The sequence below is a fragment of the Stegodyphus dumicola genome, chromosome 5, assembly GCF_044657685.1.
Source record: "Stegodyphus dumicola isolate Sdum_Otavi_A_Nest chromosome 5, ASM4465768v1".
NCBI classification, from domain to species: domain Eukaryota; kingdom Metazoa; phylum Arthropoda; class Arachnida; order Araneae; family Eresidae; genus Stegodyphus; species Stegodyphus dumicola.
In genome coordinates this window covers 182900214-183037189 of record NC_140772.1, presented here as the reverse complement: position 1 = coordinate 183037189, position 136976 = coordinate 182900214, and the positions used below count along the sequence as shown (strand labels likewise).

Below are 136976 nucleotides of genomic sequence, written 5' to 3'. Positions count from 1 at the left end.
TCCCTTGCACAGAGTAACAGCTAGAGGCTATATTGTTAGAACGTCAACCAGACAGATTTTTTTTAAAGGGTAGTACCAGGCTCAACAAGCATGGAGCAAAATAATGATTGAGAGCGCACACACTTTTCGAATAAGCAATTCTTAATGCATCACGCACAGCATACATTTCTTTCAAAGAATATGAATAATGACGATGGAAGCAATTATTATTTGTTTGGTGATTTCCACTTTGCACAAAGTATTTTACCGTTATGAGAAACACTTGAATCCTTGAGACAGATACAATGATGAATTATAAAAATATGACAATTGTCTCCCTATATTTATTCCCAAAAGATATCATTGGAAATCTGACATCCCATAGCATTGGAAATCCGTTATGCATACTTATTTTTAATACTAGCACTTTTCAAGGATTTGTCATGGAATGCCTGTAATAGGATAATAATCATTTTCTCTTTTTCGAAATGGAAAGACAAAAGTGCTTTTGATTTCAAATGGCTAAATTAAACGAATAAAATTATCTTCTTATATTTAATACATGGAAAATAATATGCAAAAAGAAAAATAAACGCTTATTTAAAAATTCTATCTTTAAAGGCAAAATTAAATTTCGAATTATTATTATCTTTAAAAGGAAAAAAAATCGAAGTTTCAATATGAAATATATTTGGGAATCACTTTAATAAATTAAAACCAAGTTACGTCCTTTAAAAATAAAATTCTATCTTTAAAGGGAAAATTAAATTTCGAATTATTATTATCTTTAAAAGGAAAAAAAAATCGAAGTTTCAATATGAAATATATTTGGGAATCACTTTAATAAATTAAAACCAAGTTACGTCCTTTAAAAATAAAATTCTATCTTTAAAGGGAAAATTAAATTTCGAATTATTATTATCTTTAAAAGGAAAAAAAAATCGAAGTTTCAATATGAAATATATTTGGGAATCACTTTAATAAATTAAAACCAAGTTACGTCCTTTAAAAATAAAATTCTATCTTTAAAGGGAAAATTAAATTTCGAATTATTATTATCTTTAAAAGGAAAAAAAAATCGAAGTTTCAATATGAAATATATTTGGGAATCACTTTAATAAATTAAAACCAAGTTACGTCCTTTAAAAATAAAATTCTATCTTTAAAGGGAAAATTAAATTTCGAATTATTATTATCTTTAAAAGGAAAAAAAAATCGAAGTTTCAATATGAAATATATTTGGGAATCACTTTAATAAATTAAAACCAAGTTACGTCCTTTAAAAATAAAATTCTATCTTTAAAGGGAAAATTAAATTTCGAATTATTATTATCTTTAAAAGGAAAAAAAAAATCGAAGTTTCAATATGAAATATATTTGGGAATCACTTTAATAAATTAAAACCAAGTTACGTCCTTTAAAAATAAAATTCTATCTTTAAAGGGAAAATTAAATTTCGAATTATTATTATCTTTAAAAGGAAAAAAAAATCGAAGTTTCAATATGAAATATATTTGGGAATCACTTTAATAAATTAAAACCAAGTTACGTCCTTTAAAAATAAAATTCTATCTTTAAAGGGAAAATTAAATTTCGAATTATTATTATCTTTAAAAGGAAAAAAAAATCGAAGTTTCAATATGAAATATATTTGGGAATCACTTTAATAAATTAAAACCAAGTTACGTCCTTTAAAAATAAAATTCTATCTTTAAAGGGAAAATTAAATTTCGAATTATTATTATCTTTAAAAGGAAAAAAAAATCGAAGTTTCAATATGAAATATATTTGGGAATCACTTTAATAAATTAAAACCAAGTTACGTCCTTTAAAAATAAAATTCTATCTTTAAAGGGAAAATTAAATTTCGAATTATTATTATCTTTAAAAGGAAAAAAAAATCGAAGTTTCAATATGAAATATATTTGGGAATCACTTTAATAAATTAAAACCAAGTTACGTCCTTTAAAAATAAAATTCTATCTTTAAAGGGAAAATTAAATTTCGAATTATTATTATCTTTAAAAGGAAAAAAAAATCGAAGTTTCAATATGAAATATATTTGGGAATCACTTTAATAAATTAAAACCAAGTTACGTCCTTTAAAAATAAAATTCTATCTTTAAAGGGAAAATTAAATTTCGAATTATTATTATCTTTAAAAGGAAAAAAAAATCGAAGTTTCAATATGAAATATATTTGGGAATCACTTTAATAAATTAAAACCAAGTTACGTCCTTTAAAAATAAAATTCTATCTTTAAAGGGAAAATTAAATTTCGAATTATTATTATCTTTAAAAGGAAAAAAAAATCGAAGTTTCAATATGAAATATATTTGGGAATCACTTTAATAAATTAAAACCAAGTTACGTCCTTTAAAAATAAAATTCTATCTTTAAAGGGAAAATTAAATTTCGAATTATTATTATCTTTAAAAGGAAAAAAAAATCGAAGTTTCAATATGAAATATATTTGGGAATCACTTTAATAAATTAAAACCAAGTTACGTCCTTTAAAAATAAAATTCTATCTTTAAAGGGAAAATTAAATTTCGAATTATTATTATCTTTAAAAGGAAAAAAAAAATCGAAGTTTCAATATGAAATATATTTGGGAATCACTTTAATAAATTAAAACCAAGTTACGTCCTTTAAAAATAAAATTCTATCTTTAAAGGGAAAATTAAATTTCGAATTATTATTATCTTTAAAAGGAAAAAAAAATCGAAGTTTCAATATGAAATATATTTGGGAATCACTTTAATAAATTAAAACCAAGTTACGTCCTTTAAAAATAAAATTCTATCTTTAAAGGGAAAATTAAATTTCGAATTATTATTATCTTTAAAAGGAAAAAAAAATCGAAGTTTCAATATGAAATATATTTGGGAATCACTTTAATAAATTAAAACCAAGTTACGTCCTTTAAAAATAAAATTCTATCTTTAAAGGGAAAATTAAATTTCGAATTATTATTATCTTTAAAAGGAAAAAAAAAATCGAAGTTTCAATATGAAATATATTTGGGAATCACTTTAATAAATTAAAACCAAGTTACGTCCTTTAAAAATAAAATTCTATCTTTAAAGGGAAAATTAAATTTCGAATTATTATTATCTTTAAAAGGAAAAAAAAATCGAAGTTTCAATATGAAATATATTTGGGAATCACTTTAATAAATTAAAACCAAGTTACGTCCTTTAAAAATAAAATTCTATCTTTAAAGGGAAAATTAAATTTCGAATTATTATTATCTTTAAAAGGAAAAAAAAATCGAAGTTTCAATATGAAATATATTTGGGAATCACTTTAATAAATTAAAACCAAGTTACGTCCTTTAAAAATAAAATTCTATCTTTAAAGGGAAAATTAAATTTCGAATTATTATTATCTTTAAAAGGAAAAAAAAATCGAAGTTTCAATATGAAATATATTTGGGAATCACTTTAATAAATTAAAACCAAGTTACGTCCTTTAAAAATAAAATTCTATCTTTAAAGGGAAAATTAAATTTCGAATTATTATTATCTTTAAAAGGAAAAAAAAATCGAAGTTTCAATATGAAATATATTTGGGAATCACTTTAATAAATTAAAACCAAGTTACGTCCTTTAAAAATAAAATTCTATCTTTAAAGGGAAAATTAAATTTCGAATTATTATTATCTTTAAAAGGAAAAAAAAATCGAAGTTTCAATATGAAATATATTTGGGAATCACTTTAATAAATTAAAACCAAGTTACGTCCTTTAAAAATAAAATTCTATCTTTAAAGGGAAAATTAAATTTCGAATTATTATTATCTTTAAAAGGAAAAAAAAATCGAAGTTTCAATATGAAATATATTTGGGAATCACTTTAATAAATTAAAACCAAGTTACGTCCTTTAAAAATAAAATTCTATCTTTAAAGAGAAAATTAAATTTCGAATTATTATTATCTTTAAAAGGAAAAAAAAATCGAAGTTTCAATATGAAATATATTTGGGAATCACTTTAATAAATTAAAACCAAGTTACGTCCTTTAAAAATAAAATTCTATCTTTAAAGGGAAAATTAAATTTCGAATTATTATTATCTTTAAAAGGAAAAAAAAATCGAAGTTTCAATATGAAATATATTTGGGAATCACTTTAATAAATTAAAACCAAGTTACGTCCTTTAAAAATAAAATTCTATCTTTAAAGGGAAAATTAAATTTCGAATTATTATTATCTTTAAAAGGAAAAAAAAAAAATCGAAGTTTCAATATGAAATATATTTGGGAATCACTTTAATAAATTAAAACCAAGTTACGTCCTTTAAAAATAAAATTCTATCTTTAAAGGGAAAATTAAATTTCGAATTATTATTATCTTTAAAAGGAAAAAAAAATCGAAGTTTCAATATGAAATATATTTGGGAATCACTTTAATAAATTAAAACCAAGTTACGTCCTTTAAAAATAAAATTCTATCTTTAAAGGGAAAATTAAATTTCGAATTATTATTATCTTTAAAAGGAAAAAAAAATCGAAGTTTCAATATGAAATATATTTGGGAATCACTTTAATAAATTAAAACCAAGTTACGTCCTTTAAAAATAAAATTCTATCTTTAAAGGGAAAATTAAATTTCGAATTATTATTATCTTTAAAAGGAAAAAAAAATCGAAGTTTCAATATGAAATATATTTGGGAATCACTTTAATAAATTAAAACCAAGTTACGTCCTTTAAAAATAAAATTTCGGAGCTTTGCTTTTGTTTACGTCTTTTATAAATAGTGTGTCAAAAACAGAAATTTCAAGCTAATTATTTTTAATAAATATATGGTGGTCATAAAAAAACTTCATCGATATATGAACTTCTAGCGGCCTATCCGTTCAGCCAATCGAAAATAAATTTCAGATGTTGTTATATAACGGTATGCGTTCGAGGCTGTGATGATTTAAAACAACAGAGCCCTTACGGTCACGGTCACAGTGAAAAAATTTCGAAAATTTCAAATGGCAACAGCCACATTTTTCCTACACGAACTGGTCAGCGCATTGAAAAACGATACACGTATGACGAAAATCGTCGGCATAAAACATTTATAAAGGAGAGCATTAAAGGACCAGTGGCAAAACAAGAGAGGAGAGAGAAAAAAAACTGTTCTTGGAATTACAAGCTTTCAACGTGCCCACTTTCGCAGACGATAACACATCGCATGCTTGAAATTGCTGAAAACAATGACGAACGTAACATTGGTGGAGAAATCTGTGTAACTGCATATTTTACGGCCTCTTTTAATTCTGACAAATCTCCTGGATTTGATGTGTATACCTTAGATTTCAAAAAACTCCAGAATCATGAATCCATCGCAGTGAGATCGGACGACCACGGTGGCGACGATGCTGCAATGTTACAGGAGATGACGCTACCTTAAAACGTTGAACATGTTGGAAACTTGTGATCCTAATAAAAATTACCTGGCAAAATAAAAGTTACCTGGCAATAAAAAAGACTGGCGCAGTTCGGCTTCGATTAGTCCATATTCACTGTAGTACATATTAAAAATTTCTAAAGCAAACTAAATTTTAATCGAACAAAATTATGCGAGTCTAAATCTAACTTTTGAGCTAAACTAAACTTTTAACGGAGCCAGACTATGCGAGGTATTTTTGTATTTTAATTTCAAGTGAATCTGTTTTGAAAGATTCTCGTTTTCAATTTAAGTTTAAATTACAGTTTTCTTAAACTGTCCTAAATCATATGAAAAGTGTTTCAACACTTTGAGTAATTTTTTGTACCATATATATAGCAAAACTAAAGATTTTTTTTCGTATTAAGTTTAAATTATAATTTATTTTAAAGCATGACCAATTTCACATGAATTGTATTTCACTATAGTTGAGTAATTTTGTTTTAAGGCAAATGAAGAAAAGGTAGATCGAATGCTCTATTGAAGACAGAAATATGCCAAATTTAGCAAGTTATCGCCGAGCAAGCAAATTGAAGAAATCGGACATTCGGGAATGGTTACCATACGGATAACTTGAAGGTTTGATTCAGTTCAGTTGATTATGGAGAATCACACTAGGGCTATCTGTCTAAGAGGAAGAGATGCCTTCGTAGAGGACTTTCTAAGGAAAAATAGCTCGTATACACGTTACACATAAAAAAAAAAAACCCACGAAAATGCCCATGCAGCCAGTCTGTTCACCTGAAATTGGATAACCTTGAGGAAAATTGGAAAGTCCAAGTCGAAGTTTCAGATGTTTGGATACTTGCATCTGTTTCCTCAAGTTTTTTTTTTTTTTTTGGGGGGGGCTGATTTTTCGGCTTAAAGGGCACTGATTTCCTTTTCGGATGAATTTCCGCCGATTAAAAACGGACATCACAGTCTGATTACTGAGCGTTTATCTACTATGGGTGCACATTAATGTCTCCTTTCTTAAAAGAATCGGTAGTAACAAAATTCCCGTAGAATATTTATAAAATTCCTGAATGTTTACAGAATCCGTAACATAGTTGGAAACTAACGGAAAAGAAATGAAGAATTCTAATTACTTTTAAATCCTAATTAGCAAAGCAAAATATAAGGAATGTCACATTGTACTTTGAGTTCATTTTCAGCAAAGAGCTATTATTTTCAATATTCCCTATTTCTCTATAAAAAAACATAGGCAATATTCTGATTAAAATGTACCTTTTTTGTTAATAAATAACATATCTATGATGCACTCTTGCTGACTGCAGATTCTATTTGTTATAAATGTTTAATAAATTTTTATAGTTTGATGAATATTACTAAAATGATGAATTTACTAAAAATTATGATTATGATGAATTTACTAAAAATGAAACTTTCCCCGCTGAAAACAACACTCGTGAGATAAGAGAGCTCATTTACATATTATTAAAAATGACGTCAGTTATGGAATTTATGTGATACTTCTATCTTTCTTTCGATACTAAAAGTGGGCAGAGCCAAACAATCCTTGTTACATTTATATTTATCGAAATACGTTCACAGTCTTCAAAGAAATCTCTAAGCCCGTTGCCAACTGCAGGTCGAATATCATATATTTCGGATCTTATTTCACAAAAGAAAGGCAAAAATATCGATATAATCAATATAACTTCTCTTTTGCTTTCATTCCTTTGCAGCACATCATGAAAGAAATGCCCCAAAACACCTCGATACAAAGTAAGAAATATTACACTGAAACTGATGAATGCCTGTCCATTGTGGAACAAATAAATCAATGAAAAATTGCGATGAAAAGTTCTGTCAGAAAAAGGAGTGAGTACAAAACCATAAATCTTGGATACAGAAGTTATATCCTTTCAGCATAACTGCTTTTACTATTCAGCAAGTGTTATAGATTTGAGCAGAAAAATGGTGAAATCGAAATCGAAAAATTGTCCTCTTCAGTAAATTTCAGAAATAGCGTTTATGAATTAATACCGAAATTATTATCAGCAAGATAGGCATAACTCAAGTGCTATACGAAATATATACGTAGAAGATGCTCAGAAAATATCTGGCAAAAATGTACAGACAGACAGAAGGAAACAAATTTTGTAATGAAATGTGTGTGCTATAATGGCGCGTTGAGGTGATATAAGGTAATGTTGAGTGGAAGGTAACAGCGTTCAGCTAACTAAATAGTGATACCCCGCGCGGATTTCCAGCGGTATGCATCACTACACGAACGTGAAGCTTGCTATCATGCCTTTTATATACGGAGCAGTGGCTAAAACGGAGCAGTTACTAAAAAGAACTACAACGAACGCTTCCCATGTATATCCTTTGAGTAGCTGTTTTGTTTCTGTCTACATCCCTACAAGTAAAATAAAAGCTCTGCTTTCCGACAATGACTATTCGCGCCAGCAAAACGCTTTTATTTCCAACTCTGTCGCAACCGGTTCTACCTCAACGCGCCATTTAGGCCCACGCATTCCATTACAGAACCTGTTCATGTCGGTCTTTTCTACTTGCCTGTCAATTTTTGCCGTATACTTCCAGAGCTCCCTGTAGAATCTATAAGCATTACCTTTTTTATAATATAGCTGCAACAAAAGTCAAGAACTATTAAATAGAGAAGAAAGCCGCTAATTTATAAAGCATACCTTTACGCTGTTTCTGGTTTCAAGAACAGTGTAAGTGAGAAATGTAGTAGACATACAGACACAATGATAACCTAACTAATAAAATGCTGAATCTTGGGGGTGCCTTCAGATGAGGCTTATTTAATACAATGGGTACTATAAGATTTTTAAGTGTCTTTTAGTATCTGATATCATCCTTTCGGCACAGATTGCTGGTATGTTTTAATGCAACAAGATGTTTGAAAAGTTTCAACGATTATTTGACATATATTTGCCTTAAGAAATATCACATCAAAATAAGAGGAATAACAAATAAGAGAAATCTATCATAATGTCACAAATAAGAGATATTGTCAGAAGATCACCCCACAACTTACAAGGGGTGTTCTGTGCAAAGCTTCATAGCAGTAACGGAAAGAAGGCCTCAATTCGTGTCATAAGAATGTTCAGTACAAAAGTGATCGATATGCGTAAGATTTAAATCTCTGTATCAGAAGAAATAAATCTACTAATGCTCAACAAATCGATTGATTGCCTTTGTGTAAGGGGGATGAAAATACTAGCCAGAGTTATATATAATTGATAGTAACTCTACAGTTCCGGTGCAAATTAAATATTGATACAAGAAAACGAAACCTCGAACCTGCGTTTCAATTAATAGCAAACGTTGCACAAAACATGAAGCAAACGACGGATTTTACACTATACATGCCGTTTTCAAACATACTTATTTTATCTCCCGATGTTATACCAATGGTTTTATGCGTTAGGTCTACTGCACAAACTATAGACAGACAGGAAAAGTGATCGAGACACCAGAATTTCACTATTGGTGGTACAAGTATATCCTTGCCGCACTAACTGTACGCGGTTCCGCACCAGTTTTGAAGGAGAACATCTCTGGAGTTGGTCTGAGTGATCTCAGCCCTCTTTCCCAATAACCAACCTCTCGAGAGGACTTTTGGCTTGCCGTATATTTTGAGTGTTCCCTTACCATACATAAATTGCATACTTATAAACGTTAGGCCTTCTCCGGGATTCGAACCTGCACCCATCGGTACGGCAGTCAACTTCGCTACATGTGATAAATATACCGGCTGGGCTGCACAAACTGTAAACACTTGCAATGTCGTCCATATTCAATTAGTGGACTTTGGAAATAAGATCAATAAAAGCTACAGTTTCAAGGGCGACAGTAAGGAATTATTAAGAAAAGTTTAGTCTATGTAGCAGAAGTGTAAATTAAAATCAGCATGATCGTTCTAAAATAAAATTTAGTGCTATGAAAATATAATTTCAGCACTGTTGAGAATAAATTAATGTTCTTAATTCTTCTCTGAATCTAGCTGGATTGTTAATACATAAAATGCGTTTGATACTATTTGAAGCGTTCCAAAGTTTAAAGTAAATTATCATATTTTTAAAATTATTTTCTAAATTTTATTAGCTAATTTGGCGCCCCTTCTAGTCGCTGACTTGAGGCAGTGGCACATTTGCCTCGGCTCTGCCTGCGATTAAAGTCTATTTGTGGTGCATGATGATTTCTCAGTCACAATCGATTCATTTTTCCGTGTCATGTTCTATACCTTTTCCCTGCTCTTACTCTATTGGTTCTGTCTTGAATTCCGCCTAATAACTGATTCACTGATGTGAAGTTCCTTATCTATCTCAAACTGATGTCAGTTAAGGGTTCAGATATCCTTTCCGAAGGCTTTGGTTACCTTTTTTTTTCCTTCCTCACACTTTTCGTTTAAAAACGAATTTTCACATCTCGAATTTTTAATATCAGATTCTTCCAGGAAATTTCTTCATATTTTTCTGAAATGCTTTTTGAGCAAAATTGAGAAATAATTTGAGGAACCAAGTAATCAAGACAGCATTACGTTGTTAGCAAATCTTCAAGTCATTTTAAATTGCATGGTTAAACAGTGAAGTTAGAACCTACTATTGTAACACATTCTACCTAATATTAAGTAAAATAATGTAATTAAATAATGTTCTCATTGTCAAATATACTGAAGAAAATCTAAGGACTAATGTATAACCTGTAAAGCTTACCTGTGCTTTGTGAATCATTTTTTAAGAATACCGGGAGTATGCTGTGCAGCAGCATTTTAATACTGAACAAAGGTTTATTTGAAGATATCACGATGAAAGAAGTAGTTGTGATGTTTAAACAGCGGTAGGCTACTAAATATTGTATTCATAATTGAATGAATTCATCACAGCCCTTTTGTACCTTTCTTTCTGCACATTTTGAATTCTGTTGCCAACACTTCCTTTGATAAGCAATGCGAAGAATACGACTTCTATAAAAAAGCAACGTTCACCTAAAGAGGCGAACTTTTCTGATCATTCATAATCTCCTTTTGATTCTAATCATATCATTGTCGATGATAAACCAAGATTAGTACAAAGGCACGGAAATATGTTGTTATGCAAACTCATTTTCAGCAAAATTTCAAGCATTATGTGTAAAGATACTTTACTTTACCATATTACATATACTATTTACAGTTGTACGGATTATTTTAATTTTCTAACAGTTATTTTTAATTTTGAAACTCTATCTTTAACCATTTGAAGGCCAAAGCGCCCGATATGCCGTTTCATTCAAACGACCACAACCGTCCGAAACGGCCTAGATCACGATGTCGTTTATTTCCCCTGCCTAAGGTATACAGTAGCAGGTGCAATTTCTCCAAATACATTTCATCAGCCTATTGCAGACATCTTGTTCGAAAAGGCTAATGGAAGCTTCTTTGTTAAGAAGTAGAAATGTTGTCATTTGAAGTCTTCACACCTCTTTGTGTGTTAATGAATGGGGAGGAGAAGAAACAGACGGGATGGCTAGTGGACGGGCACTGGCGTTTCGGTATTTTAATTACGGTATACAGGTTAACGAAAGTTTCGGTTTTCTAAGGTTAAAAGCTTGTTTCCCATTTACAACTCCCTGCCAGAATGAGTTTTCAGTATCGCGTTTTGTGTAAATGAGGTCGAACAAATATTTAATGGGAAGTTCAGTCACTTCCGTATAAGAGCTCATATGTTCTCAGTAGAGCGTGTTCTGACATCGGGTCACGTCGTAGCTTTAATCCTGTCTTACTATATTCGGCCGTATTCTTACGTGCCTGTTAGTATTCGCCGGTGAGGTTTAATTAAGGACCAACTTCATTAGGTATTTTTGTACAGCTTCGGCTAAATTTTAGTTAGTTAGAATTAGTTTAGTTCTTTATTTCTATCTTAAGTTAAAACCCAAGTGGAGGCTTTCCTGTAAGCCTGAAAGGGGCCATCTGTCAAATATTTCTTTAATTGAATACAAGGATATTTTAACCTTTCCTTGGACTTGTCTTTATAGTTGTAAGAAGACCAGCGAATAGTCGCCGCTCTTCCGTAAGGTTCTAGTAGCCGAGGATTCGTAAATTAACTAGAATGGCATTATACTCGTATTTAGGGATACTTTACTTCCTTAAAAGTAGCATTGCAAAATTTTTGCTTTGAAAAACTGTTTTCTTTGTTGTATCGTACGACCTTGAGTCATTTTCGCCTGGTCTTTGATAGTCCGCATAAACTTTGTCGATGGTTAATGTTGTTTTCTCATCTTCTTCCCAAAGATACTGGTCCGAAGTCACAGAGAATTGTAAGCAGTCAGTTAAGTCTTGTCAACACGGAAAAGCGCTAATAAAGATATCTCTCCTCGAATTTTTCTTCTTTTTATTAGGAAATGCTCATCTAGATAGTGCTCATGTTAGCCCATTTTTTAATGCATATATAGACAAACAAAATACATTATCATGTTTTCATCAAACGTTTAGAAGCAATATTTAATCTCAATACCTACGAATCAGATATGCAATCATAGATACCCCTGTAATGACTTGGGAAATGTACTCTAAGACTTATTGTACTACTTAAAAGTCACCGCTTCGAAATCTTCTTTAAAAATACACTGTTATTATTTAAAAAATCTTTTGAGAAAACTATGACTAAGACCATCTGTCAAACATTACTGGCTTTCCTCCAAGAACAGCCTTTCCGAGTGGACGCTGATCTGTGTTCTTTTAAAGAAGAATAATCGTGAGACTTGTATGTTTCGTGTAAAACATGGTAACTCTGTTGCTATTTGGGAGGAAAAAAATGGAATTTAAGGATGTAAAAGAAGGGCAATATTATTTTAAGACTATACGTCTGAATGCAGAATGTTGAAGGTATATTTGAATATTTTTCTACATTCACTGGGATGTGTCAAAGAAGTCACATTGAAGTTAACCATAACCTAGAGTAAATTAATGAGAGAACGACTAAACTTCTGCAAATACATTTCCCTGTAGCAGTTATACGTACAATAACATCATAACATACAATAGAATCAGAAATTTGCATAATGCCAGCTCTGGAATGAAAATTTATTAGATACTGAGCTTCAAATAATATTTAAAATAGATGCATGATTGCAATTGTTTAGAAGACTGCTGGTGATATTACTGATAAAATGTTATTCACTCAAAATGCAAAGGCAAGTTAAAATACTTCATAACAGCTGTTTTAAGAGAAGGCCTGAAAGATACTTTGTCGTCAGCAGCGGAAAAGTGTTTCTGTTATTAGTGGAGAAATTCTTTTTCTCAGTCTGAAAAATCTGAAAGCTTTCAGATTTTATATTATGTTTCAGTTTTTTTTAACGTTTTGTGTGTTACCTTTGTTTATTAAATATCATGCTCTTCCCGCTTAAACCATAAAATTCAATTCAACAACAATATCGCAAAATATTTACATCAATATTTATATACAATTTATTCTAAAGGGCATATCGTTAGAATTTCCGATACACAATCTCGTGCGCTGGATATAAAAATGTTTTTTCCCGTACAGTGTTGCCATTGCTCGCTTTGAAATCGTTGAGTTTCTTAATCAAAAACTCATAAATTCTTTACAAAAAATAGATAGTATAATAGATAGATAATAAAGCAAATTCCAAATAGATAATAAAACAAAATAGATAATAAAATACAAAATAGATAATAAAACAAATTCCAAATCTGGGCTTCCAGATGCCCATATTCTATTGGAGGACATCTTACAGAAAATTTGGTCTCTAGGTGCCGTTGTTTTTATGCAGCGCGAGAAACATACATAGATTCAGGCAGATTCTTCATTATTTAATTTCTTTAAATATAATACAGGGCGCTAATATTTGGTGGCAACAATTTAAAAAGTGATACGCCCTTTTAGTGTGACCTAGTAACTTAGTGAACCGAAGCAAAATGCCATTTCGAGACTAATAGTCCTTCTGGGCTAACGATTTTTTGGGCTAAAAAGATGTTCCATCCACTTAAATTTTCTGAACCGCTAAGGTCTTATTTTTTAATATCTCCTGTAATAACAAGAATAATGAGGATTTATGAACAGAGATCTAATAACGGCAAAATATCATATTATAAATAAAAATCTTTATTTAGACAAAATTATCAGGTCCGTAAATATTCTAAAACGCAAGACTTAAAAAATGTACTGAAGTGGGAAGCTGCCGAAAGGCAAAAAAAGAAAAAGGTTCCACAAGAGGCAACAAGAAATTTCTCATTTTGAATAAAATGGCGGAAAAAAAAGTGTTATTTCGTGATATCTGTTCCAGAAAAAAGGGCAGTAAAGTATAAAATTCCATGCACTTTCACCTCTTTTTTTTTTTTTTTTTTTAAGTATTTCTACGTATGATATGTATTTTTCTCGATGTTCACGAAACCAAACAAAAGTGAGAGGGGAGACGAGTTTCTGTTCTTTATTCTGCACGGTATTTTTAGATCTCCACGTACTGTTTTTCTACACTTTTTCTTTCCATCGAGTTCAGGCAAAAAAAAACTAGCTTTCGAATTTCTTTCGCATGATGTTGGAAATTTCAGTGCAGCTCTTCCATTGAACAAAGATTATTACTGCAGTACTTTTGAAAATCATAAAAGGTAAAAATAAAGCAGTTTCAGTAGTAAATAAATGAGAAAGGTAGTTATGTAATACAGAATTTAGAAATACGAAAATCTTGAAATAAATGTAATTGCTTTTGTGTGAGTTCCCAAGGAACACTTATTCTCTTTTTAACTAATATGATGAAATTTGGTGAGATCGCATATTTGGTGATTTTGCGCATATTTGGTGAGATCGAAGCTTACAGACGTACAAATACGATAATTTGCAGATACTTATAAATTATAGGAAAACTACTTTAAAAGGCTTCCCTGCAGTTCCAAATGATTTTGGCCTTTTGTGGAGCTGGTCGCCTTAGAGAACACGACATTCAGCGATGTTCGGTGCGTTATTTAATTATGCTGTCGGAAATTCTGTTAACGATCAGAGATAGTTAACAACTTCCAGAATCGGCAGTCTGCCAAGCCGCAAGGCTGCTTGATGCAGTAAAATAAAGATAATGCTTAGCAAACTGTTAATGGAAAAAAGGAAACGGAGGAAGGGGGGAGTGTCAAAAAGCGCGGAGGGGGGCTTCGCAGACGGAAACTGATCTCGATATGCAGTTAAAATGTTAGATCGTTTTATTTACGTTACTAATGATGGGTCTCCAGAGCCTTATGCAATGAACTTATGAATTATGTTATTTTTATTTTCTCATATACAAGTTTTAATCTGATACCTCTCATTATTGTAAACGTTGATTAAAATAAATCAAAGAAAAGAACACGCACCTGCAATGTTATTTTAATTAAGGTATTACGTGAAGAAATAACAAAATGTTTAAGTAATTTTTTGGAAATATTTCAGATATTTAGCTATTCAGCATCTTACAGCATGTTTCAAGCTCTATGCATTTCTTTAAACAATCGGCTTATTGTTTGAAAATCGTCCTTCAGGAGTGACAGTTCAAGAACAGCCATCCTGGATTCCCGTCCTGGATATCAAGACGTCATCTAGGTAACCGAAATGTTTTTCACGTGTTGGATTTTAATTTCGAGAAAGTTAGAAATCAGCTTAGATGAAGAGTATCACAGCTTGAATAAAATCCTCAAGAAAGGATAGAATTATTTTGCTGTTGGTAACAAGGAAGATGAACACCCACCCTTTAAAGAAATGCATGGCAACTACTTTGAAACACATTTAATAACTGAGTTTTAATAGAAAACATTAGGTCTCTAAAGAATGATTAATGCATGTGTTCACAACACCGGTATAGGGTCTTACGATACGGAGGGCAAAAAATATCCGTTATATTTATATCCGTTATCTTATATCCGATAAATATCCGGTCTTGTATAAAAATGAAGAAAATTGTATTGAAGGCCCCTAAAAGAGCATTGTGGTCAGTCCTTCCTTCACATTGAACTAATTGGGCCCTGATTTGTAATTAATGTTAGGCATGCAATTACATATCTGTTTTGCTTAAGACTAAGCGATAACTTGTTAGAAGTCCAGTGGGGTCTGTAGAACTTAAATACAAGTTTCTAGACTCACTAGATCACAAACCAAGTCGCAAGACAACGCCACCTTTAGGCTACTAGCTGAGCCCCATCCCAATTTCCAAGTTCCTACCGGACTTCGATAGAAGGATTTGTCTTTGTCATGGAAGCTATGCGTGCTTCGATGAAGCCATCGAGTAGGTCCAACGGCAGAAGTGCGGTATTGAACTTTTAGAAAATTTAGCATTTTCTACTGTACCCTGGAGAGTTGCAAAGAGTGGCCATAACAACTGCTTGGGTCCGAGATCAAGTCCTGAGCTAATACAAAGGGACTGGAAGATATTTCTAAGTGAACCAGGGAGTGATAACTATATGTTTAAAACTGCCCTTTAAAAAGCATTCCCTGAAGGGATTTCCTGTAGGGATGTAAGCTAGATCGAGAACATTATGTTGAATATCAGACTAAGGCAAATGAGTTAAAGGATTTTATTTTAAGAAACGTGCAGGTGGTGAATTTGTTATATGGGAAAAAAGCCGATTCAAAAGTTATTCTGATAATATTACTGAGGTGGTTGCCACATCTTCACTTTTTTTTTTTTTTTTTTGAAGCTAAGAAACCCTGGTATGGCTATAACAGCTTTTTGAATTATCCCGTGAAATTTGAAAGTCGGCGTGTATCAATGAATATGGACAGGTAGGAATACTATGAAACAGGTAGTGAAAATTTTCGGAAGTCAGTTGCCGAAAGAGATGCTAAATTTGACTGCAGAAGACAGTTTGGAAAAAAGCAAAATTTATCGTTTCCTAATGGCGATCACTAAGATGAGTCTCAAAAAAGGAAAGTAGTGGGTGATAAGCAGAAACTTTTAAACTAGGTAGGGGTGTTGTAGATCAGAGAGATCAATCAGATCAGAGGAAAGAAAAAGCCTCTCACGTCCAAATACGGTACTGATTAAAAAATCTATCACTCTGAGTTGTTTAAATTGTCTTACACGGCACATCTTCGAACGCTTTACTGCACTGTAAAAAAAAAATCTGTAAGGTTACTAAGAAAACTCATGGAAACTGGGATGCCATAGGTTATTTGAGTAACAGAAACAGGTGTTTTCTTTGTAACATTACAAGAGTTTTGCCTGTAATGGTTACAGATCTTTTTCTTGTAATATCACAGCATATAGTTATGTAAGTAGAACATATTTTTCTCATGTAAATTCCCAAACGATATATCTGTAATGGTTACAGATTATTTGCGTGTAATATTACAGCAAATAATTATGTAAAAAGAACATGTTTTTCTCATGTAAAATCTCAACAGATATATCTGTAACCGTTACAGGTTATTTGCTTGTATTATTATAGCAAGTTATTATGTGAGTAGAAAATACTTTTCTTAAGTAAAATTCCAATGGTTGTATCTGTAAAGGTTTCAGATTATTTCCTTCTAATATCCCATTAAGTAATTATGTGTGTAGAATATATTTTTCATAGATAATAAATACTAAAGTATATGTCTATAAAAGTAATAGATTTTTTTGTCTAAAATGATGCTTATTATAATAAAATATATTGAAATCAAGATGTTTTGAGTAAAACAAAATCTGCATGTGTATATCATTATACAGATATATGCAAGTGAAGCATAATAGTTTGGCTTTTTAAATTAGTCAATTTGACCTCAGAATAGCATTAATTTAAAAGATGCGCTTTCAACAGCAATGTTCTTTTTTCAAAAAGTAACATTAGTCTGTTGCAGAGTATTTTTGTTTTATGAAGAGAAACTTATGTCTGATATTATTGAAAGGCCTTTCATATTATCATTTTGATTAATTTAAAAGTTCGAATTGATATGCTACTCCTTATATTTGCCCTGTAAAACAGCTGAAAAAAAACAGTATGTTTTATTTGCATGTTTTAGTGTCAGTTAATAAGATATGTTCTAGAACTTTCTTTTTAGTAATTTTAGCTAAAATAGACACATGTTGCTTTAGATTTAACTTATATGAGTAAACGTGTTGCATGTTGATATGATCATATTATTACAGTAAAAGACATTTTGTGAAATATTTCTATGAAGAACTCAGAACAGCTGTTCTTCATATTTCAAAAATATATTCTCTCCTTCTAAAAAATGACATTTTCAGTAAATTAAAGAATTCAACATAGCAATGAACTTCATTTTGTTACTACAAGGAATTCAAATTTTGTTCATACGCTTGAATTACAACGTCTAACTAATTTTTTTATTCTTATCTGCACTCAGTGTTTGTCAACAGTCTGCTATTGTTTGAAATAATGCATAACTTTTTTACTTACCTTCAAATAATTTCCTTTGAATTAACTTTACAAGCATGACATTAGGTCTTTCATTAAAAACCTAATGTCATGCTTTTTGAATAAGCATAAAACTTTGCCGACTGACCTTAATTTTTAAAGCCTTGTTTCCCTTAAAATTCTTAATACAATTATGCCTTTAAGAAATTTATTTCTAAAATTAATACTTCAATTTAGCTTAAAATTTAATGCATTTTAATTTTACCTATAATTTTTTACAAACATAATATGTAATAAATCTAAGCTTAATATTTACCATTTCAAAAGTGATACTAAAAAAGTATTCCTAGTTATTATAAATTTCGAGATTCGCATACAAAATTGTGAAATAAACATGTGACAACAGAAAACAAACTTTATGCTCTCTCTATATTACAGCATGTTAATTAAGAAGTTTATTGAATTTATAATTTTATTGTGAAACACTATGAAGCAAATAATATGCTAATTAAAATACAGAAGTAAAAATAATTTATTACTTAATTCATAAACTTTACATAAAACCTGAAAAAAAGAATAATTAAAAAATAACATAATATAATTTAATAAACATTTCATAAAAATTCGTTTCGACTGCTTGGAAAAAATGAATGGTTTTTCTCCTCTTTGTAAACCATGTCTCCTAAATAAAGAAAAAAACATTTCTTTTAAAATCATAATCATGCTCTTAAAAAGCTTATAAAAATTATTTTAATAGATGTTTTAAACATGTGCTTATAATCACTTTTAATCATATTTCTTTATAATATCTTAATTAATTAAGAACAGCTTAAATTCTTTAAAAAATTGGATTACAGTGAACCGTCTCATTACGACAAGCTACCTCAGTCAATCACTTTTTAAATTTAACCAGCATTCCTCATAAAATAACTAATTAGTAAACATAACTTCTCTAGGATGCCCACTATCATTTAAAGATCAAAATTTTCAGGAATCACGTATAGCTAGCTTAGAGAAGGTTCATTGTAGAAAAACAGCCAATATTCAAATATTTTCATAAATGAAGCCACCATAGTTATTAAATATAATATACAGTATACTTATATTCAGAATTCAGAACTTGAATAAATTTCTCGAACTGTTTTAGCATTCGAAAAATATTATATTTATTACCTTAAATTTCTAAAACAATATTACATATTCGTCCAAAGGAATCACTGGGACTCGGACAACATTTTCCCCCTAGCTTTCTTTTAGCACAAGATTCTGAATATGTTTTAAAGATTTAGGTAATGTTTGTCTTCCTTAAGGCGCTCACAAAACAAGTTACCCTAAATGTTTTGTCCGCATAGTGGTCATTTTAATCTTACTAACTGATTTGCTAGTGGATTTTGGGTGCATGGCCTATCATTGATGAAACAATAATAGTGAACAGCTTCAAGAAAATTGGGATATCCAATGCTCTACAGTCACAGTAGGAATATAACAAAGGAAAAGTAATCATGGATAAACTACTACTATCACAATATTATTTATTTAAAAGAAACCTCTATTTCAATAAGAATACACATAATTGCAATATCTAATAAGTTATCTCATTTCTTCTTTATAATTTGAACTTCTGTCATTCTCATTGTTGTTCTTACAAATCCTTAGGCCTCAGATCATACATAAATAATTAGAGAAGGTTGTGGTCCGATGCTTGCTAGGGTGAACATTCAGCTGATATGGCAAAATTGCACAGTGAATGGCAGTTGGTATTTGCTTTCACTATCATAGATCATTGTTTGTATTAGGCTGACATAATATTCAACAATTAGAAGAGAAAGATTCAACGGGGCCTTAAGTGTGCAAAAGTTTGCCTTTGTTAGTATGACGAAAACAATCATTATGTTGATAAATCCATTTTAAAATCTTGGGATATTCATTTTCTGAATGCATTAAAAGGGGGAAAATTATGTAAATATTTTTTTAATTTTCAGAATCTGGTTCTAAAGCTGGGTGGGGTGGAATATGCAACGCAATACGGTAATCCTGAATATCATTGCTCGTGGCAGTACAAACTAAACGGTGATAACTTGCATGCTGTAGAAGAAGACACAAATTGCAGCTCCAGATGCATTAAATGCTTTGAGGTCTAGGGAGTAGCAGTGGGCAATACTAAGAGTGAAATTCAAGGTATAGGGAAGTAGGAATGAAAATTACTTTTATCAGATAACTTAAATGGTTATGTTACTAAGTGTTCTTATTGGAATGTAGGTTTCTTTTAAATAATAATACTATGATAGTTACCAGTAGTTCATTCATGAATATTTTTGATTGTTTATGATCTTATTGTAATCACATCCTTCAAAATTAAATTGATTGCTTAATTTCCCCCTTGATTTTCATACTATAATATTAGTAAAAAGGAATAAAAAAGTCTGCAAGTAAACATAACTCCTCTTTCTCCCTCTCTCTCTCTATATATATAGGTATGTATCTTCGTGTGCAACTAAGCAAACCAAATGTGACTTTTTCTTCTTTAAAAAAATTGTGTAAATAAATAGAATTAAGTTCATTTCAAAGACTTATGACACATGAAATATACATGATCAAAATAAATTAGAAAATTAAGTTCAAATAAATTTTAAGCTAAATTATGTGTTGCAATGTAAGTTGCAATAATTCAGTTGTAATAATTAATACTAACAAAACCAAACATCATATTCCCATTCTGCAAAGTATAAAAATTCTTCTGCAAAACTGAAAAAATGACCAACACTTTGGCTTATTTGATAACTTTCAAATTCACTCCTTTGTTTGCATTTAGAATTTATAACTTTAATTTTCCACAGAAATTTGTTTTTGATTTTAAAAAATTTCACTGGCATAATTTCATTCACTTCAGCATATATTAATAGATGCAGAAGGTTTTTGTACCTTACATAATTTTAAATCTTATGTAAACTAACGTAATTAATAACAAAATCAAAACATAGATCGGAAACAGCATAAAATTTAATTAATAATTACTACTAGTGTCACACAAAATGCTATGAAATTAATTAATAAAATAAGAATGAGATAAAATATATAGAATTACTATTCCACATGTGTGAAGTTCGGAAGTTTTACGTTAAATATTTTTTTTAATTAAGTATTTTTAAAAATGACCCCTTAAAGCATGGGACCTTGCGTAATTAGAACTTGCAAATCCACTTCGCTAGTCTTTCATAACATTGCTTTAAGATATCAAAAATAATGCTACTGAAAGGCATGAATACTTACTTAAATTTGAAATTAATTTGGTTGACTTAAAATAATATTTTAAAAAAGAAATCTTCATATATACGTCTAAAAATCAGACCTTATTAATTTTCTTTTATTTGAACGATATCTGAATTCTGCCTTAGTTTGGACTAGTAAATCATTGGGTAATTAAATGCCAAGCTATAAGAGAACTAACGTAGTTTACAAATGCACTGAATTTTATTTCCGGTATTAACTTTCAAAGAAAGTAAAGTTTTCTGCATATTTGCATCATTTGGATTGATAGAATATGGCAAAGCATGCAAAGGCTATCAGCCTAAAGGGAAGTATATATTCATGGGCGGTTTTGTAAGGAAGAGTAGCTTGCATTTCCATTTATTCATGTGTGTAGATATATATATATTTACATTGTTAATGCTAAAATCAATGCTTCATTAAAAATTCATTATTATTTTATTTTTAATACAACATACAGATACAGAATTGTTTTAAATTCCAATAAACAATAATAATTTATTTTTAAGATAACTTATTTTATGATTTATATATTATATTACATGAATAAGAGAAACATTTGTCAAGAAATGTATTAAACTTGTATTAGCAGATTCATGCTTTCCTAGTAACAAGACTATCATACTTCAAAACTGTATTAAAACTGGGCAAAATAAAATCAACATAAATTCTACATTAAATGTTTAAAAACTTATAAGTATGCAATGGTAGTTATATATACAATATAATATATGTTGTCATTTATAAAATATTAATGAAATGATATTTTTGGAAATAATGCACAAAATTTTAGTTTTGTTTTATAATTAGTTTAACGAATTGTTAGAAAAATATTTTAGGTCATTTCCATTTTTCCCCTGTTGATATTAGTATATTAAAATATATGGAATAATTAAGTTGCATCTAGTTAGTAAAACAAAACATTACGAAAAGTATGATACGGCATATTTTTAATCAATATAATTACTTCATTTTGGAATTATAATATTTTCGTAAGAAATTAATACCACTGAAAAGAATATTATTACACTAAAGGAATAAACGAGATTCTCGACCGCGTTGTTCAAGTTTTTGTAATTTTACTTCATAACACACTCGTACATAAACATATTAGACTGAATTATAAACCAGGTATAACTAATTAGATAATCCTAGAAAAAGAATAAACTAAACCTAGTAAGCAAAAAAATATATACATTACATTCAGAATTCTAAATGTTTATGTAAACGTTTCTCGCAAGGCCTGCCGGGAAAAAGATGTCAAACGTTCTTTGGTCAGACGATTGGAAAAGAACGCTAAAATGATTAGTTTTGTTTTCAACAGCCACATTACCATTTCAATTATATACCACAAACAGTGATTAAATTTTGGAATAATTAGTTTTAAATAATAATACGGGCAATTTAAGGCGTAATTTATCGGATGCACAATGACAAAATACTACTATTAGATCTGCATTTGGAATAAATATTTTGCATTCTTTCAACTCATTAGACATTACGAACACTGATATTAATTAATCGCAAAGCTTAAACGTTTAAATACTTACTCACTACATATAACAGTGCAAAGTGCATGAGAATAATTTGCATAAAATGAACAAAAAATATTTCAAGCAGTAATTGTAAACATTTTCTTACTTACCTGCGCTATACAACCAACATGCATTCAGCCATGTTTTTTTCTGCAACTAGCTTTCAAACACTTTTCTCCTGATTGGCTAATTTCCAGTCAGTCACGTGATTCTTCTGCGCGGCTACTGAAACATTATCTGTAATGTTACAAGCAAATCAGCTGTTACCCCTACAGTTTGCTTTCAACCTGTTACCATTACAGGAAATTCTTCTGTAACTTTTTGATTTCTGTAACTTTACAAAACTTTTGCCTGTAAAGAGCGAACTTTTTTTTTTTTACAGTGTGATCACAAGGAAGAAAAGTAGTTTTTTGACAGAAAATTTTTAAGAAGCATAAATTGTTTGGCCTGGCATGAACTAAAGTTATAACAACACAGGGAAAACATTGTGAATGAGTAGGGATAATAATCTTAAACATGCAAGTTAAAAATTAATGTCAAAAAGTGATTTATTCTGTGGTAAGAAACTTACAGGCAAGCGAAATATTGAGGTTGAATTTTTTAAAATTTGCTAACAAAAATATTACGTTTATGGGAGACTGACAGCCGGTAGCATATTTGAGCAAAACACTTAGCTCAAAGAAATTATGCCTCTACTGAGAAAGAAACATTAGCAATCCTGTTGACCGCTCAAAAGTTTGGAGTTTTTTTGGCAAGGAATATATATGGACCATACGGTCCATACTTATATACGGATGATACGGTCATTGTGCATCTGCTCGTATATTCGGGAAAGAATATGTCACCCAGACTCATTATATGAGCTCTTAAGTTACAAGAATACTATTAAATACATAAAAACGTTTCCGGGAAAAAAAAACGTTGTAGCGGATACCCTCTCAAGAATACACTAAGATGATGAGGGGGGTAAGAATTAAAATGCTCCATGCTAACTTCTAAAATTTTAGACTCTCGAGAAAAAAATATTTCAGATCTGCAAGTAGACTCAAAATGTAAAAGCATCTCCGCTCACTAGAAAATCCCTATCGCTTTGAGCATCATAACATAACGGGACTGGGGATCAGGGCTGCAAATTACGAAATCAGTGATAACCTTCTATAACTAAAATAACAAATAATAATAATGAATTAAGACCGGTTATAACAGATAATTTAAGTATTTTACACGATTTACATGTTTAGCCTTTATTAGGTTATCTCGAAACGAGAAAACAATTCAGAGAGTAAAAGAATGTGTTTATTTTCCACAGCTGCAAAGATTTGTAACTGAGCATGTCAAGTTCTGTAACACTTGGCAGTTAATGATGTTAATAAGCCGAGCAGGGTCTTAATTAGCATAAAAGTCATATTCCCTAACAAAATTATTGAAATTGTGATCTATTAACGTTTTACCCACGTAGTGGAAAAAAAATAGATATTTAGACGTGACCGTTGATTATTTTTCGAAGTGGATAGAAATAATTCCTCTCAGAAGAGTGTCCGCGAAAATTAGTGCAGATTCATGTTTAAATAAATTCATGTTAAGATATGGAGCTCCAACAAAATTAATTTCAAATAAAGTTAGGCAGTTCGTAAGTTTTGAGGGAACGTTCACGGGGTCTTGACGTAAACATTTTAAAATGGTCCCTTATCGACCACAATAGAATATCGCTGAGCAAATGAATATAAATAAAGTTAAAATTATCCTCAGTTATGTAAGAAATTATCACCAACTCTGGGATAACTCTGTTAATGAATTAGCCAAAGTATTAAAAACTACTAAACGGGATAGCATGGATAAAGCAACTGCTGAATCATTCCTCGGCAGGAAGTTGATTACTCTCTTCGACAACCTTTATTTAGTTATTATTTTTATGATGGAAAGAGTTCTGAAGAATTTAAGTTGCAAAACATTCTGAAATTAGCCGATGAGGCAAACAGTAGTTCGGATTTGCCCTGTACAAAACAAAACTTAATTATGATAAGAAAATGTGTGAGGTCGACTTTAAAATAGGATATAAGGTTTTAAACTGAAAGCATTCTCTTTCTTTTGCACCAGAAGGAAAGGTGGTGAAATTAAGTAATAAGTTTGAAGACCCCTTTTGGATGAAAGTAAAAAGGAAGACAGTTGTGTATATATATATATATATATATATATAACAGAATGGCATCTGTAAAAGTGAATATAAATTAGGTTAAAGATATAATGAGTGGACTTATATACAAGAATCGCTTGGCTTGAGCACGGAAGTGCAATAGAGAATTCAGAATTCGGCATCGGCGTGCCTAACCCAAAACCCGCAAGGAACAAAAAAGAATTCCAGGAATGAAAAACGAAAGAAAAGGCGAAGTTTGGATGACGTTTAAAGCTACGGAGGCTGAGTGGCCGATCTAAGGAATATATACCTAAGGAGAAGGATTAAAGAAAATTTTGAGGATCCCTGAGATAGTGCGACCACCCGAGTGAGAAACAATGGTAAATTGAAGGACGTTGAAGAGAACAAAATTTCCGTAAAGAAAAAAAAGTAGAAAACCCGCAACGACGGAAAAATGAATGGTCAGCCATGGCAAAATCTATGCTACAGAAGGCTGCCGGAAGCAGTTTAACGGAAATAGAGAAAAACCAGCAAGCAAAAAACGCAGATGGACGAGAGACCAAAGTTTTCCGACTAAACACTGAGAGGCGAGTTGACAGTTGTAACCAACAAGTTAGGATATGAGCTCAGAATTTGAAAGTTTTCTTGTATACTCAGAATACACATAGTATTACGCAGTGAACATGTCCAGTCTCCGTAATATAGTTAGTTATATTGGCTCTAAACAACCATACACATGCGTGGCAAAACAGTACTGAACTGGTCTGAACTTATACATTTTTATTGCGTTAAGGTTGTCATTTCCATGCACAGGTTATAAATTTACGGCGATTTTCTTCTATCTGCCGATCTGAATCATGGATAAGTGAAACTGCGAGTATTGAAACGGCGGATTTACTACGATTGTAAATGATGCTGAAATTCGTCAATTTATTATCGTTTCCATGTGAAAAGCAATGAAACTTCGAAAAGCAAGAATGTAAGATGCATCGTATTTCTCTCCTTTCATTATTAAAGATCAAAATACGTAGATTATGTTATACATTTACATATTTTGTTTTTCTTTAATTGAGGAAAAAGGAGAAAATCTTCTCCCCCACCCACCGTTCTATGCAAAATGCAGTTACTAATGATGTAACTAAATACTCCGATGTACGTTCGTGTAGGATGCAGTCTACGATACGACGCGAGCTCTTATTACGGATTTTAGCTTCATTAAGGGAAGCGGTAAAATATCATTAGAGTAGCTATAATGGCTCAATATAAATAGCTCATTGTGACGACTAGCTGACCCATTATTGCTGGCTTATAGATACTCTCGAAATTTGAGCGCTTATTATTATGTAGGCGAAGGGCTCTCATACTGAAATAAACCATATAGAGGAAAAGGTAAATATTAAAGTATAACGACTGAAGGATTTAAAGTGCATACGCAAATCTAAAATTACTCTAAACTTACTCGAAAACAAAACTTTTTTTTTTTTTTTTTTTCTTCTGTATTTTTGTTCTAAAATTTGGTAGGTTCTTATAACGGGGAATTTTAATAGCTAAAATTTCAGAATGAGAGAAAGTAGTTTAATTATGATACTACGTAGAATAGTACACTGCTTTAAAATATTAAATAAACCATACAGATAATTACATTATATATATAATATAACCAAAGGAATGAAATGGGAATACTCCTATCAAAAATTCCAATTAAGTAAAAAACAAGAATTTGAAGTTTGCATAATTCTAATCTGAGTCATAATGAGAAAATAAAGAAAGTTAAAATTAAAAAAATGAAGAAAGTAAAAATTATAAATTAAAAATTTTATAAAAACCAAAAGGGAAAATAAAAATAAAAAAATATTTCTGAAAAGCAATCTTAAATATTTCAAAAAAAAAATATTGTAAAAGATAAGATGGAATAAGGAATTTGTCCTAGAAGCACTAGCTAATAGTTGTGGAAAAGCAAATTCAATTAAGATGCAAAAATATAAATGCAAATTAAATGAAATTTTAGCAATATTACACAAAAATCCAGAAGAATGAGGAATTGAAATAATAGCCAAATAATGTTGACTAATTAAGGGGAATGAGCTTAAATCACCCTTTTTCCAACTGCTCAGATTTCGCGTTTCGATGCATATGGGTTAATTAAATTTGGGAAATTGAAAATTTATGTATAGAAATTTTTAAATTAAATATGCATGACAAGGGCGAAACACGATGTCTGAGCAGTTGGGAAGAGGCTGAGAGGCTGAAGTAAGCTAATTCCCCCTGATTAGTCAGCATTATTTCGCTATCATTTCAATTCTCATTTTTCTGTAATATTGCTAAAATTTCGTTTAATTTCCATTTATATTTTTGCATCTCAATTGAATTTGCTTTTCCACATCTATTAGCTAGTGCTTATAGGATAAATTCTTTATTCCATCTATCATTTTTTCTTTTACAATATTTTTCTTTTGAAATATTTCAAAATGCTTTTCAAAAGTAATTTTTATTTTACCTTTTGGTTTTTGTAAAATTTTAATTTTTAATTTTTACTTTCTTCATTTTCTAATTATGACTCAGTAGACTGGAATTAATATAGACTTCAAATACTTAGTTTTACTTAACTGCAATTTTCGATAGGAGTATTCCCATTTCAATCATTTGATTATGTTTAATTAAATCTTTGCCGCCTAGGCTTAGGATTCTTAAATAGTACTTCTTTCCTTTTGTTTATATATAAATATATGTATATATATTATACAATGTATACCTACCGCTAATTATAATTCTAGTAGTTGAGGAATTTCAGTTTAGATCTACATCCGCTATATTGGGATCCCACTATATCATTGATACGCCTAAAAACAAACAGGATATAATGTATTATTAATTTTTTCTAATTTTCATTCTATACCACTGTAAAATAATTATATTTAATTACGTAGCTTACTTTTCATTCTAAGCATAAACAAATGAATTTTCATCTAAATCACGTTTTCATTATATATACATGTAAATTATTCTAAAATGTTAGAGGGAATTTTATTTTTGAGTAAATATGATAAATGAAAGTTTGATATTAATCCATAGAGAACAACCTAAATTTAATTTATAAGCTCTATGCTAAAGCTTGTAATCCAGAATAAAAGTGAATACTGCATTTTAATTTATAATAATACAAAATAAAAAAAAAATATACTACGCAACATAAATTACTTCATCGTTATTTCCATGTGAAATGATTATTTTGTAGTTTTAAACTGAAATCTTGGTGATTCAGCATCTCGATTCAGCTTAAGCTACTCCAGTATTAAGATGAGTTACCATTAAGAAAGAACAAAGATTTAACAAAAGTAAATGAATAAAAAACGCTAAAATTTTATTTGTGATCTCAGTCTAGCTTTAAATTACAACACAAACTGACGAATCGTTAATCTACGCACAATTACAAAACCTGGTCTAAAGGTGTTAACAGTTGTAGTTAAATAATTTGCCTACTATAGTAATAGCTCTCAAAGTAAAAGCAAGACACATTTTTAATTAATAATTAATTATTAATAATTACGCATATTTATTTGCTAAAAGTCTGGCATATTATTTTCTTCTAGAACTTTTCTTCTAAACTGCTAAAAGGTTTGAAAATCATTGTATTAGACAACTGGGAGTTATAATCACAGACAGTGATAAAATGTCTGGAAAACATTGCATTAGACAACTAGACGTATTCTCATTATAATTGCCCACCAGCGGCCGAGCGGTAAAGTCGCTGAACACTGGTAGTTCGGTCCGAGGTTCGAATCCCGCGAACGGGCTGGCTGCATGGGTGTTTTCGTGGTTTTCCCCATGTGTAACGTGTATACGAGCCAGTTTCCCTTAGAAAGTCCTCCACGAAGGCATCCCTCCCCTTAGGCAGATAGCCCTAGTGTGCTTTGCCATAATAAAATACACCACACCACACCACACCATCTCATTATAATTACAGACATTCAGTTTTAAAACTTCACTTACTAAACAGTTAGCAACTGATCGTTAGAGATCGCCTCGAGGAAAACTTCAAAGAAATGAGTCCTTCATTGAAGCAGAAAATTATCTTAACTAAGCGTTTACCTGAAGCGAAAAATCAGTGTTACTGAATGTTTATGTTAACGTAACTAAAATTTGCATAGAACTTCTGCATTGTTAACTAACGTGACGGAAGATGAAAAGAACAGAGAAGCGTAAGAACTAAAAATAAATTGTTAAGGAATTAACATAATTATTACATTTTTAAACAAGTATTTCTGAAACTGAAAACTGGCTCCCTAGATGTCTGGCCTAAGTGTTTTATTCTGCTGTCAAAGTATTAAAGTGAAATCACATTATTTTTGCATGCAGAGGTTTTTTTTTTTTTTTTTTTTTTTTTTTGATGCAGTTCATCTGCTGTCGCGAACCCATTAGCTTCATTCATCTGTATCTAATCGTCCTGAAAAATTATTGCGAAATGTGATCTGTCTGAGGAAGTTAATATTAAATTGATTTTACCGGCTGCATTTTTTATACATTACACACTATATTTAGTCTTTGAAATTAAGTCTAATTTTCGAAAATTCCTTTGTTTTATGCCTTGACAAAAAAATTTGTTTTGAAATATTTAATATGAAAGTGATTTCAGAGGTTAACTTTTAATGAATCACGCATTATACTCGTATTTATAAGTTTAATAAACTCTAATTTGCAAAGCATTTGTTACTTTATGGACAGAAGTAATATATTTTAAAGGAAAGAGGCTACAAGCATGGTCTGTTTAAAAACTTATTATGAAATTGATTTTATAAGTTAGCAACACGTTTATGCCCACCAGCTGCCAAGCGGTAAAAGCTGCTGAACACTGGTAGTTCCGTCCGGGGTTCCAGTCCCGGCGAACGGCTGGCTGCATGGACGCTTTCGTGGTTTTCCCTGTGTGTAACGTGGATACGAGCCAATTTCTCTTAAAGAGACCGCCACGGGGCATCTATCTCTTTCCGTGTAGTGCCTAACGATGGAGCACGTAATAAATAAAAAAATAAAATAAATAAATAAATAAATAATAAATAAAAATAAAAATAAATATTAAGAAAAAAGAATTTATAAATCCTACACAATATTTTGTACTTAAAAAAATCAGTTATAATTTCCTTAAAGCTCATTGTTTCATGTTCAGAGCATATACACTTTGATTGCGTTCATGTAAGCTGCTGAACTCAGTCAAGACTTTTAAATTTTAATAAAAAAATTCTTTTTATGGAATTTTGTAAGTGGCCTTTAAAAAAATTGTGAGCGTTAAAAAAATGTTTGAAATTACGAACGAAAATTCTTCAAATTCTGCAAATATATTCAAAATTAAGATAAAGCATTTTATAGTTGGAGCAAAATTTTCATATATTATCTGCATAATAGCATTTTATAGCTGGTGCAAAATTTTCATATATTATCTGCATAATAGCATTTTATAGCTGGTGCAAAATTTTCATATATTATCTGCATAATATTTCTCTGATATTTTATCTGTGCATTAATGTTTAGTTTGCAGATATTTATTAAAAATAATGAAGCATTACAATGGTAATTTAGCGAAAAATCGACAAAAGTAATAGCAAATATTTAAGGAGTATATAGACTATTAGAATCTGAATACTTTCCTGTACATGCAACAAGTGAATTATCTAAAATTCTTTAAAATTACTGAATTTTAGCGCTGTAACGATTTACATTACTGCATTTGCATAATGCAGATATTATACCTTACATAAAAAAAGAAAGTTGTCATGCATAGAACTAGTTCAAATAACTTTTATTCTGGATATCTATAGATTATCTATATAGACATACACGCGTATATTTTGAAAAAAATAAAACTGCTACTTATAGAAAACACATTCAAGAAGATCTTTCAGTGTTTTTATTTTATTTTGCATTCACAAACAATGAATCAAATTACGCTAGATAACCCTGGATTGGATATATTTCGTTTTTGCTTTCATTTTCCTCCCCTCCAGTCAAATTCTGTTCGCCATTGTACATTATATGAGACTGCCTATATAATTAATAATTTTGCACAGCGATAGATGACTTTTGTGCAATTATATGCGAAATTGTTGTATTTTCCAGTGTAATGTAACGTGAAAAATCTAAAGAGAGAAGCTGTGCCCGAAAAGTAAGAATACAGGGATAGGTGCATTGATTAACATTGATTAAATGGGTATCCTGGTAATTTGGGGAAAAATCGCCACGAAACATCACCGTTAGCTTTATCTTTAGGCGCGCTTTTCATTGCGTTGTGTTTAACGTTCTTAGTAGTTTGAAGCGAAACTACTGGCTGTACTCTGTGACACTGTGAGCATCTGTATGAGTATTTCTGTGGAAAATTCCAGAACTTTTAAGTGTTTCATTTGATAAAAAGTAAATTTTATTAATCTATCGTCAGACCTGTGTACATTCAATCTGTTACGAACTCGTTCGCGCACAACAATATGATAAAGCTTAATTTGCCTGATGTTCTTCAGAAAGAATCTGATTTATTTCAAGACTTTTATTTGCATTGTTTAATCACTTTATCACTTTGATTACAACGTTTACCTGTATGCTTATCAGTATTATCGACTATCACTTTCGATGTAATATTTACCTATGTAACACAATTACGTTTATCATCTCGACACTTGGATCAATATATTTCAGCTATTTTGGAGTTATCTAAAATCAAACACTGATTGATAACCTAAAAACAAGAATAGCAATAATAGACAAAATCAATATGAATTGCTGAAAGATTTTATATAAGATACACAAGAATTTAAGTTTTTAAAGATTTCTCACCAAGAAGGAGTTTAAAACATCAGATCAATGAGTATCTATTGACAAACTCCTTTAAAGAATTCAGTTTTGCTACACGCTTATGAATAATTTTTTTTCTTTTTAAATTTCATTTTTCTAAAACTGAAACCAATGCTAAACAAATGCTGAATTTTAATAATTATTAATATTCAAGTCGGTGGTCACCTTTTGTATCTGTTAGTTTAAAGAAAAAGAATATAATGATATGTATACAGAATAAAGAATGTATAAACGGAATTCATAGAATCCCGGAGATGCATTTTCTAGAACAGTTATAAAAGAAGAATTTAACCCAATGCATCAATTCGTTCCACTGGCTATATTATCCTAATCCGGGTACTGAAAATTCATTCAGTGCTCTCTAGATAAAATTTTAACAACTTGATATTTAAAAAAATTATATAATCATTAAATTTTAGAGGATTTTACTCTCTCATTTTAAATACAAAAAGAAAAACCATTTTGGAAAAAAAATATACTAATTTAAAAAGCTCTCTACATAAAACTATCAAATCTGATTAAAAAAATAAGTTTTACACACAAATTAAAATTTCCTTTTAAATCGGATTATATTGCCTGAAATCATACTTTTTGACTAATCCTTTTTGCACTAGATTTTGATACATTCTAGTTTCATTTTTTTCTGCATATATATTAAATTAAGAACCATTATTTTTTGGATTACTATAATGGAATCTTTTCAAAGCCGTATAAAAACATTTTACATTTTTTTAAAACACAGATGAATAAAATATGCATTTGTTCTAATTCCTTCTATAACAATGTTTTTCTTTTTTTTTCGCCCAAATTCTTTTTGGATTTATCCTAGCAGATCAACAATAAAAATATTTTTCAGACGAATTCATTGCAATACTGGTAATCCCTACCAAGTTCTTGCAAATTCTTAGAAAGGAATATTCAGACAGATCAATGATACTACTTTTTTTTTGTTATTGTTAATTCATTGTGACTTTTTATATGCAAATATTAATACAGTTTTGTAGTCGTATTTTTCACTTGTATTATAATCTCTCCGTCGTTTTTTAAGCTTCATGTTTTCCAAAAGCTGATTTTCATTTTGATTAGTTCAGTTTTTTCTTTGAAATATTAGTATTTTCTAATATTCTTGCCTTATGTTGCATGCATTTCTAAGCAATTCTTTCTTAAACATACTTTTTTCCTACGCTTATTGACGATATTTTAATCTTAAGCAACGTTATTTGCGATTTAAATTTTTATAAAATATGAAGATGCAAATGCTGAAAAAAATAAAGCATTACAAAAGAAATTGCAGAACAGGAATCTATTCAAATCACATTACTTCCGAACAATGCGCCATTTTTTCCCCTGTTCCTAGCATATAAAATTTTTCTGTATTTTTCATTCTTTCAACTAAGGTCTTTCCTTTTTTGTTCCCTTTTCTAAAGTTTTTATATTTATTTTACATTGATTTAGTTAGAAAATGTTTCTTTAGCTTATGATAGAACATCCTTGTTACATATTGCTTAAATAAATTATATTTTTCAGCCAAATACACGCTCACACACCAAAATAAATAAATAAGCAAACAAATCATTGTTAAAACAATTTAAAATAAAAATAAATAAAAAACTGAAAGGTTTCAGATTATAACTGTCGCCCAAAAGGGTTTGTTAAGGTTTTACACTCTCGCTGAGCTCGGACCCAGTCGGCAAAACCTGGGTGAGGAGAATCATCATCCAAAACCCTTTTAGTTTCGGCGCCACTGTAGAGCTAGGTTATTTAGAAGCAGAAGACTTGAAATATTAGCAACGCCTTCGCCTGGAATCGAACCGTGCACCTCTAGAATACTCGCCCAGCGCGCAGATCACTATACCACGAAGGCGGGAGAAGAGTACATACTCCCCCTTTAAAAGGGCGACTGGGGTTTTTAGGGGACCGGACGCTACTGTAGAGACATTAGGTATTTTTTTAGGAAGCAGGAGTGATGAAAAATAAGCAACGTCTTCGCCGGGAATCGAACCGCGGACCTCTGGAATACCCATCCAGCGTGCAGACCACCACTTCACGAAGGCATGCCAAGAAGGTGGGAGAAATACCTTATATACTTCTCCTTTTAAAGGGCGACTGGGGTTTTCAGTGTACCCAGTCGCCAAATCCTGGATCAGGAGAATCATCATCCAACACCCTTATAGTTCGGGTGCCACTGTAGAGCTATTAGGTTATTTGGAAGCAGAAGACTTCAAAAATTAGCAACGCCTTCACCGGGAATCGAACCGCGGACCTCTGGAATACGCGCCCAGCGTGCAGACCACCACACCACAAAAGCATGCCAAGAAGGCGGGAAAAATACCTTATAGGCTAATAAGATATGAAGTCCTTTAATAATAGCACCTTCTCTTGTTCGGCAGGTAAGAGATCAGACCACTTTTGAGAATAGGTTAGATTATTTAAATATATGACATATTACACGAAAGCTATATACACTGTTAGGAGGAAAAAAAAAATAATGACATACCACAAATTGATATGCATACAGGTTTCGACGGAAAATGCAAAATTTTACATTTTGGCTCCAGTGAATGAACGGTTGTCGCTACAGCGCATCTGATCTGCGCAACTGGAAGGATATTTAAGAGGAGAAATTACGACTCCAGGTCGTAAATTCTTCACAAATTTCATTCCATGTACTCTGGTAAACAGTAACTATACCTCGCATATATGTACGCGAACGATATGCACAGATGTCAGAATTTGAGAGAAATCAAGAAGCCGGCTGGCCTCAAAAAAGCCGGTTGGACTTATCGGCGAATAGCTCGACATTTGAGCAGGAGTGATGTCATTATTAGACGATGTTGGCAGGAATGGATAAACCATGACCGCACACAGCGTCAAGAAGGAAGTGGTAGGCCAGAGAAACGACAGAACGTGAAGACCGAGCAATCGTCAGAGCGGCACTCACAGCCCCAGATGCATCATTGTACGTGCAACTAGTGCTTCATTGACCGCAAGGACCATTCATAGACGGCTCACAGAAAAGGGGCTGAGGTCACGACGCCCCATGCGCCGACTACCATTGACCTCTGTACAACGTCAAGCCCGTTTGCAGTGGTGTCAGGCTCATTCGCACTGGAATGTCACTGACTGGAGTAGAATAGTCTTCAGTGATGAGTCTCGCTTTGAATTGAGCCCCGATGACCAGCAAAGGCGAGTCTGGAGAAGCCCCGGACAGCGGTGTGATACCAACTTGACTGTCTTCCTGCAGAAAGGCCAACAACCAGGAGTGATGGTCTAAGGTGCCATTTCATTTCATAGTAGGACCCCTTTGGTTGTCATCTGTCGCAACCTTACAGCACAGAGGTACGTCGACGAAGTTCTAAGGCCCATTGTGTTGCCCTTCATGTACGCCACCCTGGGTTTACATTTCAACAAGATAATGCCCACCCCCACACTACACATGCTTCTACTGCTTGCCTTAGTGCTTGCCGAACATTACCTTGGGCAGCAAAGTCGCCGGATCTCTCTCCTATTGAGCACGTTTGGAGCATTATGGGCAGGGCCCTCCAACCAGCTCGGGATGTTGACGATTCAACGCGCCGCCAGTTGGACTAGAATTTGGCACGATATCCCTCAGGAGGACATCGGCAACCTCTATCAATCGATGCTAAGCCGAATAACTACTTGCATAAGGGCCAGGTGGACAAAGGCGTTACTGACTTTTTCACTTTGTGAAGCTTTATCACTTCAATAAATCATCCAATTTTTCTCAAACTGTAATCATTTGTTTTTTCTGTACATGTACTACATCACTTCTACCGATTTTCTCCCATTCGGGATAACTCCTTCTTGGTGCGCCGTTTTTTTCTTTTTTGTTTTTTTGTTTTTTGTTTAAGAGTGTTATGTCCCTCAAGAACAAGTGAGAGAAAAAAAAAAATATTGTGGAAATGCGAACTCTGTCTTTTTTTGTTCGCAAATATATTTTTAGTAACTATAAATGTATAAATAAAAATAATGTGTTATGCAGAACAATTGAAAAGAGTAGACTTTATTTCCTTTAGTCCTGATCGTAAGCATATAATTCTGATCATAAAGTTTTTCAAAAGTAAGTTAAGAATTTTTTGAAAACCAGCACTTGGCATAAAAAATAATTTTTTAATAACACATTGTGCATTTCATGTTGACTTACACGATCATCTTAAAAATGGACATGCTACTGCTATCCATGCAATCGCTGTATACACCTCCCCATTTATCTTGAAATTAAATGAAAATGTTTTGTTGAACTCGCGAAAATAAAACGAAAGTTAGATGATCGTTAATAAATTATATACGATATTAATAAACAACAATTCATAAAATGCTCAATATATTTTAGTAAGTGAAACACAAAAGATTCAATAACGTCAGGTGAAAATTAGCACACAGCGATTGTACCTTAGATTACTTTCCAATGGTTACATTAAGATTTCGCCGAGGTTTTGGATCAAACTTAATGAAGAATTTTAAAACAAAAATTGCTGCTTTTTACGATTCTGCATTCGGTAAAACATCAGTAGTTGGTATTAACTTTCTAGTCGACTAAAAAAATACAAGAAATAACCATTATTGTTTGTATTTGACTTACTGAAGGACAACGAACATGTTAATAATTGATCGTCTTTCTCTAAAACACAGTTAGTATCTTGTTTGTATGTAAGTTTTGCATTTAGAAAATATTCTATCTAAAACCTAAACTGTTTTCACAAAGTATTTTACCTAATTTTGAGAAACTTTGTAATTGAAATCTGTAATTGAAAACAACTGGTAATACTGGTGAGGATGATTCTTTTAAGGAATAATAATGTATTTATATACTTGCTTTTGTATCTAAGTATGCAACTATACGGTACATTAAAAAAGTAAAACCTATAAGCATTTTTTTTAATGCTCTGTAAAAAACTGCATCTTTTGTATCTTGCTTTTTAAAGTTCTTTTGTATTGTGAAGCGTCACTTTTATGATTTATGTATAGGGCAGTAACTTTATCGCAGAGCAAATTTCTGTAACTATTTTCGCGGATTTGGGGAAATTTTCTGAAATTTCACAAATATCAGATTTTTTTTTTCTGGAATTCCGGATTTTTTTTACTAGTATTTTTTAATATCTAGTGTGATTGTAAGAATAGTTTATATTTAAACTAATTTTATCCTATTTTTAGTAGAGTTTAACCAGAATTCATTGCAAAGTAATCCTGTTCCAAAATCCAAACCAGAACTTTTAATTGCTTTAAATTTTATTGGATTTCTGGACGAATAGAAGTCATTTCCCGATCATAAGGTCACTCCTCATTACCTATCATGTTGACAAACAATTTCAATGTTGAACGATTCATTTACTGAATAAAAATATCTTGTGCATGTGCAATATATTACATGAAAACATCATCCAGTTATGCAGTAATCTTTATCTAAAATAACCGTTATGAATATGTTTGCAGAGTCTGATTAGACTACTCTGGTCAAAAATCATTGTAGGTGGTCCATTAAAATTTAAAAGAGGTCAGTTATGATCAAGGGGTCGACTGAGGTTCGATAGCCGATTATGCACTGCCAATTGATAGGTATAATCAAGATATTATAGAGGAAAAATGTAAGAGGTTTCATAAAGCAAACCATTCTTTCAGAAAGGTTCGATGCAAGAAAAAGGTTGAGAATCCTTAATTTAGAACAATTAGCATTTCATTTCCTTTCATTGCTTCCAACTAAATTCGTTTATAATGAAAAAAGAATTTTTACTCTGGTGATTTTCCAAAATAACGAACACAAAAGAGTGCAACCCATGCACTGAATTTTTTTTTTTTTTTTTTTTTTTTTTTTTCGAAATAGAATACCTGCTACAAAGTTCCCTAAAGTACTGTAAAATGCCTTTGGGAACAACACGCGTCAAAACAAGAGTTTCTGAACGGTATAAGATGTTTTAGAAAGGAAGAGATTATGTCGAAGACGAACCACGCTCTGTTAGATTTTCCAGTTCAACAAATGAGCAACATATCAATCAAGACAGAGATTTAGCTATTAGAGGTTGTAGAGTCAATAGGTTATTTTTGGAAGCAGGAGATATGAAAAATGAGCAACGCCTTCGCCGGGAATCGAACCACGGACCTCTGGAATACGCGCCCAACGTGCTGACCACCACACTAAGAAGGCATGTTAAGAAGGCGGGGGAAATACTTTATAAGGTACAAATAAACAATTTTATAGAGCAAGCTTATATATCATTTGGATCTTCTCAAGCAACTTTGAAAGATCATTTGGGTTTGCGGCATGTTGCCTTTTTATTTGATCTGAAAACATTAATTTTTTCAAAAACAACATGTTGAAGTTGTCCAGAAAATTCTTGCTCAAGCGGATGCTTGCACACATTAATGTATGAATCTATACTTTTTGCATAGAAACAGCGTAACATTTAGAAGAACGGCTTCCAAAAGTTGAAGTAGGGCTAATTTAAAGACAACAGAAAATCAAGGTTCGTTGACTGTTGAGTAGCGTGGCATTGTGCAGCAAGAATTTCTATCAACTTGCCAAATTCAACAAAAACTAAGTGTTTTGTACATTTATGTGAATCAGTTCGTAGAAAAATACCTAAATTTTAGCCATGTCATCCATAAATTTTATACTGTGATAATACGCTTATTCATAATGCTCGTTTTGTTTATAAATTTTTGGTTAAAATTAAAGAAATGCGTCCCGCAGACTCCATATTCATTACCTGTGATACTAAGTTCATTTTCTTATTTTCTAGCTTATTCTGCTGCGTCGCCCAGTCGGTATGGTGGTCAGGGAGGCTGACTGCGATGTCGAAGAGGCCTGGGTTCGAATTCCAGAGAAGGCATGGTTGTAACTGTCTGTTCCTTCATAGGAAAGGCGATGGTGGCCCACCTATTAGATGCCTCCATAATAAAGAGACCACCACATCCGGCCTTGTATAGATTAATGGACTGGGTTACATTTGTAATTGTTCACAATCTGCCATTGGGGAGGGGGAAAGCTTATTCTACTGTTTCACAGTGATCACTCTGTACAAAAGGAATGTTTACTGCGAGTCTTGAAAGGGTTCCATGACTTTCAGAGCATGCTTCGGGGACAGGAAAAAACGCTAACATGAGTTCATTGCAATTAAATGGGATTACTTTGAAGCGGAGGTAATAAATATTGACCAATCAATTGAAATCTTCTGTTTTAAAAAATAATTCCTTATACACGTTGACCAAAATAATATAAACTTAAATAATTTCAGTTAAAAATTTATAATATATTTATTTAGTTACGTACTATTTATTTGTGATATTACTCTTGTTATTTCAAAGGAAAGGGTATTTCTAACCATCCTAATGTTAAAACAAATCCTCGACTGCAAAGTAATTAGTGTAAACATTAGAATTCGAATGTTTTGCAAATTTTCATTATTTTCCTCGCGATTTCCATCTTGCATTTTAAATTCCTTCTGAGTAAGAAGACAGTCACGAACATGTATACGTCCACACACTCGCAAGAACGAAAGTTAATTAATTCATATTCTAGCCATTTCTGTATATTATGTACATTTCAATTCGTACATTTTAATGTACCTTAATTTCTGTAAATATCTTTCAATATGTTTAAACTTCTATATTTCATTAATGTTGCGAAGATTTCATTATGATTATTAGGTTTTGAAAGATTACCTTGAATTATATTTCATAATTTTTCAAAAATTGCATTATGTTTATTATACTTATAAAAATTACTTTGAATTAACATGCATCAAAGTGAGGATGTCGGGGGACACTTTACTCAAGTGAAAGAAAAAAAAATTGCTACTACTCAGCTTAACAAAAAAAGATTTTTACTATTACTCAATTCGGCAATATTAGCTCAGGATATAAAAAATTCAGAAGCTAAACGGAACTGCTACATTCATAATGAATTCTATATAGTCCTTCACTCACTTAATCTAAATAATTGGCTTAAACTCCACTTACCAGTTTGGCATACCTCTTACTTGAGTAAAAGGCGAAACACCTTCGCATTTATTAACTGTTTTTGATTGATCGGAGGTTGTTTTGTTCCCCTTGAAAAGTCAACCAATTTCCGATCAATGACGATAATTACTTGGCTTGTTGATTAATTTTCATTTTAAAAGTTTCCATTTCTATTTTTCATGATTAAAACTGAAGTTTCTTTTTAAAAGATTTTAAATGCTTCTAAGTTACTTCATTCAACTACAGTTCTACTAACTTTATCTAAGGAGATAATATACTCAATAATCCATTGGTAAATAAATTATTATACACAGGTGTACATATTTTAAAAATCATTGTATACAGATACAGCTGTTCTCGAGCATTGCATCTCATTGCATACTTCAATAAATGATTATATTCTTAAATTATTTAAAACAAGCGATAATTTAAGTATGAATAAGTATGTCCAAATGAGTTCATTATATAAATTTTGAGAATAGAGAAGCAGTTTTAAAGAATGACTAAAAAATAGCATTAATTACTTTCCACGGTTCTTCTCTTCTCTGTTAAACCTTTTTTTAGATCATCCACTCTTCAGGCCCTTGCATTAAAATAAAAAAACCTTTTTAATTGCTTTCCTTTTCTTTTTTACAGGAAACATTTTTTTTCTTTTTTAAAATCTTACACCGGAAAGGAGAAAACACTTTACATACAAACACTTTTACAAGCGTCCTGTGAAACTCACATATAATACCCGAAAACAATTATTTTCAGATTAACACCATTTTGTTAATTGCCTCCTTTTCTAGGCAAAAATGTCCAGGAAAGACAATTAAAATGTTTTTGGAATGTTATTAGCTCACTTATTTTATAAATATGGGATAATCTATAACAGTCTTTCATTTGAAGAACCCGTAAAAATGTTAATGTAAAAATGAAATTTGTTTCTTAGAAGCAATTAACACTTTTAAAATATGAGTAAAAGTTTCTTGAAAAATTAATTTCTCAAGAATTTAAAAGCCTTATTTTTTTAACCCAATAATTTAAAGGATTTTTTTTCTTTTTAACCGAAAGAAAAATCTTGCCACAATCTAACCGTAAAGTATATTAAGTATCTAAACTTGAAACTATTTTCCTTGTGGAGAAAGACACGCTGATGGATTTGATAATTGATATGCAGATTTATTTAAATTAAGGTGTGTGTAATATATTAAATTCCTTTGTGAATTTTTCTCGAAAGGAAATATCTGTTTTTATGTTTACATTTTCCTGTTCGAATTGCAGATAAAAACAAGAAACCTATTCATAACTACAATTAAAAAATACTTGGCGTTTTCCAAGTTTCTGTCATAAGCTTCTAAATGCCTGTGTAGAGATAAAAGTAGTTTAAGACTATATAAAAGATTCTTTGTCGAGGTTTTCATGAAAATATTCATTTTAAAACTTTTAAAATCGCTTTTGATAATTATTTCAGTAGTATTGCATATATGTTCTTATAATACTTCTCTGCTTAAAGCCATCCAAAAGTACTTCCATGGAGGAGAGAAGAATATACATATATATGCACTGCTGGACCTTGCACCATGAAAGAAAGAACTTAGTAGAATCGTAGTTATTTTATAAATATATTATGACAAAAGGATGAAATGATTAGAACTCAGATAATTTTGCGGTAAAAAACATGCAGAAATCAGTATTCCAAGCATCTTCATCTGACAAAGTTTGTAACTACTTTATGACTGCGCCTGATATCGAAGAACTTTGGATGGCAGTTACGTGTATGAATACTGGAATATGATGGCATAATATTTTGTCTTAAGACGATGGTCGTTGTGAATCCATGAGACTTCAGTTCTATTCCAGACTCCACCTGTCGTACTAGCTGGAGGATAGAGTGGTGAGAGATTGATGAGAGGTTAACTCTGGGGAAAGCAGTTCCGAATACCCTATGTAAATGAGGAAAAACATCTGAGAGCGTGGGCAGCATGTCATCTAGCAATTTCTATTGAAAGGTGGAGCGTCAAAGCTTTGAAGATTTGATCCAGTCACTGGCATTAAACCTCAGTAATATAGACAGTGTTAGCTGGTCAAACCAGCTAACATTTTCTATTCTGTATATCCAGATATACGGACTAGAAATAAAAGGGATGTTTAAAACCAGTCATTGGTTTTCGACGAACGTCAGTCCAGGTACTGGACGAATATGAAGGTGAAGAATGTAAGCTTCCAATGTTTTCCCCTTTCGATGCCTTCACACAGCGGCATGGCTAGTATAAAATTGTAAGCAAAAGAGAGATTCACCTGCAAAAACGACATTCCAACTTTGATGAGTCCAAGTAGGTGGCTGAATTCATTATCATAGGCACTGAATCCTATAATGTAACATCAAGGGCAGATGAAACAAATTCGCCTTGCTGGCAATCCGTGATATTGCGGAAGGTCACCATATCAACGTACTAGTATGTGAAACACATTTAGTTTGGCTTCACAACCTCTAACAGTGATCCGGACAAGATGTCTGTTGTCCGCGGCATCTGTGACAAAGAGCTGTTACAATTTCTCGAGGTGCTCGACGCGGTTCTCTTGGGCCCATCGATTGTAAAATTTCTTCACAACCATTAGATCTTCTCCAACGCAAGACCAGTTGTGGGTGAGCGTAATGATGCAGTCATGGTAGGCTCCAATTCTCCCATGATAGAATTCTGATATGTGCTGTTATGAGTTTTCTCTTCTTACATGAGGTATAACACCATCTTCAACACAAAAACAATGTGTAAAAGCGATTTCCGAAATAAAAAATCGGCATTTGATTCTGCTTCCATGCTACTCCAACAATTTCTTTCATGCAAATTTGGGTTTGTTTTAGTTTATAGTGCAAAAGTTTTAAGGGATAATGAAAATACCAAATAAAAGCAATTACCATATATGTGTTATAGATTGGACCTGATTTATTGCGTAGATAGAGTATCGACTCATTAGAGTAACTTGGACATGGTTGGTGGCGTCTTAGATAGAAGATGGATGCATAAAAAAGCAGAGACTTGCAGATGAGCTAAATTTAAATAATATTTCTTCTACTGTAGTTAAACATTTTGCTATCACAAATATTATGGCACCCTATTCGACCCCGTTCCTGAACGGAACATTTTTTTTTATATAGCTGAAATAAGATGAGATCAACAGACAACAGTTTAGCTAGGACAGGCGCAGAAGCAAAAATGGGTTATATAAGTCCCAATCTTAATTCAGAGTGGGTTAGTTTCAGTTTCAAAATATTTTTATTAATTGGTTTATTTATTTATGGGGAATCACTCAAGGCTGTCTGTCTAATGAGAGAGATGCCTTCGTGGAGGACTTTCTTGGGGAAATTGCCTCATAAGCACGCTACGCATGGGGAAAAACAGGATGATGTTTAATAATAAATAGAGGTGTTTAATAACAAAATTAAACAGACGGAAATAGTTGTGTAGGGAATTTTGTTAAGAAAAGTGAATGTTGATATTTTGTGATATTTTACTATTATATACTACTATATAGAAATTTTGTGATATTTTACTATTGACTTTTATGATACGTAAGTAAGAAGAAAGCGATGTTTAAAAATACAATTAAAAACATAAAGAAAAATTTTAAAGTGTTCAGATTTTAACAAACGCCCAAAGTGGTTCGCTAAGGTTTTTTTACGCTCACGCTGAACTCGCAGTCTACAAGTCTGCTATTAAACTCTTGCTAAACCATTTCTTTTTTGTCTTTTTAAGCATACGTTTCTTCGCACTTACGCCGTATACAATTCAACAGAAAAATTACACAAATTTTAATAGCAGCATATGCTTAGAATTCCCGATGCCGTATTAAGTGCTGTAGTACATTTTTCTATTTTTTTCAATCTCTTCTCAGTTCATCATATACTTTTTTTTACTTTGCAAAACTTTTTTTGGCTTTTTATTATTAACGTTTTGTGTTAACGTTATTTATTAAATATCATGTTCTTCGCGCTTACGCCACATAAAATTTAATTCAACAGCAAGATCACAAAATATTTAAAAGAGCATATCTTTAGAATTTCTGATACACAATCTCGCTTGCTGGAGACAAAAATGTTTTATTCCGTACTATGATGCCACCGCTCGTTTTCAAATTGTTGAATTTTTTACTAAAGTTTCACAAAATATGAAATATAAAATTCGAAATTTAAATTCGGGCTTCCAGGAGTTTGGATGGAGGATTACGTTATTCAAAATCTGATGGTCCTAAACACCGTCGTTATTTCACAATGCAAGGAACATGCATACTTTCATGCAAATTCTTCATTATTTAATTTCTTTAAATATAGTACAGGGCGATAATATTTGATAAGTGATTCACCGTTTGTAGCGGATGAAACAAAATCCCGTTTCGAGACTAATAGGTCTTTCAGGATAACTCCCTCTCGGGTTAAAAAATGCAAAAAATTTGAGTTAGCAATAGTAAATCCAAGAGCAAATTGTAACCTCAATACTCAGCGGCAGAAAATTTTGAAAAAGTCCTCTGCTGCGAAGTTAAAATCTGAATCTTTTCATATTTTTTCCTTTTTTCTTTACTATTATTATTAATTTTGCGTATTTGTTCCACTTTTTTTCTTTTAATTTTTTATATGAATAGTTAAAGAAAAATATAAAAGGAAAGGGTGAAATATAGTTATACAAATTACAATATTTTATGTGCATTTGTTCATCTGAGCAACACTCACGCGTTTCAAAAATATCTGTCTATTGAGCAGCAGTTCGTAAAGCATTACATGTAAGAGTTCTATCTCGCTCTTGTCCTTGCCATGCAAGTTTTGGTTCCTTATCCCTTATTCAAAATCTTGTTTCGGAACTTCGTAATTAATTTCTGCACCTGCTGCTACCTGGCACTTTGCTTCTCAGAGGCAGTGAATGAATGAGTTACGTCAGCACAAATGATATCTGCGCACTGTCATTTAGAGGAATAGAACAAGTTTAATAGCTAAATGATTTCCTGAGTGGGAATGCCATCAGCGATGCTTCTCTGACAGCATATTCTGGCTGGCTGAAAGTGATTAATAAAAATTCCTGCCGATACCGAATTATTTTTTAAATATTTAAAGAAAATCCAGCGGTAAAATATCTCATTAATGGAATAAACCATGAATTTGGGGAATTAGAACCATGGACATTGCATAATTTTGAGTGTGGAAATTATTTAATTGAAAGTTAATCGTGCTTTTTGATTACACAGCAAACTTATGTTGAAAACCTTCAGAAAATATTACTGTAAAGCTAATTTCATTTAATTTTTTTAAATAAGATGTATGAATCTCAATCTCTGAATTCTGCTATTTTCAGAACCTTAATAAAAAGAAGAGAAACTGGTTTATAACGTTCTATCGCTTTTTTCCAGTTATCCATTATAAAGAATCCATATCATACTGAGGATTTCGAAAATGCCCAAGAAGCCAAAAATTCAATTGTTTTGATATTTGTTAATAATAAACAAGAAGTTACAGGAACTATTAAATCAAATGTCGATACAAGCATAGATTTATAGTTTTTTTTTTTTTTTTTTCTAAGAAGCAGAAATTTTGCAGGAAGTGGTGATTTTTTCGAAGTCTTCAGAAGCAGTTGGAAATAGCAGAACGTAAGTTAAGAGAAAGCGCGAGCTTATTTAGATAGTACGCAGATTAATTATAGGGTATTCAAATAAGAATGATACTATTTTAAAATGAAATGGCCACCATATTTAAAATGTTATCACCGTCAATGATTTTTACTGGTGTTTAGTGTGTTCTGATAATTCATCATAGCTAAATACGCTCTTCAAGAACATTAAGTTTGGGCGAAAAACTATCTTCTAAGATGAAGCTAATTTTTGCTTGATTGGATCTGTTAATAGACAAAATTGTCGCTTTTGTGTGAAAACAATACACAAGAAATGCACGACAAACCTCTGTATTCAGAAAAGGCCACTGTGTTGCAGTTTACTCTTCAATGCCATAATCGAACCATTTTTTCTTCAAAAACGTAGGAGGAGGTGAAGTTACAGTTACAGTGACTAGTGAGCAATACCGATTGATGATAAATATTTTGTGTCCAGATTTGTAAGACACTGACTTGGGGAACCTGTGGTTCCAATAAGAAGGCGCTAGATATGGTTTTCAGTGCCTAGGGAGATAACTGATGATTTCGTATCCCAAAAATTCGCCAAGAATGCAAAAACATTTAAATTTAAAATTTCGTATCATCAGTTTGGCGCTCCATGGATGTTGCGCTCGGATACAGATGTCCTCCTTGCCACCTTGAAATAAAATCATACAGGACAAACGAAATTAACGCATCCTTCGACCACTTCGACAAGATCTCGCATTTTAATCATTTTAATGACGCTTGAGCAAAGAACCTTGAATTTCTTGAATCATATATAGATTTCTGTCATGTCACTGTCACTTTATTTATTAAATTTATTTTCACTGTCGCTCTACTCTTTCTTGTTATCAAGATGATAGATAGTACGAAGTGTAAGTTTTCAGATAATTCAAATTTTACATTTTTAGGTACATCAGTTTCATCCAAAACGACGTTTTGGCCAGCCTGGGTCAAACACCAAAAGAGATATTTAACTAGTGCTTGTTGTAGCGTCTAAAGCGCTGCATAAAATGTATATTTTACAATGGATGTCATTTCAAAGTCGATAAGGCAATAATATTTTGCAAAAGAACTACCTTACAAGCGTTTTTAACCGACTTTTTGAACATAAGAATAATCATAGTTGATTACGTTAATTAAATCATGGTTTGTAATTAAATCATGGTATTAAAAACTCAAATTACACAAAACCAACTACTGAGATTTCTTATGGATAAGAAATATTTTACAGTAATCTTTAAGTACACGAACAAAAGAAATTGCTTTACTGTATCATCGATATAAGAAATGAATCTTCAACGGTTGACAGACACACTACTGATGAAATTTTGGCTTAGCAAACATTGCGAGAAACAACTTCAATACTCACTAATTTTAAATGAAATAAACTGCAAATGTTTTATAATATTGGTATGCAAATATACTTTCGCTTTTATAGGTATTTATTTTTGTCTTTAATTGCAGAAAATAGTTATAAAGTGTTGTAAGAATAAAAAAAAGTATTGTCCAAAATGTATTATCTCTAAATAGTTCGGATAAACGAGGTTATACTGACTCATTTGATCTAATGGCAAGTCATTTTTTTATCACGTAGAACCTGCTTATCTATAAAAACTTGAGTTAGTGGTGATTTATCTGTGTATTTTCAGTAAACATATAAGTGCAAACGCTCATTTCATCACACTATTCTTTTCAAGTTATGTACTACTAATAAAAAATATTATGCTGATAAGACTATGATAAGTATCGGGTTCTAACCGGTTTGATGAATTAATTTTAATTTGTTTTAAACAGCCGAAGCAATGTCTGAAAGGCCTTTCTTGTGTTTGAGGTTTCAGATAAAAACATAAAATCAATGCACTACATTCACGTAAGTTTAACGAAGATGACGTAATATTGTTGTAGTTGATGTAATATAAATATCACAGTAAAGAAGCAATCGTATGTGTTCTTCGCGAAATCTTTTAATAAAGTTTTTTTAAGCATGTTAAATAAATTATGAATTTTTTAGGAATCATTTAAATACTATAAAAACTTCAGATCCAGATCTCAAGCAAGCAGAGAATCTTACTTTCAATTAGAAAATTTGGTACTGTCCCTCTTCTTGAACCAAAGCATTTAGAAATCTTTTTGGGTGGAATTATCAGGTATGCAAAGGAGGATTCATATCCCTATTCCTTTGAAAATTTCTTACAGAATATATCAGATAACGTGTAGATCAAGACTTTACTAAACATGGACAGTTTCTGATACATTATGCAAGATTTAATAAAACATATTGTTACGAATTTGGTATTTAAAAAGCTAATGTTAGTTCAATTATAAATTAAATAGTTTGATTTCTCGCGCAGTGCAGCGCGTGACGAATATTAAAAGAAAGCTAAGCCGGAAAAATTAAAAATACAAGAGCGCGTGCATTAAATAAATAAATATCTCTTTTTGATTTCGAGAAAGTACTGGAAAATTCTAGCGCGTGATTTTAAAATCTTATAAAAGGAGGAAAACATCTCAGTTTGTAGTAGTTGCTTAGTTTGTTGTTGTTTAGAAAACTGCCGTTGTTGATTATAGCGAATTCGCGGATTAGCGTTCTTTAGCTGTTTTGAATTACGTTCTATTGTACATTTAAGTAGTTAAAAGATAACTACTGTGAGATATTGTGATACTGCATGATAATTTGAGAAAATTTAAGCATTTCTGTTGTGATAATAATAAATTTTTGTTCATTTTTCATCGGACTTGTGCATTCATTTCATAACGAACCCGTACGCACGCAACAATTTTTGGTGTCAGAAGTGGGATTTGAATGCCAATAACAAGAGGGATGGAAGAACAATTGAGACAGCTCATTACTGCTTTTGCTGCTTTCCAAGAAAAGATGGAAGCTGGCCAAACATCTTTTAAAGAAGAAATGAAATTGGGCCAGGAATCCCTCAAGGAAGAAATGAAAACGGCACAGGAACAAATGAAGTTGGGCCAGGAATTCGTTAAGGAAGAGATGAAATCTCTTAAAAATGAGATGAAAGCAGGTCAGGACGAAATGAAAAGAGAAATTACCTGCGTAATAGAAAATAAATTTGAGGCTATGGAAGGCAGAATAGACGCGGTTGAAACTAAAGTTGGACAAATAGAAGAAAGAGTTTCTTCGGTAAAAGAACAAGTAGAAGAAAGAATTTCTTCTGTAATAACACATAAGAACATATAGAAGAGAGAGTTTCTGCCGTCGAACAACAAATTGATGATAGGGTTTCTGCTGCCGTCGCCAAAGAAGTTGACAGCCTAAAGAAGTGCATAGCGACGGTAGGAAACAATTCTGAAGGTTTCAAATTTTTATCGATGCCTGCTCGTTCCGTTCTGAAACTATCTACATATGATGGGAAGACCTCCTGGCAGGTGTATAGGACACAATTTTCTATCGTTGCGGATGCGAATGGATGGGATTCCCAAGCTAAGGCCTGTCATCTCGCCGCTTCTCTGAGAGCAGACGCAGCGGATATCCTGCAGACGCTTCCCGAAAATCAAAGGCTAGATTTCGAAGCTCTATCCGGCGCTTTGGAGCTGCGCTTCGGCGAGAAATGTTTAAAAGACTACAGCAGGCTCCAATTAAAATCTCGTCAACAGAAGCTCACCGAAACGCTTCAGGAGCTCGCCACGGATGTTAAAAGGCTGTCACATCACGCCTTTTCGGAGTGCCCGACAGAAACAAGGGAAATCCTGTCCCTGCAATATTTCATCGATGGCATCCGGGACCCTGAAATACAGAAAGCACTGCGAATGGCGGATGTTAAAGATCTGAAAAGCGCTTTAGTGTATGCCATGAAATTTGAGGCAGCCCAGCAAGCCACCCGTCGAGACCGCCATCCAGTCAGAGCTGCTCAAGTCCAGGAGCCAGGGGATCAAGTCACTGCTCGTCTAGACGATTTAACTAGACAACTGAACGCCTTGAGACAGAATATTGGTGACAAGAAACTGACCGTAAAGTGCTGGAACTGCGGTGCTGAAGGACACATCCGACGAAACTGCAGAACACCCCAGGGCACGGATGCTAAGACCGCTCCTAACAAACAGCAGGGAAACTAATTAGTGGCCATCTCGCGGGGCGGAGATTGCCAGATCATGAAAAGCCCCAGTTTAAAGCGCTTCAGATTTCTGCAGTGAGAGGCGGCAGTAATGGACTTTTCATAATAGGACATATTAATGGAGTTCCCTGCAATATGACGATAGATACAGGAGCCAACGTTACCATCATCCGAAAAGATTTGGCTCAACAACTGGGAAGCAAACTTATCTGGACGCCGCCCTGCGTTACCCTACAGACTGTGTCCGGTGAGAAGATCAACATCGATGGAAAAGTAAATGCTAACATCACGTTTGGAAGTGCCGCTTACCATCACACGGCATATGTAGCAGAGATCACTGATTCTTGCATACTCGGATTGGACTTTCTAAGGAAATACAATTTTTCCTTGGACTTTAAAAATAACGAATTGTATTCTACATCTGAGGACATAGCGTTATTTGGAGTCAATGATGAAGTTAAATCTGTCCATAAAATCATAGCACAAGACAATATCACAATACCGGCAAGAACAGAAATTTTACTTCCTGGATCCATAGCCGAAAACAGAAATTTCCGCTACGGCATCATAGAATATCCCAATAACTGTAATAGCCCAAAAGGAGTACTAGTAGCCTCAACACTCGTCGACCTATCCAGAACGGTTATCCCGGTGAGAGTTGCCAATGTAACTGAGAAGGGGAGAATTATTAAGAAAGGTGAAGTGGTTGCAGCATGTACTCCAGTAACCACCGTTGAAAGAAAGAGTAACATCCAAGAATCCGTGTCCTCAGAGAGAATTACATCGGAGTTATTGCAGAATGCGCAATTAAACGATAAAGAGAGGAATGCTGCCGATAGCGTCATTAAAGATCTTCAAGTTGTTTTCTCCCGCTCGTCTTCTGACGTGGGTCGAACTAGTTTGACACAACATAGAATAGATACCGGCGATCATCCCCCGATCAAGCAACATCCAAGACGTCTACCGTTTGCTAAACAGGAAGAGGTGCGAACACTGTTAAAAGATATGAAAGAAAGCGATGTCATCGAGCCTTCAGTAAGTCCATGGGCATCTCCCATCGTCCTAGTCAGAAAGAAAGACGGTTCAACAAGATTTTGCGTCGACTATCGCCGGTTGAATGAGGTTACGAAGAAAGACAGTTACCCTCTTCCTAGAATTGACGACATTCTAGACACTCTTTCTGGCAGCAAGTGGTTCTCAACACTTGATTTAAAGAGTGGGTATTGGCAGGTAGAAATACAGCCTGAAGACCGAGAAAAGACGGCATTTACTACGGTACAAGGGCTTTGGCAATTCAAGGTGATGCCGTTTGGACTGTGTAATGCGCCGGCAACATTCGAACGTCTTATGGAAACTGTTTTGAAAGGCCTTTCCTACGAAGCCTGCCTCATATACCTGGACGACATCATCATCGTCGGAAAGAGTTTTGAAGAATATTTAGAAAATCTTAGGAAGCTGCTTCAGAAACTGAAAGAAGCCAATCTGAAGCTGAGTCCCGCTAAATGCAAATTGTTCCGAAAGGAAGTGACTTACCTGGGACATGTCATCTCTGCAGAAGGTGTGCGCACGGATCCTGAAAAGGTATCAGCCGTTAAATCCTGGGAACGTCCCGAAAATGTCCATTAGCTGAGAAGCTTCCTAGGGCTTTGCACCTACTATAGGAAATTCGTGAAGGACTTTTCTTCCATCGCAAGACCCCTACACAAGCTGACAGAGAGCAACCAAAAGTTCTTGTGGACAAAAGAATGCGAGGATGCATTTAACAACTTAAAGGAGGCTTTAACATCTGCTCCAATCCTAACGTATCCTCAGCTTGACCGACCATTTATTCTCGACACCGACGCGAGTAATGAAAGTGTTGGTGCTGTTTTGTCCCAAGAAATAGACGGCCAAGAACGTGTAGTGGCATACTGGAGCAAGTGCCTGTCTAAACCGGAGAGGAATTATTGTGTCACCAGGAAAGAGTTGCTCGCCATAGTCAAAGCTGTAGAACAGTTCCATCACTATCTATACGGCAGAAAATTCCTGCTCCGCACCGATCATGCATCATTGACCTGGCTTTTAAATTTCAAGAATCCTGAGGGTCAAATAGCCAGGTGGATACAGAGACTCCAAGAATATGACATCACTATCCGTCATCGTAAGGGATCATCACACGGAAACGCCGACGCCCTGTCTAGAAGACCTTGCCAAGAAAGCTGCCGATATTGTTCCAGGGTGGAAGCGAAATACGAGCTGCTGACTCCGGTCGCAAGACAAATTACAACATCAACATCGGCTGATCGAGAACCGTGGAGTGATGATAAAGTCAGGAAAGACCAGCTGGAAGACCGCGACATTAAACCCATAATTGATTTAATGGAGTCATCAAACAGAAAACCTACCTGGCAGGACATTTCTATCTGTAGTCCTACAACCAAACAATATTGGGCACTCTGGGATTCACTTCACATTCGAAACGGCGTCTTATACCGGAAATTCGAATCGGATGATGGGAAGACGTTCCGATGGCAACTTATACTTCCAAGATCCCGCATTCCTGATGTCCTTAAAGAGTTACATAGCACCCCTACTGGAGGTCACTTTGGAATAATGAAAACCTTGCAGATAGTTCGTGAGCGCTTTTACTGGAATAATGCAAAGGATGACGTGCAAAAGTGGTGCCGATCTTGCGATGCCTGTGCAGGTCGGAAAGGACCGAGGAGACGCAGCCGAGGCAAGCTGCAACGTTACAACGTAGGGGCGCCTTTTGAACGTATCGCCTTTGACATCCTGGGACCTCTGCCACGAACTGCTGATGGCAACAAATACATACTCGTTGTCATTGATTACTTCACCAAGTGGCCTGAAGCTTATCCTATTCCTGATCAAGAGGCTGTCACAGTAACTGAGGTAATGATACAGCATTGGATTTCCAGGTTCGGAGTGCCTCTTCAGTTACATTCCGATCAGGGAAGGAATTTTGCCTCGGCAGTAATCAAAGAACTATGCAAACTACTCGGCATTGACAAAACTCAAACGACGCCATTGCATCCCCAGCCGGACGGCATGGTAGAGAGGTTCAATCGAACCATCCTTAATAACCTCTCATTAGTGGTTTCCAGAAACCAACAGGACTGGGACAAGAAATTACCACTCTTTTTACTGGCTTACCGCAGTGCTGTCCACGAGACTACCGGCTATTCTCCATCGCAGATGCTCTTCGGTCGTGACCTTCGTCTGCCTTGTGATCTATTGTTTGGCCGCCCTCCGGATGCTCCTTCATCGTCTGAGAAATATATTCAAGATCTCCAGGCCCGGTTGGAAGTGATGCACAACTTTGCACGAGAGCGAGTCAACCTGGCGACGGAGAAGATGAAGACCCGCTACGACACAAGAGCTACCGAACATCAGTTCCACGAAGGAGACAAGGTGTGGTTGTGGAATCCGACTCAACGGAAAGGACTTTGTCCGAAATTACAGTCACCTTGGGATGGCCCGTATACAGTCCTAAAAAGGCTGAATGACGTCGTGGTTCGGACTCGTAAGTCTTCGAACTCTAAACCTAAAGTCGTTCATTACGACAGGTTAGCTCATTACTATGGCCATAGTACGTAATGTAAATAATTGTAAATAGTATCAGACCATGGTCCTTTTTGTTTATAAATGTGTATTTGATTTGATTTGTATTTAGTATTTGATTTGTATTTAGTATTTGTTTTGTATTTAGTATTTGATAGCATTTGATTTGTTTAAGTTAGTTATTGCATTTATTGTTTATATTGTTTGATATTGTAATGTAACGTTTATGCCTCAGTTGCATTTATGCCACAGTTGTAAGTTTAGCTTCCTGTCCAGGGATTGTACTGCCCGGGACGTGCAGTCCTTGGGAAGGGGGCAGTGTTACTAATTTGGTATTTAAAAAGCTAATGTTAGTTCAATTATAAATTAAATGGTTTTATTTCTCGCGCAGTGCAGCGCGTGACGAATATTAAAAGAAAGCTAAGCCGGAAAAATTAAAAATACAAGAGCGCGTGCATTAAATAAATAAATATCTCTTTTTGATTTCGAGAAAGTACTGGAAAATTCTAGCGCGTGATTTTAAAATCTTATAAAAGGAGGAAAACATCTCAGTTTGTAGTAGTTGCTTAGTTTGTTGTTGTTTAGAAAACTGCCGTTGTTGATTATAGCGAATTCGCGGATTAGCGTTCTTTAGCTGTTTTGAATTACGTTCTATTGTACATTTAAGTAGTTAAAAGATAACTACTGTGAGATATTGTGATACTGCATGATAATTTGAGAAAATTTAAGCATTTCTGTTGTGATAATAATAAATTTTTGTTCATTTTTCATCGGACTTGTGCATTCATTTCATAACGAACCCGTACGCACGCAACAATATTAAATATATCCATGCTGTAAGTCTGATGCTATGCTACTAATATTATTCTACAATCCACTTTTCTTTGAAGCGTGTGGAGACCGTGCGAAATATTCTTCTGTTAATGCCAACTAATGATACCAAGAAACATTTAAATGTGGGCTATACAAGAAGTAGAATGTTGATTATAATTAAATATCTGCCACTTAAACATATGTTATATTAGTTGAAGGATGCTGTTTATGCTTCTGAAAGATGTTAATGGGTATACTGTTTGCACATAATTTCTTTTGTGCATTTTTATTTTGTTTTTACTTTTGTAGTATTCATAAGTTACATTATATCTTCCCTAATCAGACTCCTTGATGTTGGACCATCTGCTTTCCAGATCTGATAGCTCCGTCACAAACTTTCCTAACAATTTTGATAGATGCATTTTGCATTCCCTATAATACCTGTTTTGACATGCTGAATTGATTTGCATAGTGTGTAGTTGAGATTCTGAGGTACAAGCAAGTGTCTATTTGAGCTCTCTAGAGTACGGTTTTTGAAGTGAAGTGTGTTTGAAATGGAGATAGCGGGTGGCCGGTATACTGCGACAGTAGAAAATCAAAGAGCGTAATACAAAACTAAAGGTTTACGTGGGAAAATTCTATTAGAATTACACAGTATGCATTGCTGAAGTTTGCGATAATCAAATAGTGCATCATAGTATAGTCTTCCCTTTGGACTACTCTTTTTTTGTGAAAGACACATCGGGCGCATAAAATTACCAAAAGCCAGAAAGACCAAAAAAATATTAAAAAAAAAAAAAAAAAAAAATTTGAAAAATCTGAAAGGTTTCAGATTTTAAATTACGTCCATAGGGGCATTTTTTAACATTTTGTGTCTTACCTTTATTTATTAAATATCATGTTCTTCGCAGTTAAACCATAACATTCATTTTAAGAGCAATATCGCAAAATAATTTTAAATTAAGCTTATCTTTAGAATTACCGAAACACAGTCTGGAAATAAAAAAGTTTTTTCTGTACAGCGTTATCATTGCTCGCTTTCAAATCCTTGAGTTTGTTAATTAAAAATTCGTTAAAGTTTTACAAAGTATGAAATCGATAATAAAACAAATTCCAAATTTGGGCTTCCAGATGCCCATATTCGCAGTAGGATCACATCATTCAAAATTTGATGGCTTTAGGTACCGTTGTTTTATCAAAATGCGAGAAACATACATACATTTATGCAGATTCTTCATTATTTAATTTCTTCAAACATAATACAGGGCGATAATATTTGGTGGCAATAGGTTGAAAAGTGAAACGGACATTCAGAGTGATTCGACGCAAAATCGCAAAACGAAAACAATAGTCCCTCAGGGAAAAAGCCCCTTTGGTGCTAAATAAACTAAGAGAATTAAAATTCAAAGAATGAGAAAAGACACTGTAAGAAATGCATTTGCGAAAGTGGATAAAGACGACATCTATATAGACCAAAACATCCAAAAGTAATAGGAGGAAATAAATAATTCAAATCCAGAGATAAGGGTGCAGCAGAATGCTTCTTAACAAGAATACTGACTAGCTTAGACTGACCGTGTTTTCCAACAATTTTCATTTCTATAAAAGGTTTTATTTGGTTTATTGAGCCTTCTTGGAGGACTATGTAAGGGATACTGGTTCGTATGCACGTTACATATGGTTAAAACCATGGAAATGTCCATGGAGCCAGTCTGTTCGCCTGAAATCGAACCTAGGTCGGAACTACCACTGTTCAGCGACTTTATTGCTCTGCCGCTGGTGGTCCTTTTTCTATGAAAAAAATTACATTATTAAATACATGAAATTTTATTAGACTTCATAGCTTACTCTGTCAAAAAAATGAGATATATATGGAGAGTGCTATTATAAAAACCATTCATCTGCTACTTACCTTTAGGAAAAGTAAAGAGATTTTGCTTCAATACAATAACTGAAATTTAAAAAAAATGCTTATTTTTAATTAAATAAATTGTAGAGACATTAGGTTAATTGGAAAAGCCGAAGAGATGAAAAATTAGCAACGCCTTCGCCGGGAATCGAACCACGGACATCTGAAACACCGACTCAGTGTGCTGACCACTACACCACGAAAGGACGCTAGGAAGGCGGGAAAAATACCTTACAAAATAAATATTTAATAACTATTTATATACAACGTACCAATCAATATAAAATGCGTTTTAAATCTGAATTATAAATTCTATTTTATAAACCGGATATTTATTTATCCGGCTTAAGTTTCGTTCTTGTTGAAGCCGGTTAATCGGAAATCTACTGTTGAAAAAAAAATGGGGAGTACTTATACGTGTCCAAAAAAAAAATTAAATATTCGGCTTAGTTTTATTTTCTTTAAGATTTGCGAATATTGTGGGAGCAAGTAAACACAGATAATTTTTACAGTTTCAAAAATCTCTTCGTGTGAAAAATGCAGGTGTTAGCATCTGCAGCTTTAATGGTTGGGCAAAATAAATATTTTCTCGCATTCGCCTTTAAATACGTCAGATAAAAAAGAAACTGGTCGCTTTCGTTACATCTTCAACCTCCATACGTGTTTAAACAAAAGCTCCCATAACCACTTTTAGGTTTCGGTTGCAAATAGAACTTCTTTTCCTTCATTTTCCCTTCCCCGAACGTATACTTCAAATGTCATTCGACTCTTGCACCTGAATCAATAATCGATAACCGATATCTCAAGGCTGTCTGTACACCTACCTGGCTGAAAAGATCTAATGGGAAGGAAAATTCATTGTATGTTGCTTTACCAATCTGACTGAAGAAATTCTTGATCGAGATTGAGAATTGTGCGACTTGAACTCCCAGTAATGGAAATCCTTTAGGAGATTTTTTTTAAGTGTTCCTTCTCTATGAAGGAATCTTTCCCAGTTTTTTTTTTTTTTTTTTACAGTTTTATTCCTTTCTCATTATTCACACTATATTGCAGAAGTTTCGTAATACAGAAAAATTTTCGAAGTCAGAATACGTATTAGTTTTTCATGTGATATTTTAATGGCAAAGCATAAACTATTATAAGTCCTAAAGTGAAACTAAAATCGCTAGGATATAAAAGTGAATCGTTCGTTCTTTGCATTTTTTTACTCAGACACGCAAATGCCAGTAAATGGATCGGTAGAAATTTTGCACGAAATTTTGCAAGTCGGGCAAAAAAATTATTAGAAATGACCATGAATTTTTAATGACAGCAAATGATGCAAGTATTTTGCATAAGATTCAGAAGCTATAGCAGGCTAAAATCATGTGACTGCATTGGTTTTTTACAGATGTAAATGGAAAATATTTAAAGATTTAAGTTACCAAACGAGTAGCACTCGCAAAAATTAAAAAGTAAGGGTACTTTTGCTTGCAGCTGACGTAGCTGCGGAATATGTGTTAATACAGAAAATTATAAAATCTTTAAAATTTTATTACTGTTATTATCAGAATTATATACTAGTAGGTTATATCGATGCAGGAACATGAAAAATGTGTAATTCCCATGCCGGGATTCGAACTCCAGAATACCTTTGTTTGTTTGAATTGTTTTAGAACCTTTTGTTTGTATCGAATTATGCTTCTGACCAAGGGTTGTACTGACCGGGTCGCGCAGTCCTTGGGATAGCGCAGTGTTACGAAATGTACAGGTGCGGTAAGATGGCTTCTCCGCAAAGCAGTTAAAGGGTTGCCACAAAATGGCAAGGGAAGGCAGGGTTGCCACACTTGGCAAGAAATCGTCCATTTGGCGATAGTTGGCGACAAAATTGGCGATATGCCATGGACGGATGGAGAACCTTCTGGAACGAATTCTTCCCGGTTTAGCCCAGAATGTTCTCGAACACAAGTCGAAAGCTATATAAACTCTGCTGGTACGCGGAGAGTTAGTTAGTATCGAACTGGTGTCTCGTCTAGCGAGTCAATCCCTGCGGAGTCGATCGAGTTGACAGCCGGGCAGCGAGTGCCGAGTGGGTCGTCGAGTGCATCGAAGAATCTCTTAATCATCAAAGAATCTCTTACTTAGATGCGGTTAGCGCATCGTTGACAGGGTGTGTTAAGCTCCGGGAACGATTGAACCGAGGAGTCGGGAACTGTGCTCTGTGTGTCGTCGAGTGCATCGCGAGTTGTACCGTGGAGAGTCTCGAGAGTACGTGGAGTTCCGAGAACGACCAAGCAGAGTCGGGAGCTGTACTCTAGTGCTTTGCCGTGAAGCTGTCTCCACCGTGATAGCCTGATAACCTGGAGGCTGTGTCGCTGATCGTGTCAGCGTGTTTACGGCAGTTGTTCGACGACTGCAAAAGTGTTTTGGAGCTGTCCTGATTAATATTGATAAATAAAGTGTGTTTCGATTTTTCATTAAGTGCTGTCGTCGTTATTCACTCCGAATCTGCGAACGCCGTACGAACGTGAAAGAAGAAAATAACGTAACAACTGGTGTCAGGAAAAAAAAATCGCCAGAATATCTTCGTCGGAGATTACACAAACTTGGCCTAACTAAGCCAGTTAACATAAATAACTAAACTAAATAATATAAACTATAAATATTTTATATATATAAATATTTTGTACGTATATACAATCAAAACTCTGCCACTTGCGGTTATTAAAAAAATATACTTAAATTTACAATTTAAAAAGATATCTTCGTCGGAGACTACACAAATTTGGCCTAACCTAAGGTAGTTAACATAAATAACTAAGCTAAATAATATAATCATATATATAAATATTTTGTACATATGTACAATCAAAACTCTGCCACTTGCGGTTATTAAAATAAAATAAAATAAAATTTACATTTTAAAAAGTTATCGTAATCGGAGGCTACAAAAATTTGGCCTAACTAAGCTAGTTGCCTCAATCTTTAACGGCATGATTTAACTTTGGCTAGCAAATGGCTAATGTCAGAATATTAACGGGCAGAACTGGGCGATAGAATGTAAACCTACGAACGTCCCCGGCAAAAGCTTTATATTTAAGACATTCAAAAGCCTAGTCTTAAATGCACATTGATCTCATTTGCTCGCTTGTGAGGGCTAAGGGAAAGAAGTTATAGTAACAGGTCCAAATCATAAAGATTGGTTAATTAACGTAAAATAAGTGTGCATTCAATTTTTTAGTACTTTAAAATTTCAGTTAGTATTGTTGGATGCGTATGTGTTCGTAACGGATTGAATGCACGAAGAACCGATGATAGCGTGATAAAATTTATTTTCACAAAAGAAACAAGTTACAATTTTAGAACTTTCCACAAAAGTATTCGTACAGCTCTTCTCAGTATCACAGTCAGTAATTACACTCTAGACTTCTGATTAGACCAATCTAATTTTATCAAATTTTCAGACAGTTCGAAAATAATATTTTGTTTCATAATGAGAATAATAATAGCTACCTTAATGCTAAATTTGCTGCATTTGCTCAAATGCAAAATTGGCAGTATAAATTGCCAAAACTTCTGTAGCAGCAAACAAAATCAAAATACCCTTAAAATTTCATTCGAATTTTTACGATAGCTATTCGTCAGGAACTTAATAAAAAAAAATTGTTTACAGCCTGAGGAACATCGCATTACTTTATTTCATCATGTTGTAGCTCGTAAATTTTTGCCACTTAAGTGTGAACTCATTATAAAAATTGAATGGATATTTTATTATTAATTAATGGATATATCATTATCAAATATAATTATAAATTAATTGAAAAATTATAAATGAATGTATACAGGGTGTCCCGTAAGTATTGCGACAAAGGGAGAGTTAGGGCACATCATAAGGATTAAGAATTGCATAGGAACCCATGCCCGGAAATGTTAGGGGTAAGTGGTAGCAGAGTTAGAAGATGGGAAAGGAAACAAGAGAGTGATTAATTTGAAACGTTTATTGGACATGAATACAAATCGTATACGACAGCTTGAATGATACAACAGATGCTCGAAGTTTGCACCATGCCTGAGACTGACGAACCATTGATTGCTGCACATGTTCAAACATAACGGGAGTTTCTTTGATTGTAGCAGCTGCTCAGGCGAGTCTTACCAAGAGATCCATTTCAGACACAACGGGATCGTGGTACACGACACTTTTGATGGCGCCCCCACAAAAAGCAATAGAGGCTCAATAAATCCGCTGAGCGCGAGGGCCAGGGAACCAGTCCGCCACGCCTAATCCATCGATACGGGAATGATCTTTTCAAATGGCTACGAACATCCAGTCCAAAATGAGGAGACGCTCCATCATGTTGAAACCACATGTTCACAAGTTCTCCGTTCGTATAGCGTTCCATGCTTTTCGTATGGTGCCTACCGCTTCAATGAGGCATAGCACTCTCCTGTACAACAAGCCATGGCGGCGTATAATGACGTTTCTGGGCAGGGGCTCCTATGCAATTATTAATCCTTATGATGTGCCCTACCTTCCCTGGAAGTCTGTCGCAACATTTGCGGGGCACCCTGTATATCATTATAAAAAATTAATGCATATTTCTGGCATATTATCTACAATGAATGTCCCTCGAGAAAAGGTCCGAAATTCGGAGTGTTTTTGCTGTATGTGCTAATCATTCTTTATCTATATGCAAAATTTGAGTCGATCCAATCACTGATGTTTATGTGATTGAGTAGCGAAATAAAGTTTCCTTTTGAAACAGTGTTAGGAATAATGAAATAATATTTTGTTTCATAATGAAGCCTGTACAAAAAGAAAAAGGATAGTTTCAATGGCTGAAAGGAAGCCTGTACAAAAAGAAAAAGAATAGTTTCAATGTTTTGCTGTATTACGTCCTAGCATTTAGATTATTCATTCCTTTTTATTTTACTAACTTACTGCTTGACAAAATAATTAAAAGAATCGTTGATTCGAATAAACCTGTTTTCTGCACGCCATTATTTTTTTCTTCGAAAACGAAGGTAAAAAAAAAAAAAAAAAAAAAAAGCAATCGATTTCAATAAAAGTTTCTCGATTTGGAGATCACAGCTCGATTTGTCAGAACATTAGAGCAGACTTTTTTTTTTTTTTTTTTTTTTTTTTTTTTTATTCTTTGGAAACTCGCGCTCTGAGTAAATGGTTTGCCATATGGCATTGTTCCGAGAGGTAGTTCAATGATTGCTTCTATTGAGAATTCATGCCGATTTCAAAAATCTATTTTTCTGCTTTCACAAACCATCAGTTATTTTTTTATGTATAGCAAAGTCTTTTCCATCCTGTCATTTTCGTAATGTTATTTTATTGTATGCATTTGAACATTTTCCTTTTTTCTTCTATTTCAAGAAAGAAAGAAAGTACTTTTTTATTGTTCCAAATTTTCCATTCCTCGAAAATAAAAATTCTTTTGATCATTTCATTTTAAAATTCATATAAAAACTGGAATATATATCTTACATCTAATTCTTAAATCAATTGGACTTTAATCCAATGGGGTATCTTGGGAAACCAAGCTCTCTTTCTCGATTACATCAACGAAAGAATGAACTTTCTTTAGTAATCTTCCGCCTTTTCTGGAAGCAATTGCTTAAACTAAATTAAGGAATTCCAGTTATTGGCTGACTTCACTTAGGCAAAACGTAGTAAGGGAGCGTCCCTAAAGTTAACAGACGCAGATACCGATAAACTTCTGGTTTATCACCACGTTGTAGAAGAACATAAAGGAAGAATCTAACACCAAAATTAGCACAAATATATGCAAAATGTTAGATTAACGTAAGATCTTTAGGTATAAAATTATCCTTTATACTGCTATTACCTACAGTCTGAGTATCTCGTTCATTTTATATTGGTAAAGCATGTCTCATGAGAGATGCTTTATTTATTTACTCAAACTGAAAAATGTCATCATATATTTATAAATGTATTGAATGGGGACATGCAATCCAACTTCTATTGCTCGTTGACTAATCAGGGTATTTAAAAATGAATACATGACTAAACACCTCTTGAACAGTCTATCGCATATTTTTTTTGTGAATGGTTGTTTTAAATTTTTAAAAACAAATCAAATAAAGTCGGATTTTAGAATATTACAATTTTGGTGGCATGATACCTTTTAGTAAAAACGCGAGAAATTTAAGTATTTATACAGTCCTCATATGGAATAAAGAGGGTAAAAGAAAGTTTTCCATAACCAAATTAGTGAAGAAATGTTTCCATTACACTCTATCAGAAATACGCGAGATTTCATTAGTTAACATTTTAGGTACGATATACGACTATTATGATACAACTATAATACATATTAAGTTCGAATGACAAATTTACGAAATACATTTCGTAGCTTTTCTAGAAAAAATGTTACTTTAGAAGAAATTCAAACTATCTTTGAAAGAAATGCTCAAAATTTGTATTTAATGAAACTCAATTTGATATGCCATGTACATTAGTACTTCACCTTTTTTTTTTTTTTTTTTTTTTTAGTCCAAAGGGATTTCAGTCCCGAAGGACTATTGCTTTCGTTTTGGCATTTTGCGTCGGACTCATAAACGTCGGTTCACTTTTCAAACTGTTGCCACAAAATGTTAGAGTCCTGCATTATATTTGAAGAAATTAAATAATGAAAAATCTGCATAAATGATTGTCTATTTCTCGCATTGTGATAAAACAATGGTACATAGAGCCATCTAATTTTGAATGACGAAATCCTACTGCGAATATGGGCATCTGAAATCCCAAATTTGGAATTTGTTTTATTATAGATTTTATATTTTGTAAAACTTTAACGAATTTTTGATTTACAAACTCAATGCTTTAAAAGCGAGAAATGGCAACGTTATATAGAAAAAAAATACTTTTATCTCCAGCTCGCGAGACTGTGTATATCGGAAATTCTAAAGATATGCTTAATTTAACATTATTTTGCGATATTGCTCTTGAACTGAATTTTATGGTTTAAGTGCAAAGAACATGATATTTAATAAATAAAGGTAACAGTCAAAACGTTAAAAAAACGCCCCTTTGGAAGTAATTTAAAATCTGAAAAATTTCAGATTTTTTTTTTTTTTTTTTTTTTTAAGTGAAAAATAAGACATATATTTTTGGCAATTTTTGTTTGCCCGATTACGCATATTACGAATCATTCCTTTTGGCTTTTTACTTTTCTAACAGATTTTTAGTAGGAACAACTTATCAGTTGGAAATTTCTTTGCAGAGGGTGCTCTGAAGAATTTAAATTTTAAATATTATTCCTAAAAGCTCTTAGTTTGAAAATTTATCTTATTAATTGGACTATTTTCTTAAATTGGAATTATGTTGTAGGATCTGGCTTTCTCTGAGATCATGCAATGTAACTAGATCTAACTGTTAATCTTTGTGACTTCTAGCAAAGACTTGAAGATGGACACAATCAGAGGAAGGGGGTAAAAGATCCTTTCATTGAACACAATATTTTACGCACAGTAGGGACTTACGTGCTTACAGTCACCGATCACTTGCGGTGAGAAACTTAAAAGATAACGTAACACTAAATTAAAGGTAAGAGAAGTGCAGACTATACCATTCAGTTTAGTGTAACACATTGACTCAGAACCTACACCGACAGGATAATAATTCGGCAGCAAGAATGCGAAGCCGATATTCGAGGTTAACAGCTGGTAGAAATAACATCGTGCGCTCACAGTAGCGAAACTACGCTCTGACTAAACGTCTCGCTACATCATTATAAATGCACTCGTTCACTGTAAGTAATTTACATACTGGCGAAGAAACGCGAGAGGATTAAGAGAAGACAGAAAAGGATAACAAATTTAAATAACTATTGGTATATATAAATGAACCCTACAATGTATCTACAATCAACCATTCAAGAAATTATGGTTGTAAAATGAAAATGCTCTTTGAACTTAATAAATAAATAAATAAGTAAATTGCAATCCGAAGACTTGATTTTACAGCCTAGCACTTCAAAAAAAAAAAATAAATAAATAAATAAATAAATAAATAAATAAATAAATAAATTTGTCAAGAAATGAAAATATTTTACAAAAAAGTGAAGAACTGAAAAGCAACATAAAAATTAAAAACAAACGACTCCGAGAATTATGTAACACATAAAATATTAAATTTTCCATCGCTATTTTGACGGTATTTTTTCTCATTGTTTTATGTTATCTTTCGATTAATGTTATCAAAATAGCCGAGAATATACGTGATTATATTAAGTGGGGCCTATTGTATCAGACAGACTAAATTGACTAGACTGACGAATCGTCGTATTATCGTCTTCCATCATGACAATGCTGAACCTCGCACTTCGATGAATGTTAGAGAAAGATTCATCGAATGGCTGGGATGTTTTGTGCCCCCCCCCTCAATATTCATCAGACGTTGCCCCCTTCTCGGATTTTTATCTTTCCAGGTCATTTCAAAATTATTTGAACGGCCGAGAGTTAGCTTCTTTCAGATTGAGGACAGAGTCTTCTTTGAGACTTTGAGAGAAATCATCTAGCACCTCGATAATTTCTCTACGAATAAAAGCTTAATTCTTTTAAGAAAGGAATTTTCCTGGTGCTGGAGACATAACAGAAAGTCATAGAACAAAATGGTGCTTATGTGATTCAATGAACTTTTCATATGCTTTTATGTTTTTGCACTGCTTCATCAACGAATGTCAGAGAATTTTTCGAATGACCCAATAAAATTTTTGAACCATTAAAATTATTAATCTTTAAAAATAACTTATTTTTAAGGGGAAAAAGAAAGACATTTAAACTTGAAATTGTGATAATTTTCTTTTATTTACATTTCGCAATTATTGATAAATTTGAGGTAAAGATTTCATTCTGTTGCTTTGTCCTATAAAGCATAGAATATGAAAAATGGTTTTCCCTTCTTAAAAACCTTGTGTCTTTTTACTGATTTCACACCATAGCAAAAGTGGGAAGAACTTGCTTTCTTATAATTTAACTTGATAACTATTTATAAATACTAACTATTTAGTCTTCCTTGTTGACTCAACAGTTTTATTTATCATCGAATAATGATTTCGTTTTCTTTATTTTACATGAAGGTACTTCAGGATTTTGTATGCTTTTTCGTACTGCAATTTCTGGTGCAAAATCTATCAAGTTAATCTGCGCTAAACCAATGGTTAAAGCCAAGCTATGAACATCGACAGTTCCCAAAAATACGATAATCCTATACGTTATGGAGAATCATACAATACGTTATGGAGGTAAAATAATCTATAAAGCGGCATACAAAGTGCAAATTAAGCAAAAATGTAGAAGTTATCACTGCAAACACCGTATACTGTACCACAGATTAGCAAAATAAGACTCAAACATTGATACAACTGGGAAAAACAAAATACATCAATGGTTGGTAGAGGAATATAAATAACGACAACTGAAAACAAAATATTATTAATGACACAATGAAAATAATACCCAAGAGGCACTTGTAAAGAAAGCAGTTATTTATCACAAACAAATAAATAACTGGGAGTCATGGATTAGCAGAAAGAAGAGGAATTTATGGTTCATCGATTCTCGATGCCTGCTTGTGTTAGGAAAGTTTGTAGACTAGCTGTTTTATTCTTCGCGCCATGCCACGGTTGTGTTATCTACACTAATAGATTGTTGCATAATCAACCATGCAGCCTACTAAAGAATCAATTCTACAAGCTAATATCATACCCCATTTCATAAAATTTATAATTTACTTTTCCAGTTGTAACAACACATTACTTAGAGCTGAGTGGTTGCGTGTTTGCTGTATTTAATTATGGCAAAGCACACTAGGGCTATCAGCCTCAGAGGAGGGATGCCATCGTTGAGGACTTTCTAAGGGAAACTGGCTCGTATACACGTTACACGAAAACGCCCATGCAGCCAGCCCGTTCGCGGGATTCGAACCTCGGACCGAACTACCAGTATTCAGCGACCGGCCGAGCGGTTGCGCGACTACAAAGCGTATTTTAGTGGTCTTAAGCATTTTATATCATTGTGTATTACGGGTTCGTCAAAATCTCCTTAACCAACTCAGATTTAGTGGGAAACTTGATTATTTTATTTCCTTTATTTCAGATGGAAATGATAACAAATTTTTGAGTGAAAGAAAATGGCAGAATGATAAAAGCTCAGAGAAAACAGTGATAACATTGCAGCTTTTCTTAACACAGCATGAGTATCACTAAATTACAAAATCGCTTGCAGAACCATTTCTAAAACCATTGAATAGAAAACTCAATAGTACATCGGGCTAAGCACAGACTAACTATCTGCTAGTTCAGGTTTGTTCACAATTTTCTAGTACATGCTGTAGTCCTAACGGAAAGTTATCAGTGGAACCTTAACACAAATTCTGTTTTTGTGGTTTCTAAAGTGTTATGGAGGTAAAATAATTGTCCCCAAACTGGTTAGATATAAAAAGCAAATAATTTGGCAACGGAATTTTGTCTGCGAGATCCTGTAGTTCACTCTACAGACAATACGTTCGGCTCATTTTAAAGACCGGATTCAGCAAAGTGTGCAAGGACTATCTTATTAAGAGGGGGATATCTTCATGTAAGACATTTTAATGAAAACTAAGTTCGGTCTAGCCAAAGGAAGTCCACGAACATTACCATGCAGACAGTTCATCGTGCAGATCATGCAGTCCGTTCACAAAATCAAAGTTCATCGTGATTTTAAACCGGCTCAAATTACCAATGTTCGGTCGCTGACGGGCAGATCATTTGAGTACCATCGTTGGCACAGTTCTTAACGGGTCATGGGCCCTTCTCAGCTGTCTCAAGCGATTCGACAAGAAAACATCAGATCAATAATAATGTGGAGAAAAGGCCGCTTCCGATCACTATGCATTTGCTATCAATACAAGGGAACAGCATATTGCAAAACCCAGTGTTTCGAGGTGAGCAGCTTGGACGGATAACACAAAGTCTAATCCTTGAACTCTCACAAAACTATATCATGGATTAAATTACTGGGCTATGATAAGCGATTCCATTGCTCGAACTGTAGCTTTACTTTCATCTCAGGGGATAGACTAATGCGTCAAAAATTGTAACTAACTAAAAATCATCTCATATCTTTTGCTCTTACAATATGCACCACATACTGTTATTCAAATTTGTATAAGCACTTTCTTTGTATTTACCTAGACTACATCATAAGTACTTGTTCAGGTCTAAAATAATCTAACTTCGCATGTAGTATTTATATGTGCGTATATGGTATGAACACACACATAAATATTATATACGAAGTACATGTGTATGCATACGCACTGCCCTTCTAATGTTCATCTAATTTTCTGTTAATATTCTAATTTAACTTGTACTATATACAGAATGCATCCACCTGGTTGGAAACCATCCTTGTACGGTTAACGGTAGAGTGAGGACCTACTTCGTAGGCGCCCTGTTCTGTTTTGGTAGGCAGATCACATTAGGGCTGTTTTCATAATTTTGAACATATATTTATACAGAACTTCAAACATTACAAAGCAATGAAATAATTAAGCTTATACAAATAATACAAGTGGAATCAACAAATAAACATCAAATTACCACAAAAAATGTGATGTATAATTTGTTAAAAATTTGCTAAGTTTTGAATATGTATAATAATTATTAACATATATTAATAAAATACTGTGCATAAAAAAAGAAAATATATAAAAAATCGAACAAAATGCAAACAAATAAACGCAAACTACATAAATTAATACCATATACATATATAACGGGCTGTCAAGTTTTGTTGCATTCGCATTATTTGCGAAAAGAAGATAAATCATAAAACGTTAATAGTGAAAACTTTCTCAGAAAGTCTAAAATCTCAATCCAATTAGGGACAAATTCATATTTCAAGGCATTTTTCATTCGTTCCCTGAAATTCGACGCAATAGAAAATTCATAACGACACGCAAGTTTACATATTAAATAAATGTTTGCAATTCTAAGACGAGACGCTCTCAGATCCAAACAAATTTTATTGTTCACAAAAGAAGGATTTAAAATGATGAGGGAATGGTATTTCTCGTGAGAGAAAAAACAATGCTTTTATTGAGGAACTCGGCTTTTATGCGTAACATAAAAACATTTTACAATCTGCAGCTGCTTTTATTGAAGTTTTTATTCTTATTGTTCAAAAATGCAAACACGAATATGCCAATAAATGAGTCAGCACTCTTTGAGTTAAATTAAAGATTTGAAACTTTACGTATATATTTAATAATTCTGCAGTTTAGAATTATAGTAAAATCCCAGCTAGTCCTCGGGATGCATTCCTAAGAAACAAAGCGCTAAATGAAATAGTTTCAAACGGGATCATTTTAAAGTACATTTATGTAGGTATCTGTCAAAATTCATGGAATTACAAATCTGTACAAATATTACAAGTAAGTTATTACAAGATGATAGTTTAATTTTTACGGAGTTCTATAAATTTAAGAAGGTACTTATTTCCGACCTGAAGATAAATGTGTGCCAGTTTAAGTAAAAACGTAAACTCTTATAATATGTAAAAAAAGGAATTTAATAATGTGCATTTACTTAGTGTGCGCTTTTTGTTAGCGGAAAAATAAAATAAATAAATAAAAGCTAATAATTATACACTGAGGTACCTAATGCGGCATTATAAACCTCTTTTATTAATTACAAAAGTACTCCAAATATTCATAAAAATTATCATTTGGGTATATTACGAAAAAATATAGAATAAAATAAAGATTTAAATTATTAAAAATGAGTTTATTACTTTTAAATTGCTCAGTTTATAAGGTATATCTCCCGCCTTCTTAGCGTGCCTTCCTGGTGTGGTGGTCTGCACGTTAGGCGTGTATTTCAGAGGTCTGTGGTTCTATTGCTGGTGAAAGCGATGCTCATTTCACTTCTTTTGTGCTTACAAAAAATACCTAATGTCTCTACAAGTTAGTTAAGCAAAATTTACAACATAAACTAAAGATTCTGCTTTGCCGAGTACCAACACTCTGTGAGAACTGGCCATTCTAGAAATCGCATGAAAGATAAATAACAAATCTTACGTTTTTTCGCAGTGGAAATAGTTGCTATATAGAGATAATGCGATATAACTTTAGGTATCATAACGAATATAACAATCTAAAGAATTTTGAAAGACTGTGCTTAACACGTTTTTAATGTCAAAATAATGCAGAAGCGAAACGGGTCATCTGTGACCCATATAAATAAGTGCATTTGTAGATAGTAATAATGTGCCTGCGATGCATGTGAGAAGTGCTTTAAAAAGTTTAAAAGTGGCGAAATACCGTCAGAGATCAGGTTCAGGTATTGCAAAACTGAATGAATATGCTTAGTTCTTCTGTTATTAATTAAATGAAAACATTTTGAACGATTTTTCAATAATAATATATCTAATAATGCGGATGCAAAATACATGAGCATAAATAAAGTTTTGCTTGTAATTTTGTTTACTCACACAGAAATAATCATAATATCATGTACTATATACAGAAGAATATAATTTTCTTTATGTGTACATTACTTATCTATTTATGCAGCCGATGGTTTTGCTCTTGAAATCCCTAATTTTTAAATTATGAAATCTTGTTTCTCTCCAATTATCTTTTTTACTAGTAACTCATAACGTAATTCGTGATAACATGGCATCATATGAGCATTATCATCATATGTGTTGCTTACGGATTTTTCTTAAAATCTGTGTCAGTTTGTTATGCGTGGATTCATAGTTTTCAATAATATGCCCAAACTTTTAAGCTGGAAATTCACCAAATAAATTTAAAATATTTCATTAGTGGTCTTAAATCTGACAGCACGATAAGAGTTTATAGAGAAATTTCTATAAAATTACACAAATTTAAATTTTGATGATCAGTTTATCCAGAGCTTTCATTAGTAGCTCTTTAAAGACACTGCTGCTGATAAAATGCTAAAATATCTTTGCTCTCTTTACACTCGTGCTTTTGCACACATTGATTCATTAATGGCATTTCAGAGTAGCAGGAGGGAGAGTGGCAGTAGGTATCGTAAATTATAAGTTTTGAAATACAAGCGGCTAAGTTACAGCACTCTGTAACATAGCCGAAATACAGAATTCAAACACGTCCAGTCCTGTCTTCCCACGCGTATGTACATTCTTTTGGGTCAACGGCAATAATCATTGCGGAGCTTTGCGTCTATTCTCAGGTTACGGAAAACCCTCAGATTTAGAGCTAAGTTTCCAGTTTAACTGTGATATATGTGATGGAAGGAAGTTTCGGCTGTCAGAAGTCGGAGAACATTTGACTTACTGTTTCCGTACCTAAATTGCTTTTTTTAATTTGCTTTCACTCCTGCTTCTAACATTCATCCTATTCTGATTTGTCATCACAGCTATCCCATTCTCAGAATTCTTATTACTGCAATAAAGGGCTTCAAAATGTACAGGTTGTGATACTACACGGGCTAGAAAAATGAATAGCTGTTATTTCTTATATCCTTAGAAACACTATGCCATGCTATATAGTAATACAAGAACTGATTTCTTCCCTTCTTATTCATTTTTTTGCCCATTAAGTTGTAACGTTGCGCGCCTCCAACTTGCACGCAACCAAGGGGTGACTGTGAAAACAGGATAAAACACAGAGTCTTGTAAAGGGTTTAAGTCCCTTTTTATTCAACGTAATAAATTACAATTGCGTGCTCTTGACGCTTACAGACGGCGCCAACTCGGCGGTCAAATAAAAATAATAACCTGAAAAGAACTTAAAGACAAGACTCTAACTACGAGGCTCTCTAAAATAACTAACTCACCGCGTTTTACAATACCGCTGCTAATTCAGCAGACTTGAAGCTCACTTGAACGATTAACACTACTTCCCGCCAAGCACATAGGCCGAAACGCGGGATTCTTCAATTTCTCGCTAACTACCTCCGCGCTCGTGAAGTAAGAATATCACACCCCGAACTTGTTTCCTTGCTATTTAAATCATAATACTTCCGCTGATAATTTGAATCCTTGCGCGTTCTACTAAAATTTACATATTCTGGCATTGGCTGTTCCAGGGAAAAGTAAGGCTTGACAGGAAAGATAGTTTAAACTTAAAATAAATGTTAGTTAAAATAAATATAAACCCTACATTTGCCGCTGCCAGAATTTGGAAAACTTGGAAGCAGGTCCTACAAACGACCTGTTGTAAGTTTCTCTAATTCTGAACTAACTGGCGAGAACCCCGTTTACACAAAAAAAATCTTATGTAACAAATTGTATATTAAATTCTGTTGATCGTTATAAAGCTCTCTTCTTACAGCAACTTTTCCTGGACTTCATCAATCAATCTTGGTCTTTCCTTCCAGCATCTGGAAGGAATAAGTATCAGTATCTTTCTACATACATTATAATTTACACTTTCTTGACACAATAAATTTTTGTTTTTAACGATTCGTTTTTCTTACTTATTGCTTAATTCACATTCATTCAATTTTTCAAGCATTAATTTAACTTTACCCTGGCTCTCCATCGTGTGTGGTGTCAAACGGGAATATTCGTGTTTTAGTCTTACAACACTTCCCCTAACCACCATGATTTGTTAGAATTCAACGACCAAATAGACACACCTTACTCGACATTCTACAACTCAATGAGCTACTTTAATAGTCTTAAAAATTCAAATGTAGGTGGAGAACCCTTTAAAACACATTCATTCTAACTTCCCCCTCATTCATCTTTAAACATGCAGGCTTTCGCTCTAAAGCATGACTTTACAGTTTAATACTTAAATTTTGACTTCATTGCTTTTAAGCATTCACTTTTAGCATCTACAATTTTATGCTTCTAGACTAAATTCTACTTTTACATAACCTTCAAGTATTTACATACATTTACAAATTTTTAATACATATGCTTTTTACAATTTACCATAAAATGAATAAGAGAAAATAAATTTTTACTTTACTCATTCTTCGCCAAGCTGGCGGCACTGAAAGTAAAATTCTTATTAATACAAGAATACGAAGTTATTTTTATCTTCGGCCAAATTTTGGCTTTAACATAACAGAATTAGCCTTTCGACCAACAGAAAATGCTTGTTTTTAGCTTTTACACTTAAAGAAAATAATACTTTTGTCTTAGCTAAATAAAGTAAAACAAAACTTAAGTCTCAACCGAGACATATTGACTTTCGTCAAAACATAGAACTTCGTACTTATGCATAACATTTCGGAACAAAAGAGAAAAAAAGAAAAAATTATAGAAGGTTTTAACTTATCTTTGAGTTTTCGATGCTTGAAACCCCGTCATTCGTTTTTGGCAGAATTGGTCCCAAGTTAGAGGTTTCATTGATGTTAATCTTCTCCTTACTGCCCTCCGAGTGTCGTCCACCTGACTTTTTCTGTGAGACCAGCGCTGTAGATAAAACTTCAGGCTGAGAGACAACTTCTCTCCCAATTCAGTTCAGTTCAGCGCTAGTATCTGTGAGACCATTACGATTTTCGGGGAGATGAACGTAATATCAGCTGGGATTCAAATCTCGGATCTTCTACTTGCTAATTGGAATATTAACCACTTAACGCATGACAATAATCATGGAAAGTTAGGAAATTCTTTAAATTCTCGCATACTAAAAAAATCCCTAAAAGGATTTATGTTCTGTATCTTAAGCCCGACATAACTTAAAACTGTTTGAGGTCATAAACTGGGTTCTGAATTCATAGATTAGGAGGTTGTTATATATTTTTTTTAATTTTTGAAATTTTTAATGATGAATTTTTTTTTTTTTTTTTTTTTTTTTTTTTTTGAGGTGTTAGACTACAAATCTAAGTTTCAGGTTTCTGATTTTCATTATTATTTTACATTACTTCATCAAACGCAGATTTTCGAGAAATTTCTAAGCGAAATGGAGAAAATGCAATACATATTTAAATAAAGTACTGCCCTTGTGTTCCTTTCAAAACGTATAATACATTATAAAATCTATAGAAATCGCGTGAAACAATGCTTGATACTGAGTAATTTACACAAAAGCAGTATTCGGGTAGCAGATTTAAATGCTCGAAAGTTTAATTGATAAATTAAGCAATTGTAGACGCAGCGAACATTGAGTAAATTAAAGTTTATTACATACTTAATTGCATACGTTTATAAAGCAGTACTTAACTATCTCTGAATTTTATACACAAAATAATTTACAGTTGTACAAATAAAAGTAAAGGATTCTGTTATTTTATTCTAATCCTCAACAGGAGAATGGGCAGTGAAAAAAATATTGTACTTCTCTTTCATGAAAAATTGTAAAAAAAGACTGAGCGCTGAAATTCATGTTTTTTCCGGATCATGACTGCTGTAGGAAAACAAGTTGTATTTATGTACAAACTGTTCGACTCACCAATAAATAGTTTATTTTTTTCAGTTTTCGAGGAGAAAATTGTAGATCTGAGCTGCAGATTTAAGGATATAACTGTAACTGAATATCTAAAATGCACAATTAGTAATCGTTACTATTCAAAAATAAAACAGTTTAAGTTTAAAACTTATTCATATTCAGTTTTGTAGTACGTTTTCCTTCAAATATCATTTGGTATAAAAAACTGTATTTCCTTCGATGTACTCTTAACAAAGTACAAAATTATATGCACTATTTTTCTCAATGATTCTATTTTAATAACAAAAATTTATTACTAAAATTACTATTAATATTCTTTTCATGTGCCTCTCTTCCCATTATCAGTACTAAATACAGGTTGCTTGACAACGACTGTGGTCTCACACAAGTAGTCAAGCTTGAACTGAAATCAAGCTTCTTGCAAAAACATACATGCGAAAAAAAAACATCCATATTTTTTGTTAGACGTTATAACAAGAGAAAACACTTTGCATCCGAAATGAAAGTGAGTTGAAGCAGAACCGTATTTGAGTGAATCCGTTGAAAAATGTCAACTGTTTCAAGGTCTTTTTATCAAATATCAGGGCGGATTTATGCTTGGAGGGTAAACCACGTTCAGATAGACTCTTACCATCAATAATTTTTTGTTAATACAGTTTGAAAGGGGCATTTTCTGTAATTGTATAACAGGAAAGAGGTTGCATGTGTACGCCAAAAAGCGAATAAATCAGGGAAATACAAACCCCTGATTTACTAATACTTCATCTTTTAAGCATTTTAAGTACACATTTTCAGATTTCAGCAAACGACCAAATAGACACACCTTACTCGACATTCTACAACTCAATGAGCTACTTTAATAGTCTTAAAAATTCAAATGTAGGTGGAGAACCCTTTAAAACACATTCATTCTAACTTCCCCCTCATTCATCTTTAAACATGCAGGCTTTCGCTCTAAAGCATGACTTTACAGTTTAATACTTAAATTTTGACTTCATTGCTTTTAAGCATTCACTTTTAGCATCTACAATTTTATGCTTCTAGACTAAATTCTACTTTTACATAACCTTCAAGTATTTACATACATTTACAAATTTTTAATACATATGCTTTTTACAATTTACCATAAAATGAATAAGAGAAAATAAATTTTTACTTTACTCATTCTTCGCCAAGCTGGCGGCACTGAAAGTAAAATTCTTATTAATACAAGAATACGAAGTTATTTTTATCTTCGGCCAAATTTTGGCTTTAACATAACAGAATTAGCCTTTCGACCAACAGAAAATGCTTGTTTTTAGCTTTTACACTTAAAGAAAATAATACTTTTGTCTTAGCTAAATAAAGTAAAACAAAACTTAAGTCTCAACCGAGACATATTGACTTTCGTCAAAACATAGAACTTCGTACTTATGCATAACATTTCGGAACAAAAGAGAAAAAAAGAAAAAATTATAGAAGGTTTTAACTTATCTTTGAGTTTTCGATGCTTGAAACCCCGTCATTCGTTTTTGGCAGAATTGGTCCCAAGTTAGAGGTTTCATGGATGTTAATCTTCTCCTTACTGCCCTCCGAGTGTCGTCCACCTGACTTTTTCTTTTGCGTCCTCTACATGCTGGCCTCTTGGCGGAGTAATCGTCTGGTTGTTGGCATTTCCGTTTCTCCCTGGGACGGCTGGTCTTGACGTCCTCCGGTCTGGAGTCCTTCTTGAATTTCTTCTGTTCCTCGTAGTTTTGTGCCTCCTGTTGCCGTTTCAGTTTCCGGAACGGCGGCCTTGCTGGCACCTGACTCTGTGGCCGTGCGCGCGTTCTCCTTGATGTATAATTTTTCCTGCAATCCTTTGTAGGTGGTGTTTTTCTCTCTTTACCACGGTTTCTTTACCCGGTGCATCTGTATTTCTGTTTTTCTTAAACGGTGGAGTTTGAAAATTATTTTTTCTTTTTGATACCGACGTCCGGGTTGTAGAAGTGCTAGGTCTCTCTTCAGTTCTCTGTTTCTTGGGTGGTGGAATAGTTGTTGTCTCTGGACCTTCTATTTCGTTTAGACTTGAGTCCTGCAAGAAACTTTTAAGGATTTCAAAATCATTTGGATTATAGTATTTTTTCACCTGGTCGGGACTTGCTTTACAGATTTCCCCTCTCTCGTTCTTAAGATATAAGACTACTCCTTTGATTTCCTGAATTACATAGGGGCCTTCAAACTTTGGAGCTAGCTTTGCCGTAAAATTGTCTGGGGCACTTGATAAAGAAAATTTCCGCTTCAACACTTTATCCCCAACTTTAAAATCTGCTTCACGGCGTTTTTATCATAATATATTTTCTGCCTATTTCGTGCCGTATCCGAGGTTTTAAGCGCCTGATCAATCAACTTTTGCACATCTTTTTGTTTAAACTCCTGCTCTCTTTGTTGCACAAAGAATAATTTATCTAAAGGCGTAATTAATTTTCGGCCTAAGAATAATTCTGCTGGAGTTTTTCCCGTAGTATCATGATGTGCCGTTCTTAAAGCATAAGCTAATTCATTTATGTAGCCATCCCAGCGCTTGTGATGTGTGCTCACGTAACTGCGAATTATTTTTACTATATTTTTATTAACTCTTTCTGCTATGTTAGCTTGTGGTCTATACGGAACCATTTTGATATGGCGTATGCCAAGTCCATTGCATATGTTTTCAAATATTTGACTAATGAATTGTTTTCCGTTATCGCTAATGACTTTTATCGGTGCACCGTATTTTAAAATGTTTCTGTGTAAGAATGCATCTGCGACTGTTTTGGCTGACGCGCGTTTAAGAGGAACAATTTCTATCCATTTTGAAAAATGATCTACTATTACTAAAAGAAAACGATTTTTATTTAACTCGCTCTGGGGGAAGGGACCAAGAAGATCTATGCCTAAAATTTCATTCGGAAATGTAGCGCGAATGCTATTTAAGTACCCGGCCGGGCTGTAATTAATATCATTTATTAACTGACATTGATTGCAGGACCTGACATACGCCGTTACTATTTTGTATAATTGCGGGAAATATACCGCCTCGCGTACCCTTTTTAAAGTCTTTCTGACCCCTAGGTGGCCCGCTGTTTTTGCTTCGTGCAACTCCTTCAAAATGCTTAATCGAAGCGAGGCTGGGATGACTGGCTTATACTCAAGATTTTCGTTTGTTGTTTTCGTATAGAATAATAAATTATCTATTATTTCATAGTTTTTTGCTCTATTTCTTATCGCATCGATATCTGTATGCTCAAAGCTTTCGGGGTCTTTCAAATAAGCATAGATATTTCCAAATTCAGGATCAGCTTTCAGTTCAGTAATAACCGTATCTCTAGAATCTAAAATTTTTGAAGTCAACACAGCGCATTTAAGTTCATTTCCTTCATCGTCCAGTTTTATACGAGAAAGTGCGTCAGCTACATTGTTTTCCTTACCCGGTTTATATTTTATTGTGATATTATATTCTTGGAGTTTTAAAGCCCATCTTATTAACCTGGGCGTTAGGTTTTTCCCCGAGTAAAGTCTACCAACAGCCGCATGATCCGAAAAGACTGTTACTGGCGATTTGCCGAAATAAACTCGAAATTTGTGTACAGCCATTAATACGGCTAATGTTTCTCTTTCTGTAGCTGTATAATTCCTTTGTGTCTGATTCAACGTTTTACTAAAAAATGCCAGCGGATGGTTATTTTGCATAAGAACCGCACCCACCGCATAGTCTGACGCATCTGCTGCAATTTCCAGGTTTTCGTCCCCCTCCGGGAATTTTAAAACAGGGCCATTAATAAGCGCTTCTTTTAATCTTTCAAAAGCTGTGTTAGCTTCCGCTGTCCACGTAAATTTAGCCCTTTTTCTTTTGATTACTAAGAGTGGTTCAACAATATTAGCGAAATCTTTTATGAAAGATCGATAGTAAGAACATAATCCAAGGAAAGAAGAAAGTTTCTTGGCGGTGTTGGGCGGTGGGAAATTCTTAATAGCTTTTATTTTTGAATCTTGCGTTTCTATACCCTTTTGCGAAATTTTATAACCGAGATATTTAAGTTCTTTAGTTGCGAACTTGCATTTTGAGGCGTTAATTGTAAGACCGGCCTCTTTTAATAATTTAAAAACTTCTTCTAGATCATTAATATGTTGTTCCAACGTACTACTCGTTATAATTATATCATCTAGATAAATTAAAGTTGATTTTCCTAGGACAGGCTTTAGAACAATGTCCATAGCTCTCTGGAATGTTGATGGGGCCCCACACAACCCAAAAGGCATGCGTAAAAATGCATAAGTGCCCGATTTTGTTATAAACGCAGTTTTATGTATATCTTCGGGTCTCATAGCTATTTGATAGTAGCCAGACGTTAAGTCCAAAGTAGACATATATCTTGTCGATTTGATCTGTCTAATGATCTCGTCTATAACCGGCAAAGGGTAAACTGGAAATTTGGTAATACTATTTAGTTTTCTGTAATCAATAGCAAACCTCCAAGCCCTTTTATCCGAAGGAGGAAACTCGTTCTTTTTCCTACATAGTACGACTGGACTCGCGTACTCACTATTTATGGGCGTTATTATTTTATTCTTTAACATCTCCTGAATATGTTCCTCGATGATTACATCTTTTTGTTTGTCATAGCGATAAGGTTTAGTCCTACAAGGTTTTTCGGCATTTAATTGAATCTTATGCGTTACTATTTGGCAGTTTCCTGGTTTTTCTGAAAACAAATGAGAAAAATTACTCACCACTTGCTGTATTGCTTTACTTTCATGGTCATTCAGATGGCTAAGGTCCAATTGCGGTGTCTCCACAGGTTCCACCACCCTCTGGTCCATCTCCAACACCACGGAACTATCTTGAAAATTTAATTTGGCCCTCGCGGCCCTTAAGAACTCCATACCTAAAATAAGAGAATGTTGCAGATCTTTCACCACAAAAATTAATACTTTGAGACTTTCCTCTTTTACCTGTAAGTTTAATGATAATTTCCCGATGCAGTGACATGTTTTTCCTTGCGCCGCTATAATTTCCGTATTTTTGGTTTTAATTAATCGTACCCTATAAAAATTCTTTTTGAAGAAATTTTCACTCATAAAATTTCCTTCTGCTCCTGTATCGATGAGGGCTTCTACTGGTACATCGCCAACCAGGACTTGTGTAATTGGTAGCTGTGAGTTTTTTACGATGACCGTATTTAAATGTCTATTTGAGGGTTTTTTTAAAACTTCCGGGGTCTGGACCCTCCCTTTCACAGGCCCCTCTATTCGTTTAAAGCTTTCCTTTCAATCTGTGTCTTCTGGGTACGCGGATGTTTATTTTCAAATTTTCTTTTTGGGCCTTGACCTTCGAGTTTCGATGCGTTAGCTTGATAGCTTTTTCCCCCATAAGAGCGATTTCCATTTCTGGTTTCCTCCTTTGAAGATTTCCTTCGGGTACTTTGAGAATATGTTTCCCCTCTCGCTTTTTCCGCTATTCTGCGATTTTGAAACTTCACCGCCAATTCGAAGAGTTAATGCAATGTGCTTGGGTTTCTAATTTCAAAGTAGTCTTGAACAGCGGGTAACAATCTTGGTAATATTATTTCAATAATCTCCGCATCGGGTTTCTTTCCATACAGCATATCCGTTAGCTTGATTTTTCGTAGAATAAAGTCCGTCAATTCTGCTGTATCCCGTTGATAGAAACTATATAGCTCGGCTTCCAGCCGTGCGCGATCTTTCACTATAGGGAAGGCCTTTACTAACGATTTTTTGAAATTTTCAAATATATATGTCTGGCTTCCAAATTCCCCTAATAAAAATTTGCCTATGTTTTTCCACCATAGCGCGGCCAGTCCTCTTAGTGCTGATGTGGCGATGGCAACTTTTTGTCTTTCAGGCACAGGGTAGAGCTGAAAGTGGTTTTGTAGACCTTCTAGAAATACCGCCACCGAATTTTTTCCGTCGAAATGAACGTTTGGCTTGATTGATGCTCTCAAAGTCTGGACCAGGTATCCAAATCCTTCTAACTGGCTTGTCTTTTCTTGGTGTTGTCCAGCGGTTTCCATCCAATTTTCGGCCATTTCAGTTCGATAAGTGTTCGGCCGCCAATGTAACGTTGCGCGCCTCCAACTTGCACGCAACCAAGGGGTGACTGTGAAAACAGCATAAAACACAGAGTCTTGTAAAGGGTTTAAGTCCCTTTTTATTCAACGTAATAAATTACAATTGCGTGCTCTTGACGCTTACAGACGGCGCCAACTCGGCGGTCAAATAAAAATAATAACCTGAAAAGAACTTAAAGACAAGACTCTAACTACGAGGCTCTCTAAAATAACTAACTCACCGCGTTTTACAATACCGCTGCTAATTCAGCAGACTTGAAGCTCACTTGAACGATTAACACTACTTCCCGCCAAGCACATAGGCCGAACGCGGGATTCTTCAATTTCTCGCTAACTACCTCCGCGCTCGTGAAGTAAGAATAACACACCCCGAACTTTTTTCCTTGCTATTTAAATCATAATACTTCCGCTGATAATTTGAATCCTTGCGCGTTCTACTAAAATTTACATATTCTGGCATTGGCAGTTCCAGGGGAAAGTAAGGCTTGACAGGAAAGATAGTTTAAACTTAAAATAAATGTTAGTTAAAATAAATATAAACCCTACAAAGTTATAATGTCAGAATCCAGTACTTTCACAGGTATCAGAGAGTAAAATTTAGCGCACAATATATTACTTTACTCAGCATTCTACTTAATAGTACGATATTAATGCACTGTAATGTACAAAATACTTAATTATTACTTTATTTTGGTAATGTCTTACTCGCAATATTTATGTTACACTAATCCTTAATTATGCACAACTTATACTACACCATGAATATCCTATTTTATGTAACATTGTCAATTACTCTGTGTTCCGGTGCATCCAGAACAGAACAACTCAACCTGACTCTGTTTCGCTTTTTGGCGCTATGCCAAAGAACATTAGACAGTCGAACGGTTTGACTCGAACGATCACATACGCAAGGCAGTTAGAATGCTGCGTAGTCTTCATTGTTTTTTGTTCTGCATCTATAAGCTTTATGTGTCATTTTCTTATATTTATATATTGTATAACTACTTAATAGAAGTTTTGTATTTAAAAAGGAGTATTTTAATCATTTGATTATTACTACATCGCAAAACCCTGCTTTCACGAATCTAGGGTAAATCTCGGAGCGTATTCACTAGCAGATACGGAAGCACTAACTGTACTACACCATACTCATAACTTTCACATTATATAGGGTAAATCTCGGAGAGTATTTACGCGCAGATACGGAGGCACTTCTGTACTACATCACGCTCATAACTTTGTATTCCAGTTAATTTTGCCGTGAGTATACGCTGTTGTGAATTATATATGTTAAAAACTATATTGTGAGTGATAATTTAAAAATTTTTAAATTTATGGATACTGTCTATAGACTTTGAAGTTTGCTCAATTATTATTTGTCTATAATCGAAATCTTTCAGTGCACCGATAGTAATTAGTCAGCGTAAATTTAGCACCTCTAGTAAACTTCGAATATAACGTGGTATTACGAACCATCATTAAGTTTGCTGTTTTTCTAGTGTTCGAAAGAAACCATGGTATATCGAACCAGCTTTAATCGGAGTTACGGTAAGGGGATTTTAATGTAACTGTGTTAATGCATAGCTTTCTACTAGTGTCGCATTTTTGCACTTCACATATTATTCAACTTCCGCTTACGTACAAAAACTATTGCTTTACTGTTGAAAACAGCTTATAGAAAACTTTATCACTGGTTCACGAAGTTTTTCTTCCCGCCTCCCCCCAAATGTTCAGACACTTGAAAGCATTCGTCGGGAATGACCAAACCTGTAAGTCATTTAGTCGTCTTATCACGAAGAACATTGCCCAGGATGCACCAGAGAAAGTAGGCTGATGTTATATCCGCGGTGAGAGATACATATACAACCTAGTTTTACGCGAGAATCGAGCGGAATTCAGGCGGACAGTCAGCCTCCACCAACCACTATCCTATCAGGATAGTTTATTTAATGAAACATTATTTAAAATTTAGTTCCATCACTTACTTTAAGAGAAAAGTTTTCAGATGCCTGCTTTGCAACCGAAACAACCGAAACAGACGCATCTAATTGCTATGTTTCCCAGATGAGAATTTATTTGATTTCTTCTACTATAGAGGTAGCTGTGACTTTCTACTACATTACGTTTCGAAAAGAATAGAATCTTTTCCAAACAACGGTTGTATTTTTTTTTATCTAATTTAAAAATTTTATCTAATTTTTATCTAAAATTAAACTATCATATTGCGACGAATTAGAAAAAAATGCCTAATTGTAATTTATTCATAAAAATTGGAAATTTTTTCCTCCCAAATGGGCTGAGGCCGTCCACAGACGTTGACCACTACTAAGGCCGAAAGCGGTAGTCACTTTATTATGGAGGCACCTAACCAGGTGGGCCACTGTTGCCTCTTATGAGGGGATGGACAAAGGCTTCCACGTCTTCTCGGGGATTCGAACCCGAGCCCTTAGGTATGGCAGATACAGTCACTGACCACTTCCCGTCTGGGCGATGCACCTGGAATGTAGTTATCGTAATTTATTCGGCTTTGTTTAAATTCTCCTGAGGAATGATATCTTTTTCTTTTTAGCAAGATAAATAGATACATTTCTTCTCATGACATATTTTTTCGGTACATTTCTTCCAGTAATATTTCAGAGCCCCATATTGGACCTTTATCATCCTTCTTTACGTTACAATAATACTGAACAGTTTTTATTTGCTACCTGTTTAATTAATGTTGCCATATTTGTTCACTAAAAGCAAATAATAATAATAATAATAATAATAATAATAATAATAATAATAAATATCAGTTAAAGAAAACTGCATTCCTAATACAATACTTGATCATTAGAATTTGCATGATCGTTAGAAAAAAATCGCTATTCATCCTAAATATTAAAGTCATGAAGTCTAGCAAAATATTCATAACGTTTCGTAGATATGACAAATGACAAGAAATTTTCTTAAGAAAATTGGCGAATATGTTAAAATTAAACTTGAAAAAAATTATTAACCTTACTTCAATTTATAAATAAAACTGGTATTTTTTATGATAAGTAATGTAAAATTTCTAGTTTATAAAGCTGTATGATTTTCCTTAATTTTTATATGTCACGCATTTGTTGCTTAAAATCACATGTATGCTTTCGAACATAACACGCTTAGCAAATCGAATTATAGCGAAAGAAATATTATAACAAGGAAACTGTACGTAACGATTAATTAATCCATTAATTAATATGTATGATAAATGGAATCACGTTCTGAATATAATAAGAAGCAGAAGAGTAGTAATTAACGTAAATTAGAGTTAATTAGTTTACAAATGCTGCATTACAGTTATAAATTACAGTATATTAAATACAGATTAAATTACACATTTAATATACTCTAACATGAGTTACAGTTTATTAAATCATCAGAATTGAACTTGTTGACTTTCTCTGAAAACAAATCCTAGATTACGGTCTAGCACCACTTCAGAGAAGAACTTATCATTAAAAGAATTGTTAAATAAAAAAGTATGAAAAGTTACTCAAATCACACATTTTTCTTTTCTTCGGTAAAAATATCTGTTGTTTACAGTTATAAAATTAAAACTTTGATACTAAATTAAAGCGAAAATCAGCATAAAGAACAATTTAAATTTTAAAAGCTCCGGCGTTTGTTTTTGCAATTCTTTTTTTTTTTTTTTTTAATATGAAGTAATATGACTAGTAGAATGTCAGAATACAGGGGCATATACAGGATTTTGTTTTGGAAGGGATCGACACAATGTGGATCTCGCAAACTTTAACAAATAGGTTTCATTAAAATTGTGAAAATACACACATTCATATATACACATGTTCATAAAAATCATTAGAGCCCACCAGCGGCCGAGCGGTAAAGTCGCTGAACACTGGTAGTTCGGTCCGAGGTTCGAATCCCGCGAACGGGCTGGCTGCATGGGCGTTTTCGTGGTTTTCCACATGTGTAATGTGTATACGAGCCAGTTTCCCCTCCCTTTAGGCAGATAGCCCTCGAGGCTTTGCCATAATCGCACACACACACATAAAAATCATTATGCAGCCTTTATTTTTGCTTTCATTTTTTTAAGAGATGAATTACCAGCCATAGAAATATTTTAAATGAAGTAAAATATTCGTGTTTTAGCAGTTTTAAATTTTAAAAATCAATTTTATTAAAATTGCGAAATCAAACTTTCTATACGGTTCTTCGGTCCATGTAAAATATTTGCAGTCATTTTAAATAAGAGTTTACATTCATTCTAAAAAACAAAATACAGCATTTTTTACCGCCCTGCGGCAAAAATTGACAGAGATATTTAATTTCAAAGGGTGAGATCGTGTTTTCTGAAACCTCGAGAATCGTACACTATTTGGAAAGCGAAACGTTTACAATTATAAGTAACTAAAAACGAAATATCAGTTCTAAAAAATATTTCTGATGTTAAGAGATTCAGTGACGTGCACTGATATGCAGACTATCATGAAAATTTTTCATCAATATAGCTTTTCTAAAAAAAGTGCATTTTTGCATTTTGTTCACAGATTTATATAGAAATTACGTTCAAGATAATAGTGGCAGACTTCAAGTTTTGATACAGAGCTTAATATAGGATTATTTGCTTAAATTAAAAATGAAAAATATTTCTAGTCCAAAAATATTTTGTGTGACTATTAGATTATAATCGTTCAGTAAGAAAAAAATGTAAACAAATATTTTAATGTATTTTAGCTTTAAAAATGAAATAACATTACACGTTAAAAAATTGTAAAAAGAATTATTGATAGTATTAAATGGGGAGAGGAGAGGAGGTGGAATTCGAATTACTTTATTCTTTAACCGATACCTTCAAGCAAAGCAATAAGTTTTGTTTTCTGGCACCAAAAAAGTCTATAAAAATCTCAGTTTTTAAAATTAAATATTTCTATTAGTTTTTGTCTTGAGGAAATCAATTATTTATTTATTTATTGTTCGTGTTTTATTTTTATTTTTTTTATTTTATTTTTTTTTTTTATTATTTTTTTTTTTTTTTTTTTCAGAATGAGTATAAACATTTTACTAAATGAAACTATATGGATCGTGGCCCTATATAAAACTTAGATTTCGTGGTTTTTATAAAACTGATTTTTTTCAAATTTGAAACTGCTAAAATGTGAATATTCGCCTTGTTTCAAACATTTTCTTAGCTGGAAGTATATATCTACGAGCAACGATAGCGAAAATAAAAACCGCGTAAGGATTATTTACATGGTGTAGATTTACTACATAAAAATAAAATAAATGTAGTTTAAAATGTAAAAAATAAAGTATTATTTGAATACTTGAATAAAATTGTAAAAAAAGTATCCAAATAAATTTCACTTTTAATTAATTCTATTAAACCAGTTACTAAGTTACGAAGCATTTTTATTTGTTAAATTGTTGGGGGGAAAAAGGATTAAGATTCTTAAGTTAGCTAACAGTAATAAAATTCTCAGACTAACTCATTAAGAATAAAATTCTGAGACTGTGATGTTAAAAGGGGGTCGGGTCATCTTGCGTCACTTAAATTCCGATCAAATGCAACATTGTTTGATGTTATTAATATCTTTGCCTTCGAAAAATGCGAGGCGCTTGTATATATAATTTCAACATAAGCTGCTATTTTCCTTTCCTTTTCATTGCAGTTTCTATGTGAAAAAAAATTTCAAACTTTTTAATAAATGATATTATTTGTGTTGATGTTTTGTGTTCCGTACAGAAGTTGGTAAAGCCAGATTCGCAAAAGTTCCTCCCTTTCCAATGCATTAGGTAAACCTTACTTACAACTCAAGTTATTGACTCACCTATAGCTTTATAAACGTATTTTTATTACTTACCTTTAGAATATGTGATCTGCAGAAAAATCAGAGGTGATCCTCCAGGTGCATCGAGATCGGGAGGAACCCCGTGAACGCACAATCTAGTAATACAAGCTTTTTCTAATTAAAGAACGATAACCAATCAGAATTGTTTATTTCAATTATCTGAATGAAATAATAAATTAATCACTCCATTTTTATTTAAAAATAGCAAATCGAAAGAGATAGTCACATTTTAAAAGGCATATTGTCGAGTTTTCCTACTTACTTACTTTTTCTGTTCTTAGAAATTATGTGCTAAAACTTCTCGAAAACGGCCACTTGTAATTCCAAGCGATTTTGCGCTCATATAGAATCTTAGAGAAAATGAGGACTATTGATGTGTTAATTTGTTCGTTTTCCATGAAATACTACTCAGTTTCGGATACTATGACGGAAGTGTCCGCTGTGAAAGATTCCTAAACGTTTCGGCCCACCAGCGGCCGACCGGTAAAGTCGCTGAACACTGGTAGTTCGGTCCGAGGTTCGAATCCCGCGAACGGGCTGGCTGCATGGGCGTTTTCGTGGCTTTCCCCATGTGTAACGTGTATACGAGCCAGTTTCCCTTAGAAAGTCCTCTACGAAAGGCATCCCTCCCCTTAGGCAGATAGCCCTCGTGTGCTTTGCCATAATTAAATACACACACACCTAAACGTTTCGTTTGACAGTATCACTGTAAATCGGTTACTAACAATTGTCGATGAATAGTAAACGATCTTCCTCATTTTCTGACTAAGTTTGGCAGTAATATGATTTGTAACAATCATTGACACAAAAGTCGTCAATGATTGTTGCAAATCATATTACTGCCGTATAACTGCAACATTTTAAATAGTGCTGCTCTTTTCATTATTCGGATACATTGCTTCAATGTAGGTTGAGTGCATGCTATATATGGCTTCGTTAATGCCTATTTTAATGAAAATCATTATTGCTACTCCACATTTGTTAAATTGGTAAGTATGATAATTTACATAGATAACGTTATAACGTTTTAATACCTTTCGCGAATGACATAGTATTTCAGTTTAATTGCAATTTATAAAAATTATCATATTATATATATAAATTATATTCATATTATCATATTATGTATTATAAAGGTAAATTACAATTTGAAATTTACCAAAGTTTTGCAAGAAAATAAATATTTCCCTATTCTGAAATTTAAATTTTCTTTTAATGTAGCTTTGTTTCATAATACTAAAAAATTCTTTCTGGTGTAATATTTTTATTATCTTTCCCATTACAATAGAATAATTCTTGCCAAAGTGACGCATAAAAAAGTAATTGTTTTTTAATAATATTTTGCAAAATATTATTAAGAAAAAATTTTAATGCGTCACTTTGGCAAAGACTACGCTATTGTAACAGAAAGCGGTCCAGACGGGAAAGCGGTTAGTGACACTGAGTGCCTCCATTTGGGGGGGGGGAACAATAATATTTTGCAATAAGTTTATTAAAGTTTATGTCATTCGAATAGTTAAAAATGATTCTTCAGCTAGGATGTATTATGTACTTTTGCCACAAATTTATCTTCCAAATGTACACTACTACTTGCATCAATAACAAAACGGAAGGATAAAATTCTGTAACAACTGCCGTTGCTTATATCAGCATTTCTGACTCAAATTCATTACGAGCAATTTATATATTTGATTATACTGAACAGCTTACCAAAACTCCTTAAGTGCTTTTAGTATAGAAGTCAATTGATTGTACTGGACAAATTCTTATGGTTCGGAGCCAAAACTGATTTAAATTAAATAAATCTCTACAGAAAATCCAAATACAACTTTATCCTTTTTTTTATGCTAAATATATAAATGCAATCGACTTTTAAACGAAACTAAATGACATAATTTTAATCTTATTAAATTATGATAGTGGTGTTAGATCCTTTACTTCTTCAAAAGTACAAAAAACGCTAACATACTCGTACATTTTAATAAGCTCAGCGTAAGTCCTTCTCCCTCCTACTTTATCCCGTTTCATGAAACTTTAATCAATCACTTCTGTCGGTCTTTCTGTAGTACTTTTGTAAATACAAGACTGCTAACGTAAGTCGAAATGTAAGATGTGTTAGTTTTGGAATATAAAAACATTTTTGTAGGCATGGCAAGCATATAGCCAAAATAACTCGGTTGTTATATCCGTCCACCAGATAAGAAACTCTTTAAGTAATAAGACAAATAAATATTTTAATTTTATTGTGTAAAAGCGTTAAGTGAAATAGGTTAAAAACTATTTGACAATCACCAGTTTCTTAATTTTTTAACTTTATTGTAAAAGTAAGAGCGTGGTTTTTGCTAAAGTCAAAATGTCAGTGAGATATTTAAAAGAGAAAATAAATATTTGTAGGATTTTACTACTAGTTTGTATTTTAATAAAGTCAATTGTTGAGAATTCAGAATCTTAGCACAACCTACTTGGTTAACGTATTATGCAATACGAGTTTAATACGTACTTCGCGTACAAAATTATACTTTTAGTATATATATATTTACTAAAGAAATATTGATTATATTATCTCCTAATATAAATTTAGTAGAAGTATCAAAAAAGAGGGAACCCATATATAGGAAGTTTAATTCCGAAAATTGTGTTTTAAAGTAACTTGAATGTAAATTATGAAAAAACGTTATACGGGGACTTAAATTTAAATCATGAATAACAAAATGTCAAACTTTGAAAAAGAAATAAAAAATTAAAAACGAGTAATTATCGCTATTGACCGGAAATTAGTTGGCTTTTCAAGGGGAACAAACCAACTCTCGTTCAATGAACAATAATTAATAAATGCGAAGGTGTTTCGTCTTTTACTCAAGCAAGAATGATGAAGTCAAACTGGCAAATTAAATTAGGCCAAAATTATAGTTCCGTCAAGTGATGAGATTTTTAAATAAAGTAGAGTACCAAAGTACTCATTCTGAATGAAGCATTTTTGCTAAGAACAGGATTAAATTTTGAGTGAAGAGCAATTTATGTAGTAAAATTTACAAAATACTTGAGTAAATGTCCCCCGATACCTTCGCTTTTATGCATGTTAATTGAAAACTATTTGTATAAAAATAAACAGTAGTAATCTTAATTGGAATTATGAAATAGAACTCAAAGTAATTCAAATAAACATGAGAAAATTAAGAAACATATCAATGCTATCTTTGCAAAAACAAATTCAATAAAAATTGAAATATATTGTTGCGTGCGTACGGGTTCGTTATGAAATGAATGCACAAGTCCGATGAAAAATGAACAAAACTTTATTATTATCACAACAAAAATGCTTAAATTTTCTCAAATAATCGTGCAGTATTACAATATCTCACAGTAGTTACCTTCTAACTACTCAAATGTCCAATAGAACGTAATTCAAAACAGCTAAAGAACGCTAATCCGCGAATTCACTACAATCAACAAGAGCAATTTTCTAAACAACAACAAACTAAGCAACTGCTACGAACTGAGATGTTTTCCTCCTTTTATAAGATTTTAAAATCACGCGCTAGAATTTTCTGGTACTTTCTCGAAATCAAAAAGACATATTTATTTATTTAATGCACGCGCTCTTGTATTTTCAATTTTCCGGCTTAGCTTTCTTTTAATATTCGTCACGCGCTGCACTGCGCGAGAAATAAAACCATTTAATTTATAATTGAACTAACATTAACTTTTTAAATACAAAATTCGTAACAATATATATAATAAGAAAGTAAAATGGGAAATGTACACGAAGATATAAAAGACCAGAAAATGCATTAATTAACTTACGTTCTTTCTAGTGGGGGGATGTCGGTAAAGTGTTTTCTTCTGTGTCTTACTCAGAAGGGGTGTGTGTCCGAAATTCCGTTATCGGCAGCAGGAATACTTTGAATTATTTGAATCCGTTATCGGCATTGGGGATACTTCTAATTAAATGAATTTTAGGTCATTCAACATATATATATATATATATATATATATATATTGCATACATAACAAAGGTATGAGTTTACATTTCTAATTATAAAAACATTAATTTGGACCTTTTGATGGCATCGCATGCTTAATGGAGCAAGAAAACAAACTTATAACAAGTGCCGGGTGTAGTTTTTTTGAAGCAGAATGTGAAATATCAGATTGTAATTTTTCCGCTGCGAATGAAAAATACATTCTTTTTCTTACATGTATCCATTTATAAAAGCTACTTTTTATAGTATCAGTTTATATGTTGTTGTGTTGAAATGTACTGATATAAACATACATGCCACAAATACGTTAATATTTATTTTCTTCCTGTTAATAGTCTAATGGCCTTTCACTTGCATCGTTTTCACAAAAGGACTGCCATTTCTGCGTAAGTTGCTCAGTGCATATGAAGGGAAAACACTTTCCAATATGCTCCAGCATGAAGTGTCTAGCATCTTCAAGTTCATGTGTTAGATTTAATTCGGGAACCTTCATAAAAGCATCGACACCGTCCTGAAGCTCAATTCCGTTATTCTGAAGCATGGTTTTAATTTACATTCTGATTAATTTATTAAATAAAGGATGAATTTAAATTGCAGCACCTTTTTGCAAGATTCCTTCAGTTGCATAAAGGGATAACATTACTGTTATGTTCGGGTTAACACTACTATTACTATGTGTATTCTGATCTAGTCGTTTATTGTAAAAGTAAAAACAACGAATCAATATTGACATTTCAACAATTAAAATCCCTTTCTGTTATTATTTTAATATACAGTAGCAAAATGTGCAATTGTTCTTTCAAATACTACATCAACAATTGACTTTGAACAAATATAAGCAAATTTTTCTGAGCTTATAACACGACTAATTAGCGTTAAATTCGAAATATCTTGTGAGAATGTATTCGGCTCTTCCTTAATTTTTAATATAATGTTTTAAATATGTAATTTATATGAACAATCTTCATCTTTAAACAGAATCGATTCTGCAACAGACAGAACACGAAGAAAATTATTGGAAGGAAAAAAAAAAAAAATTCAAAAGAATTTTATCAAACAAAAAGTTATTAAGCCGATTAGGGTTAAAATTTAGAAGTCATGATGAAAATCAGAATTCAAGCAAGAAAGTAATCGAAGATGAGGGAATATAAGTTATTTGTCACATGATATTTACAAGCAATTCATCAGCATCGTTAACAATTATTTAGTAAAATGTATAACAGAAGAACTTGTAGAGTCATTAGGTTATTTTGAAGCAGGAGATGTGAAAAATATGCAATACCCTCGCCGGGACTCGAAACTTGTCCTCTCGAATACGCGCCGAGTGTACTACCGTTACACCACGAAGGCATGGTGGAAGGTGAGAGAAAAAGCATTAATTACCTTTTTACTTTTTTTTAGCTTTTATGTTCGTTTTGTGCAATCGTATGATCTGAACTCATTACCAGATGTTTATTAAGTTTGTTATTTACCGTTGTGTTAACCTTTTTTTTTGTTTTTGTTTTTGTTTTTGTTTTGTTATGCTTGTGGCTTGGCCTGTCCCCTCATAGCCATATGGCAGGTTTCGCCTGCTAGGTGGGCTGGGGGATAGTGCTTAGAACTAACTAACTAACTAACCTTAATTACCTTTGTGGCCTGTTATGACTATGAAACCAATTTGTTTGGTTAGGTGGGTCGGGCTGAGCCCAGTACTGATACGTTAATTCAACAATTTACTACAGTCTTACATTCGACTCTATACCTGATATTTCGAACATTGATCAATTGATGTTGGTTATAAGGTACGTATAACTAAAGAAAGAACGGTTTATTAAGCTTTATACAGATTGAAGAACATATTTGGAACAACAGGTATTGTCCGCTTTAACAAAATTAGGTATAGATATTAAACTTTGTTGAGGGCCACCATCCGACAACGAATAAAGCTACCAAGAAAATATTCAGGATTACAGCCTCGCATTAAATACTAAATCCTAGTGCGATCTTAGTGCATCTCTCACGCTAATCATTTTTTAAATTAATGAGTAGTTTTGCTACAGAAACCTGTAGTGCAATTGTTCAGTATTTTATGTGTGTGCAAAAGTTATTTGCTGTTTTATCAATTTCGCTCTTCATTTGCCAATTTCGAGCAGAAAGCTGAAAAGATGTGAAAAAATTTAATGGAGGAAAAAAAAAAAAATACCCGATACTAGATGGTCTGCAAGAGCTGTATTGACATTATAATTTGTTTGCAACCTGATAAACATTCCAAAGAAGCCTTATCTGATATCTGTGCTCCAAAAGAAAGTAACTGTAGTGGGAAAAGAAAGTAACTGTAATGGAGCCCATACCTGTATTTAACAAACTATGAAGATATGAAAAGATATTCATAGCAATATCTTGGAACCTCATTTTACAAAGAATGATTGTCTCCAGCGAATCCCTATAAACAACTAAGTTATTTAATAAATGAGTTCCTTATTTATGGGAACTCATTTATTAAAATATTTGAAATTTTTATTGTTTGATCCCATCATGAATTTTACAACACAGAAAAAGAAGCAAATGCAATGCCATCTTTGACATTGAAAAAATAGAACTACAGGTCACAACGGAAGAGTTCTTTTTGATAAAAGTAATGAAGGATCTAAATTGCTTTCAGCGTTTAAAAAATCTTTTTTTAATTTCTTGATATGATTATATATGTTGGGCATTTCAATCATGATTAAATATAAGAATATAGGAATAGAAATAACAGAGGAAATAATACAAGAATATTTAGAAATAAAATATTAAATTATAATTTTATTAAAATAGTAATAATATTAAATAATTATGAGTATTTAATTATTTATTACACTTCAGAATTAATTGCGTTTCGAGCAAATAAACACAAATATTCTCCTAAGGGACCCAAAAGTTTTACCACCATGGCCCCTAACTGGCTTAATTCGCTCTGATAAAAACCACGAAAAGTCATGTTAAATCATTGCGAATAAGAAATTATTTTTTATATGGCTAAAGAAAAATGTGGAGGAGGAGCTCTAAAAATATTTTCCTTGGTGGAGTTGAGTTTCAAATTAGGCTTGTACGCTTTTTACAAGTACGCTTGAATACTAAATAAGCATTAAATTTTTTCTAGAGTATTTCATTATTTTTTTGCATTATTATTTGATATAATTTTCATTTTTTTTTTTCAGTTTAGAGAAATAATACTTAACGGATGAATAAACAACTTAAAATTTTTCATTTAGAAAGGATTTTCAAATTACTCTCCTTAAACAAATCATAGGCAAACTTATTAAATGATTAAACAATTCTAGTTTTACAGAATAGTGCCATTTTCATTGTACGAAATAGAGGAAGTATTGTAAACGCAAAAACTTTCGGTTGTAATATTTCAACGGAAATATTTATTTTGAACGCTCTCGAATACATTTGAAAGATGTTTTTGTGTGATATCTGTACGTACGGACAGAATAAAAGTTTTTTCAAAAACGGATTTTAAAATGGATTCAAAATGGATGCAAAAGAGATTATTTCTGGACGTCTGTATATATGTATCTCGCATACCTCAAAAACGAGTAGCCTCACAGCGCTGAAATTTTTTATATGGGACTGCTATAACAAGTAGTTGTGCACCTCCCTTTCTGGTTGCAATCAGCCTCACTAAAATATATACATATATATATACACACACACCCACTCTGTTACCCGGCTGGTCAGCTCAGCTTTTTTTTTATTCTTATACGTTGGTAAATTGTGCATTTATTGTTTTAAAAACGACTGAATTATGTTTTTCTTATGTTCCGGTTAAGGTTTTATGCGTTTAGCTACTATGCATGCAACAGTTGTAGAATTATCAACATTTTAAAAGTTGTTTAAATGGTAATAAGCCTAACAGGGCGGCCATTTGTTTACATTTGAAATTCTTAGACTAGTGAATTCAGTTTGTGCATCAACTTCAGTGTCGTTTTGCCGAGTGGGACCAAATGTAAACTTTCAGTTTTGCGCACTGGAAAATCTGTCTTCCTGTTCGCTGGCCGAATTGCTTGTTTTTGCGTAGAAACTTTAATTTTAGTTGCAAAAATTTTGTTAACTGTTTTTAACTGTATTTTGTGTTTTATGTTATTCTGTATCTTACAATTTTTAAGAAAGATGTTTCGAGTTTTCGTGTATTTTGGCCTTGTCACGAAATGAGAACTGAATTAATTGAATAAGAAATATATCTCTAATGAAACTCGAGGAAATAAGTTTAAACGAAATGCAGCAAAAAATGTTTATAATTTTATATTATAGAAAATCATTTGCTGTCTACATAATTTTTTTTTTTTTTTTTTTTTTTTTTTTTTTTTTTAAGTTTAGAAGATTAAAATTTAACGGATGAACGTATTACTCTAATTTTTTAAAACAAGTTTCGTTTAGCAAAGATTTATCAAACTATGTTGCTTAAAAACAAATGATAAGGAATTTCAATGACAAAACATTCACTTCAATGACAAAACATTGAAGAGTTTTTATTAGGTATCTTAAAAGGAACACCACGTAAAGAACGTAGACTATACTTATAGTAGTTGTTTCAAGGAACCCAGGACTACGGAAAGTTGAAAAGCTCTGTTCTGTATGATTATATAAACTCAGTTGATTTCAGACCAATTACTTATTTATTTAAAAGAATAGCGTTTTCTTGCAAATTAAAATCTAGTTTCCCTAGCACATTGGAAAATTGAAGAGTATTTCTTCCCATTTGCCCACATAATTCGATGGCAAAGCAAGTTCACTTATCGAGATTCAAATGATGTGGCCGTTAATAGGACTTCAACAGCATGCAGATGGAAAATTTTTTCGAAGTAACAGCGGAACAAAGCATGATAAATATTTTTAAAAGTATATAAATATTCGGGGGTGAGATATTTATCAGTAAATGTTTTGAAGATATCATGCATACGAACCCAAATTTGCTTACGCATTCATTCTGAAATAGTACTATTTTACATTTACGATTGCAATGATGTCATTATTTCTTTTTCTGATCAGAAAATGTTCTTTTAATAAATTAGCCTTTGAGCAAATTTTAAAAAAATTTCGTATTTTCTTTCAAAATTTTTATATTACCATGAAATTCTTCTCTTTTGTCACCTTTCGAGAACCATCAAAGCTCCATCGATCGTTCTTTTTCACATGCGTTAGCCACAATATTAACGATATTAATAATCGTTTAAATCTAAGGGGTGGCATTTCCCAATAGCGTTCCTCGGGATTCGAACCCGCCCCCTTCGGTACCGCATTCGGCTCCCCTAACCACTATATCGTCTGCATGACATTATCGTTTAAATAAAATTTAAAAAGAAAATATATAGAAAGAATTGCAGTTATATGCTACTACAAAAATTCATCGCAAACATTAGATTTAATTTTGGATGCAGACAGTAGAAAAGTCAGAAACTTTGCAATCAGCCTATTTATAAGAGGTTAGAAACTTATTTATGACAATCACAACATAAAATACGGTTGTTGCAAGTAAAATATTGTTAAGAAGTTCAGATAATATGATTTCAAATAATTAGTTTATGCTGTATTGAGCAGTAAACTGTTATAAGAGCGAAGGTAAAAGAATGTTATTATCTTATTGATTAGGAACAAAGTCCTAAGCATCAGGCAGAACTTTATCCAAAGGAAAAATATAAAAAGAATGCTCTTATCTTATTGGACTAGGAACAAAGTCCGTTTGTATCAGACGTAACTTTATCGAAAGTGAAAATAATAATTCCTCAAAATTTTTTTAATTAAAAATTGACTAAAAATGTCAGCAAATTGCTATAAATGTCATAGTTATTTTCATTTTGTCGTGCAACTTGTAATAACTTAATCAAGATTTCAGCGAATTTCGAGCTTTATTTCTTATCAGAATCAGCATCCAACAAATTTTTTTTAGCATGCTTAAATGGAACTGAAAAATGGTTTAAGATACTATGCAATGAGTTTATTTATTCTCTGCGTTAGTTTCAATGTGAAACTACGCTATAGATTCATAGAACATTTTTTCGTTTAACTTGAAGTTACTTCGTGCTTGTTAGATTTTTGACTGCCATTTTATCGAAATTGCTGCGAAAAAAAAGTTTTACAATTTATTAAAATCTCAATAATAGATTAAACAGATTTTATTAAATAAAATGATTTAATACTAAAACTCTCGTTCAGAATGGTCAAGTTTTAGAATTTTTCTGGCAAATTTATTATAAATACGGATTCAGATCCAGTATTTCTTCAATTCACTAGTTATTCGCCTTAGGAAGGGTTTACAAGCATCTAACGAAATTGAGGTTTATAATAAAGAGGGGGGTGTAGTGTGGTGTATTTAATCATGGCAAAGCACACTAGGGCTATCTGCCTAAGGTGAGGAATGCCTTCGTGGAAGACTTTCTAAGGGAAACTGGCTCATATACACGTTACACATGGGGAAAACCACGAAAACACCCATGCAGCCTATTCACGGAATTCGAACCTCGGACCACCGAACTACTAGTGTTCAGCGACGTTACCGCTCGGCCGCTGGTGGGCCATAATGAAGAGGGAAAGAAGAGAGAGAGAAAAAAAATAAGATCTGCAAGTGAACAGATGATGAAAGTTACGAAAACACTGAAGCTGAAATTATGAATTGCATAAGAGCCATGATATTACTTATGTTAAATTTTAAAAATATGTTAAATACAAAATTTTAGAAGTATTTTTAAATGTAATTTTATTAAACGCACATGCGTCAAGCGATTTTCATTTACATATCTATATATACATACGATCATTGTGTACTTACAGTTTATATAAAAGCTATGTATCTTGCACTTTTCTATTTCATTTGATGTTTTTAGTCCAAAGGGATTTTGTTCCTGAAGGATTATTGTTTTCATTGTGTGATTTTGCGTTGAACACTATAAATGTCTCTTTCACTTTTCAAACTGCTGCCACCAAATGTTAGAGTCCTGCATTATATTTGAAGAATTTAAATAATGAAAAATGTGCATAAATGTATGTACATTTCTCGCATTGTGATAAAACAACGGTGCATAGAGCCATCAAATTTTGAATGACTTAATCCTCCTACGAATATGGGCATGTGGAACACCAAATTTGAAATTTGGAATTTGTTTTATTATCGATTTCCTATTTTGTAAAATTTTAACGAATTTTTGATTAACAAACTCAAGATTTCAAAACGAGCTATGGCAACGTTGTACAGAAAAAACATTTTTATCTCCAGCGGGCGAAACTGTATAGCGGAAATTCTAAAGATATGCTCAATTTAAAATTATTTTGCGATATTGCTGTTGAACTGAATTTTATGGTTTAAGTGCGAAGAACGTGATACTTAATAAATAAATGTAACACACAAAATGCTTAAAAAAAGGCCCCTTTGGACGTAATTTAAAATCTGAAAGCTTTCGATTTTTTTTTTTTTTTTTTAGTCAAGTAGTTTATTGACTGAAATGAATAAAAGGTATTTTTAAATTAAAATTATTTCATTTTTACATGAATAAGTACGCATTTCCTTAATATTATATGTAAATATTACTAATGTTAATTTAAGTCTAGCACCAATTTTAGCATTACAATGATGCAGCCTATATAATAATTTATGCCTACAAAATGACGCAGCCTACATAATAATTTATGCCTAGATTTTTACCTTAATGTTGATAAGCACATTAGCGTAATTTTACAGGAAAGTAAATCTACTTTTTCGGGTTATTTTATAGAGGTGTTAGATTTTGTTCCCGAAGCCCGAAACGGGGGAAAATTAGCTGTGCATTCACCGGAATTCGAACCACACATCTTTCGATTATTAGCTGGCATGCTATCAGTTACACCACGAGGGCGGGCATTGTAGAAGGAGATCATTCTTATAGACAGTTTCATTTAAGTTGATTTTTCTATTTGTTTGTTTCAAAGCTTAAAATTAACACTTGAATCCCACTTCACCAAAACCATTTTCTTTATTAAAACTTTGTGCGTATATCTATTTTTGACAACAATGCAAAGTTTACAGCAATGTTCCGAAATTCGGGATACATTTTTTCCCCCTTTTTTTAAATCGGTTGCTGAAGCTTCTTTTTACGAAATTTTCGTACATTACATAATGACATTTCTATTTATTTTTTTATTTACCCATATTTAACGATTAAACTAATCATCTCAGAATTCTAAGCTTTAGATCGAAATCTGTTGATTCAAATAAAACGTTTTCAGAATTTCTAGCATAGTTTACAGAATTCTGGGGATTTTAAAAAATTAATCGATTTTTACAGCTATACTGCGAGTGCTAACATTGATTGATTTTTAAATCAAGAGATTTATGTTATGACTTTTAGTAGGAATCTGATTTTTAGTTGGAATAGAAACTGAAATGAACTGACTATAATCTTCGCCGTACAGATTGGGAGACCTTGAAAGAAAAGCGACCGAAGGTATTTCATTGCTATGCTTACTAGAAGAAATAATTTTCTTAAAATTAGTGACACTAATATTCTTTTTTGTTCTTCTTTTTTTACGACTTAAAAAATGTAAAATAGCATACAGATAAAAAGATTTTAAGTTGCTCTAAAAATTTTTTTTTTTAACACAATATTCCTGATTACATGTAACTAATTATATCGCTGGACACCCATCTGAGAATTTCAGGAACTAAAGGAATTTTATAAACACTACGTTAATGGAATTTTATAAACTGCAAAAGGAACAGCATGGAAATGACACATGCAAAAAAAAATTTTTTTTGACTCAATTACTTTCAATTTCCCTGTTGAAAATTTTGTTTAAAAAAAGTCATTGTTAGCAACTTAGGACTGATTGCATTTTTAGTCACATATAATTAAAGAATATTTTATGGGATCTAAAGCTTGCTTTTTACCTTTAACTAAAGTGCATTTAACAAAAAACACAGAGCGCATTTAACTCAAAATGTGTAAATTTAAATGTTTCTCATACACATTTTATTCCTGAATTTGATCTTTTGCAGAAATGATAATTAAAACTATAAGAAAAAGTTTATTTAAGATTAAAAATATCTTGATTTTAACATTTTCCCCCTTACTTAAATAAATGTATTGAGACAATAAGCACTGATTTTTAAATTTCTTGCACATTTACCTCGGGATAAAATAGACGGGATAAAATAGTTCTTTCCTATTAAGCAGATAATGAGACTAATTCAGACATCATCAGGTATTATCCATAGCCTTGAATGCCTGAATAATTACCCTCACCTTGCAATTTTTTTTTTTTTTTTTTTTTTTGGTTTCCTTATTTCTCTTCTTTTCTGCCGGAATGAGTAATTGAAATGGATTCAAATGAGCCTCTGATAATGAAGTCGAAAGAAATTCAATCAGGCCATTAAGCAAGGTAATACTTTGCAACCAAAGATCTTAAAGAGGAATGTAGAATATAATGATCTGAAATGAAGTGATGAAGAAATAAATGTCAAATGATAGTCGGAGATTAAACAGTTCTTCTGAAAAGAGTCCATTGAATGAAATAAGATATTACATTTTAATTTTCCACTTTTTCACCAAGTATATTTGAATTCTAAAATGATTTGAAGCTAAAATGTTACATAAAGAAAAATTCAGTCCGTAATTGTTTTTTGTGCTTCATTACTCTCAAACACAGAACATCAAATATCCAACTAACTGGGACAACAGCTCATCCACCTATCCTTAAAATCTGAAAAATTTCTGCAATCTGATTGCATATTTAGTTGAAAGCAAGAGAGGGCATCGTATTTTCTGTTCATTTTTTTCCAACAAGTACACTATTATTATTATTATTACTTGTTAAGCAAAATAAAACTCACATTCTAAACAAAATGAAATTATACTATTTATTTTTCGAAACACCCAGTTCATTCTATTTCAATCAAAATAAAATTATTATTATTTTAATTTTTATTTCATTTTTTATTTTTAATCCTGTTTCATTTATTTAATTATTTTTACGTAGAGGCTCTAAAACTGAAACCATTATCTTGTTTGTATCTTTACAAAATTTAAAATTAAACAAAAACATTTTTTTTCTATATTTCAGTAAATTTAAACTAAATTACTCTTATTTATTGACTTAAAGTGACCACCTTAATAATACAATGCGTAATTTCTTAATATGTTTTTATATACTCTTTTCTACTATTTAAATCAACGAAACAGTTTTTTAAAAAGGTCAAATAATTTTGTGGTGTTGGTGTATTTAATTATGGCAAAGCACACTAGGGCTATCTGCCTAAGGGGAGGGATGCCTTCGTGGAGGACTTTCTAAGGGAAACTGGCTCGTATACACGTTACACATGGGAAAAACCACGAAAACGCCCATGCAGCCAGCCCGTTCGCGGGATTCGAACCTCGGACCGAACTACCGCTGTTCAGCGACTTTACTGCTCGGCCGCTGGTGGGCCCAAATAATTTTGTATCAAGTATGTAATATATGGCATTAACAATATCTTTTGTTAATTATTGCTACAGATGTTTATGAAATAACATTTGGATTTAATATAAATTTAAGTGTTGGGTGTTTCCATCCATGTGTAATGAGTATGAAAGTCAGTTTCCCTTAGAAAGTCCTCAACAAAGGCATTCCTAGGCAGCTAACCCTCAAGTTTTCTGCCATGATCAAATAAATCAAACCAAAGTAAATTCAAGTGTTTTTTCAGTTCTGTTCGTGAGCTATATCTTTAAAAAAATTTTAAAATTTAAATGATCAACAAACACTTTTTCGCTTAAATTATCAACAAATACGTTTTCAATGTTTTGAAATCCCTCAGTTTGCTAAGTAATGCAGTTAGAACTTCAAAGTTAACTTAAAAATTTTACATCCCTCCAAATATCCTCCTATTTGTAAAACTGCATGGAAGATAAATTAAAATCTTTCCTTTTTGCACAGTGGTTAAATCTAATACGGTACGAAGATGATAAATGCATAGTAGTGGAGCGTAATTTAACAATCCTAAAATTTTAGAAAGACTGAATGTGCATTCCTTACCAAGTAATTAATGTATTTGGATCTCAGAAGCATATTTCGAGGCTTCGTAAATGATAGTAAGCTCAGTTTAGCTGGAAAAAGTAAACGGTGCCCATAATTGGAAATCCGGATGTCCGGAGTCCGAATTTCGCAGTCTTAATTTCTGGGTAGTGACTGTGCAGATGGACATAAAGTGATTATTTTGCAAAAACTGATTATATAAATTTAATAAAAACGCACATTGCATAGAAATTAACAAGAATTAAATGTACATTATATAGAAATTAACAGGCTTGTATCCTACAAATTATCATTTTTAAATTTTGCATGTTTTTTAAGACGACTATTATAAATTCGTTGGAGAGCTTATTTACATGCAGTATACTTTTAAATACTTCTAACTGTGGCAGTGGCAAGTAAAAGGGAGGGAAAAGATTCACTCAACAATTGAGAAAGAAAAAAATGCATGCAACTAGCCATTCTGTGTCCGACTTAGGATCCAAAATGGATCTCCCATTGATGCAAACAGCCAACTAAGTCCAATTAGTTCTTTAGTGTCACCGACGAGAAGTCAATTTAATTTACAACGCTAATTGAAACCGTCTCATTTATCAAGTTAATAATGGGAATTGTAACAGGCCATTATTATTCTTTACGAAGTTAAGCCCGACCCGGCCGAAGGAATTCGCCAAAGAGACAGTGGAAGACAGCGTGAGAAGAAAGGTAAATTTAGGAACCCTGCAGGGAAAGGACATAAAGGAAACCGAGTATGTCCTAGAGTTAATTCATCACCCACGTTTCATGTGTCACTTGGGTTACCCATAAGAGGAATGCAGATGGGAGGAGCCGGTCAGTGTAGTTTACGACGTGCGCGCACTGGTGAATATCAGTTTCCACTCTCCCGCTTGGATCGCTGATTGACGGTTAGTGAGGGGCTGGTCAGTGACAGGAAGGAGAATCCTTTTCTGATAACGTTTCCAGGAATTGTGGACGTAGAGGAGAAACTAAATTGGCAAGGAGTGGTTGTGATTGGGGAAGCTAGAGTTAATGAAACGCTGACAAAATTACTGGAATTTTCGATGGGAGCTATGCATGCATGCAATGCAGAGATCTTGGAATGATGGTGGGTTTGGCCAAAATAAAATAAAAATAAATAATAAAAGTAAAAAATATTGCTAGGTGTTTATTTTATTTCATTGCTTAAATTGACAGCTTCCAGAACGTAAATATATTATATATTTAAGTTTATAATCAACTAATTGAATCTTAAAATTTCTGTTAACAAAGAAAGCATTTTAGAAATACCTAACACGCTTAAAAAACAACTAGAAAAATGTATTCATTCAAAATATGGATATGTTATTTCTTGTACAATCATTTCTCTTGAAAATTATTATTATTATTATTATTATTATTATTATTATTATTATTATTATTATTATTATTATTATTACTTTCCAGTGCAGGTTCAGCTTTTATATTGGTGGTACGTACGATGCCCCAGAACAAACCACGATGAGAAAATTTCACCACGTATAATACCAACATAAGTTTCTTGCATGCTTCTTAAAGATTTTGTATTTTCTTAAAAGCTTCTGCTTGTTATGGAATCGCCTAAAAGAGATAACGCTTTACTTGACAGTACGATACAGCTTCCGTTTCGTGATATTGTGTTTATTACTTTATACTGTATCGTCTAAATTTCCTGTTGTTTCAAATCAAGTAAACTAAATGGAAATCTTTTCATATTACTATTTTTAAAAAATAACCATAAAATAAAAGAATTATAATTGATCATTATAGCAAAAACTACATGCAGAATACCATGGCAGTTACTGATGTAGTTTCAAAAATCTTCGAAAGAATTATGTATTTATTGCACGTTAATAAAGCTTCAGCAAGCAACCCTTTTGTCTCTATCGGTACAATATGCACCACTAATGTTCAAAACATGTCATAGCTTGACATTAAAAAAAAAAGCAAATTGTATTTTACCGGACTTTAGACTTTCGATATGGCTGCGAATCGTAAGAATACAATAATTTTGAGATTAGAACTAATTGTTGAGCATATGTAAGTGTTAATGCAATTGTTGTAATAACGAGAATAAATATTGTAGTTTAGTTAGTTGTGGTTGGCCTAAAACGAATCTGTGAGTATTGACAGTTATCAGTATGAACCATTTCCTTATTATTGATCATTACTTTTTTTTTAATTAATTTTGTCAGTTTTCTCTGATACACTTATTTTCGACTAGATTTGTAAATCTGTCTTTTTTTTTTTTTTTTTTTTTTTTTTTTTAAGAACTAACATGAAAAGAACATTGGAGAACTAGAAGAACTTTTTGATGAAGCCTTATCTTCTGCGTCTAAAGACAATTGTCAATCCATCACTGACAATGAATCAGAAAGTGCCACGAATGTTAAGGATTGCTTTATGCTGTATCAAGTATAATACTTATTTTTTAAAATAAATTTTGCTTTCGACAAAAACCAGTTCCGAAATCTTAGGTTATTTACCGTGTTTACTCGCTTAATTGTCACCTTCCCCCCCCCGTTTTGAAGCAGAAAAAATCATTATGACTGTACGAGACTGTGTAGTACATTTCCTCTCATAATAATCGCACTCAGACTTTCACAGTGGAAAATTGGCAAGAAAAGTGCGACGTGCGACTATGGTAAAAGTTTACAATTGGGTGCCCCTTGTTTTTTGGCGATTCTTTTTTGACGCCAAGATCGACACCAGGAAGACACAATTTCAAGATGGCCACTACACAAAACCAAAATAAGAAGTCAAAGAATTGCATAAACTCTGTGTCCATGTACACATCGATTAGTTTTCACTTAAAAAAACATGCCAGAATTGCACAAACTAGGCATTACGCACTGCTTTAAATTTGTCCATGTATTATTTCTTTTTTTATTTAAAAAAAATCAGGAGGCTAAAGCAAAGTTACACTAACCAGAAATGAGATTTCATCGCCAAAATTTTACAAAAAATTGTCGCTAATCGAAGGAGCACCCAATTCTACACTAGAGCCGCGACTATTATGCGAGTAAACACGGTAGTTCCTGCTGTTACGCATATCTATCATACTAAAACCCTTCTGGAACAAAGAAGTAAAATCCCTCACTTCCTCCCATGATATAAATTAATTTTGTATGGTAAAATTCTTTACATCGGATATAAATTATTACAACCATGTCCTGAATTTTTTATGAAACACTTTATTTTATATTCAAGAATGAAAGGGTTTAAAATGGTAGATTAAGGTTAAAAAAAAAAAAAAATTAGCCGATAGACCTAGACCTGGATAGGAAGGACGATATACAGCTTAAGGTTGAAGAACACTGAGATTATATTTCAGAAAGAAATGTAAAATATAAATAGGCAGCGAGACTTTTTGAAACGTTTAGCAGATTGGTATGCATTTCAATATTATACGTTACCGCGCAGTAATGCACATTTCAATATTATGCATTACTGCATTATACAATAACGCATTACATTATTGCATTACGCATCCATTAAGACGGTAGAGTGACAGAGAGAAATCTGGAATGACTGATTGTGTAAAGACATTTAAATAAATAATTTTACTGCAAGCATGTGTAGAGTACAAAACCACAATGATAATGAAAAAACTGTCTGCAGAATCTCAGCGAAAATTTTAAATAAATTTACATATGTCTTCTAATTCCTCTGCGAAACTTTGAATTACGACCATTATTTTCACAGACTATCATGATTTGAAGATTTCTTTTTTTGCGCATAAAATCGTCGAAAGCTGACGGTTTCACTTTGAACTTAATTTCTAGCAAAACTTTTCTCTACGAGTTGAGCTTTTTCTTAAAAGTATTTTTTCTTAACGTATTTTTTTCTTAAAAGTAGTGTAAATTACCTTTTAAGCAAAGTATAGCATGTAAATTACCTTTTAAGCACAAAAACTCTACCGTCAATGAAAGATATCCTTCTATAGCTGATTATCTTTAACGTTTTTCTATTTTGTCATAATTTTATTACCTAATCTAACTTGATATAGGAGGGCTAAGATACTAGATGAAATGGAATCTTTGACTAATGTTTGAAAATGCTCAATCCTAATAGGTAACACCAGACTGACTTGAATCGCTGGTTCGATACTCAACAGCTTGGCAGTAAAGCATGCTCGTGATTTCTCCCATACATACAAGGAGATTTATTTTCGAAAATCCTTTGCAAAAAGAACATCCACCGCTAGTGGTTTGCTGTGAATAATTAATAGACAACCCATTTAACCTAATGATGGAGCTTCCCATCAGAGTATTTAGTGTGGAGTCCTATTCTGGAGGGTATTATTGAAAGTGCAGGCCAACCGGTATAGTAGTTAGCGTTGCTGACTGCCGTGCCGAAGAGTCCGGGTTCGAATCCCGGAGAAGGCATGGATGTTTGTAAATGTATAGTGTCCGCGTGGCATGGCGGCACTCTAAATATGTGGCGAGCCGAAAGTCAGGGATGGGAGACCCTCAGACCCGATCACCCCCCGGGGTGAACGATTTTCCGGGGCGTCCCTCAAGGTTCAGTTTTAGGACCGAAATATTTTAATATTATCATAAATGACATGCCTGTCCCACTACACTCAAGTATTTATAAATATGCTGACGATACAGTTATCTTAACCAGTTCTAGAAATCCACAAAATGCTCTTGACAAACTCCAAATGCAAGCTAATCTAATCAACAAATACTGTGAAGATTGGAAAATTAAACTTAACGCAGGTAATTGTTGTGTTGTTTTATACCGCAGATACAGGAAAATTTATCCTGTTAACTACAATATAAAAATAGATAATTCACCAGTTTCTGTAGCAAGCTCATATAAATACTTAGGAGTGTAGGTCGACAAAGCTTTAAATTTCAAGGATCATATCCAGTATACATCAATAAAGCTAATGCAGCATTCATGTCTCTTTACTCCCTGCTTGGAAGGAAATCTAAATTAAATCTAAACATCAAGAGAAAACTTCACCCTCATCAGACCAATTCTACTTTATGCAGTTCCTGCATGGGCGACTGCTGGAAAAACTGAACGCCAGAAAATAAACGTCTTACAGAATAAGATTCTTCGAAGCATTCATTAATTACCAAAGCACCTTGGTTTGTGCGTAACGCGCAAATTCATAAGGATTTAAAGATTCTGCCGATTCACGATCAAATACTAACTACTACACACAACTTCTTTGAAAAAATGAAAAACTCGCAGTACCCGGCTATTAAGTTATGGACTTCGATTGCAACTTATATTACTTACTTATTTTACTTATTATTTCTATTTAACCAAGAATTTATTTAGTACTGTAAAGTGTTTTATAGCAAAGACTTCGCTTACAGTGAAAAATTTTAGTTCGCGGTCTTATGACTCCTTCACTCGCTACTGGCCATCTCGCATCACGTGTTGTTTACTCTGTAACTTTAAAGAAATAAATTTTCTTGCATGATTAATTAATTATACTGTACCCGAATTGTGTTTCTGAAGAATAAGGACATTATTATCTCTTCAAATTCGCCTTTTTGAACTTCTACAGTCTTATTTTACGTTTTATTCAGCAATTTTATGAAACTTAGGACTTATTTTGCACCGACCACTGCTAATGGCATGCCATTTAATTGCATTTAAAAATGACTATTTACTGAGTTTATCTCATGACTTCGAGCTCGCCTTCGGGTGTGGTGTATTTTTCAATACACCTCTTATTTTATTATGATTATTAAGGGCCTTTGGTAAAATGTTTAACTACTGGTTAGAACTCCTAGAAGTTGATGCCAGAAGAAAAGATACGATCCTAGATCCTAGACTGCATCAGACAAGTGAGCATAAGCAACAACGACAACATTATACAGAGTTTTGGTGTTTTCCCTCGGGTCTAACATAAATGCGAAAATTGTCACTTCAAATTTTCTCTTCGAAATATATCACCGTAGAAGAATTCTTTAGCTAGTACTTCCGTTCATTAATGAAAACAAGATTTAAAAAAAGTCACTTTGTAGATATGTTATGCTGAGATACTTCAATGAAAGCTTCGAATGAAAGTTCAAAGATGTGCTGACTGAAATAGCCGAGACAGCCAAAAAAGTGTTTAATAAATATCAGTTTAGGAAAACTGTGGATAAATCTTCTGAAATATTTGTTTTTAACTTATGATTTGGAAAATGCTAAATAATACACCAACCGATAAGCATTATTAAAATACGAAAGAAATTGTAATTTTTTTAATGAAAAACAGCCAGAACAACCTATTTTTGCCATTTCATTTCTGCATTCACTCAGTTGATCAGAAGATACTTGCATATGGATATGGAAGTGCAATGAATTTTAAAAAAATTAAGAACTTTAAGTTACTTTAATTTTAAAAAGCCGCCTTTATTTAAATTTGTACATTATGGTACTAAATTTATCCTGAATAGCAATAATAATTTTTTGATGAAGTTATAAACATATTAAAATTTTCTTGGGTATATAAACATTTCTTTCACATGATCTCAAAAAATTTAAATATTTGAAATCTAAATAAAATATAATCTCCAAATAAACTGCTCTAAAAGATGACAGATTCAGATAAAGTCTTTTTTAATGAAAAGTGAGTTAGCCAAAGATATACAGTTTTGATTTGATTTAAAGGCTAGGTCCCGATTCATTTAGCTAAATCAACGTTTTGCCATAAGATCGTATTCAAGCCAGTTCGTGCAACAACAAACGAAGTTACCTAAAGAATCGGTCACGCTCCTTATTTTTATCACAAAATTTTGTAGAGATGTAAACTATCTCAAATTTAATTAATTTAATAACTCAAAAGTCAAGTAAAATCAGGTTGCAAAAATTAAGTTAAAAGAATATTAAAGTGAACAAAAATAATAAATAAAACATCCAGTTCCAAGCATAGCCTCCATCGCCAGTGCGTCAGCTTATAAGGTATCTCTCCCACTTTCCTAGCGTGCCTTTGTGGTGTAGTGGTTCTGCACATTGGGCCGGTATTCCAGAGGTCCATGGTTCGATTCCCGGCGAAGGCGGTTGCTAATTTTTCATCTTGCCTGCTTTTCCAATTAATCTGATGTCTCTACAAGCTCATTCATTGCTATTAAATCCAAATGAGCTCTTAATCAAATGTTATTTTAAGTTATACATGTCGCTTGATTCCTTTATTCATTTATTTTGTTGAAATTTAATTTATTCCGATGGCCTGGGCGGGAGAGCGGTAGCAGAGCCGAAAATGCATCTACGTATACATAGATATTTATTATATGTTTAGCATCAAAACAAGCGGAGATCGATATATCTGTTGCAATTAGTTCACTTTTGTATAACGGAGTTTAGGCTTTGCAACATGTAAAATAATTAAGTTATACTACATTTTCACGTACAAATATACCTTACCTATAACATGTTTGCAATATAAAATATAAATTTTGATCCTGAAAGTAATTTATATTACTTTAATTTTAAAATTTCGTTCATTTTCGCCGACAGAAGCGTTAGCCCAGAAGGCATATTAGTCTCGAAACGGCATTTGCGTCGGTTTCCTATAAACGGCGTATCAGTTTTTAAATTGTTGCCACCAAACATTATCGCCCAGTATTACATTTAAAGAAATTAAGTATGAAGAATCTGCGTGAATATATGTATATTCTCGCATTGTGAAAAAAAATGACGGTACATAGAGCTATCAAATTTTGAATAACGTTATCCTCCACCCGAACACGGGCACTTGGGAGCACGAATTTTAAATTTCGAGTTTGTTTTATTATCTATTTCATATTTTATAAAACTTTATCGCCTTTGGATGCATTTTCGGCTGATTAACAAATTCAACTATTTCAAAACGAGCAGCGACAACACTGAACATGTCCAGAGAGTGAGACTACCTAGCGGAAATTCTAATGATGTTTTTAAATATATTGTGATGCTGCTGTATAATTGAATTTTATGTGGTTTAAGTGCCTGATATTTAATAAATAAAGGTAACACGCAAAACAAACAAACGCCCCTTTGGGAGCAATATAAAATCTTAAAACTTTGAGCTTTTTTTTTTTTTTTTTTTTTTAAATTATCCTCTTCCCTGCGAAATTGGATGTTTTTCGTGATGAGTTCGTATTGAAAGAACAGCACTGATAATTTTGATGATTGAGAATATACATATTAAAATTTTCCTGGGGTATAAAAAATAGTTCCTTCACATAATCTCGAAACATTTAAATGTTTTCAAATAAAAAATATATACCTATACTTCAACTAAGTTTCAGCTTCCAAAGTTGACAAGTTCTCAAGTGTTCTTTCGTTACTGCGTAGTGAGTTAACCCCAAAACAGATGGAATTTGATATCCGCACTTTACACAGGTGTTTGCCAGAAAGAAGTTACCTGAGTACAGATTGCATAAACACCCAACATTGTTTAAACAGCTGCACGTTAAATTTACTACCAACTAAATTTCGTCAAATGCATACAAATTTAAGAAATCTTTTTTTAAACTTCTTAGAGCTTTTCTCACACTGGTCATTCCATAAATAATCCGGTTTTTATGTTATTTTATTTCCAGAATTAAAGTTCGTTTTTAATCTAAAATACCATCATCCTCTGTCAGTTCAACAATTACGATGGAAATTTTTTCTCTCACGGTTTTGAGGGCTTCTTCGTCCTGTCTATGTATCTTCCAGGGTGAAGCTGCTTGTCTCCAACTGTAGTAGTTTCTGGCTTGGAATTTCTGGAACAGATATTGATTTACGCTTATTGAGTGATCCTCGCGTACTGCATTAATATTCCTATTAATAATTATCCAAGAGAACTCTTAACGCAAAAATATGGCAAATATGTTTATTTCTCACTTCAATTTCACGCATTGAAAGTTGTTAAAATCAAACTGCACTTTTTAAAACTTACACAAAGGACAAGGAACAAGGTAAATTTTTTATCTGCTTTCATACCTAAGAACAAGGTAAAATTACTACCTGTTTTTATAACATGTTAATGCAGGTAGATACTCTCCTTCCCATCTAATTTTTCATGAAAATGGAAGAACCGCATTATTTATGGGATGACCCAATATATCTAAAAAGCGTTTCATTTTTAAGACACTGCTGATCTGGCTGATAGAACTGTTTAAAACAGAGGATATTTACACATTTTTAGAATGATTTTGGGGCCATTTAAGTGTTTAAAATGTAAGAAGTATTTTTGAAATGTTCGATCTGATACTCTTTTCTGGACAATAACTCTGCGTCGTGATTTCCATGATAGAAAGACTTTTCGTAAAATTTCCAAGGGTATTGATTTCTATTTCATTTCCATACTTTCCACAGTCCATCAATCGTTGTGGATTTGCTCTTAAGAAGAGCTCTTTTCAAGAGACTGAAGACACAATAGTCCATAGGTGAAATGTCAGGGGACTTAGCAGAAATACGTTGAAAAGGTATATATTGTTGTGTTATTTTCTTCCTTCACGTTCGTATGAGGTTTGTGTGGATTTGGAGTGAATGACGACGACACTTGATGAAGTATCGAAACATTATTTAGCCAATATTAATCAGGACAGTTCCAGAACACCTTTATAGTCGTCGAAGATCTACTATATAAACAATCAGCGACACAGCCTTCACACTGTCACGCAATAACGGTGGAGACAGCTTCACTGCAAATCACCCGAGTACAGCTCCCGACTCTGCTTGGTCGTTCTCGGAACTCCCCGTACTCTCGAGACTCTCCACGCTACAACCCGCGATGCACTCGACAACACACAGAGCACAGCTCCCGACTCTTCGGTTCAGTCGTTCCCGGTGCTTAACACACTCTCTCGACGATGCATGAACTACGATACACTAAGAGACTCTTCGATGCACTCGACGACCTACTTGGCACTCGCTGCCTGGCTGTCAACTCGATCGATTCCGCACGGACAGTCTAACTCGAGACTAACTATCTCGCATTCTAGACGAGGCACTAACTGATTGCGGACCAGCAGGGTTTATTTAGCTTTCGCTTGTGTTCGAGAACATTCTGGGCTAGACCGGTAAGAATTCGTTCCAGAAGGTTCTCGATCCGCCCATGGCATATCGCCAATTTTGTCGCCAAATGTGGCAACCCTGGCGTCTTTTGCCATTTTATGACAACCCTAAAACTGCTTTGCGGAGAAGCCATGTTACCGCGCCTGGACATTTCGTAACAATACGTAACACTTGCAACAGTCTTCATTTTGTCAAGAAATGCAGTAGTACTTTTCAAAGTTTGATTTGTTGCTTTGTATTGATGAATTTTCACTCTTTGAAAGCCATTCGTATAAAGGAATGGAATTTCTTCTGTAAATGCCAGATATAAAATTTTCTCTTGATAGTACGTTGGATTATTTTAAAATTTTTTTTCCTACTCTTCTTACTTCTAATTTCCCAGTATAAGAGAGTCCTGGGACAATCAGAAACCCCTTACTGAAACTTTCTTTGCATTGACGCAATCACGTCTGTACATTTTTTCTCTCCGTTTTCGATAATAAATACCGTTTTTCTTTTGTCCCACTAATTTACGTAAAACCGTGCTTCTTCAAGGTCATAATGTGTTTTCGTTTATCACCTGTTAATTAGTTTTCATAGAGTTCTGCAAACTATTCTGCGTTGATCCGCATGCTTCGTCAAAAGCTGGTGAATGTTATGTTTTTAGCCATTTAAAGTTGTAAATCTTTCGTTTATAGTTTTATCCGCTGTTGCTAGAGATGCATTTAAAGACCCTGCAATTGATTTTCTCGTGCTACTAACGATTTAACTTTAGGAACAGTACGCACTTTTTCCGGGTATTCGTTTTTCTCTGGATTCTTTTTTCCAGATCTTTTTCCGTATAGAAGTAATGATTGACGGTCTTTCCCTTTCCAATTAATAATGTTGCTTATCTTTCACTTAGAAATTTTAATACCACGCATTTCACAACGTTTTTCAATTATGGAATAGGAATATTTCCATCTAGAATGTGCAAAAACATATGCTTCAATCCACAGCTTGTTTACATGCAACATTTTGAAAGAAGAGCAAATTTAAAAGTAATAGACGATGCTTATTTCAAATAACAAGCGTTGTCAGAAATTTTTATTCGAAAAAATTTGCTCTTTTTTAAAATTCTATATCGAAATCGTTCTGAAATTTGTAGACACCTTCTATAGTTTTGATTTATCGTTTTCGCCTGGTCTCAAGAGAGGAAATATTCTTTCTGAATGGGATTTATATATTTACTAAAAAATATCTGACAAACAAGTAGAATATATTCCTCTTTTTGTAAAATAATTTCTACATTTCCCTCATCAGCTTCATAATATCATTAATAAGGAAATGTTAAAGCCTGAAAGGTTTATACCTTCAGCAGAGTAGAAGCAGTTCTGAGCTCGAAAGCGAGAAATATTTTAAGCTCTCAAACTGTTTCTCCACTGTAAAAAAGCACAGTGTCACTTTAGAAATAAATGAAAACAACATATATTCGGACTGCTTGAATTCTGAATCTTGTAACTCAATATAATTTTAAGCTAAGTGACGTGATTCAGGGTTTTGTGATATACACTCATGTCCATAAATTAAGGATAATGCAAAATCAGGCAAAGGAAGAGTTAGAAGCAAAACAAATTTGACTTATTTGTAAAGCTTATTTATTAAACAAAAGGTAAAGAGCAAAAAAAGATGCTATATGTTTGATATTATTAAAAAAATAGCGATTTTTTCTCCCTGGAGCAAATTACAAAAAAAAAAAAAAAAAAAAAGAAAACCTATTTACAAAAAAACAATATTACATGGTTGGTATGCTTGTTAGTACATCGTATGTCTCCCAGACGATGCAATACAGTCCGTACAACGCCTAGGCATGCTGAGTATCAAATTATCGATCTGATCTTGGGGGATATTATACCACTCAAAAAGCAATGCTCTCCGAAGTTCCGGTAGACATGTAGGAGGAGGTTGACGGGCTGCAACTCGTCGGCCAAGCATATCCCACACGTGCTCTACTAGATTCAAGTCCGGTGAGAATGCTGGCCAGTCCATACGGGTGATATCCTCCGATTGAAGGCATTCGCTTACGATGTTTGCACGGTGAGGACGAGCGTTGTCATCTATAAACACAAATTGTGCGCCCATGGCGCCCTGAAACAAACGTACAAGTTGTTCCCATGGACCTTATAAGAAATAGACTAACCCAAACGGGTTTTCTTCCTCGTCTGAGGCGTTGCCGGCTGTCACCTTGATCACATCCGGAGGAGTAGGGACGACTTATAGAAATTTAACATTGATTGCCTATTGCAGCGTGTATAATTGTCAAGAAAAAGCTGGTTATAGCGCCTTATTTCACAAATTAGAATTTTTACATATTTTATTTTTGAAATTGAGATTGATTTTTAAAAATTTAGCATGTTTACCAAGCATAATTAACGTTTCAAATAATTATAAAGCTATTGCATGCTTTCAGGACTGGATATTTTTTTAGCTTTTCCTATGCTGTAAGGAAATTTGTAACTACTTCTTTTAGAAAATAATATTTTAAATCTGAACTAAGAGAAAATTTCAAACAAGCAATTTTCTCTTGCAGTTTTTATGCTTTTTATTGGTGTAAATAAGTAAAAAATATTAAAATATTTAAACACGAATTTTTGAAAGTTTTGTTTAAAATTCTAAATTGTGCTGCTTTTTTAAAATTATAGCTGAGTATTATAGCACAATTTCTATAAAGGAATTTTATTTCAATTATATTTCATAATACATCATAGTGATAAACACTTTTGACTCCTTAAAAATTTTTATACATTTAATTCTAATATTAAAATTGTATTTAACCGTAATAATTAATTTTGCTTGTATTTTATAGTGATTATTTTTTAAATTTATTTTTAGTTCTGCATGAGATTTTTTTTACTGTTAATTTAATTTATTAGCCCAAAGGAGATGGTAACCTAGAAAGGCTGTTAGTTTCGAAGCGGCATTTTGCGCTGTTTTACTATAAATGTCCGTGTCTCCTTGCAAATTGTTGTTACCAAATATTTTCGCCCTCTATTATATGTAAACAAATTAAATAATGAAGAATCTGCATGAATAAATGTATGTTTCTCGCACTGTGACAAAAACGACAGTATCTAGAGCTATCAAATTTTGAATAATGTAATTCTCCACCCGAACATAGGCATCTGGACGGCCGAATTTCGAATTAGTTTTAATCTATTTCATATTTTGTAAAACTTAACGAATTTTTGATTACCAAACTCACCGAATTCAGTGCGAGCACTGTACGGAAAATAACAGTTTTATCTCCAGTGCGGAAATTCTAAAGATATGCTGTTTTCAAATGTATGTGGTTTACGGGCGGAGAACATGATATTCAATAAATATAGGTAACACACAAAACTTAAAAAAAAAAAAAAAGAGTGCTTCTAGATTTTATTTTATCTTTTTTTTCCCCTTCATTACGCTCAGAAAATTTTATGCTCCGAATTTTATGAATTATTAAAATAACTAATCCACTTTAATGCTAAAAATTTAATAATCATATAATCAAATAAATATGATCGTTTTGTAATCTTATTATAGTTGGAAAATCACTGCCTGAAAATGTTCATTAAATTAAAAAAAATTATCAGATCTTGTTTAATTTTACCTCATTTATTTCAAAGCATCGCGTACCCACATAGCACAAAAACATCCTTGGGATATCCCAAGGATGTTGCTCGCGGGATATGCGCACATCCTCAGGACATCCCGCAATATCCCGCGAACCTCCTAAACACCTCCTCCCGAATGCTTAATGTCACATCCCGGGATATCCTCAGGACATCCTAACCAAGTCCCATCGACAGCGTGCGGGATGTTATTAGGATATGAACTCCTACTTACTACACATCCTCAGGACATCCCACAAACCTCCTAAACACATCCCATTATATCCTAAAAACATCCTATCTATGTCCCATCGACAGCGTATGGGATGTTATTAGGATTTAAAGTCCTACTTACTACATCCTCAGGACATCCCGTAATATCCCAGTTTCCTCCTAAACTCATCCTCCTGCGCGCTTAATGTCACATCCCAGTATATCCTTAGGACATCCTATCTACGTCCCACCGACAGCGTATGGGATGTTATCAGGATTTGAAACACTAGTTACAATATCCCTTTAACCTCTTAAATACATACTCTCAACTGCTTAGTGTCACATCCCAGTATATGTACATAGGAAAATTTCAGTGAAAGTATGTGAAGGTGTGATGATCTAAAACCTACTTTTTTTATACAGATAGTCTCAAATCCTTCTCCTATGGTTACTATGGAAAAATCAAAAATGTTGAAAATATTTATACCACTTATTTTGTTTTTAAATCTGAATTTGTGAATATATTAAAACTGAGCAAGGAAATTAAAATGAATTATTAATACAAAATATTAAAACTGAAAATTTTGCTTTTATTTTTAAGATATTAAAAATCTTTTGATCATTTTTAAACATCCAATAGCCCCCAAATTGAATTATTCATAATTAAATTGTTTTACAAAATCAGTTTCTAATTTCAATTAATTTGTATTAAAAATTGAATAATAAAATTAGCCATTTAATAATCTTTACATTAATGAATCATCTTTCTTTAAAACATGTAAGGAATTTATAGTGTTTTGATGACACTGTTGGGAAATTGTTAAAAGGAATAAATTGTATTTTTAAAACTAAATCAATTCCTAGCCTCAGAATAAATAAGTATGTTTTTGTAACATGAGAATGCTGCAGGCTTTTTTATATATTTAATATTTAGTTGTAAAAAATTTGACATTATGTTAACAATTCTTTATATCATTCAAAAGGTAACTCAAGAAGCTCTTCTAAAATTCTATCTTTCTGCTCACACAATTAAAAAAAAAATCTGAAAGGCCTCAGATTTTAGCAGTCACTCAAAGAGGCTAAAAGTTTATGAATGCATAGATTATCAATACAGATGAGGCAGTGGAAATAGCAAAACATTTTATAAGATACTGACACCAGAAAGTTATATATCTTCTATATATTTGAAAACTGAAGAAATATATCATGTAATTATGTAGAAATATTAAAATGTTTTCAATTAGATATATCATGAATTAAATGCATTTTAAATCAATCAGATTAAAAATTAAAAAAAGCATTGTTAAGAACTGTGTGTAATGCTTTTAAATAGCTTGGCTTGTTAGTCAATAATATATTAGATTTTAAAGATAAATATGTTAAATTTTGCCAAATGGCAAGACTTGAATGAAAAGCGAAACAAGTTTACGACTGACGATATGAAGTCACATTTCAAAACTAATAGCCCTTTTAGATTAAAAAAAAAAAAAGTTCTGAAAATAATTTGCAATGGTTCATTCGTATTATTTTACGCAAAATTCAGTAAAATGAAATTTACCCGTTGAAATCAGCACCAAATTAAACTTTGTAAATTCTAGCGCATGTTAAAGGTTGTCTCATCCAGAATTTTATTACTAACCATTCATTTCAGAGCAAAATAAAACACTAATTGCCATTTATATGACAATCAATATCAAAAATTTAAATCTGCATTTTACGCAACATAGAAAAACTTCAAAAGATCTACTGTTTACCATGCAATTAAGGCATTTTATTCTGCAATCAACTCTACCAATTATTAATTCCATTAAGTATATTAAGTTTACTCTTTCTGCTCAATATATGCTATGTAAAATTTTCCATAAATTTATTAATTCATTTTATTTTGAGGTGAGCTTTTATTCAACTCTCAATGTCAACGAGAATGTTTAGTTCATTTTTTATTCGGTCTCAAAAGAGAAATCAAAATACGTGGATTTATGAATCAAAATACATGAGAAATCACAGTGAGAAAAGCACTGCTACCTTAAATTGTGATTATATATAACAAATGCAGTGAATTATAGTTAAAAAATAGTGAAAATATTTATATTTCTGAACTATTTCATATATAACATTTTCAGTTTCGCATATGTGGCAATTTAAGAACTTTTTTACGTATACCAATTTTTTGAAATATCTGCAAATTTTTGTATCTTCAAGGAAAGCTTATTCTTTCACCTTTAGTATATAAGTAATGGTAATTTACCAGATAAAATTACTTAATGGGGAATACGGAAAAATATCTAACCACTTACCTTTGTGACTTCATCTGCAGAGACTAAAAAGGTAGTTCAGCTAAATCTGCTATAATTAATATTTATAATAATGCTAAATTATGCAATATCTATTAATATGACAAATTTTTGTAAAGCTATTTATTTGGATGAAAAATAAACACATTCAGAAATTTATGGCACTATATTATGATTAACAGAGGAAAAACACTTTTCAAAATTCAAAATAGTTTTTATTAATCCAATTTATCACATTTTATTTGAATTCATGAAAAACAATCTTATATCCATGTATTCTTATGTATATAAGAACTCTTGATAAATTGGATCTCTGTCATTGCCTTTCACAGCACCTAAAATAAAAAAACACTCACAATTACTCAATGTGAATATAATTCATAATTAAATTTAAACAAATGACTATTACAATGCAAATTAAAGGAAGCATTTAAAATATTTTAACATTTAATACCTATAAACAGAGTAGCAATTATTTGATTTTTCGATTATAGTAAAATAAACATGGGGGATGCCTTTTAAAATTTTTTATGTCAGAAAATAAACTCAAACCACCAGCTGAACATATGAGCAGTTTTATCAATCAGCCACTGGTAGGTAACCTGGATACTGAATCAACATATAAAGTTGCCAAGATAAAGAGAGAAACAAAATTATGATAATCACATCTTACCTATTCATAAAACTATTTTAAATTTAATGTATAGGCAAGACCAAAAAGAGTGAGAATGAATTTATTTTGCAACACAAAGTAAAGTCTTGCAGGAGCAAAAAAAAACTTGTCTCATGAGATTGGCAAGTAAAAAATAATTAACTGCATCTGGTAACATTTATCTGACAACACATAAGTAATTGTTAGCTACGTGCAGAAAATAAAATCTGATCAGGGGCGTAGCTAGAGGGGGAAGGAGGGGCATCTGTCCCCGGGTGCAGAATCCAAGGGACGCCAAATGTTAGAACATTTTAGAATTAAATGTTTTCCATCCTTGGCAAGCAGTAGGGGGCGCGAGATCTTCAGTTGTCCCTGAGCGCTGAAAACCCTAGCTATGACTCTGAATCAGATCATGTTAATGCAATTTTAAACTTTTGAATTTAACCGCAGAAATTTACCAAAGAAGTACTTGTAACAGTAGTAAATGAAGATGTGGCTAATCTTTACTGTATGGTACACCTTGGTTTCTGTCTGAAAAAAAATCGCAAAGTGGTTGTTTGTGAAATGTGGAAGCCCATTGCGTCAAATAAGTTTTTCGGTAACCCTAATGTTGATAATGTTGGCGAAAGTAGCCTTTAGGAAAAAAAAAAAAAAAAAAAACTTTTTTTTTTTTTGTCAATAAAAAGGAGTTATTTCAAATATTGCCAACATGTTGTGATAAATTTAGTTTTGAGCTACTTTTTTTAATAGTAAACCTTTTGTACGGTCCCAGGTTTTTGGTTCTTACCATTCTTTTCAATTGCTGTGTTTGGTTGCACGGAAGTGGTATGGTCTTGTATTTTGAACATGCTATTTATTATTTTGGTGTGGGTACCATCGTTTCAGTACGTCTGAGGTGACTAAGAAACGAAAAGTTGAATTGAATTGCTTACCTGGAGGATGGTGGTGGGAAGCCTAAACATATGCATGTGAAAAAAAAGGTACGTGAAAAAAATGACGTTTCATTTATTTTTTTGTCTCTGTGTGTTAATTTTTGTTAGAAGATTTGTTGTTTAATGTTTTTATGTTAGGAAATATGTATTTTTGGTAACTTATTCCTCTCTGTTTGTGTATTTTTGGTTGTCTGTATGTTAAGACAGTGGTGAATTTTTTCTGGTAACTATGATATTTTTAACTTTCTGATTTTCTTAAAGTGAAAATAGATCAATGTGTACATGGACAAAGTTAAGCAGTGCACAATGCCCAGTTTGTGCAGTTCGTTTTAATAGGTCGATGTGTACATGGACACAGAGTTTGTGTATGTCTTTGACTTCTTATTTTGGTTTTGTGTAGCGGCCACCTTGAAATTGGTGCCGATCCTCTCAGGTGACGATCTTGATATAAAAAAAAGAAATGATTCACCAAGGGTTACAGTAGAGTAAATTTTTACCAAAGATGTTCTACCATAATCACCATTTCAGTGGTTTAAATACTAGTGGAGCAGTATGCAGAGATGAAGATTTGAGTTTTGTTTACACAGCATGATGGTTTAGGCACTCCAGCCATTACAGTGAACAAAATTATAATAAACATAGCCACAATAATTGCCAATAAATATTGATGTATAACACTGCATTAACTAATATATTTCTTATGCTAGTATATACAGAATCCTTAATCGAAGGGAAAATCAGAAGACTGTGCATGCATTTTCCTTTAACTGAAACATGGATTTGACCATACAAATCTCAGTCTTACGGGACATGCCACACTATGCCGATAGACAGTAAAAAGTGCTTGCGTTGTTTTTATTTGTTAGAGGTATGAAATAAATATACTTCTAGATTTTAATTTTTTCTTTTCTTGTTTTACATTTGGATTACCTATCAAAAAGTAAGGAATTTTGATATTATTACAATATCGGAGTTAAAATAACAATTATTGGACATGTTAAAGTAATGAAAATTTTAAATTAGGTTAAAAAGTAACCCTTAATGTGGCATATTTTTGAATTAAACTCTATCGACATTAAAAACAACAAAACGTCCCTCTTTATTAAGGACTTTAATTAACTAATTTTAAATACGGAGCTATGAATGAATTATTTCCCTTGCATGTTATAATAACTGAAACAAAATTACTCTGATACAGTCAAAATTCTTAAATGCAAGTACATAAAATTTACTTTAGCAATTTAAAGAGATGAGACACACTGAACACATGAATAAATTTCTATCAAAGAATAATTTATTAAATTTGGCCCGTTCCATAGTAAACTTTAACCATTAGATTACATTATTATACCATGTTATCAGTTTGAAAAGCAAGTCATATGCCAGATCTTGGATGTAAAAGAAATGCACAAAATAATATACAGATTATTGAAAAATGATGTATACCAATGTTTATAGATATGATTAAATGTAACAGAAAATTTACTGTCACAACCACATTTTTAAGTGAAATGTATTATTTTAACATTTTACAATATTTAAGGTATGGCATTAAATGCAACATTATGTGCCTGGACATAAGTTAGTAAATTAAAAAAAATAATAATAATAATAGTAATCAAAGAATGAATGTCATGAAAAATTTCAAAAACAAGCAGAATTTAATTTAGAAGACCTTTAGACACTTATGATAAATAAATTTGAGAATTCTTCACCCAAAATTAAATTATAATTAACTAAAACCAGTTTGACTGACCTTCTACAAAATCCTTCAGCTGCAATTTTTTCTAGCTTGAAAACCAAATTCTTCTCCACATGGTAATAACATCTTAACCAGTTGAAAATTCCTGCAGAAAGTTTGATAACACAGTAATAGAATTAATAGAATAGAAAAATTAACACAAAAGTATAGAACATCATTTAAACTTACATTATTACAAATTTTGGTGCTTTCTGACTATCTGCAAAGCTGTGAAAATTGGCAAAATGGTTAGTTTACGGTTCATATCTACTGCTCTGTTCACAAGTAGTAATTCAAATAAGCACTTTATAAGAAACAAGAAATTTTAGGATGCACACACACAAAAATATATATATTGGGTCAATATTCACATATTTTTCATCCAATGGAATACTATTCAGAAATAAAGATTAAATATAAAGCATGTAAATACATGTGTGTGGTATGCATATTCATAGTTTGCTATTATTGTGTGCATACTCTTGCTGTTTTAGCATAAGTTGAAGCTGTGAGGGCAGATGATAAGAAAGTAGTATCAGAATTTTTCATGTATAAGAAAAGATTGCCCCGAAAATAGTATCTCAATTGTTTAGCACTGACATTTACATAGCGCATTAGAAATATATAGTAATATATGTATAATAAAAAGATAATTGCATATTATTAATTCCTTTTTTTTAAATGCCAAACTTTAACAATTCTTTCACATATAATTAAAGAGAATTCTTTCACATGAACATCTAAAATCCATTCTTAACTAAAGAATAAATAATAAAACCATGCAAATTTCTTATCAAGCCCATCATTTCCAAAATGTCTACTTCTGAAAGTTCCCAGTATTTCTCAATATATTATTAAATTTCTAACCTAAGCATCAATGATCGTCATGTTCGCTAATGTGGCAATATCTTTCACACTTCTTTGTTACCACAAGTAACAAGTAGGCTTCAATAAATCTTTAACTGTTACATGCTACTTTTGTCTAAAATTTGTACAAATAATAAAATTAAATGGGCTCTTTATAATATGCTCAAAGAAATAATTTTGTATGAAAATTTGTATGTTATATATTGGCCTGATTAATGATTCAGGAAATAATTCGGGTTTTCAAAGTGCTTCCTAATAATTCAAATTTCAGCTTGTGTCAAAATAAAATCTATACCACAAAGATTTCCTTATGAACAATGCATTTTAACATTATTCAATCACTGGCAATCACACAGTACTGATTGCTTCAATAAACATTACTGTAACTGTGTTATTTAAAAAACTGTAATGTTTTAATTATTTCCTTAATTAAAACATTACAGTCTTTTCCTCCTTCTAACACCAAAAGAAAACCCAGATAAGAAATATAAAAATATGAGTAAAAATAAATTATATTATTGAATGACACTTTACATTAATTACACTTATGCATATATTATTTTATTATAAATTATTTCAAAATCAAAGAAGAGAAGGAGGAGAAACTTTAATATTGACATTTCTAAAATGATATAAACATTAATCATTTAGCACAATTTGTTATTTCAGGCAAAAAGAATTCACTTTTCTGGATAGCATTTATATTTCCATCTCACTTTCAATGAAACATTAAGAGAAATGCATATAATTTAAACACCAGTTTATTTTATTTATCAGACAGATTATGTCAACTCGAAAAAAACCTATCAGTAAAATTCGGTAGTAATAATTCTGAACGCTAGGCAACTTGCAAGATTCAACAAAAATTATCAATACTTTTACTATAATGACAATACTACAGTAACATGAACATAAAATTAAACTGCATATAACTATAAAATAAGCCAGCATATAATAATGGTGCATTGGTTTCTAAAACAATGGGCTCGATGAAAAAATACATGTATTATGGTAGCTATTCATATTCTTCAGCTTTCCTAATATTCTCATGTTCACTTTACATAACTAAAGTATCTAAAATACAATAAAAATGCAAACAATATTTATGAGAAAATGATAAAAGCATTCATAAGCATTTGATTGAATGACCATATTTTGTCTTCCTGCAAGTCGAATCTTAAAATGATATGCAGTTTGAAAAATGCTTAATCCTTTTATAAAATATTCAAAAAAGATTAAAAAAAGGTACTGTTCTGTTATCAGGACCGGATTCAGAAATGTATTTATGTATGCTTGTATATTTGTGTGTCTACATATACACATCTATGCACATACTTACGAACACAGGTTCATACATTTCCGATTCTGGTCCCAATAACAGAACAGTACCCCCAAAAAAACTTGAATTACAAACTAGATTAAGATAATGTTTCAACCATACATATTTTGGACAAAACAATGCAAACTCTTATTTTTATACAATTGTTCAAACTATTTAACATAAATTTATTGCTGCAATAAAATAATAAGCAATTTGATCACACATATTATTTTGAAACTGAATGCATAAACTAGACTAAAAAAAATTCAGTCATAAACATTTGGATAGCAGGGCAAATTAGATATTTGAAAAGACAGCCAGCCATTGAGATACACGTAATTCACGACAGAATGGTAACAATTCATAAAGCTGTGAAACATTTAACTGTCAAAATGACATAAATTCGAAAAGCAAAAAAGTAAACATACAAGTATTGCAATTGAACTTACCTTTCACGCAACAAAAAATTATCCATACAAGTTAACCTCATGGCGCAGCCATTTTGGATTTCGTTTCAAATCAGACAGATGTTTACGGATTTGCGGAAGAATACGAGGAACTAGTAGTTTGCCGGATACAATATGAAATGACGGGAAAGAATATAGTTCTGTAGAACTTCCTACATTATTCCGTAATAAACAGTACTATTTCCTAATTTTTTCTTTATCTAATTAATTAATTAATAGGGAAATAGTTAAATAACGCCGAATTCATTTTTAATGAAATGTAAAATTTTGCATGTATGGGAAGACCACCTTCCATCCAATGTTTCTGAGAATATAAACAAATTTTGGAATCTGAGAGTATCAGTAAATAAATATATAGAATATCGCCTCTCAAACGACCACTTCTGAAAGTGACCAATAGTTCTGAGATTATAAATAAATATTGATATTAAGCATTATTTCTATAAGACGACCATCTCTATATAAGACCAAAGTTTCTAGAATCTTGGATAGTCATCAGAGATGTATCTTTACTGCGAAATTATCGCACGACTGTAATTCAATATCAATAACAGATCGCGCGATTGAAAAACATTTTCTGTCCTGTAATTAGAGGGAAAAAATTTTCCTTATGAGGTATTTCTCCCGCTTTCCTAGCGTGCCTTCGTGGTGTAATAGTTCTGCACGCTGGGCCGGTATTTCAGAGGTCCGTGGTTCGATTCACGGCGAAGGCGGTTGCTAATTTTTCATCTCTACGGCTTCCCAAAAAAATCCTAATGTCTCTACAGTGGCGCCCGAACTAAAAAGGTGTTGGATGAGGTATATCCACACCCAGGATTTAGTGATTGGATCCCCTTAAAAAAAAGTCGGCCTTTAAAAAGAGAAGTAATATAAGGTATTTCTCCCGCTTTCCTAGCGTGTCTTCGGCCCACCAGCGGCCGAGTGGTAAAGTCGCTGAACCCTGGTAGTGCGATCCGAGGTTCGAATCCCGCGAACGGCTGGCTGCATGGGTGTTTTCGTGGTTTTCCCCACGTGTAACGTGTATACGAGCCACTTTCCCTTAGAAAGTCTTCCACGAAGACATCCCTCCCCTTAGGCAGATAGCCCTAGTGTGCTTTGCCATAATTAAATACACCACCACCACACCTAGCGTGTCTTCGTGGTGTAGTGGTTCTGCACACTGGGCCGGTATTCCAGAGGTCCGTCCTTCGATTCCCGGCGAAGGCAGTTGCTAATTTTTCATGTTTCCTGCTTCCAAAAAAATACCTAATGTGTCTATACCCAAATTTAAAAAAAAAAATCGTTTCCGTAATTAAATATATATATATATCTAATTTTACCTATATTTGTAGTAGGGTTTGTAATCTGTAATTATACATGTAATTTATACATTTTTTATAAAAAAAATATGTTATTTAGAATTTTGCAAATATTCTAGAAAATGTTAATCCATTGAAAAAAATCTTTTCCGTAACTAAATAAATTTTTAAAAACGTCAGAAAAAATAGCAGTTAAAATTAATAACAAAATAACAAGAATAAATCATCAATCATATCAATATTTTTAATGTACAGCATTTAGAAACAACTTAGTAAAATACATATGGAAAATAAAATAATGTGCAAGTTTCAGATGTGCAATGTCAAAAAATTAAAACTGGTAAATTTGAGAACAAATATCCTCAAAATGTTTGACAACGAAAGTCCTCCGGACAATGCAGAATGAATGTCCTCAGGATGTGAAATTGGTGAACTCCTCAGGACATCTGAGAATCAACATCTTCAGGACATCCTGTCATATCCCGGGACATAGCGACTTAAATAAGACATCCTCAGGATGTTAAATTACGATCTCCTCAGGACATCTGAGAATCAACCTCCTTAGGACATCCTAAGTATGTCCCGGGATATTGCGACTTAAATAGGACATCCTGAGGATGTTTTGTGCTATGGGGGTACTGTCAATCTTATTTAATTTTATTTTATTTTTACGCAAAATTAAGTTCATAAATTTTGTGCTTAGACTTTTTACCGTTTTACCAAAGTAAACATGTTTGTACAAGAATTACGCATGAAAAAAATGCGCGAAATGCAGTAAAAAGTGCTTTAATGAGATATATTAAATCCTATTTGGAAAAAACTACGGCTTTCATAATCTCATCACTATACAACGTATCACATTTAATAATTAAAAAGAGTTATGTGATACAAACGCCATAGGTTTCAGTGTTAAAGTAAACTAGATCGTCCCTACTCTCTCTTGCCGACATATCGGTGACGCGCGCCCCGCCCACTCTTATAAGGTCCATGGTTGTTCCAGAATGACGTCCCGATAGATTTGGCTTCTCATGGTTCCAATTTGAACATGCAGGTCAGTTCTGGAACCCAGAATAATTCCACCCCAAACGAGCACTCCTGCACCACCGTAACGGTGTCGTTCATTGATGTTTTCTTGGTGGTAACGGGTACCTGGAGCTCTCCATATGAAAGTCCGGCGAGAATCAGACTGCAAGCTCAACCTGTACTCGTCGGAAAACATCACACAAGCCCACAGTTGGGGTGTCCACAATGCATGCTCTCTACTCCAGGCCAACCGGAGGCGACAGTGAGTTGCAGTAAGTAGAACGCATCTGACAGGTCTACGAGCATATAGACCAAGCTGCCCTAAGCGTCTGTACACGGTCTGCCTGGAAATTGTCGTACCAGTGGCTGAAGAGAGCTGATGAGACAGGTCTGAGACTGTGCTCCGTCTGTTTCTTTTGGCAGTAACTGCCAAATACCGTCCTCATTCGGCGTTGTAACTCTGGAGCGACCTGTGCTGTAGCGTCTACTCACATTACCATCTTGGAATCGTAGCCAAAGCCTGGACGCCTATTCTATGATCACTGGATCTGTCTACAACTTGAGGGAACAATATTGATTCAAAAAAACCGGTATGGACAACCCATCACAACTTATCGGAGGAAGCCATTCTGTGGTCCTCAGTTGGTGGGCGGGTGGGTCCATTTCACTTTACTGAAAGGGGACAAGGCTTCAAGGAGCTTTAGACCAATCGCAGTACAGACGAGTGACGAAATTTATAGCGCGCGCTGGCTGAAGTTCTAGGAATATTCTCCCATTATTTCACTAACTCACACGCTGCATTTGTAGTTTGAAAAAAATGGCAGAAAACAGTATTATGACCAACACGCAGCAGAATATGCTGCTATGTTATCCGTCTTTTAAGGGGAAAGTTAACGCAGGAATTCAGGACTAAGAAATGTAGAGTGATATGGGATACCATGAAAGCAACGGTAAATAGATAAGAGTAAAGTAATAGATAAGAATAAAGCTCACTTCAAATCTTTTTAGAAATAAACAATTTTAAATTCATTCGCTATTACAGTACGGCCGATTGCTGCTGCATTCAGCTATCATACACGCATCAAAATGTTTTAAATAATTTATTCTATAATTAACATAAAATATTTTTTCAATATAAAATATATACCAAAATTATACTAATCTATCCTGTATGTGTGATTAATTCGTATTGTAATTTTTGTTACACAATTACTAATACTTTTTTTCAACATTACATTGCTGTTATTTTAATTTCTTATATATATAAAAACTGCTTATTTAAAATATTCTTCCTTCTCAAAAGATTTTATTCTGTGAAAATAATTAAAAGATAGTAATATTATTTTCACAATGCAAGTACCAAAGTAAAAATAATCAATATATGACGTATAATGGAAAATGAAGAACACGGGTTAAGATGAATCGTTCTTTGACAAAACGTTTCTTTGACTTTTCGCGATAATTTAAACTCGGATTTTCGTGCTTTTTTTTTTTTCCCTCAAAATAAATAATCCATTAATTAATTTAGCGCGAAAAAATATTTTCTTTACCCTTACACAAAACGATATTCGCGTTAATAATATTGTAACTAAATGCACTTAGATAATTTCATACAAGAAAATCTTTTATATTAATTCAGGTTATTTTATAAATTTATCAGTGTTTTTTAAATATACAGAAGGTGATTTTTTTTTTTCAGATTCGCACCGTTTTTTTAAATATTTTTCTGCGGTTGAAGTCCTTGTCAAACCAGCGTTTCGACACATTAAATAGAAAACTAATAATAATCAATATCTCTTTTACAATTTACGAACAGTATCTTTTTTTTTTTTTTTTTTTTTTTTTAAGTTTGCAAAGAAACAATGATTTTTGAATACTAATGGATTACAAAAGTACTATTCCATGAACAAAAAAGATGGAAAAAAAACCTTTTCGTCTCTAGCGCGCGAAACTATGCATCGGAAATTCTAAAGGTAAAAGTATGGGGGACACCAGCGATGTACCATAGGTCAACTGGTAATGCCTTCCCATACTAACTCTTTGAGAAAAAAAAAAGGGGGGGGTAATTGCAAGTTTTATAAGAATTTGCATAAACTGAAGCTTTACAAAAGGTCTAAAGTTTGCCTATTATGGTACATCGTGCAATTCCACAGTACGCCCCGCATCCAGTATTTATTAAAAAATAATGGTGTAGGGCATAAGTAGATTACAAAATAGTAGGAATACAATTTGAGATTCACAAGATAAATTAAACATCTGATTTGGTGCAACAAAATAGGAGATAAACATAATTAATAAACAAATAAACATAATGAGATAATTATAATTAGTACTGGCAACACAATGTTAAATGAATTGTTATAATAATGCCAAAGAGGTAGGTGTCCATGGGTTATTTCAGATATATTGGTTTATTGCAGTTTATAATGTTCAGTTCACGAGCGGATTCATTTTGTCCATAATTACAGCATGTAAATGTTCACTAAGTTTAAACTGTATGTGGATTTACACTTGACAGAGATCTACGCCATAGGAAGAGAGTCGTTGCATAATTTTCTGAAACTTTGGATATTGATGTTTATCTTTAATTAAAAATCTTTGGAATGCCAGGAGGTCAGTTCTTGGGAATTTTATGTGAATATCCTCAGTTAAGGGGCATGAGAAAGCGTAGTGATCAGGAGTTCCCTGTTCCCCACATATGCAGATGTCAGAGTTTGCCAAATTTCTTGCGTAGAAATATGTGGGGAAGGGTCCATGTCCTGTTATAAAGTAATTTAGGGAAGGATTCGAGTTCAGAGATGCTAAGCTTACATTGGGCATCAAGTTATATGTGCGTCTTCCCTGTGGAGCATTGTTCCACAAATCTTGCCAAGATTTTGAAGCAAGTTGTTTTAGTTGGTACTTGAAATTCGAGCGAGGCCACGGAATGATGATTTCAGTACCATCTTGATTAATAGCTGCTTCTTTGGCTAATTCATCTGCCTGATCATTACCAAAATGGCCACTATGTCCTTTGATCCATGAGATTTGAATTTTGTAGTTTGGGATTTTTCCAAGAAGAGAATTTATGTCGGATATCAATGGAGAGGAAGGTAAGGGATTTTCAATAGCTAGAATAGCTGCTTGGGAGTCAGATTTTATGCTAAATTCGTTGAGATTTTTGAGAATGGCTATTTCAATCGCTGCTTTTATAGCTGACAATTCCGCTTGGAAAACACTATTATTATTATGGAGATGGCCTTTCCATTTGATGATATTTGAGGGGGTAATTTGAAAAAAGACTGCGGAACCAACTTTTCCTTCAATTTTTGATCCATCAGTATAAGCAATTGGAGATGAACTTGAATTTTCTTCAGACGTGGTGAATATTATTTTGCTGAAGCGAAGCGCTGGATGGATAAGATTGGGGTTAATTTTCTTTTCATAGTTGGATGGCCAAAAGGTTTGGTTGTTGAATTCTGCGGCTTGGTTAAGTTTCGGAAATTCTAAAGGTATGTCTCAGTCTTATAGCATTGTTGCTTTATAGCATAATACAATAATAATGCAGTATAATTCTGCTAATAAGCCCACCAGTGGCCGAGCGGTAGAGTCGCTGAACGCAGGTAGTTTGGTCCGAGGTTCGAATACCACGAACGAGCTGCCCGCATCGGCGTTTTCGTGGCTTTCCCCATATGTAATGTGTATACAAGCCAGTCTCCCTCAGAAAGTCCTCCCTTAGAAACCAATTTTAAAGCGTAATGAAATTACACACACACACACACACACAAAAAAAAAAAAAAATCTGAAAGCTTTCAGATTTTATATTACTCCCAAAAGGTAAGTTTTTTTAAAATTTTTTGCGTGTTACCTTTATTTATTAAATATCATGTTCTTTGCATTTAAACCATAAAATTCAATTCAACAGCAAAATCATATAATTTAAAAAGAGCGTATCTTTAGAATTTCCGATACATAGTTTCGCGCGCTAGAGATGAAAATGTTTTTTTCCTCTTTTTTTTTTTTTTTTTTTTTTTCCGTACAATGCTGCCATTGCTCGCTTTGAAATCATTCAGTTTCTTAATCAAACACTCATAAACGCTTTACAAAATATGAACTAGATAATAAAACAAATTCCCAGTTCCAAATTTTGGCCTCTAAGATACCTATATTAGGATGGAGGATTACGTTATTCAAAATTTCATGGCTCTAGTTACCGTTGTTTTATCACAGTGCGAGAAACATTCATACATTTATGCAGATTTCTCATTATTTAATTTCTTTAAATATAATACAGCGCGATGATATTTAGTGGCAACGATTTGAAAAGTGAAACGCTACAAAATGGCAAAACGAAGTTAATAGCCCTTCTGAGCTAAAACTTATTTTTAAAAGTATCACACTAGTAGTAGTACTGCTACTGGAAAAATATTATAAAGCTATAGTTTTATAATTGTTTTTTAAATTTTTATTTTACAGTAGTGTGAATTTCGCGTAATAATGAACGACATTCCTTTTTGTGTACAGTATTGTTCGTAAGGTATTCAACTGTTAGATTTTAAAATAAACGTAATTCTTGCCGTGCATAAATCGAGTAGAGGCTTATCGGATGTCTATGTGTGCTTAATAAACTTATTATCTTCTACACTTTTAAAGCATATAATTACAATTTATATCTATAATTTCAGGAATAGTATAAATAACCTTTCTTTCAGTAGAAACTGCGTTCTTGTTTTCTGAATGTGGCTCCAAATACTCTAGCAGTTCATCGCAAATTAAAATAACCGTAAATTTTGGCAATCTGAAATACGCAATGATAACATCTTCTGACATATTTTCAAAGCAAAAGCATCAACATATTTTCTATAAATTCGCCACCGATTCAGAGATCTATTATATATAAAAAATCAGGAGCGAAAACATATACAAAGCCGTTATCTACTTAGTACGTCAACTGCACAACCCTGATTGACGACGAGACCTTGATTGACTTTTTTGCGCTCTTTCTACAACTTCCGTACTCAGAGAATATAGGATGTCGGGCTCAAGGAGGTTAGACCTGTTTTTCACTAGCAGCGATATCTGGCGGCCCACAACTTGCTATCGACTCTCGTAGCGTAGAATAACCGTCCTGGAGATGACACTCTGGGCAATTCCAAGTTCGTCTGATACTTCCAGTTGGGTACGCCCACATTCCAGACGGCCGATAATTCTACCACGTAAAAAATCATCCAAATGCGTCCTTTGTGTCATAACTATTCGGTTATTGCACTGAAATGCTTATAGAGCCCCTGCGAACAATTTTACTTCTTTGCCTGTATCCTTATATATCACTCTCTTACACTCTCGTCATTGTGACGTACCATCGGTGTCATCTGGTTACTTCCTGAAATTTGCATATGATTCTTGAAGATGTGTGTAGTGATTTTACAGGTGATATATTTATTTTAGAGTTCGAATTCCGCGTGACTCCGAATTATCCTTAATTTATGGACATGAGTGTAATATATTAAGAGTTGCATGTATTACTTACAGAATTTTTAAATTCAGAATTCTTAATTCATCTCTCGCTCCGCTTTATCACTGTCTTCACCAGCAGGATTATCACTATTAGTATCCCTATTGGTATACACGCCACCGTATATTATCATTATTAGTATCACTATTACTATTCATACCAGCGCATACAAAAGATACGAATAAATTTTCAAATGCACTTCTAATTATAGCCGTGCTTGTATGCTAAAATATGATTATCACAGTCTCAGCTCTGGTGTACCCTTATTATTGCCAATTCTGTGTTTAGAGAGGAAAATTCAATTTGAATTTGTAAATGAAATTATTCTTTTCTCGCTTCTATCCTCTGAACAGCTGGAACAGCCCAGGCCATGAGTCCCTAACACGCTCAGCGCCCTAGTTGTAGCCCGACCTGGTGCAGATAATAAAATTCTTATCTAATTCATAATTCTTAGGCATTTGAGTCTTGCTGTTATAATGGTTGTTACTCATCCCCAGTTATTAAATGCAGGCAAGCCCATAAATAATTTCAAGAGAAGCAAACAGAGACATCTATCGTTACTATCATAGAATGCAAGCCACTGGTGACTGTATTACTATTACCTCTGTGGTGGATGGTATGACGTCTTGTTTTAATGAATCAGTCAATTTAGTTATTCGGTTATCCTGTACCTCTTAATGTAAAATCACGCACAGGTAGTCATAAAAAAACTTCCCCGATATATGAACCCCTAGCGACTTACGCGCTCAAAACTGTATAATTCATTATTTGCCAGTTATATTTTTAGAGAGGAAAATTCATTTTGAGTTTGCAAATGAAATTAATTTTAAACAATTAAAGTTTTTGTTCTCTTCCATTCTCACGCTTCCCTCCCCCTGAACAGCACAGGGTCAGGTTCTCTAATACGCTCAGTATCCTGTCTGTAGCCCACCTGGTGCAGAGCTGGTCCAAACCTAATTTAAAACAATAAAGCTCTTACGGTTACGGTTACAGTGAAAGAATTTCGAAATTGTCGAATGGTAACACCCACCTTTTTTCCCTGCACACATTGATTAGTGCACTGAAAAACCATAAATGGCGTTGTAATGATAAACGTACGACATAAATTGCCAGCTTGAAACAGTTGCAAAGAAGAGCATTGTAAAGGACCGATGATAAAACAGAAGAGGGAAAAACTTTTATTAGAATTACAAATTTCAATGTGTCCACTTTCCTAGACGATAATGTATTGCTTGCGGAAGATTGTTGACAATAATAACGAACGTAAATATCACAAGAGGAATCTGTATAACTTTACGTTTTATGGCATCTTTCAAATTCTAACAAATATCATGGATTTGATGTGTGCACGTTAGATTTCAGATAACCCAGAAGCAGAAATACATCGAAGTGAGGTCAGGGGATCGCGGTGGCGACGAGACTGCAAAGTTACGGGAGGTGAATCTATCCTGAAACGTTGTACACAGTGAAAACTTGCACTTCCAATAATAGGTTTTCCCCCTATCCTTTTTTGTGTTGTTACTGGCATTTCACAGTCTGTCTGTCATAAGGAAAGCTCTCGCCAGTTAGTCTCCAGCTGTCTGCTGTCATAGAAACTAGTCTTGACCCATTTTCCCTAGGAGTGTCTTGAACGAATGATAACTCTTTTCCCTCAGTCAACAGCCGCCAAAAACAAAATAAAAATAAAGCAATCTTGGTTCACACCTATTTGAAATATACTAGCCCTGTTGTTATAGCGACCGCCACCCGCCAGACACTGTGGCTAGAGCTATTCTCGAAGACAGACAGTACAGTGCTCTTCTTCGAAAATGTTTTGCGCCGGCAATTTTTGCCATACGTTTATCGTTCTAACGCCATTTATGTTTTTTCAGTGAGCATATCAATTTATGCAAGGAAAAAAAAAATGGGTATTGCCGTTTGACAATTTGGAAATATTTTTACTGTAACAGTAATCGTGAGAGCTTTATTCTTTTAAATCATCAGAATGTCGAGCGCATACCTTTACATAACAATACCTGAAATTTTATTTCAGTTGGTTGAGTGGATTGGCAGCTAGGAATTCATATATCAGAGAATTCTTTTTTGGCTTGCGTTTTGTATAGTTTTTCTGTAGAAAACAAGACAAGGAACGGAATTCAATAACCTCGCAATTCTTTTTGCGCTGCAAGTTCTCGAAAAGATTTCCGTAACTCCACCTTTTTTGTTCCTCTTTCCTTCTTTACACTGTACTTACGAATGTCTATACTCAGGATTCCAACGCCGACTTTATATTTGGCATGGGATTTGGCTTCCGTTGATCATCATACCGATCAGCAAATGCAATCGATTTTTCCATGAAAACAATAGTAATACAAATAACATTGCTTTTATAATTATTATTAAAGCAAATGCTATTTTAACAATAAAATGGTAATAAAAAGAAGGAAACAAATTATCTTTGCATATTTCTTATTTTGCTGTATTCTTCCGTGGTTAGAATTTCAGATGATGAGCAAGGATAAATAGCAATCGGAAAGTAAAATATTTTTATTTCTATAAAGCAGGGTTTCTTAAACTGTGGGTCGAGACTCCCAAAGGGGTGGCGAAAAATTTTATCAGCTATGATATTTCTCTAACTTATAATAATTTTACAATTACCAAATATTTTTACACAATGTATCTGAAAATAGATAAAGATAAGACAATACAGACAAAGAAAAAAACGAAAACGTTTCGACGCATTCTTTTTATAACATAAACGTTCATTTTCCTTGCTTTGCACGTGACGCTGTCCTTTCGTTTGTTACTTACTTAAGATTTTCACATTGTTCTATGTCTTAAAATTAGAAATTAAAGTTAATGACCTAAAGCTGCAATAGTATATTACAGTACAAGTGAAAAATTGAGTTTCACTCACGCGTGTGTCGGATTTGTCCAATACTTACGGGGTCCCACAAAATTTTTGTAAATATTACGGGGTCCTGGGGGGGTCGCGAAAAAATCTCAGTGATAAAAAGGGGTCGCGAAGGAAAAACGTCTCTAAAGCGCTCTGTTTTGTTATACACTAAATAATGTTTTTTATTTGCCTAAATACCCAACTCATCTCTCTTTCAACTTTGAAATAATAAACTAAGCCATAACTGTATTTGCTTTTTCCATACTAAATTAAGAGAACAAGTTACTTTTCGTTTTAATAACAGAGAAGATATGAGCACTTTATATGCACTTGAAATTAAGCTAAGACTGTGTTTCTTTATTTATATAAAATAATATACTGTATAAGCGATTCGGTATAGCTGAAGCACCACTTAGCGCCTTCTCTGGTGTAAATACTTCTTTTGTCTTTGTTTTATTAAATTTCTCAATTTATTCGTCTGATAAAATAATTTATTGCTATCATTTAAACGTTAAATTAAATTTTTCTAGCAAATTAATAACACATTCAGAACTGCTTATTTGTCAGTCTGTGTGGCACACTAGCGGCAAAGTCGCTGAACACTGGTAGTTCGATTCGGGTTTCGAATCCCGGCGAACGGGATGGCTACATGGGCGTTTTCGTAGTTTTTACCGTGTGTAACAAGTATATGAGTCAGTTTCTATTAGAAAGCCCTTCACGAAAGCATCCCTTCCTTTAGGCTGATTGTCCTCGAGTGCTTTGCCGTAATTAAATAAAGCAAACCAAGCTAGTCTGCATGGCTCCGTACCTTCTTCACAGCCAATTGACAACAGCTCTTAAAATTGGCTGTTCGTCGGTGTAGATGACTGATAATGTTGCAGTAGCACAAGGCAACACAACTCTCAAAATGATATGTCTAGATTTCAGATATTCTTATGCTAAAATGGAAAGACATTAGCGTTCCTAACGTTAGAACCTATTAACGTTCGTTAGCATTTCTAATCGTTTCAAAAATAATGAAAATTTTCAACAATACGTATAACAGGAAATTTTCAGTAAACAAAATAACTAACTTCATGGGTGGGGAAATACGTAATCAGTCCTTGCTTCTCTCTTCAATCAGTTTTTATTTCCTTATTATTACATAATGTTTAAACAGTTGGAAAATTTTGAAAACTTTTCCTCTTAATCTTTCCCCTGCCCTTTTTTCCCACCGCAGTTATTAACTAAAGATAACAAAGATATCTTCAAGTTTCAACATATGATTTTTCTGTCGTAAAATAACAAATAAACGTTAGAAAAAAGAAATGTTATGTTTAGACATTACTTATTACAATAATCGAGCTGAATTACAAAAAGTAACCGGACCTTATTCAGGCAATAACCTTTATTAGACATTTTGTCTTATATTTGTAAATGTGTCTACGCATAAAAGTACCTTTAATTCTTGACATTATTAATAGCTTTTACTTTAAAGTGCCTGTAAGCTAAAAATTGTGCGTTTGTCTTTATAACTAGAATTTGTATAATTGTTACTTATTTAAACTAATTTATTGCTATAGGTCTTTTACAGATAGCTATGAAAATTTTTGGATAGTTTTCGATTCAAGTTAGTAGAAACTAGTTTTATATTACATTTCACTCTTTTGCGTTTTTCTTAAAAAAAGAAAAAAAAAAAAGGGGGGGGGGGAGAAAGGGGAAAAAAAGAAAATCTGATTTTAAATTACGTCCAAAGAGGCGTTTTTTAAACATTTTGTGTGTTACTTTTATTTATTAAATATCATGTTCTTCGCACTTAAACCATAAAATTCAGTTCAAGAGCAATATCCCAAATAATTTTAAATTGACCATATCTTTATAATTTCCGATACGCAGTCTCACGCGCTGGGGATAAAAATGTTTTTTTTCTGTACAACGTTGCCATTTCTAGCTTTGAAATCGCTTAGTTTTTTAATCAAAAATTCGTTGACGTGTTACAAAATATGAAATCCATAATTTAAAAAAAATTCAAATGCAAATTAGGGCTTCCACACGTCCATATTCTATGGAAGAATACGTTAGTAAAATTTTGATGGCTCTAGGTACCCTTGTTTTATCAATGTGAGAAACACATTGTTGTGTGCGTACTGGTTCGTTATAAATTGAATGCACAAGTCTGATGAAAAGTAAATAAAATTTATTATTATCACAACAAATAAAACAAAATGCTTAAATTTCCTCAGATATTCTTACAATATCCCAATATCTCACAGTAGTTATCTTTTGAACTACTCAAACGTTCAACAGAACTTAATTCAACACAGAGAAAAGTAGAGAAAACTAATCCAGTCTCGCCGCGAATTCGCTACAACAACAGTATTTCAAACAAACTCATAAAACAACTGCTAAACAACTCAGCTGAGATGTTCTTTCTCTGGCTTTTTATAAGCTTTTAATCAGCACGAGCATAGTCTGGTATTTTCTCGCTTTTTCCCGAAAAGCGAAAGCGTACAGTTACGAGATATCTATTTATTAAATGCTCGTGCTCCTGTACTTTTAATTTTTCCGACGTAGCTTTTTCTTCAAATAAGTCGCGAGCAGCATTGAACGGGGAAATGAAACAATTTAATAACAATTCTATTAAAAATAGCAAACTAAATAAATCAATACAGAAACCGCCACAATTTACGCATATTCTTCATTATTTAATTTCTTCAGATATAATACAGGGCGATAATATTTGGTGGCAACGATTTGAAAAAGTGATACAGCCTTTTAAAGGTTTCAACGCAAAATCGCAAAACGAAAACAATAGTCCTTCAGGGCAAATTGCCCCTTTGGACTAATCGCAGCAGTTATTTATATGCAGGATGAAGAGAAGAGCTTTACTGAATGTAAAAGTTTCTCAAACATTCAGTAACTTAAATAATGAAAAAAAAAATGTGATTTTTATTTAATTCACAAAAGTACGAGTACAGTATTCTGCTAGGTAGCACTAAAAATGTAAATAATGCGAGAATGTAGTCTATGAACAATCCCATCTTTTTACTTCCTTGCGCGAAGTAAAGGATATATTGTAATCGCGAAAAATTTAAGCATCATATTTCAGAGAAAATATCCATTTCAACCGCTCTTGAAAGCATTTGAACGATGTTTTTGTGTAACATGTGTAAGTATGGACAGAATAAAGGATGGTTTTTGCCAAAAGCAATTGCAAAATGGATTTAAAATGGTGTGTATCCCGCATATCTCAAGAACGAGTACACGCAGAACGTTGAAATTTTATATATGGGACTGCAATAATATGTAGCTATGCAATTCCCTTTTTCGTTGCAATTGATTGCACCAGTCGTAGGATGTCGGGGGACAATTATTCTAGTAATTTATCAATTTTACTGCATAAATTGCTTTTAACTCAAAATTGAATTAGGGAAATTGCTTAATCAGAATGAGTTCTTTGGTGCTCTGCATTGGTTCTGATCCCTTCAATTCACGTAAATATTTGGCCTAACTTAAGTTGTCAGTTTGGCATCGCCTTATTGCTTGAGTAAAAGACGAAACACCTTCGTATTTATTTCTTAATTATTGTTCATTGAACGGGAGTTGGTTTGTTCCCCTTAAAAAGTCAAATAATTTCCGATCAATGGCAATAATTACTTGCTTTTAATTTAATTTCTTTTTACAATTGAAATATTGTTATTCATGATTTAATTCAAGTCCCCGTTAAACATTTTTAACAATTTACATTCAAGTTACATTAAAACAATTTTCGGAATTAAACTTACTAACTATGGATTCACTCTTTTTAGATAATTCTACTAAAATTAATCTTAGAAGATAATATAATCAATATTTCTTTAATTATATATATATAGTTTATAAAGATTGCTTTGAATTAACATGATTGAAAGTGAGGGTGTCGGGGGAAGTAAGTAAGACACTTTACTCAAGTAAGTTTGCAAGTAAGAAAAATACTACTACTACTTACTCTAACAATAATATCTTGAAGAGTCAACCAATTTCCGATCAATGACAATAATTACTTGGTTAATTGATTACTCTTTCATTTTTTAAAAGTTTCCATTTTCAGTGTTTTCATGATTCATATTTGATGTTTCATTTTAACAAAATTTTCAATATTCATCTTTGAAAACATTTATAAGTCACTTCATTCAACTAAAAGCCTATTACCTTTCTCATAATCCATTAGTAAATAAATTATTATATATATATATTTCCACTGTGTTATCTGGCTTGCTGAGCTTAGTTTTTTATTCTTATATATTGGTAAATTGTGCATTTTTTGCTTTAAAAGTGATTGAATTATGCAGTTTTTATATTCCGGTTAAGGTTTTTATGCCTATTGAATTATGTAGTTTTTATATTTCGGTTAAGGTTTTTATGCCTTTAGTTAATGTGCATGCAATAGTTGTAGAATTATCAACAGTTTAAAA

General features: G+C 32.9%; 2 long non-coding RNA genes and 1 other non-coding gene across 3 annotated transcripts; 1 reads left to right on the top strand and 2 right to left on the bottom strand.

Moving 5' to 3' along the window:
* Positions 1–18112: 18112 nt before the first annotated feature.
* LOC118198961 (uncharacterized) lies at positions 18113–108092 on the bottom strand. Its single transcript, XR_015041367.1, has 3 exons — positions 107981–108092; positions 27408–27491; positions 18113–18397 (listed from the first exon to the last, which is right to left on the bottom strand). It is a non-coding gene; the product is annotated as an uncharacterized LOC118198961 (long non-coding RNA).
* On the top strand, positions 93726–93794 carry LOC146997357 (small nucleolar RNA SNORD36). The gene has a single exon (XR_015041434.1). It is a non-coding gene; the product is annotated as a small nucleolar RNA SNORD36 (small nucleolar RNA).
* Positions 108093–116075: 7983 nt separating the features above from the next.
* Positions 116076–121930, bottom strand: LOC146997356 (uncharacterized). The gene is made up of 3 exons (XR_015041363.1): positions 121836–121930; positions 119214–119304; positions 116076–116208 (listed from the first exon to the last, which is right to left on the bottom strand). It is a non-coding gene; the product is annotated as an uncharacterized LOC146997356 (long non-coding RNA).
* Positions 121931–136976: the final 15046 nt, after the last annotated feature.